General features: G+C 37.7%; 4 protein-coding genes across 5 annotated transcripts; 1 reads left to right on the top strand and 3 right to left on the bottom strand.

The window, feature by feature from the left end:
* Positions 1-54244: 54244 nt before the first annotated feature.
* Positions 54245-63662, bottom strand: apip (APAF1 interacting protein). The gene is made up of 7 exons (XM_058381287.1): positions 63467-63662; positions 60317-60417; positions 60166-60214; positions 59076-59193; positions 58855-58990; positions 55849-56016; positions 54245-54712 (listed from the first exon to the last, which is right to left on the bottom strand). The coding sequence occupies exons 1-7, from the start codon at positions 63509-63511 to the stop codon at positions 54613-54615; spliced, it is 717 nt and encodes a 238-aa protein (XP_058237270.1). The 5' UTR covers positions 63512-63662; the 3' UTR covers positions 54245-54612.
* Positions 63663-67427: 3765 nt separating this feature from the next.
* On the top strand, positions 67428-71940 carry cd44a (CD44 molecule (Indian blood group) a). The gene is made up of 5 exons (XM_058382265.1): positions 67428-67585; positions 70218-70877; positions 71052-71126; positions 71226-71304; positions 71737-71940. Exons 1-5 carry the CDS (start codon positions 67525-67527, stop codon positions 71936-71938), a joined length of 1077 nt encoding a protein of 358 aa, XP_058238248.1. The 5' UTR covers positions 67428-67524; the 3' UTR covers positions 71939-71940.
* Positions 71941-74977: 3037 nt separating this feature from the next.
* Positions 74978-87883, bottom strand: slc1a2a (solute carrier family 1 member 2a). Its single transcript, XM_058382266.1, has 11 exons — positions 87624-87883; positions 83905-84044; positions 81807-81959; positions 80373-80623; positions 79799-79934; positions 79452-79578; positions 79059-79292; positions 78763-78957; positions 78335-78469; positions 77013-77232; positions 74978-76497 (listed from the first exon to the last, which is right to left on the bottom strand). Exons 2-11 carry the CDS (start codon positions 84032-84034, stop codon positions 76426-76428), a joined length of 1653 nt encoding a protein of 550 aa, XP_058238249.1. The 5' UTR covers positions 84035-84044; positions 87624-87883; the 3' UTR covers positions 74978-76425.
* A 2140-nt stretch (positions 87884-90023) lies between these two features.
* Positions 90024-114650, bottom strand: pamr1a (peptidase domain containing associated with muscle regeneration 1a). 2 transcript variants are annotated; one of them, XM_058381277.1, is made up of 12 exons: positions 114559-114650; positions 103522-103698; positions 102491-102616; positions 102255-102369; positions 101947-102164; positions 101728-101835; positions 100691-100873; positions 99755-99949; positions 99601-99667; positions 97832-98052; positions 95934-96265; positions 90024-93997 (listed from the first exon to the last, which is right to left on the bottom strand). In XM_058381277.1, coding segments are annotated over exons 1-12 (2286 nt in total). In that variant the 5' UTR covers positions 114560-114650; the 3' UTR covers positions 90024-93454. The 2 variants fall into 2 exon arrangements, with proteins under 2 accessions (XP_058237260.1, XP_058237259.1); XM_058381276.1 differs by lacking the exon at positions 114559-114650 and adding an exon at positions 105512-105768.
* Between the last annotated feature and the right edge of the window lie 13061 nt (positions 114651-127711).

Here is a 127711-nt window from a genome sequence, read left to right as displayed (position 1 = left end):
AAAAAGGCAAAAATGATTGCATGAAATAGACATGCACAAAACAGTCACTGAGTTGTTTAAACAATGTGTAAAATTACTTTGGAGACAGATAATTACTACTGGTTTCAAAAATATGTGCCAAAGGTGTTAATACCCTTCAGGGATATATTTAAATTAATGCTAACTAATTGCCAGTCTTATCGTATACTGTACTATTTTAAAATTGCTTACTCTTCTTACACTTTTTTGACTAGATTCTATGTCCATGGTGTATATGAAGTAAAATCACCTGTAAAATCCATTTTTCATTCAAGACCAAAGCTCATTTGGATACCTTGAGACCTTTGGGTGCAAAAAATACAATTGTTTATTGACATCTAAAAATCAAGAAAAGGATTCAATAATACATAGTAATAAAAATACAAATTTTGGAAATAGATTTTTGAACACATTTGGGCTGGAAGACCTTGGGAGCCATGAAATAGCCCTGGATGCTCTGTTCACAATGCTGATTTGCCCTGAATTCAGGCAAAGCAGCTGTAAATGGCTCTCAACCTGCTGTAAATAGTAAGACTCAGAATGCATATGAACTGCACTGAAATGAGTTAGTTACTGCCATTGACTGAATGTGAGTTATCCACAGTGAAGTACCACCTACATGTATGTGTACAAATTTTCATTTACATTTACGGCGCTTGGCAGACATCCTTATCCAGAGCAACTTACTGAAGTGCTTTTAAGTCTCTCTGAATAAATACATTCCTGCAACTGGTTCACTAGGTCACAGACTATGAATACAATCAGTCTAAGAATCTGTGTTGGGAGGTAATATAGTAAGAAAAGAGCACAGACAAGACGTTTTTAAAATAAAAGTGCTAGTCTAAATACTTCAGGAAGAGGTCTTTAAACGTCGTTTGAAGACTGCCAGTGACTCAGACTGCAAGTGACTCAGACATCTATGTGAAGTTACTTTCCACCATCCTGATACCAGAATAGAGAAGAGTCTTGATGCATACTCTACATTCCTTGTACCCTGAGAGATGATGGGTCCAGTTGAGAAGTGCTAGAGGATATGAGGGAGTGTGGTGCAGTGTGATAAGTGCTTTGAGGTAAGTGGGTGATAGTCCGTTTTTGGCTATTTCGCAAGCATCAGTGTTTTAAATCTGATACAAGCAGCTACAGGAAACCAGTGGAGGAAGCACAGCAATTTGGGAACTTGGGGAGGTTAAAAACAATCATGCAGCTCCATTCTGGATCAGTTGCAGAGGTTGAATGGTGCTCAGAGGCAGACTTGTCAGGAGTGAACTGAATAGTCCAGTCTTGAAATGATAAGGGACTGAACAAGCACCTGAGTGGCCTGTGTGGATAGAAATGGACAAATCCTTCTGACACTGTAAAGGAGAAATCGACACGAGTGTGTCAGATTAGCAACAGGAGAGGAAAAGGCCAGTTGATTGTTCATGGTTAACCCAAGGTTGCGTGCAGTGATCGAAAGTGAGATCAGAGAGTTATCCAGGGAGATACTGACATGAGGATGAATCACCTGGGATGTACAGCAGTACAGTTTAGCTGGTATTAGGTTTCAGCTGATTAACTGCCATCCGTGATGAGATGTCTGCCAAACATGCTGAGATCCGAATGAAAACATGAGTGTGTGAGGAAGGAGATGAGTGTCATTCGCATAGCAGTGGTATGAAAACCCATGTGAGGATATGACCTCATCACAAATATTCTAATTAGGTTTATAGGGGTTGATCAGAACACCATTGCCTTCCAAGCTACAAATGAAGACATTAACATACAAGACATTAACTTGACTTCCGACCGGGAAGCTAAAGACCTTTCAGTGTACTGAGCTCATGTGATTTACTGTTCAATTCATGAATGTACAGCTAACACACATCAGTGATGCATTGCCAACAGTCATAAACATCCTATTTGACATTTGGTTTCATGAATAATTGTACAGAATGTGGACCAGATATTAAAATAACATTTGGACATGGTTGAGTGCAGGGCCATATATAACTGCATGTTCTTTGTTACCATGGGCTAGTTTAAAAAGACACCGAGTTGGAGACCCATACCAGATGCAACTCTACATTTTGGCCTATTCACAAAATCGGGGTGTACAGTAAAAAAAAAGAAAGAAAAAAGATTTGACTTAATTCAAATGCATACATCCTTTCCGTGTGACTTAATTGTGTAATATTAACACAATTATTCTTAGATTAGAATGTGATTTGAGTGTGTATTTTCAATCAAACAAGGAGCTCTCACCTCAACTCAGAATCACACCGATGCTGCAATATTTTTGTAAATATCCCTAAATTTATCTGTGAAGATGCTCAGTCATCCAGGTGTGGTTATCTGGAAATTGAGTCATTTCTGGACTTCTTCCTGGTTAGATCGAAACGTTTCACTACTCATCCGAGCAGCTTCTTCAATCAGGTCCCTAAATTTAATACTATTGGTATAGTTCTAATTGACTGTAATTGTTTTTTACATGAATACTATGTGGTCTGATCACACTCATGCTACATAATTCAGTCTATTAAACTTATTAAAAAATTAAGTTTAGTATAAGTAATAAAATGAGATTTTGTTGTTGAGAACCGTAATCAGTTTATGTAAATTATGCTTAATAAATCTGACTGACCTTATATTCCTTTTTGCACAGTTTGTGTCCAGGTAGGAAAAGATCCCAAAAAGGCCACAGTTTTAGGTGATTCATTTCCAAATCAACTGTTACAAACTTTCTGGACTGTTTTCATAAAATGTAGTGCCTGAATTTTGCCAAGCATTACTGGAATTGGAAATAAAATTGCGTTTTTGGCACATATTGACACTCCATTGGCATATTTGACCAAAAATATGGACTTCATATAAGGAAAAAGCCCACAAAACCACTGAGATACTCTGAGATATTAGATCACTCATGATTTGGGGATATTTTGCATCTAGAGGTCCAGGGTCTCTTGGAAAGATTCATGCACTCATAATGATATTTTAGCCTGAGATCTGGTTGCCTCTTCCAGGAGGTTAGGACTCTAGTCGAATTTGAAGTGTGGTCTGAATGGAGGAGGGAAAACACATGCACAAACCTAAGAATATGAACGTTAGAAGTGCATAAGATCCGTTTACGAGTCCAACCTTGTTAGGCATTACAGAAAGAGACCTGGGCCTTCACATAATATTAAATAGAAAATAAAAATTCTTGCTTTGCCAAAAAAATAAAAAACAAATAAAAAACAAACAAAAAATGAAGACATAGACACAGTGTCCCCGTAATATATATAATATTAAATTATTGTAACTGTAACTCTCAACGTTTTTATGTATCTATATTGTGCTTGCAGTAACTACATATTTAAAGAGACAGATTGTATTTGGAGTTTAATCCCTTGCTACTGTATGTCGAGGAGACAGGACTGCTCTGTGGCTGAACTCATTTCCAAAGAGTACCTATCAAATCAAAAGCACTGCCACTAGGTCCAATCCTTTAAAAAGATTAGGTTTATAGCAAAGACACGGATTCACCAGCACAACTAAACGTTCCAGTGTTTAAACTCACTCACTGCTTTCCTTTGGCCTCTTTTGAAATAATAAGAAAGCCATGTGATATAGTCATCCATCATGAGCCGGGGTGTATGTACGAGAGACTCCTGGGTTGCACTCTGAGACGCTTGATGGATGGCCTCCTCCTTCTTGTCCTGCTCAAAGCTCAGAGCCACGGTCAGGTCTTCCCTCCTGCCATCATGCCTAAATCAAGACACAGGCGTCCTCCTCTACTTTCTCTCAGTCTGGACAGCAAAGGACGGCCTTCAGGGAGGGAGGGAGGTAGTGAGGGTGCTGTCGTCAATTTCACCAGCCACTATTGCACCAGTGTTGTAAATTCAATATGAGTAATGTTGACGTAAATTGTCTGAATTCACGATCACGTCAGAGCAGATTCTTATGGACTGGGAAAAAATAGTAATAATAACCCGAAAGAATGCTAAAATGTTGTGGATCATTAAAGAAGAAAAACAACTTATGTGCCATTGTAATGGCTAAATAATGCAGCAAATGGCAGCATTATTGTCTATTGTATATGTGCTATTGTAATGACTAAATGATGCTAAATCATACTGCAAATGGTATAGCACCAGCTCAGAAGCGAGTGTTTCCCTCAAGTTGATCAAGTGTGGCTGGGGGAAGGAACATTATGGTTGCAAATCTTGAGAAAATGAGGCAGTAATTCAAAATACACAATAGAACTGCATTATTTTATTACACTAAGTGGGCATCAGAAGACACGGCTAAAAGAAAGTGTCTGCTAAATGAACTCCACGAGCCATATGAAATCCATGGTTCCATTTAGCCAAGCAATCTTTGCCTCCTCATTATGCATCAGACACAAACAGCTCAGTCTATTCCAGTACCTCTTTCATTTCATACCTTCTCAGCATGATACGACTATCCTTAGCTTTCTAGCTTTCTATTTGATATTTGCTATTTGATAAGTTGCATCCCTGAGCACTTAAGTGCTCCCTGGGGTTTGTGTCTGTGAAATTTGTTTTCAATTTTCGCCAAATAAAATGCCTGCAGAAAATGTCCTTATAGTGCAGCATGTCACATACAGAGGGAAAAAGCAGGGAAAAATCGTTGCAGTTATAAGCAGCATTTGACAGCCTTATTATTGGGAACTTAATTATACACTTAGACTACGATTTGGTCAAATAGCGTGCCAATGTATAATAAGGACATCTATACAATAATCTTCCTGGTAGCACACACACACACACACACACATTCCTTCATTTCTTTTGGTTCTGTCTTACAGTATTCCCTGTGGCTTTTTATTTGCCTTGTTGTGTTGCACTCTGGGAGCTTTCGGTGGCTCTGAAGCAGTGCAAGCCTCCTTGAAGGAGAAACACCTCGCTCTGCTAATTCACAAACACACTAGAAAGCTGTTCGGCCCCGGCAGGAGGGAGAAGCCCTTCTAACTAGACTTTCTACAGGGGATGAATGCTTCTCACCATACTCTCCTGCATGATCTTTCCAATAAAAGATTCAGAAAGCCTCATGTTCATTTTACAGCACAGTGAAAACTGACTGTGATTGCTGAAATTAGATTTTATGTTTGACAAGAGGTTACCACTGGAGACGAAATAAGCATCCGATTGCTCGCCAAGCAAAGAGCGGAAAAATAAATTAGTCTTTCTTGTCGACATGGAATCAGGCCAAAATGCTGTAAGTGATCCAGGTGGTGCTGAAATCAAACTATAAAACTACTGTTTAGGGATCCTGTGTGGTGCAACAGAAAAGCATTCCACCTTATGAGCAGGAGATCAAATTTCTCCCATCTGGGAGGTTGCCGGAAGATCAAGAAAACAAAACTGACTGTATTCTGGGGGAAGGATTGCATACTTTCTCACCTTTAAGACAGATATACACTAGCCAATCGTAGGCATCTGTTAGTTCATGAACGCAGAAGAGGGCAGTCTGTGCTTCCCTCAGGACAGTTCAGCCACCCTGAGATGTAGACGTCTGATGGCTTCACATGTTTCGGAATTCACCCTACTTGTAGATTTCACCCTCCTAGTTAAATGTTGAGTGAATACAAACTAGTGTATGTGAATTGACAAATGACCAACTTGGGATAAAATAGCCTCAAAAAATCCTCTTAGAAGACTATTGCATTTGTATTTATCTCTGTTTTGCTTTTTAACATATGCCTGGGCTACTAAGAGGGGCAATTAAAAAAAGTCTAATGACTCTAAAAAACTTAAGGAAATTAGACTCGTTTATAGAGCTTTCACAACAATTTAATGAAAAACAACAACAGCCGGTATTGAGCCATTAAATCATTGTCAGCAATTATATGAGCAACAAAAATGGCGCGATCATAATGCTCAGCGATCTAGCCCCAGCCTGACATCTGTGAACTTCCATAAATCCATTTAGTGTCTTGTCTGTTGTGAGCTAGTGCTATCTGTCATTGCATCTCCCCCCACCATCCATCTGCCTGGGGAGCAAGAGGTGCCCGGAGCTTATTCATTTTTCACAACGCAGGTTCACTAGAAGACTGCAATGCATCCGACAATTCAACAAAGAGCAAATATAGACAGGAAAATAACAGACCTTGAACTTCTCAGCAAATGGATTTCTCCATGATAAGCAAAGGCACAGCCCTTTAGCGATGATGCTTTATGCAGTATGAACTAACAGGGCTGCACTGCGCCATCAGTTTTCCTTTCTCCTACAGGATTTCCGTGTGACATAATTATCAGCAGCTTAATGAATGATGTGGATTACTTGATAATAATAACATTTATACGTATGAAATATTTATTTTTGGTTGTTTGTTTATTGTCCTTTGATGAACACCACCAAATTTTGTATTTGTACTGGACCTCTAGTACATGCATAACAAGAAAAAAGGCATGACCAGTGAATTAGTATTTTTAGCATTAAAATGTGAGAAGTAGGCCAGAAATATGGTCAAATATTTTCTCTCCTGCCCCGCAATGTGGCTAATCCTCTAGGGTTGTTGGAATCACTGCTGAAAGGAAGTGGCATATGGTTATCAGATGGTAGAGGCAGTGAAATGACACGCCTGTTCAGACCCAACACAAATAAACCAGGTCAAATAAGAAGCATCTCAAATCAGATTCTCTGCCCAGACATCACCACTATTTATGCACACTCTAGATTCCAGAATACACTTCACAATTTACTCGGAAAGCAAATTTTTTGACATATTTAGCAATTACAGTTTTGAAATATTCCGGCTTAAAAGAATTGATGTGGCATGCTAAATACGCCTTTATTACAAGTAGATTTACGAAAACTTTTCCATTACTGTTTCAGACACTGGAACATATTCAACAAAGCTTTTTACTCATGTGGTTATATATTTCTTTGTAAATATGCTGACAAAGAGCCAAAAACAATGTATCATGATCTTTCCTCCTCACTCGTAAATTCTGGTGAATTGTATTGGATTTAGCTGGTTGGGAAAAAGTCAAAGGTAAATAAATGTATTTAAAGTGGCAATAAATGTGGCTTTTGTTAATGTTTGTACATAATAATTTGCAGTTAATTGTCTAATAAACAATATTTTTCACAAATATCAGGGTGACACTTTAATATGATGACTACTAATTAGCATATACTAATACATTACTAATGTTTTCGTAATGATAAATTAACACATGCACTCATCTTTATCGGGCATACATGCACAAGTCAATTCATAATGCTAATAATTAAACAGAGAGTCTTAGTATGAATGGACTAGTAGGGCTAAGATACTTAGAGGCAATAAAAGGGTTCATTTTGGCATCAGCTTATTTGCTGTGAATAAAGGTTTTATGACCAGAGGCAATTCTAAGGACTGTGAGGGCCCAAGCACAAAAATGTAAGGCACCCTCCTGGCATTTTTCCTGTTTATTGCCATTACCCAGATGTGTTAGTGTGAAAGTGCTAGAGTTATATTTTGCACACTAGCTGTAGTGCAAGATCAATTATCCCAATTAGTTACATCATGTAGGCTACAACAAAATGCCTTTGCAAAAGTGTTGGCTTTTAATAATCTGTATGTGCTTTAAACAACACAATCAACACTAACAACAAATTCTACCAGAAAGCTAGCCAAATATGCAACATCATGTACTTTAAACTGAGCACCAAATCCTAGCTAGCTGCTTGCTTTGCAAAATGATGTTCGGATACAGTAATATTACATTATGCCTACATTTCTGCACTTCGAGATTTGACATTTTCAAGAATATAATGCCAGCCCTGAGAGGGTTACCTCAAACTTGGGGCTCCAAGTAATTGCCTTCTTTCGTGTGTCCTGCAGCTATGCCTCTGTTTATGACAGCTGATTTTGGACCAAGTGCAGCATCACCACAAATGGCTGCAATAAAATTATGCGGTATAAATAAGTGAGGCTATGGCTGATCTCCTTCTAGCCCAAAGTGTAGATTCATACAATCAATCAAGTCAGGTGATTACACATGTCTAAATTGCACTGAGCTGATATTTTCCAGTCTATTTCACTGACACATCTGTAACACTTTATGAGCAGTGACAAAAAAGGCTCGTGACATACAGTTTACCACTACTGTTGGGCCGATAGTTCCTCCTCAAACTGTTACATGAAAGTTGGAAGCACACAATTGTACAGTATGACTTTCTAAGCTCTAGCATTTTAATTTTCCTTCACTAGAAGGTGGTTTTCACACTGCGCTGGATTGCTGGGGTTTGAATGTGATTGACTCACAGCGAACCCTGGTTAATTTGTGAGGATTTTCATTACAAACATGCATGGAGACACAGCATGACTCACTATTGGTGCTATTATGTGCAGTAAAGGCATTTTCTGTGTCTCAAAACATTATATGGGACATATGTGTTGTGGAAAATAAGGTTGCCATCATTGGCTAAAACACATCTGCAGGTTACTTTACTTCTAGGCCTCGGTACAAGCTGCCCCTGTTCGACAAAGGACAAAAACAAAGGTCCATGAAGACATGGTTTGCTGATGTTGTTGAGAAAGCACTCGAGTGTCCTGCACTGAGCCCAGACATCAACCCCAGTGAACACTGGATGAACTGCTCTCCAGGACTTCTCATCCAACGTCGGTGCCTGAACTCCAAATAATGCTCCAAAATCTAGTGGAAAGGAGACTTAAAATAGAATGAATTTATCAAAATGCACATATGGTTCTGATGGACAGGTGTTGACAAACACTTGGCGGTATAGTGTTTATTACAGGTCTTTTTGATACAGCTTTACAAATAAAACTTAAGCAGTTGAAAAATTCAGCCGACAATGAATTATGCACCAGTTAAGTTCATTCAAGATTCTAGTCGAGTCTTCTATTTTATCACTCCTGTTTGCTATGCCGCTCACTGTACGTGAATGGCATAGCATCGAATGCAAAGTGAATAGACCGTGCTCAGGCACCCTTCTGAATAAGGACTTGAGAAGTGGGATTTAACATGCCCTTCTGCAGGACTGTGAGGCAGCATGGCAGGTGAGTGACAGGCTTTACGAAATAGCAAATCCATCCTGCTCGCTGGTCCTCCTTCCACAGCTGCTGTCTGAGGGAACAGGGCTGCCTGCATCTCTACAGCTCACAGATGTTACCAGAGTCTCTCCAGGGCTTAAAGCAGTGCCAAGTTGATAAACATTTTAAAATATGAATGTGGGTGTGCTTTATTTGAAGATGTGTCATTAAAGTGGGTAGGACATGTGCATCTGGGGAACTGTGAATAGAGCACAGAGAACTGTGGTTTCATTTCTCGATTCTTGCTGAATTTATTACACTGAAAATCTGGGAAAGAGAGTAAAATTGTCTTATTGCTGCTTTTTATTTTTATTTATTTTTGATTTATGGATAGTATTTTCCCTCATAACAAATCATATTATTTGTTGTATTCGATTCCCCTACGTTTAGTTTAGCTTATAATATAAATGCTATCCAAATACATCTGGAGATAATTAAAATCATGTAAATGTTCAAACATTACAATAATCTAAACCATTTAGATGCAAACTTGCCTCCAGTCTCTAACACATCAGTGTTTTATTCCTGATGATGCTTGTGTCTTGTCTCTTGTGTATTGTGTCTTTATTACTAAGCATTCTTTCGTGCAGTGTACTTCCAGGTTCTTTCCAACAGATCTGTTGCTGTAAGCATCAATTACATTTTACTTATTAACACAGAAAAATGGGCAATAATAAAGACATTAAAGATATGCACTAATACATATGGAGTGATGCGGGGACTCAGAAAATTGTTTCAAATCAAAATGATTCTATATTTAAATTTTTTATCAGTAATGCTGTTGAAGCTTTGCACACATCATCAGCCAGCTTCATGAGGAAAGCTTTCCTTAAACTTTAACGTTAATTGCTACTTGTTTGGAAAAACAGACCCACACCACAGTTTTCCTTATAAATACTTACAGAAGTGTGTCACAAATTCCCTGTCTCGGCATGCAGTTCATTTCCCGATGCATCTTGTTTTGAGTTCACACTGAGTGCATCTATTGTTTTGGTCCTGTTTTTGCCTCTGTCCCATCATTGGTCTGTTGCCTATTGTGTGCACCTGTTGTGAGTTTACCCTTTAATTATCTTGTCTATTTCTACCTTCCCCTCTTATTGTGAAGACTTGTCGATTGTTTCATGCATTATTGAGCCATGTTTCTTAGTTCAGTGTTTTGTGTCTAGATCCTCGCATGTATTACCATTAATGATTATGGATATTTCTATGATGACCCTGCCTGCCTGTGATTTGACCCATGATGTGGATTATGCCCATCTCTACTGCATGTTGTCATGACACTGAATGATTTTTTTTTTTTTGAGTGATTTTTATCTTGCATTTTATTCGTTTTATTTCAGTTTATTTTATTGGAATTACAGTTTATTCACACTTTATATAACTATAAAGTCAGTCGTCAATACATTACAATGCAGGTCAGCCCGGAATGTGTCATATTATCAACTTATTTGAACAACATGCTGTTATTTTACATATCAAAATGATTAAAAAATACGATTTTAAAATGGTAGAATGTTGGTTTCATAGATCCATCTCAACACTGCCTGTATGTAAGCAAAAACATACACGTAGTCTTGCAGCACTCAGTTCTTTTAACAAATATTAGACAAAAGAACTTTTCTATACATATTTTACAGGATGAAATGCATTCCCAAGTCATGACACTGCACTGTTTCACGGTTCCCTCGTCCCTGTCCCCCCCACAGTTTTCCATTTCTGTCTCTTCATTAAAAATTCCACTACTTCCTAACGTTCCTACACATCCATACAAATGATCATTTTTTGTCTCTTGGGTTATGTCTCGCATATGTAGACTCTATATTTTTCTTCTCAAAGTCTCCTGTTAATGCTGAATCACATTACTTTCACTCCAGCTCTCTGCAATTTCTGTTATATCTAGTTTTTTTTTTTTTTTGTTCTCGTCAGAGGTCTAATGATTTTTCAATTGCTGTGTTCGTCCTTGTATAACCTGCTCACTGCAAATTCTTTCAGGAGTGCCTTGCATTTCTAAAAGAGTCACTTTTATTAAGGTTATGATTCTCTGTTCTGCAGGGAATTTTGTTTTTAATTTTATTTTTCTCCAATTGCTCGGCAATGATTTTAACCTGTATTTGCCTCGGTCTTGTTTTAAATGTATTAATAAGTGCAATTTTAAATGACTTTTAATTTAATAAGTGAAATTAAACATACACTGAATGCATGTGTATGAAATTGGAATTCATTTGTGCATGGGTATTTATTTATATTTTATTCACGTTTACCTAACTGACATTAAGACAACAATATGTGTTACCTTTTTTGAGAACCTGTGCAGTTTTACTAATAAGGACAACTTTTACAACTTGAATTACCTCTTGAATCATTACTTACTCTTGCTTAAGGTGTTAAATAGAGGTTTTCTCAGGTTGGTGTCCCCAAGGGTGAAAGAAAGAAGCATTAGAGGATCATGTCAGAATTGGCTGCTATGGTGTTACGGTCAATAAGCATCCTGTGCAGTTCAGTGTGAATGTGTTAGAGCCATTCCCCTTGGCCTTGTCCTCTGTGTTGAGCTTAGAAGAGCATGTGTATAGTAGTGACCTTGCTTCACCTTGGCTCCATGAAATGAGCTTAATGGTGCCCATGACAGAGCATTTCAGAGAATTCAGCAGCATGCTCCTGACCTTTCAGGAAAGTAACACTTCTAAAAAAAAAAATGACTCATGTAATTACTAAAGGTAACAAAAATCTACTCACGTACAAGTTTTAAACCTAAACATAATTAGAGTGACTTTCTATGACACACAACTATGCCAGAGCTTCACCACCAGTTAATCTGTACATGTACCTGTATCTATTTAACAGAATATTTTTCACTGGATCTGTATTCAAATCTGTATTTGGGTATTGGAACTAAATTTGCTGTTTTTTGAGAATTTTTTCTTTCCTTTTTTCCTTTTTAAAAAATATGAACACTAAAACTATGCCACCAAAAACACCCCAGAGGTAGAAATGGCAGCACGGTATGTGAATTCTGCCTCAGCTACACTACTCAAGTTGATCTCAACTGGAGATGTCTGTGGGATTTATTTATTTATTTAACATTCACAGCATTTGGCAGATACCCTTATCCACAGTGACTTACATTTATCTTGTTTATACAACTGAGCAGTTGAGAGTTAAGGGCCCAGCAAGGGACCGATTTGGACTCACAACCTTCCGATTGTATGTTCGTGTTAATGAACATTGTCTTTGACCACTTGCTCACACCCACATGAAAATAAATTTTGCTTAACATAAAATCACTTTAAAGGAATAGTTATTATGTGTTATGGATAAAACGCATCAGTAAGGCAAATGCCACGTAAAGGAAATACAGAAATACTGTAAAGAATTTAAAACATAAGCATTTTTAGCTACTGCTTGATTCCATACTATTTCATAGTGTTAATATTTTCATTATTCGTCTGTTTTTAACCGTAGTAATGGTAGCTAAACCACATCAGTGCAGAAAGTTCTGGAATATACAGTAGTAGCTACTAAATGAACCGTAATGCAGTGAGTATAACTGTTAGAAAAACTTGTAACATAATGTGGAAAATGTAGTGATATAAAGTAGAGGCAAAGTAGAAGATATCCCCAAAAACATGCTTAAGTACAGTAATGAATTTCTTTATACCGGTGCTTTAGGCCAACTGTGTGTTTCCACCATTTATCCAATTTAACCCAGTTTGGCTGTGCTGCTGAGGATAAGATCTACACACTGAGCCCAGTCTTTTCCTCTTGGTAAAATCATTTTCGTTAGTGGAATGAATAACAAATCTCCCATTTGCAGTGAATTGCCTTGCTGAGATGATTTCAGCACAGTGCAGGCGCATAAGCAATATGCAATATGTTTGTTCCATCTCAACTCATTCCCCATTACCAGTTGTGTGTATAAAGTAGCAAATGGATTCAGCTGGAAGCTCGGGGCCTTTTGCTAAGAATTATGAAAGCAACCGTTTTATTTTCTCTATCAATACTGAATTTAGCTCACCCACTTAAATATGGGGTAGAATCCAAATATGCATTCTTATAAGAAAACAAAGAAGAAGAAAAAAAGATCTATCCATAAAACGATGTCAACTTATTTAAACATTCATTTATGTCAAACTAATAAATTGCAATCCTTCGGGAAACTATCCATTTTGAAACAATGTCATAGTTTTAAGATTTATTTATTTTGCAGACAGGTACAGAATACTAGGGTGGGTTCTTTTACTGAATAAATTAAAGCAGGAAAAGAATTCATAACAAAAAGGGGCAACCTAGAGAATCATAGACTACGATACAGAACCATTAGCAGTCAAAGCCCCAAAACAGTCAAGTTCAGCTTAGAAACTCAGGAAGGTTGGCGGAGTTGCTCAGAGAGGTTGGTGGTTAGTAGACTGGGGATAAAATGTTCAGGAATGCATGAGTAGGATGACCAGAGGTAGACTCTCAGGACTCTAACAGGATCCTGCAAGACTACACTCGAGTAAAGCCTATAATCAGTCTGTGAAGTGCTGAAAACACCCACAGTTTTTAGAGAGTCCATGAGCATGCTTCAGTCCACAATGGAATGAAGATGATGTGATGATGTGCTGTTGAGTCATCCATGTTTAGTGGAGGAAAAGCATATTGAGAGACTGCCTCAGCCAAGGGATTAGGTCCTACTGGCTTAAGAAATGGAACCCTGAAATTGGATGAGACACAGAAATCAGGCTGTTGTTATAACAAACCAATTTTTAATGAAATCTGGTTGACTTTCTGTAGAACAGCAAAAGGAACCACTAACTCAGTGTAATTAAGATTTGAGGAGTTTAAGATCTTTGGTAGTGTGCCATTCTTGAAGTTGGTTGGAATACCTTTGTTCTGGACACTAATGGTCCCGCAGATGTACACATGGACTACATCCCAGACTCAAGCTGCTACCTGGAATCAAATTCAAATAACTGTTTACCAGGCACCATTTGTCCAATCAAGGTGAAATTGGATATACTGCACTGTTGGGTTCATTTGTAAGTGTATTTCTACAGACGACTATAAGTAAAAAACCTCCAGCCACCAATCTATAAACCAATATCTATCTATCTATCTATCTATCTATCTATCTATCTATCTATCTATCTATCTATCTATCTATCTATCTATCTATCTATCTATCTATCTATCTATCTATCTATCTATCTATCGTGGGACCCAAAAGTGTGACAACACAAAGATGCTGCTACTTATAATGATAAAAGAAATAACTTGAGTGAAAAATAGAATCCTAGAATCTCTTAGTGTTTGGTATGACCCCCTTTTGCTTTAATGACAGTGTGCACAAGAGCTGACTGTAAGCTAAGTTTATGTAAAACCTGATGATTCAGATGATTCAAGTGGAAAATCTGACCTCATGTACAAAGATGTGGACAAAATTGTTGGTAAGCTTCCATTATAGAAAGACAATGGCCACTGAAATAACTTAAAACTGACAAATAATTTTTCACTAGTTCTTCAACAGAACTAGTGAAACTGGCCTGGGCAAAAATGGTGCTATTCTTAACTTAATATATTTTGTGGCACAACCTTTTGTGGCAATCACTGCAATCAAGCGATTTCTGTAACTCTCAGTGGGACTTCTGCACCTGTCAACAGGTATTTTGGCCCACTCCTCTGCTCCAGCTGTCTCAGGTTTAAAGGCTGCCTTCTCCAGACTACCCATTTCAGCTCTTTTCACAGATGTTCAATCAGATCTCATAGAAGACCACTTCAGATTAGTCCAATGTTTTGATCTTAGCCATTCTTGGGTGTTTTTAGCTGTGTTATGGGTCATTATCCTGTTGGAGGACACATGACCTGCGACTGAGACCAAGCTTTCTGACACTGAGCAGCACATTTCGCTCCATAATGGCCTTGATAGTTTGAGATTTCATTGAATCCTACACAGATTCAAGACCCCCTGTGCCAGATGCACCAAAGCAGCCACAGAACATAACCGAGCCTCCTCCGTGTTTCACAGTAGGTACAATATTCTTTTCTTTGTATGGTTCACTTTTGCATCTGTGAACATAGACCTGATGTGACTTGCCAAAAAGCTCCGGTTTTGTCTTATCTGTCCAAAGGACATTCTCCCAGAAGCTTTGTGGCTTGTCAATATGCATTTTGGCAAATTCCAGTCTCGATTTGTTATGATTTGCTTTCAACAGTGGAGTCCTCCTCTGTCATCTTCCATTAAGTCCATTTTGGCTCAAACAGTGACGGATGGTTTGATCTGGCACTGATGTACCTTGACCTTGGAGTTCACTCTCTTTGGAAGTTGTTCTGGGCTCTTTGGTTACCATTCTTATTATCTGTCTCTTCAATTTGTCATCAATTTTCCTCTTGCAGCCACATCCAGGGAGGTTGGCTACAGTCCCGTGGACCTTAAACCTCTGAATAATATGTGCAATTGCAGTCACAGAACATCAAGCTGCTTGGAGATGGTCTTATTAACATGTTTGTCTATAATGTTCCTTCTAATTACCTGAGACACCTCTCTCCTTAGCTTTCTGTGGTCCATGTTCAGTGTGCATATCATGATACCAAACAGCACAGTGACTACTTCACCCTTTAAATAGGCAGATATAACTGATTACTAGTTTGATGACATCTGTGACTCTAATTACAGGACACACTTTGGTTTAACATGTCCCTATGGTCAAATTATTTTCTTTGACTTTTTATTATCTTTTCTAGGTGTACCATCATGTTTGTCAAGACCAGTTTCATTAGTTTGCTTTTTTCTTGCTTCTGTTGCACCACAATTCAAAAGCAGTGTCTGATTTTCATTAATCATCCATCCATCCATTTTCTATACCTACTTTATTCCTAGTTAGGATCACAGGGATCTGCTGGAGCCTATCCCAGCACAGATTGGGCAAAAGGCAGGGGTACACCCTGGACAGGTCGCCAGTCCATCACAGGGCCACATATAGACAGACAACCACACACATTCACAATCAACCAATCGTACATGTTTTTGGACTGTGGGAGGAAACCGGAGTTCCCAGAGTAAACCCATGCAAGCACGGGGAGAATGTGTGAACTCCACACAGAAAAGCCCTGAAACCCAGGACCTTCTTGCTGTGAGGCAACAGTGCTAACCACTAAGCCACCATGCTGCCCTTCCATTAACCAATTTTCAGTAAAATTTTTATTCATTATTACTTTTGTCAGTTTCAGGTTATTTCAGTGACCATTGTGGGTTTTTCTTTCTTTAATGGAAGGGTACCAACAATTTTGTTCACATGTGTAACATGGTCAATATAGCACATTTGCTTATTAAATTGATTTAAATTTTAAACAGCTAACTAGAAATTGTCTCTGTTTCTTTTATTTTCTGTTTAAAATTATTTCCATTTCTGAAAAATTCCAAGATTTTCAATTTTTCGACTTTTGGACCCCAGTACACAGTCTATGTAGAGAAAGCACTGTTAAATTTGGTGGTACCTTGGTGCTTATATAAAAATTCAGACTCTGGTGCTGAAGGGGGAACAAAGTTTAGACAAATGACAGATAAGGGTTTTGTTTTTCCAATTTTGATGCCTCTTAGCCTACTCATTCTTGTTCCATAAGATCTAGTACCAAACTCAGATGCAGGTATGTTTGAGTCTAGTGAAGTGTTTCTTCCTTAGTGGCCGCATGAGAGAAGAAAATAACAAATCAATATGGGTAAAGAAAAGTGCTTGTTTTGTGCTGTGTGTACATGTTCAAAATATTTGTGGTAAATTTAATCTTCCTCTAATACCCCACTCTTTTCCAACTTAGTTTGACTAGTAATTCCCAATTCCCAATATCATAATTGTGCTCAAAGGTAAGCACCTTATTTTGAGACATAATCGGATATAATCTTGGGGACTGTTGCGTTACTTGGATTTGATGCTCTTTCATGTGAGTGAAAAAGTGTCCTTGTTTTTAACTGGTGAAAAGATGTACACTCAATTCAGTTTTTTGCATATCACCCTTTTAAAATATGGAGAACTGAAATGCCCATATAACTGTATGTGTGTCTGCAGATATTTGAGAAACTGAGAAAAATCTTTATTAGTCTTAGATTCGTTTTTTTCTTCTTTTTTATTTTGGTGTAATACAGAGGGGAATACATGATTAAATCTCCTGGTTGGACCATGAAATATTAGGATTGTGATGCTGTAGTCAAGAAAAGACTAAACTGAAGGGAACTGGGGAGAAGGTGAGTAACAGTTGTGAGGTAGGATCTGGGTGATTGTACGATCTCCCTCAGGTGAATCACTCATACAGCAGTAGAAAAGACATATATAAAGCCTTAAACAGTGTAGCAGAAGTTATTTTTTAAAGAAAGACACAATATTTTCGCTGATTGTAATGGCTTGGCTTGCAGACAGCTAGACAGCACATGATATAATCTTGTTAATAATAACAAGAATAATGTAGAGAATCTGAAAGTGTTCTAACATAGCCGTCATCCCTTGGGGGTTTTATGCACTAGTGACAAATGGCCCGGAGAATATTTCGTATAATTATGAATTGTATCTGTAACAAAGAGACCACTGAAATTATTGATTAATAAATAAATATCAGCTGTATGCGCAGTATGGAATACACACACTGGCTATTATTAGATTTGAATAAATCTGCATGGCATTAATGTTTGGTTTGCATGTGTTTAGGAACCTGGAACATTTCCAGTTGTAGATTTCATGTCACAGTTTAAAGATTTTCTGATGCAAAGAGCATGATATATATGTTATACATAGATTTAACCTTCAGTGTCTATGGCAAGTCTTATATAGATTTTTAATAATGTTTACAGATTTGTTTATTTAAAACAATTAATTTTGTCTACACCTTTTGGAATTCATTGTTCAGTCCTGCATGTGAAGCACATTTGAACCTTCATTACCTATGCTATATGTCATTTTAATGAAGCATCCAATTACATTGGAAGAAAATAGGAAAAGTTCAAGATCTTTTTCACACAAGATAGATTTTTCTCCATATCTCTCTTATTAGCTGATGAGCTATTCTAGTGCCTGAGACCTAATCAAACAATCATTTGCCTCACACTTATATACGGTATGTCCCACATACCCAGATGCAGTGAGGAAGAAGGTCATCGCTTGCTTAAGATCTATGTATGATCCTCTCTCGCTTTAATTCAGAGACTGAAGGACAGGTCAAGGCACAATATTAATAGAGGAAATGGAATTTCTGTCAGTTGAATTCTGTCAGGATTCATCTGTTGATCTACACATGAGTGTGTTGGCATATTGTACACCAGAGAAATAGGAGAAAATGGACTTCTTAGAGCTTATAAAGGCTTTCTAGTGAAGAACAAATTCATTAATATACCAAATTACTGAAAACCTCTTAGAGACTTTCTTGCCATCTACAGGGTATTTGATTTATTCTTCCATTTCTTTTCTTTTTTTTTTTACATGGTGGCAGAACAATCCTTTTGGAAAAAAAGGAAAGCAGAGTGGTATTGTTGGATTATATAACCTACTTTGGCTTAATGCTTGTGATACAGTATTTATCTGATATAGCTCATTAGAGATGCCCCTGCTTTGTTATACTGTATGTTGTATTCTTTCTTTATCTCTTCTTACAGAAAATTAAAGGGTAGATTTGCAAAAGATGCAATTTTCTCATCTGTCACTCTCACTCTCATTAAACACAAATGACTTTACCTCTGAATTAGATTAGCAAGTTCAGCTATTAGTGCAGCAAATAAGAACAGGAAAGGAAGCAGTACTCAGAAAATGAAGCAGATAAGAAGAGAGAGTGAGAGAGAGAGAGAGCGAGAGAGAGAGAGAGAGAAATGGAGTTAAAATATAAAAGAAGGTAATATATGTAGAAGGAAAAAGACACACTTGGTTTTCAAGGACACCAAGACAAGCTGGTTGGGTTCAGACATGTTCAACTGATGTTCCTCTGTACAAGTGCATCTCAGCACGGTGACAAACACCTTTTGTCTTTTAGACGCCAATTGTGTTAAGAGCCAGCTTGAAATCTCAGCTCACGGTGAGACACAATTCAGGAGAGAATCGAACTCTTATCCTGAGAGCTCAGCAGCATTTCTACCACATCACACACTCTCAAAAGAATTAGGTTTGCAGGTGAACTTTTGGCCTTTTCTGTAGACCAGGCAATGATAAAGCGCACAGATTGAAAGAAAAAAAAGGAGGGCTTTCTTGCTGGTGAGATGAACAGTTAATGGATTTTGCTTGCTACTAAAAAATCTCCATTGCACTGATGGTTGTGGGCTGGGTATGCAGATCAAGAGCTGGTGCTATTTTGGCTAGGCTTTAGCTTAACAGAAACATTGTACTGGTTACATAGAGCTTATGGGGAGATACTGTACCACAGGTTCTTTTTACATCAATAACATGCCTCTTCTTAACAATGTAATAAAAACCATAATAATGATAAATACACATCTCAGTTTTAATCATTAAAATGTATTGTTATTTTCTATTTCTTCTTTATAATTATTATTATTATTATTATTATTATTATTATTATTATTATTATTATTATTATTATTATTATTATTATTACGTTTCGTATTTGCCTAAAAAAGCTTCTTTTCGGATGTCAATTTATGCAAAAATATGATATACAGTGCTCTCCCAATCATTCTCCAAGTCATTTCATTCCTGGCCACATCACCTCCAAGTACCTCATAGTCATCAACTTCCCATGGATACAAACCTACAACAGAAAGATATCTTGGGCTGAGAGGGTCAGCACACACTGTCATGCTTATTAACTCTATTCCCCAAGCTTGTAGTCACCTCAACCTTCTCAGCCCTGAAAGCAGCTCAATGCTGAAAATTCCCTCTATTTATCCTGAATTCCATGAAGTTTTTGGAGAGGCATCTGCTTCCTGACAGACCTTACAACTGTGCTATTGAGCTCCTGGTAGAACCACTCCTACATGTCACTGGATTTATCCATTGTCCACAATTGCATATAAAGCTATGGAAGAACATATAGAGGAACCTTTGACAGGGGTACATCCCACCATCCGCCACCTCCTACAATGGCAGGATTCTTCTTTGCTGCAAAGAAAGGCGGTTGACTAAGACCTTGCACAGATTACTGAATATTATATAGATCGTGAAATATCATTATCTTCTGCCTGTAGTCCCCTCAGCACTACTGCAAAATGGTCCACACAGAACATGAACCATGTAGTGCTTATAACCTCATTCGTATCAGAGAAAGACACAAAATGGAAACCAGCTTTTGCAGCATCTCTGGCCACTACGAGTAATGCCATATGGGCTTTCTTGCACTGCAGCAGATTTCTAATATATATCAACGATGTACTGCAGGACATGCTGGGACAATTTGTCTTTGATAACATATTGAAATATTTTCCTTCCACTCAATCCCATGTGTCTCATGTAAAACAAGTGCTACCTTGCACACTTCCAAACCATCTCTATTTAAAAAGGGAGAAATGCAAACTCTACATGTTCATTGTGTTGATTCTATGTGATTTCCTCACGCACCAGGGAAAATCTCAGTGGTATGTGAATGACCAAGACCCTACACAGTCAAGCAACTCCAGAGGGTTCTGGTTTGGCTTATTACAAACCATGGATTCTGGTCCATCGCAGCCTAACTGAAAAAAAAATGTCCTAAAAATGCAAGTGAAACTCACAGAGATGAAACGCCTTTATCCAACTCATCATGGAGGTCGGCGCATCTGAGACAGGGGTCAGGGCTGTCTTTCTGCAATAAGCCTAAACTCCATACTGTGGCATTCTTTTCAAAGAAACTGAAAAAGCATCCTGCTGAATGTTACCATGACATCGGCCACAGAGAGCCCCATGCTGCCTTGCTATAAAGTTGGCATTAGAAGCATAGGGGGGATTTGTGTGTGTGTGTGTGTGGTTGTGTGTGAAGCGTGAATTCCCATCAAGCATTGCTAGGCCATCTTCTCCAGATTCCATTTCACTCTGTCTTTCCACCCTGGTTTAAAGAACAATAATGTCAACAGCAGAATCGACATCAATTTCCCAGAGAACATCGTGGCCTATAAGCATCGTTGCCATTAATTACAACATCCAGACCACACACTCCATATCATGCTCAAGTTCACCTGATTACTCAGACCTAGACTCAATCACAAATGCACACATACACACACTAAATAAGCACTATTTAAGGACCTTTTGCTATTTAAGGTAAGAGTCCCTGCGAAGTATCATACAGTGTTCATTTGCCAGATATAGCAAACCTTTGCTTATTGTGCATGCTTCTCTTATTCGTGATCTCAAGTCTGTCCTTTCGGTTCGTCTTTTTGGTTTTTGCCCCGTTCATTCCATTTGTTCATCATCTGACCTTGCACAGGTTTTTGACCACATGTGTGCCTTATTTTTTAGATTTGTCTGCATTTTATAAAAATAAGCCAGCACCAGCAACTGCATCTGTCTCTGCCACCTGACACCCTAATTACAATGATATTAGAGAAGGAATTTCCCAAAATGCTTATGGAATTTATGTTCTTTCACAGGAAGATGGCAGAAAAGTGTTACGTTTTTTTTTTCTTGATGGTTTAATACAGCAGTGATATTCTAACAAACAGTGTAAGCATTTCTCTAAAAACAGCATCTTCACACTGAGATAAACATTTTAACTCTAACATCGAAACCAAGACTGGATGCAAATGTATGAATATTTAATTAGGTGAACACTCATTTGCATTAATAAATGTCAATTTTTGTTGGTTTTTGTGTGTTCCAGTACAAAAGATTAGAAATATAGGCAGTCAACTAGCAAAGATGATTGTGCTATCTGGCTTTTTTTTCTCTTTCACCTGTAGTGACTTGTCTTGAAGTCTCAAGAATTTGACAATATGAAAAAAATGAGTGATGATTGTAATCAATTATTCATTCCCCATCGATTTATAGAAATGCTTGTTTATACACTCTTGGTCAGAGAACATTGCTTTTCATTTTTAAAAAAAATCCTTTTTATCTATGTGAATTGTCCTCAGGCATTGAAAAATGAAAAGACCATAAAAAGTCATTTTATTATTAATATTATCATCTATACATCCATTTTCTGTGCAGCTTATCCTGCACAGGGTCGGAGGGAGCCTGAAGTCTATCCCATAGGATTAGGGGCACAAGGTGGAGGACACCCTGAATAGAGTGCCAACACATTTCTAGATCACAATCTCACACACATTCACACAGTATAGACAATCAGCTTACAACATGTCTTTGGACTGGAGGAGGAAACTGGAGTACCTGGAGGAAACCCCCGAAGCACAGGGAGAACATGCAAACTCCACACACACAGGGCGGAGGCAGAAGTGAAACCCCCAAACCTGGAGGCTTATTATTATTATTATTATTATTATTATTATTATTATTATTATTATTATTATTATTATTATCAAACCACTCTTTATTGCCATTTCTTTTTGTAAGACCTATAATCCTGCAGTATTTCTGCAACTATAACAAATTTCTCCCACGCTAATGGGTGCTAATCATCTGTAGGCTAATCTGCACAGGGAGCTAGGCAATAGGGCAGAATGAAGTAGAGATTATCAGTATCAGGCTAAGCAGGTATCATTCAGCCTGAAATCACTCACACACCGTGCACCTTGCCTTAATTTGATGCGGAGTAGATCTGACAATGCATTTCTCTTAATTGGTAATTAAAAGAGAGGGCCAGCGGATAACATAATGAGGTCTCACTAATGCTTGGATGTACGTCTATGACTGACATGCTTCTTTCCATGACATGATAAATGAGGCTGAAATGTTCCTGCTGGAAGCATTTTGATGACATCATCTTACACTGATTAAGATTTCTTAATTGCATTGGTGCCACATGCTTCCTAGGTAATAGTTATGCTAACCTTCTGATAAAAAGTCATCACAGGATAGTTGGGAGTGCTGGGATGCTTTCTGGACCTTTTTTTTTTTGGACCTGCAAGTACAGAATGAAAGAAAAGTGGACATTCAATTTCATCCAGGAGACAGCAACAGAGCAACAATGGCTAATCTGAGGTCAGGCTGTGCTCATTTCATTTTTTCATTCGAGCACAGATGCCTGCTTTACTCTGATAGAAAGCCCTGACAGACCTGTAATATGGTTATTCTAAAGATTTCCTTCTTCAAGTCTGACCCCAGATGGACCCTTGGAACCTCTGTGGGTTTGTGGGCTAAGAACTATTATTTCAATCATTGTTTGGATGTATTTTTTGGATGAGTAAAATACTCAAATCCGGTTCTAAAGTAAAAGATAACAACATATCTAAACAAATACTTTTAAAGGTTTAAAAACAAAACTGTTCAACTGAGTATGGCAATAAAAATATAAGAAAGGTTCACAAAAGAAAAAGCAGCCTAATTACATGAGAAAATAACAGCTTTTATTCCAGATGTCTCAAATGTTAGCTAGAATAAGATGCTAATAAGCTATTGACTAGATGTTATAATACAAACCGCCTCAATAAATACATGATTCATGTAGAAACAGACTACAGAGATGGGCATTTTGTATTATTCTAGCTGTCACATCTGTTAAAGTTTAGATTTGTTATGATTTGCTAAGAATTGCTCTTGGTTAAGGTCAAGAAATCTCTAGATAGTTTTGAGGTGATGTGATGTGGAAAAGATCTGTTGCCTCCACACTACTAAAAAACTAAAAAATGTAGTCAATGTAATAATGTAATTTTTACTGTAGCAGCTAGTTTCTCGCCAATACTGCTATTAAATCATTAAATGAGAGAAGAAAAAAAATCAAATAAATTACAGATACATAAATATATATGTTCAACTTTTCATTTCATTTCTTTCTCTCCTGTCACTTGATATATCAGGTGATGGTCTGAATACATTTGTAGTGTTTACTGCTGATTAACTGCCCTGATGGAAAAATCACACATACTGTATATCACACATATGTGATCCAACATGATTATATATTAAACATGAAAATATATTAAAGTGAAATGTCAAGATGATGCCGTGAACTCATTCTCAAGTATGACATATGACATGATGGGAACAATGTGAAAAACCATTAAAAAAATATCACACAGAAATATAAATGAAATATTACCAATATATGTGAAAAACCATTAAAAAATATCACACAGAAATATAAATGAAATATTACCAATATATGTGAAAAACCATTAAAAAATATCACACAGAAATATAAATGAAATATTACCAATATATGTGAAAAACCATTAAAAAAATATCACACAGAAATATAAATGAAATATTATCAATATATGTACAGTATATAATCTAATAAATATAATATTTGTGATATTTATAATATTTATGTATTTTATAAATATATGTGAAAAACACAAACATGTGGTCATTAATTTGAAGTTTATTCACCCTGAATTAAAGTTGGTTGACTTTTAAGACTTCAAGACCTTAAGCTGTTTGTTGTTGTACATTTATTATGTCTTTAATGCAGCTATTGTGTTATTTCCAACAATGTCACAAACAGCTGTCTGGACAAATGCTTCCATTAAGATAATAGTGAAAATTGTGTGTGTTACTCAGGCTTAACATGAATATTTATGCCACCATTTGGCCTGTCAAGATGCTTTTACTATAACCAAACAACATAACATACTGAGTGGTTTGTCAATACCTTTTAAAAAAATGTTAAACCTGCCATAATTTTATATTTGGGTTCGGCTGTCAAAAATGCTTCCGTAAGATTTGCCCTTAAATCATGAAGGAGCAGCGTCTTATTTGGCTTGACAAGAATGTTCAGTAAAATATTAAGTCAAGCCAACAGGCATTTTCACCAATACAGAGCTGCTAATTCAATTCCTAAGCAACAGGATGTGCCAATCATTCACTACTAATGGTTTATGAAAGAAGACAGAGCAAATGAAAATCATAAGGAGCATTTTAATAAGGACCTATATTGTGTGTGTGTGTGTGTGTGTGTGTGTAATGCATATACAGTTCTTTGAAAAGGTTTTTGCCCCCTTCCTGTTTTTTATTTTTTATTTTTTGAATATTTGTCACACAAATTTTAATATTACACAAAGATAAAGTAAATACAAAATGCAGTTTTTAAATGACTTCATTTATTAAGGGAATAAAAAAGCTGTCCAAACCTACCTGGCACTACGTGAACAGGTAATTGCCCCCTAAATCTAATAACTGGTTATGCCACCCTTTGCAGCAACAACTACAATCAAGCGATGCGATAACTGGCAATGAGTCTTTCACATCGCTGTGGAGGAATTATGGTCCACTCCAGACTTTGACTTGGCCACTCCAAAACCTGAATTTTGTTTTTCTTGTGCCATTCAAAGGTGGACATGCTGGTGTGTTTGGGTTCATTGTCCTGCTGCATAACCCAAGGATTTTCTGATAGAGTGCAGAATTCATGCTTCCATCAATTATGGAAAGTCGTCCAGGTCCTGAAGCTGCAAAGCAGCCCCAGACCTTCACACCACCACCACCATGTTTGACTGTTGGTATGATGTTCTTTTTATGAAATGCTCTGTTGGTTGTACGCCAGGATGTAACAGGACACACGACTTCCAAAAACATTTGTCTCATCAGTCTACAGAATATTTGCCCAAAAGTCTTGGGGCACTCCTGAGAAGGTTCACCACTGTTCCAAGTTTTCTCCATTTGTGGATAATGGCTCTGACCATGGTTCACTGGAGTCCCAAAGCCTTAAAAATGGCTTTATAACCCTTTCCAGACTGATACAAGTCACTGTTTTGTTTCTCATCTGTTCTTGACATGATGTGTTGCTCTTTAAGCATGCTTCACTTTGTCAGACAGGTTCTACTTAAGTGATTTCTTGATTCATCGGGTCTGGCAGTAATCAGGCCTGGGTGTGTCTAGTGAAATTTAACTCAGCTTTCTAAAATAATGTGGTTAATCACAGTTTTTTCATGATTTAACAGGAGGGGACAATTAATTTTTTACATAGGGCCAGGTAGGTTTGGACGGCTTTTTTTTCCCTTAATAAATGAAATAATCATTTAAAAACTGCATTTTGTATTTACTTGCATTATCTTTGTGTATTATTAAAATTTATTTGATGATCTGAATCTTTTAAGAGTGACAAATATGCGAAAAATAAAAAAATAAAAAACAGGAATGGGGCAAAAACCTTTTTCACCGCACTGTATTATCATAACATTCAATCTACTGACAGCTGACGTGAATAACATTAATTATAACGTTACAGTAGCAACTGTCAGGGGGTGGGATATATTAGTGTTGATGGTATAATTAACTTGAATGCTTAACCACAAGACAGTTTCATTACGTACATGTAATGCTGAGTTCATGGAAAATGCTTTGGAGCTGAATCAAGAAATGCTTTTACAGCAGCTAAAAATGGAATACCTTTGACAAATATTTTTTTCTTATATACAGTATGTAGCTATATATAGCCTCTTGTGAGAAGCTCTATAAGAGAGAACACACACAGAGAGGCAATAAGAGAGTGTTCCACTCTGATGAAGCTGTGCACTGACTGCCAGGACACATGTTCCTACTGACTCTCGCACATGCTTTCCTGTATCGTAAATCTACAAAAATGATGGAACACTGTTATTACAATTTCTTGCCTTTGCTTCTGTCTGATACTTCATCCGTAGATCATGTTTGGCTTAGCGGCTGCTATTCTTTTGAAGCTCAGACATAATGACAATGCTTGCGGAACCTAGAATTAATATTTTATTAAACGCAGTGAGTACAAGAATGTGTTATATGGTACTGCTCTTATCCTGGTATAGCACTTAAGTAAATGTTCAGTACAAACTTAAAGAAGAATCTGAGTCTTTTTGAACATGTTTTTGGTTCTTGGTACCAAATGGACTGGCTTAAGTGTTGCTGATCTCCTGGGATTTTCACACACAACAGAATCTAGAGTTTACACAGAATGGTGCAAAAAACAACACAAAAAAAAAATATCCAGTGAGCAACAGTTCAATGGAAGAAGAGAGTGAAGCCAAACAAAAAGTGATCAGACAGGTATGGCTGACAGGAAGGCTCTAGTAACTCAGATAAACACTGTTGTGATGAGCAGATGAGCAGGTCCCACTCCTGTCAGCCAAAAACTGATATCTGAGTGTTTATGCCCGTAGAACCTCCACTCACTGGAATATGAATATGATCTCTGTGATGGTTGCATGGTGATTGGTGCCAGATGGGATGGGTTGAATATTTCAGAAACTTCAGGGATATTCATTTACAACAGTCTCCAGAGTTTACACCGAATGGTATGAAAAACTAACACATATCGAGAGTAGCAGTTTGGTGAGTATAAAACACCTAGCCTGTGAGAGAGGTCCAGTTTGGTTGAGTTTGTGCCCAGTGTAGCGTCAGATTCCTGTTCTTGGATGCCAATGTAGTCTTCTGATGTTGTAGCCTATTTGCATTAAGTTGTTATGCTTCCGAGATGCTTTGCTGCTCAACATGGTTGTAATTTATTTATTTGAGTTACATTTGTAATGTATTTATTTGAGTTGATTTATTCCTATTATCTCTTTCATTAACAAAGCATTTCCACAGAATTCCATGTTGACCAACCAGTCCATCTGGTTCCAACAAGTATGCTAGGGTCACCAAGATTGCATTTTCCCCATTCTGACATTTGATACTAACATTAACTCAAGCTCTTGATCTGTGTCTGCATGATTTTATGCACTGCGCTGCTGCCACATGGTTGGCTGATTAAATAATTGCACGAATGAGCGTGCATACAGGTGTTTCTAATAAAGTGGCCAGTGAGTGTGTGTCAGATGTATTTACGATACATGTATGACTGCATGATAAATTATTCATAATTACTCCCAGCCTAAGGATATTTGAATATTCATGTATTCATGGCCCTTGAATCACGAAGCTCACGTGACAAGAGCATAAGCATGAATATTCATGCTGGAAGTGTGTGGTGAAAGTGCATGTGCAGTGACATGCACACAGAAAACCTGCATTTTAGACTATTTCATGCAGGTAATCTAAATGCAGAGGCTGGATTATAAACGAGGTCTGCTGCACACTGTGGAATTGAGAGGCGGGTGTATTTGCATGGCTTGTCTACATCTTGTCAAAACAAGTTTAGCGCTTCATCTGATTCAGTAGCACTAGTGTAACTAAGAACAAATGTCACCAGGCTCTAATTTATTTATTTATTTCGTTATTAAATAAGAGCCGTCTGTCAGAGGTTTCCTTGTTTTAATTTCAGCCAAAGCAGTGTGTTAAAAGCAGAGCACATTGTCATGAACCAGTGATTCCTATAAAGCTTCAGAACACAGCAGACTGACTGATTCACTTCAATAGCTTGTGTGAAATCCTGACTGAGCTGGGCCGCAGCTGCCTGGCAGGGATGCAGGTTTGGATGTCAGTGCCCTGCATCTTTTGAGGCATTCACTCCCAACGCCTGAGGCAAAAAAAGTGTGTGAGGGAAAGGTTATTCTCACAAGGCACGTAAGCACGCTGTGATCTAGCATGCCATAATCACTCTGAAACACCATATGGCACGGCCCCTTAAATTTAACTGAAAACACAGTTCCAGACACTTGGGAAAAGGCACGATTCATTTATATGTTTCCTTACACATTATAAAGTATTTCAGTCAGTGTTATTATTATCTATTCAGCAGGAAGGAAAAATATGACATTAAAAATGTGAAGCATTACTAATTGTATAATTACTATTTTTTATATCATTAATACTTCTATACTCAGGGGCTTAAGTGGTGAACACTTAAACACTTTTATATTCAGCTGTATTCCTGATTTTCACCAAATGTTTAGAATTTGAATCAGGCTTGCCTGAGGCATTATTTTAAATAATTCCTTGAACCTTTGGGGTTGGGGGTTTGATTCCCAACTCCACCTCTGTGTGTGTGGAATTCACATGTTCTCCACATGATTCCTCTGGGTATTCAGGTTTCTTCCCTCAGTCCAGACATGTGCTGTAGGCTTGGTGTCTCTAAATTGTCCATAGTGTAGGAATGGCTGTGAGTGTGGATGAGGTGAGCAGTTGTGTCGTGCAATGGGTTGGCACCTTGCCTTGTACCCTGAGTCCCCTGAAATAGGTTCTAGGCTCTCCATGACCCTGTTTAGGATACACAGTTCAGAAAATGGGTGGAAGTATTGATGGATGGATGGATGGATGGATGGAGGGGTGGATGGATGGATAATCATTCCTTTTGCAGCCATCAATGTCTTTAAAATGATAAATTTTTACAACTTCAAACGTACTCTAATAGGTTAGTGAGATCTAATGACCACTAGTACATGAGTGACCAATGAGACAAAAACGCCAAGAGATGTGAAAGCACTTTGGATACTGTACTGCATTTCAGAGATAAAAAGCTTGCAGAATTGGAGCATAATGAGTGTCTAATTGTAAAATAGGACCACAAGCAGATTGAAAAAATGAGATTATGCTTCTGGCCTGTGCATAGAAAGGCACAATGATGTCTGGCAAGACACAACATGTCCAGCTCTCTGTCTATCTTTGTGTTTGCGCTCACACTGATTCTCCCGACATTTGGGATATTGAAAGTTTTTCTCTCAAATTTTAAAAGCCATGATGAAACTTGGCTTTCCTTTTGAGTCTGGTTCTTCTTCTTACTCCTGTCATCGCAGGGTATTTTTCATTGCCATTTTTACCTTTGGCTTGTGTATTAAGAATCTAAATCTAAATCCATATCTAGATTTCTGTCAAAATCTATATAACATTTATTTGAACTGACTCCACATATATAGCGTGTGCCTTTCTGGAGAAGATTTATCTCACAAGTCTTCTAGTCATCACTAGGATGTCTAGTTTTTGGTACACAACAAACACCTACGTTCACAGGAACAGTCTATTTGACTTACATTGCAAACAACCAAACAAAGCTTGTTGATTTTTGCATGGAAATGAAGAAATTATTGGACAAATCTCAGCAGGGGAGGCTGGTATAAATGGGTTAGCGGGACTAAGCTACACAAGATTAAAAGATTTCCATTTTTTTAAGTTTCGCATCCACTGCAGATTATTTGCTGAGTCATTATTAAATGAATATTTTGGATTTTTTGCGGAACCATTTGCACCACTAAGGGTCAAAAGAAAAACGAAAAATGGTATAAACAACTGACACTAAGGCTGATTTCTTTCGAACCTAGACTTTTTCTTTTGAAATTTATGCAGACCTTCATTTTCGAGACGTTCGTGTCAAGTGAAACACACCCTTTGCATTTAGGCAATTATTTTCTGGCACATGGTTGATGATGCATCTGTTACAGATCATCCACAGAGACCGAAAAAGCACTCTTGAAATACATTCAATCAGTTCTTAAAAAATGTCTCACGGAGTCACAAATGCAGCTGTCTAATACTGTAGCTCACTGCAAATCATTCTTATTACACCATTGATTTAATGATATAATCAACTTTATGGTACCAGCTATCATTCAATCCTAATAGTTTCTTTGTTGAGCTATTAATTGATGTTAATTTTCTAATCTCTAATCTATCACCACCAGCTGACACTGAACACCAGTCAACATGAGCTGAATATAATCTGATATCAATTCAGGTTTACAGCAGTATCGCTGAAGATTAAATGAGTTTTTTCCCCTGAACAAACAGCAGAAACATACTTTCACACGTTTATAATGACTGTAGATGCTAAATAAATCTATTTGCACTTATTTCACCTTGTAATTTGCACCTTTAGGGAGAAATGACCCAGATTGTATATTTATTAAGCCAGCAAAACGGAAGTGTTATTTTTCTTGTTTTTTTCTCTACCCCTTTTTTATGTCTTTTCAATGTCAGACATGTTGCATGTGCAAACACTTAATACATTCAGGCCTAAGTATAATGTACATCAGATGGAGTGTAGGTGGGTAGAAAATGTGTGAGATGTCCCCAATTTTTGATATCTGATGCTTTTTTGGTAACTAATATAATGGCTATCTAGAATAAAATGCTTATATTATAGCACATCTCCTGGCTCACCTTCACTATTCTCTCCTTGCTAATGCACCTGTTTCATCCTTTTATAAATGGGCTTAAACTGGTATTCATTATCTGAAAGAGAATACACCATAAGCTTGAGGATATCCTAAATCAGCAGTCCTGGTGTTTTGATACAGTAGACTTCTCCTATCCTGGTCTGGGTGGTGAGGAGACCCTGAGAAGACCCTGAGGAGACCCTGCACACACCCTCCTACTGAGGGGGCCTGTGACCCTTCAGCCTGCAATCAAGGGAGACACGTCACTGTCTGATTAATGAGAGTGAGTTGTTTAAATATTACCCTTTATCCTCTCCCTCTTTTGATAAATTAGGGGGACATTTGCTGAGTGTGCAGTGGTGTTTAAATTCCTCTCGAGCCTGCCTACGATGATGACAAAGTGTCCTTATTCCCTTGTCCTGCAAAAAAAAAAAAAAAGTCCTCAAGCATTGCATATAAAGTCTGGCTCTAGAGGACAGGGCACAAGTGATCCAAATACTAAGAAAGGCCCGAATCAATATGCATATGTGTTTTGATAAAATTATAGGCATCATTAGCCAGTGGCTTCGTGAACCACTAATCAGCTGTTGTTCATATATATTCATGGTGTTTAGCAAACAACATTGAATGCATATGGAGCAGCTTTCATGATTAATTCCACTGAAGAGTAGCTGCTCTTTTGTACCCATTCGTGTGGCAAGTCCTTTAATGCAAGAGTAAGCACATCTTCACTGATACCTTAATTAAACATTTGTGCAGACAAATCATTATTTAACCACCGCAGGGCACATGTTTTGTAGTTCATGAATATATTGACCTCATACACATGCTTGAGGGGGTGGCACAGTGGCGCGGTGGGTAGCACTGCTTCTCACAGCTTCGGGGCTCTCTGATTTGATCATGAATTCAAGTTATTGTACTTCATATACTGTATATTTATTGTAATGTACTCCCTGAGGGTTTTCTCCACTTTCCTACCACCATTCAGCAGGTGTTAAAATTCCCCTAGGTCTGAATGTGTGTGTGCATGGTGTAATGAACTGTCGTATCATCCGGCATGTTTCCCGCCGTCTGTGCCGTGTTTTGCGACCCTGAACACGATAAAGCCGATACTGAAGACGAATAAATGAAAGAATGACAAAATAATTCCATCACGACTTGCTTGACGCCCCCTCCTTAACCGTAACTCCCATTCCAGCCTTTACCTAGCTTGCACAGAATATTATTATTACATGTTATTCTTATAGCTTAGGCTACAGGTTCTAATTTTTTTTTTTTTTACCCTTTTTATGTTCTACAAATAAGTTCTAAAATACTCACACGGCATTCTCAGTTAATCAATAACAAAACCATTATGGAAAATGCTAACATTCCAGTTTTTGTGTCAAGAATTTGCTTGAGGTTCTACCGGAAGTTAAGCACAGTAGAAAAAAAACTGTACACATACTGTATATAAATTCATATATTTCATTACTATTATTATATACTATAAAAAAAAATCTTTTTTTGTAATTCAAGTGTATGGTTGTAAATTCAGTAATAAGTAGCACAAACATTTAAGTGTTTCCCAAACGGCACTGAGTATTTTTGCAGAGTAAAATGAAAGTAGAGAGATGAAACACACACACACACACACACAACAATGAACTGAAAACCCAAAACAAACAAACAAAAATACAACTACACAAGACACAGAAATAATGCTAACAATCAGCACCAAAAAACTCTCCTTTATATTGTCAGCAACAGCTGTCTTGGGAGGCTCGCTAGGAGAAATGGCCTCGGCCTGTAATTCATCTTAGGGAGACATGTTTATTTTTGTTTGTGGTCTCTTTTTAGGCATAAAAAACCTATGGAAGTGATCATCCCTAGGGCCAGAGACAAAGTCAAAGAATAATTCTGTAGGCTATTTGACAATATTTCATGTATTTTTTTTGCTCTAAAAGCCACAGTTAAAAATACTATTAAGTTGTATTATTATTCAGTGCTGTTTAGAATGACCCAGACTGGCCTGATTCTCTCTACAGATTTGAGATTCTCTCTGTGTTTTACTGGCACTTTACAGTCAATGTTTCTCCTTTAGACACGCCTGAATATAGAGGAAAGGGTCAAACATCTTGAGAGGCGGGGCATTCATGCCAATAAAAAGTGCTGATGAGAAGCTATTGGCTTTAACATGATTCCTTGCATCTGTGTCAGTAGCAATGAGGGCAGAGAAGCCGTTTTCACATTCAGAAGAACAAACAAAGAATGTCTTGTTGGCAGTCAACAACTTTTTGTGGATCAACCCTTTCTGGTCATGTCTAAGCTTCAAATATCTCATGTCCTTAACTGCCTCCTTACTTGGAACTCCAAACTTTGTTTGCCAGGTCAAGGATCTCTTCCTCCCAGAAGAACAAGAGACTCTCTGGCTTTTGGCCAATTTTGGATATAGTGGTGTTAGGATCTTTGTGAGCTCAGTGTCAGGCATTCGTGAAGAAAGTCTTTCAAGGATAGCTTGGAGGATCTGTAATTTATTTACATGTTGCTTGCTGAAATGCCAGGGCACTCCTATGAATTTCCTCTGCTTTTTCCATTGACTTGACTGGGTGACCTTCACAGCCATTAACACCTCAATTGTCTTTTTTATTTCTTGTGTGGCAAGGATGTGCTAGGAAAAATAAGAAGACAAATCAATTTAATGCATTTTTCCTCCATGTCATTTTCTTGTTGAGACTAAATTAGAAGAAATTATGTCTTTTTGTTTGAGCTAAGCTGTTTCTTCTGTATGTATCTTTGCTGAAACCTCTTCAAAAACCCACTCCTCTGGCTCCTCTGTACTCCCTTCTGAGTTCCAAAATGGCACTTGGCATCTTTACAGAATGTGCACCTAACTTATTTCCACTGATGTATAACCAAGGGGAGTACTGCAGCCTCCATGCCTCAAGCTGTTGCTTGGTGAAGTGTCTTATTTGATATGTACTAGTGAGCAGGAACAAAGCTGTGCTCATGGACTGGGCCAGGTTTGCACAGTTGGTTGTGGATGTGCTTGTGCTGACTAGGGTTGTCCTGGATTGGGCTGCTCTGCCTGGATTTCTGGTTGCATGGAGTCTACGTATAAGAGCTGTACAAGTGTTTGAGTGTCCTGATTTTACATTTTACTCATGTGATTCCTCTTAAACTATTAGAAACTAGTCTAATGTTTGAGTGTTTTCCTTACATTCTTATGATTAAGGGTCTAGCACAGTGACTCTAAAGTGAAGGGGAAAAATTATTTAACTTACACTTCCAAAAAGTCAGTGATGGCTCTACTCTTCTTTCCATTTCCTTCGTCCATTATTATTTCAGTTAGTCTATCTGATCTGCACTAGATGAACTAAGCTTATGCACTACATAAACATTTGTGTTTTTCAAAATACAGTCTATGTTCACTATGGCATTCGAGGTTAGGAATAAGCAACCCAATCTAATTTAATTCTTTTTCCCATAAGCCAAAAAAACAAATTTGCACCTGTTTTGGTGGTGCCCATGTTCAGCATTGAATTTGTCATGCCACACTCCACAGTGGTGATTAATGGCAAATATGAAAGTAGACACTCAAGGCTTTAAGAATTTGTAGTTTTCATATGCATTTCTGTTTTAGCCTACTAGGGGCAAAATATTCATAGAAACATTTTTTAAAAAACAACAAATTTTTAGTCTTTTTTCCACACAAATATCTGCTCTCTGTGATGCCCAAAGTGCTTTTTCATAAGCATTTCAAATTTGATGGTGTTATTTCCAACCACAAAAATTCTGAAGCTTATCCCAACAGGGGTAAAAATGCCTTTCACTGAAAGCCAGAGTCTTGGCTAATTTTATATCAGACTAAAAATGTAAGAAAAAGAATTCATTTGTTTGTCTCATATTTAATTGAAAGTCAGAATGGAACACCAAAGTACTGTTAAAAAGACTATGTAAATTTTCAGGTCAGTAGATTTAAAATTACATAGTTGCTTAATTCAGAATGCTTGGTCTAACCAAGAGTTTTTCCTCTAAATGATCTTAGATGACTAGATAGTCAGTTAACATAACGATTGATAAAAAGAAGATGACGAACCTATTAAAATGATAACTTTGTGACATGAGAGCCTTGCTCGCAACAGTGGCAGCTTGGCAGTGCTGAGGCTTGAGCCCCAATCTTCCAAGCAACAACCCAGTTAACTACTTGACCCACCACCACCCTACACATCAGTACAATAATTTGAACAAAGAAACCAATCTAGTTTTATTGAATGAAACACCAGAGGACATACTAAATTAATATTTTGGCCCTCTGTGGGCATCCTGGGTCCCTCATAAGCGTTAAGTAACCCTACTTAACGCTTATGTGGGACCCAGGATGCCCACAGTTCCCCCTCGAGTTGAACACTGTCATTAATCCAATCAGAACCATCAGAATTTCAAGCTGTGAAAAATACTGCAAGTAGAAAGGTGAAAGAGTTAAAGAGTATCCTAGAGATAGTAATCGCCCAGTTTAATTTATTACTGGGGTTGTAAAGTTTAAAATCAACTACTAAATGCCCTACTTAATAACAAGCGTTTTGGAAAAGTCATAAGAAAGGAGCTCTTTTTGAGATCAATCCATAAAATGAGTCAGAGGAGATGAAAATTAAACTTCTTGGTCACATAGTGTAATCAGCAGTTTTCATGAGAAAGGGATTGAATACAGGAATAAGCTCCCACTCCCAAGGTAAAACACCAAGGACCAGTGAAGGTCGTTGCTAGTGGCCCAAGATCGATAGTATCATGAATTCTGCTAACAAGTCAAGTAGGCTTTTTGTCATCCCTCTCATCAGACAGATGTAATATTAGGAATGAAATATAGTTTCCCCAGAATCGCTGTGCTACACTTATAAATACTATTAGATAAGAGGATAAGTAGCAAAGTGACAGACAGTGCAAATATCAATAACTACAACAAAAACACTATATTAAAAAAATACAACAATCGATATCCTATACAGTTCACATACTGTACCCTAAACCCAAAATTCCACAAATGGCAAATTCTATTGCACAGTAGTATTGATCATGTAAACTCTATTCATAAAAGTGACTTGTGCATGAGGATTTCGAAATTTAATTAGTCCTCTTGTGTGAAGTGTCTCTTGTGTACTTGTGACTCAAGTACAGTGGGCTTAGTGGGTAGGGTATCAGTAGGAAAACAGAATGAGAAGTTATGAAACAAAGCAGCCATCAGTCACATCTGTTTAGGAGTCTAATCTCCTGTGAAAGACATTCTTTAACGAATCTTCCGTATACATCAGTGTAGATATTTTAGTTCAACGCCTGGTTACCTCTGCCAAATAATACATCCACATCAACACATCTGTTTCTGATTGTTGTCTTAGTCTCTGATCCATATCGCAAATCTATAATCTGAATGGAAGAATGACCTCCTCATCTGCAAGCAAAAGTACATAAAAGTGCATTAAATATGCTGCAAAGAGCAGAGTATAAGATCCAACCCTGTAAAACATTAAAGCAAGATACACATTCTTGTTATTCTCTCCAGGGAAGGCATCGCTGTCAGGGTTTCATTCAATCTGAAACATTATTTGAATGGAACCTTGCGTTATAAGAAAATTTTACAGTACCCCTACATGTATATGCTCAAAACATTACTTATTGCATGTGTTATTAATTTTAAAGGTTTTATCCGGCCATTTTAAAGGTTTAGTCATTTTAATTTTAAGGGTTCCAATATATTTGGAGTTTGACTGTATGTTTTTTAGGGTTATGATCAGTTTTTTAGCACAGTGCTGAAATCCCTATATCATTGTTAGTGCAGGTTAGCTGAAATCCATTTAGCCTGTTTTACAAACTGATTACAAACCGAGTTAATGCCCAATGTGGAGAATGTGGATTTTCATCTAATTTTATGATTTTATTAAATGCTTAAAAGCACATCATTTTTATATACATAATATATACATAATATATACAGTATATACAGTAAACAAACACTGAATATACGCTACAATCTGAAAGTATTGGCAAGGCAGCATCTATTCTTTTGTTTTTGCTTAAAGACATTGAGGTTTGAGATCAAAAGATGAATTTGAGATACTAGATCGGAATTTTAGCTTCCATTTCCTGAGCTCAATGTGTTAAACAACTTAGAACATGGCATGGTCTTCTGACTGCATTGCACATCCCAAAACCTTCCACTTTTTCCCCCAGAAGAAGTCCTTGGTTGTGTGGGCAGTGCAATTTGGCTCATTGTCTTGCTGCATGATGAAGTTCCTCCCAATTAGACTGGAAGCATTTCTCTGTAACTTGGCACACAGAATGTTTCTGTAGACTGAATTCTTTCTGCTGCTACCAACACGAGTTACATCATCAATAAAGATTAGTGAGCCTGCTTTAGAGGCAGCCATGCAAGCCCAAGCCCTGACACAACCTCCACTGTGCTTGACCGATGAGCTCATATGTTTTGGATCATGAGCAGATCCTTTTTTCCTCCACACTTTTCCATCACTTTAGTGGAGGATAATATTGGTTCCAGTACTTTTTGTGGCTCATCTCTGTATGAGTATGGCTTTTTACTTTTTTCCGTCATCAACTCTTTAAACAATCATTCTAACAGGGTACACATGGTAACAAGAAACATCTTTCAATCACATGTTCCAATATTTTTAATCATGCAAATAATGGATGGGTGCCATATTCTAGCTATTAGGAATTTCTGATCTATCATCTCATCTTATCTCATATTCATCTTTTGATCTCAAAGCCAAATTTCTTGTGTATTGCAAAAACAAAAGAATGGGCCTTGCCAGTCCAATATTTCCGAAGGGGAATGTCGGTACACATTAATTATTTTGACCAAATGAACACAGTCTTATCACAGTACCGTGTAAAGTGGATGTGAGAGGTGCCAAACCCTCTGTATCTTAGTACACTGTGCTGAGGAAAAAACAATAGTGCACACACTGGACTGCAAAATAAAAGCTCATAGTGGCTTTTAAGCTAATATGCAGCAACATGGTCAAAGGCTAATCACAGTCAGAGTACATCAATGCCCATGCGACAACTGCTCTCTGGACTGGTTAATTTATAGAGCTGAATGGAAGAGCTCCCTGCAGGAGCACCCATGTAGCCATTTTGTTATGACCTTTCAAACAATAGAAGGGTAATGACTTCCCTAGGCCTTTCTATTTAGTCTGATTAAGTGGCACACATAAGACAAACTTGGCGATGTGCAACATCTAGGACAATCCATTGTCTTGCTCTGTGTGGAGACTGGCCAAGGGAGAGAAAAGTCATGGAGCGTAAGAGGCAGGTCTGTGTCCGTCGATGCTTTCTTGGCGAGAAGAATCAATTAATCTTTGGTTAGTCTTGCCACACAGTGTCTGCTGCACAAAAAAAGACAGAAAAACAAGATATAGGAGTCTAACATTTAGCCATTTTAAATCTCAATTACTGGATCTACAAACTAGTGGTACTCATGGAGTACTAAACAATAGTAGTCCATCTCTCTTTCCCCATGACTCTATATAGCACATGGAACTGATATGTACATAATGAATGAATAAATTAATACAAATAAGCACCTCTATTCATTCCAAGACATGTCATGAATTTAACTTATTTAATTATATTTATTTGTATTTAATTTCTTTGCCTTTTCCCATTATTATGTATTATGTATTATTGTTATATTCTTAAAATTAACCCAGTGTTCCCTTCCATACTTAAATAATGGATGAACCAACTTTAACAAGGGCATGACTGGTCAGAGGTCAGAGCATATCCCAAACCAAAGGTCTTGTGTGGTGGTCCTGGTATGCAGTGGTTAGTACCTGCCAGATGTGGTCAATGGAAAGATAAATGGTGAAACAGTAACAGAGTCATGGATGCCCATGTCTAGCCTGTCTGGTTTGGTGTGACATAAGTGCTACTGTAACACACATTTCTGCAAAAGTTCATGCTGGCTCTTATTGAAAGGTGTCAGAAAACACACTGCATGCAGATTGCTGCTTATGGTGCTGCATGGCTGCATACCAGTCAGTGTGCCTCTGGAGAGACTCCTCTGTACTGCCATAAGCACCTACAGTGGACATGTAAGCACCAAAACTTGCCCAGGGAATAATGGATAAAGCCTGGTCAGATGAATCACTCTTTCTTTTACAACATGTGGATGGCTGGATGGAAAGTTTGGGGAGGCAATGCGATGCTCTGGTTAAGGATGTCCCTAATAGTAGGGGCAGGATATGTATCAGCAGGATATGTATCCGGCCATTCTGTAAAAATTGTTCAGGAATAGTTTGAGGAACATGACAAAGTGTTGTTGACTTGGCTTTCAAATTCCCTAGATCTCAATCCAATCAAGTACCTGTGGGATATGCTGTACAAGCAAGTCCCATCTGCTAAGGCCCCAACTCTCAACTAACAAGACTTACTACTAACATCTTAGTGCCAGATATCACAGCACACCTTCAGGGGATTTGTGGAGCCCATGACTCGATGAGCTGATCAGAGAGTAGATAGGTAAAACAGATCGAATACAGACAATAATAGAGCCAAACTATTCTTTATATGAACAGGGAATTGGGAATGGGATTTAGTAGCATGCAATAAATAAATAAATGAATAAATCACACAGGTGGGAGGTTTTTCCATTCATTCAGGGAAGTGTTTAGATATTCATTCACCATTAAAAACTGCCTGGTCAGGGTTTTGTTTTATTTTTATTGAGGAATTGAGGATGCTAGTTTGATATTATTATGTTAATGTTAATTATATTATAACATATTATTGTGAATATTTAGAACACCTATAGTTATAGTCACAGATAATGGTATATCGTTACCCTAAACAACCCTAATATTTGGGTGCTATGAATACAGAGAAAGAGAGATACTCCTATATATATATATATATATATATATATATAATATCCAAAAAATCATAAAGTACGCCACTCAACAGTCCCCAATGGATCAGACATTGACGTCACTCACCCCGCTCTGAACGAACTCCCCAGCTCCACATCCTGCTGCCACAGTATGCCTCAGGCATCGTCTATACTTGGCAAACATTGTCACTACCTGCAATGTCAGAACGCTTTCATCTCATTCATTACAGACTTCCACTTCTGGGGTGATTTGTCTGAATATGAAAACCTTTTTTTTTTCCAGACATTTCTTTTGGTTACACAGTTAGTCGATGAAGCTCCTGAAGTGTATGGAATTCAAAGCAACAGGAGTCTCTTTCCAGATCAATAATGACTTATTACCAGACCTCTAAAGTCTCTTGAGTGAATAGTGGAAAAAAAAAAAAAACTTTTTGAATTTTTATATAGCGAGCTCAAATATGATATTTCCTACATAGAAGCTCAAGAAGCCTGGCACCATGAATTCTCCTCCTTGCTCACTCTCTGCATGCATAAATCCTTCTTTTCTGGTCTCCTGAACCATATAGACACCTCCTGCAGAAATTCATAGAGGAAGAGAATCTCTTTTTCCTTTTGTTTGTGCTGCTGTGCACAATGCCAAGACTGACACCCCTTAATGGATTGTACAACATTAGCTCAATAAGAAATCTACCCCTTACAGCATTAATATTCTATTTAATCCTTTTGTCTGGCTGTTGTCGAGGGATTCTTTTCATCAGTGACATACAATTGAATTGTGGTAAAGGCACCTGCGTCCTTGTTAAGAAATGAAAAGCTAAATTCACAGTATATCATGAACAACAAATTGGGAGCGCAAGGCAGGAGGCAAGCAGAGAGAGAGAAAAAAACCGCAGGAGTTATTTGTGTGATGTTATGCAACACAGGGTTTATTGCAATCCCGGTTTATTTTTTGCATCTGGGGGAAAAAAAATGAGAGTGGCGTATCTGAAGAGCCCGGGCGCCTTTTGTTACTCACCGGAAAATGTTCACAAGTTATGACTCCCTGTGGCTTTGCATGGCAGCTTTTTAGCTCTGACTTTTAAACTACCTTGGTTTCTCATTTTCTTTTAGTTTATGTGACATTTGGAAATGAAAAAAATGGCTGCTAACTTATCCATCCATTAAATCATGTTTTTCTTTTTTTTTATTTATCCATCATCACGAAACAGCAGGACTGCTAATTAATCATATACGTTGGATGTGAAAGGAAACAATTACTGAAATGAAGGTAATCAGACAGAAAGAAAGAAAGAAAGAAAGAAAGAAAGTGCATCAAATAAATACATTTTATGCAAATTAAGTATGTTCCTCAGCATTTATACATCAGAGCTTCATGGATTCTCTTCATTTCTCCCTCCCTGATTGAGTAACCTTTCTAGATGGCCTTTAATAAGAACTGCACCATCAAAAGAACAATAGCAGCGCTGACACGCTGAAGAAAGCATGGCAAGACAATTCCTGAGGAGTCTTTCAATAAGTTAATATTAGAGCCGGAGCCAAGGCCTCATTGTCATTCCAGACACACCCTGAGTCTCTACTCCGCTCAAAACCTGTTCTGAAAGGAATCTCCCACCAATAGACAGCAATTTCAGAGAAATACAAAGAGGGGGGATGCATGACGAGTTGACAAGAAACACACAGAGGGGACAGAAAAAGAGAGAGAGAGAAAAGAGAGAGAGAGAGAGAGAGAGAGAGAGAGAGAGAGAGAGACAGAGACAGAGAGAGTACTTTTGACTGACACAATTGAAGTGAGAGCCACAGCACTGAACCTTATAGCTATCTAGCACAAAGGCTCTGAAATCTCAACCTACACACACCCCTTTAAAGTGACTATGTTTGAGTGCACAAGGCTGAAGGTGCAACAAAATGTTATTCTACCACCCTTGACGAATAGTGCATGTCATGCCAGAGACATAGCCAGAATTATTGGCTTCTTTTAAAATATTTGTCCAAAAAAAAAAGGCTTTCTAAAATATCATAGACTAATTGAAATTTTCCCCTCGGAGAATTTGAGCAATGACATGCATTTTCACTCAAATATTTTTTAATTATTGTAGTAATTCCCCTCCAAAAAAAATAAGAAATATTTATTTATTTTTATTTATTACTACTTCTTAAAACATATATGGCAAAATGAATAACCAATAAAAGAATATTTAATTAAATGCAAGCAGTCAATTTTTTAAAAAATGTTTTTATATTTACAATTTAAAACTTATTATCCAAGTCAAATCTGTTTGCAATTTTTCTGTGGAGATTTTCTGGTGCTATTGAAAATCTAGTAGGAAATTCATCCATACTTCACCAAGACTTTACCGAATATTAACTGTGGCTTGTGGGTAAGTAAAAAAAACTTTGAGTTTTTCTCTCCACTTTAAGTTTCTCACTTTCACCTACTATATTTAAAAAACGTCTCTACTTTCTACTGATGTCGAATCCATCAGTCCATTCATCCATCCATTTTCTGTACTGCTTTATACACAGGGTCACAGGGTGCCTGGAGTCTATCCCAGGTCGGAGGAAACCCCTGAAACACAGGGAGGACATGTAATCTCAGCACACAACAGCACAAGGTGGCTGTTTAGCATCAACAGACTGGAATGAGAGTTAACATCCTGGACAGTTATCTATCTGTTGCTATGTACACTTTGTATTCATCATGATTATGACAGCTAGCTATTAGCATCCAACTAGTTTATTAGCAATACTTAATAGCTTAGTTATTATATATTAGCATTAAAGTAGCATCTAATATAGCATGTCCTGTACGTATAATGCACAGCTGTATTTTGTATGTATCTGGGTTCAAATTTAAATTTCATTTGTCACATACACAATCAGACACAGGACAACATGCAGCGAAATGCTTTTTACGACTGTCCTTGATTAACGCTAAGTTAAAAGAATTAAAAATAAGACGCAAATAAGATACAATAAAATTAATGGGCGAAATTTATGGGTGGAAAATTGCAGTAGAAAAAAAAAAAAATGTAGTGCCAGTGATTACAGTGATTGGATCTGTATTTGATGAGGTGTGAATACGAATATAGAATGTTACATACAAGGCTTAGTGGTTAGCACGTTCGCCTCACACCTCCAGCATCCTGGGTTTGAGTCTCGCTCACTGTGTGTGTGGAGTTTGCATGTTCTCCCCATGCTTAGTGGATTTCCTCTGGGTGCTCCGGTTTCCTCCCACAGTCCAAAGACATGCTTCTAGGCTGATTGGAGTCTGTAAATCGCCTATAGTATGTGATTGCGTGAGTAAATGACTGTGTCTGTGTGCCCTGTAATGGGTTGGCACTCCATCCAGGGTGTATCCTGCCTTGATGCCCAATGACGCCTGAGATAGGCACAGGCTCCCCGTGACCCGAGTATAGATCGGATAAGCGGTACAGACAATGAAATGAAATGTTATATACATATAGTGTAAATATGTGCATGTAGTGTGAACTGTGTTATGTCATGTGCACTTATTTGTACAAAATATAATACCAAACTAGGTCATGAGTTTATTAGTTCTAAAGTCGGTTACAAGAGGTAATAAGTTTCATGTTAGGCTGGAAAGATAATACAACCAGCATCCATATCCAAGTGCCTAGTATGGGTCTTGACATGGACTCGGCTAAGTGTGGTGTTGTCTTGGTCTTGGCTCTATTGGCTATGGTCTTAGATTCGGCTAAACTGTTCTTTAAACCCAACATTACTAATTTGTCATCAGTAACATAAAGCAGAGAGTGATTTGAGTCTGATGTCCTTTCCTGTGAAACATTTATAACTTTAATTGGATTTAAGAGTGTCTACTTGTCTGCTTTAAAGTGAGTGAAAGATGTGAAGCGTTACCAGAGGACTTATTTAGAAGCGTAATTGCACTTTTACACTCTTGTGTAAAAAAAAATTAGGTATTTTTTCCCCCTCCTCTACACATTGTACCTCCTTGTAATGTCAGAATTGATATGTATTACTAACATCGCGGGGGCTTTCGGTCCCCTAACACACACAAGCCAAGCCTATTAAACAACTCTTTTTTTGCAAGACTACTTTTCTCTACTCTGAAAATACAGTTTGCACTCCAGAGACCAGCTGCTGTTTGCAAAGCGTAAAATAATAATAAGATCATTCAGATGTCAGTATTTGTTGTTGTGTGTCTCTTCAGCCTGCAAGAATGTTATTTTCTCCCTACAGCACACACTCCATTAGACAGGTTCCCCTACACAAAGAGGTCTGATTGGACTATTATAAAACTATTTTTGTGGGTCCACTGAGGCCAGTCTATTTCATATCGCCCCTTTTGTACGGTTACAGGGTTGAACATCAGTCCCTGATTATGTTCCATGTCTTTGTCATTGTGTTTGTCTCTGATGAAGAGCAGTCAGAACACAACTCTATTGTATTATACACCAAGGTCCAACATGATCACGCGCACCGAATATTTATTATAGCTTTTATTTGAGGTTCACTGATTGCTTTTTTTTTTCTCTCTTAGTTTAACATCATAAGCATAGTTATATGATGTTCTAGCCTTTTACACATTTGTTCACATGCTTTATTGCTTCAACCATTTCTAGAAGTTAACATCTATAAAACAAAGGATAATACTCTGATTCCTTTGAAGCAATAGTGAATGAATAGATTTTTCTATTATTAAAGACAGACAGTGTTCCCAGTCTGCTTTGGATCTGTTCTACACCCAGGTTAGTAATTTTTCATTTAACCCTTTACTAGGAGAGCAAGTTTAGTCTTAGACTATTATAAATGTTGTAACAGAGCATTTCATAAGTATTCACCCCCCTACTGGTGAGGTCCAGTGGGAGTAGTGTTAGAAACTGGAACTGAAATGGACTTAATTAAGTATCACGACTCTAAATGAGTTCTGTTATATTTATAGTTCTGGTTATTGACAAAACCCCACTTCCTGTGGAGCATCACTAACTATACTTCCATTAAATCCATTTCAATTCTAGGTTGTTCAAGTTCAAGGGGGTGGATATGAATGCAAGACACTGCAAATATTCTTTTCGGGACGAAAATATTCACATGTTTAAATCTTAATCCAGATTAAGCCACCATTCTCAGTGACTCTAGTGATCAGTGTTTTTGCATGTATTACATTAGGCATGGTCAGGAATACAAGATGTCACACTTGTAATTGCACGGACATAGCTGGTTGGTTCAATGCTTTAAATTGATGGAGCGCAAATCAATCTGCAAATGAGCATGTGTGCAAAACAAGAAAACCCTATGCACAAGTCGGCAGATGATTGATGTCTCGGGAGACACAGAGCCCAGCATGGCCTGAATACTCTGATTTTCCAGTGCTTAGTATTGATGGAGTAGAGGCGGAAAAGTGCCTTGATTACCCCCCTCTCTCCCCTCGCAATGTATCCTACTTCATTCCACTGAACTCAAATAGTCCAGCAAGATATGAACTTAATTACCTTTATTTAAAAAAAGAATAAAGGAGAAAGAACATTCAAAGTTAATTTAATTTCTGCTTCTGTGCAGCCTCCCTTGTGACCTGTTCTCTGACTTAGATATTAGAATTTTTCATTTCTAAACGTGCTGAGCATTTTAGCAAAAAAATTTAAACAGGATTTTGACCAAAATCCAAATTAGGACTCAATTATGAACTCTTACTGATTGATTACTTTTATACTCCGTGCTTACAGAACATGGACAGTCTCTCCTTTATCACTCTGCTATCGGTACCATTAATATCTTTGCTTCCAAGAAGCTGTCTCCATCCAACCATAACTTGTCTTAGCATATGACAGGGCAAGGCACATGCTGCATCAGTGCAAAGTGTTATCAGGAAGCCTGGAGCATCCCATTCCGAAGCTCTTCCAGCTGTCAGGGCCACTAATGTTCCTGGGATCGATGTTGGTGAAGACCTGCACCTGCACACGCTTCCTGAATAAGCAAAGGCAGAGATGCAAGGTGTGGCCTCAGGTCATCTCCTCCCCATGCCCAGAGATCCCAACTCTGAATTCTAGGCTTTCACCGAGAGTGCAGGTGATAATGCATACATCTCCAGCATTTTGATGAACGGGTTTGGTGGTCTCTAACCTCCCTGCAAGCGTATTCAGTCCATTAGCCACATTCCTATTGCTGAGATTCATTCAGCACTGCAATTTTCTGTGGCTGACAAGCGACTGAGCAAGGAAGGGAGGCAGGCAGATGTAAATTACTCCTACATCTGAAATGCGTGATGCAAGGACAAGAGCACAAATGTAACCTTGGCCCAAATTTCCCTCAATACAACCCTGAGCAACCCTAGTGAGTTCAACAAGTGCTTCTTCTTTCTGTTTAAGCACTTAACCTTCATACAGACTCCAGATCATGCTATACAATGGGAAAAACAACAACACTGGCTTACATAAGTATTCACCCCCCTTGAACTTACATAAATAATTTATATGTCATGAAGATGTTTATATTTATGAGATATAGGCTCATAATATTAAGGAGAGAGGAACATTGCTGTAGTTTGCAAAGATATTTGCAGATAAATATAATAAAAAGTTGTTATTGCGTAAGTATTCACTCCATAAATTCGCACCATGGCTGAATGAGGTCCATCTGTGTGTAATTAAAGCGTCATGTGATCTCTGTAGAAATGCAGTGAGCCCTGCTTCAGGGAAGTGGTAGCTCAGTGGTTAACGTGTTGGTTTACTGATTGGAAGATTGTGAGTTCAAAATTCCAAGAACCCTCAAGCTGCCACTACTGGGCCCTTAAGTAAGGCCCTTAACCCTCAACTGCTCAGTTAAACAAATGAGATAGATCTAAATGACTATGGATAATGGCATCTATAAATTTTAATGATTTCTGAGAAGCTTCAGAGCTTGTTAGAGAACACAGCTGAGCAAACAGCATCAAAATAGATCTTGGGCAAAGTTTTGGAAAAGTATCTGTTTGGGTATAAAAATTTGAACATCAAGCAGAGCCACAACACCACTATATCTTAATGACCAGGTAAAGATGGAATCATGCATTATTTAAATTATGTAACGTTTCTATTATACTAAAAAACTGTTAAAACAGTAATATTGGATAACAAAGAAACAGTGTCACTTACACAAAGCACCATGCAAAAATCCCAGCGTTCACTATAGCACACAATCTGCTATGCTAAAATCAGCAATCACTCTACTTTAGCTATCACTCAGTCAGTGCAGGAGTAATCATAGGGGAACAGACTCCTAGACTCAGAAATTTGCATTTTTAAGAGATGGGGAAAGTCTGCATCAAGACTACATTTGCATAAGTCTCATAAAGGCTACAGGCTGACATATTCTCTAACATATAGAACTGTGAGGCTATATAACTAAGACACTTAAGCTAAATGAAACATGCCAGCTTTACACGCTGCTTACTGTGTTGCTCCAGAGGATGCTGGTGCTTTAGAGCAGGAGTTGTCTAAGTTTTTGGAGTAGGGACCCATGCTGGTCAAACTGCAGAGCTGTTTCTTCAGTAGATTACGGCAGCTTGCTAACTGCTGCCATTTTATTTATGGCTTTACTTTCGGCTGCTGTACATTTTCTTTACACACAACAACTACACATGCCTAAGATACAGTTTTGCCATCTCACTGCCAACCTGTAATATTTATGGACCATAAATCTGTACAGAAATCTCAATCTCAGGCTGTAAATAACTTGGAGAGTTCTGTATATGTTTATTCATTCTTTCTTATTGGTGATATATTGTGAGATTATCGTAAAGCCTTGGAAACTGATAAGCCTCAGTTCTTTTTGTTGTTGTTGCTACTGTGTTGCAGCTGCAGTGACACCAAATTTCCCCCATGGGGATTAAGAAAGTATTCAACTCTACTTAACTCTTTATCTGTAAAATAAAATTCTACTCTAATCAATTCATCTCTACTCTACTCCTTATCTGTAAAATAAAATTCTACTCAACTCTATTCAGTTCAATTGTACTCCACTCTTTATCTGTAAAATAAAGTCATACTTTATTCAATTCTACTTTACTCTTTATCTGTAAAAATAAAATTCTACTCTAATCAATTCATCTCTACTCTACTCCTTATCTGTAAAATAAAATTCTACTCAACTCTATTCAGTTCAATTGTACTCCACTCTTTATCTGTAAAATAAAGTCATACTTTATTCAATTCTACTTTACTCTTTATCTGTAAAATAAAATTCTACTCTAATCAATTCATCTCTACTCTACTCCTTATCTGTAAAATAAACTTCTACTCAACTCTATTCAGTTCAATTGTACTCCACTCTTTATCTGTAAAATAAAGTCATACTTTATTCAATTCTACTTTACTCTTTATCTGTAAAAATAAAATTCTACTCTAATCAATTCATCTCTACTCTACTCCTTATCTGTAAAATAAAATTCTACTCAACTCTATTCAGTTCAATTGTACTCCACTCTTTATCTGTAAAATAAAGTCATACTTTATTCAATTCTACTTTACTCTTTATCTGTAAAATAAAATTCTACTCTAATCAATTCATCTCTACTCTACTCCTTATCTGTAAAATAAAATTCTACTCAACTCTATTCAGTTCAATTGTACTCCACTCTTTATCTGTAAAATAAAGTCATACTTTATTCAATTCTACTTTACTCTTTATCTGTAAAAATAAAATTCTACTCTAATCAATTCATCTCTACTCTACTCCTTATCTGTAAAATAAAATTCTACTCAACTCTATTCAGTTCAATTGTACTCCACTCTTTATCTGTAAAATAAAGTCATACTTTATTCAATTCTACTTTACTCTTTATCTGTAAAATAAAATTCTACTCTAATCAATTCATCTCTACTCTACTCCTTATCTGTAAAATAAAATTCTACTCAACTCTATTCAGTTCAATTGTACTCCACTCTTTATCTGTAAAATAAAGTCATACTTTATTCAATTCTACTTTACTCTTTATCTGTAAAATAAAATTCTACTCTAATCAATTCATCTCTACTCTACTCCTTATCTGTAAAATAAAATTCTACTCAACTCTATTCAGTTCAATTGTACTCCACTCTTTATCTGTAAAATAAAGTCATACTTTATTCAATTCTACTTTACTCTTTATCTGTCAAATAAAAATCTCTTTATCTGTAAAAATTAAAAAAAAAAAAAACTACTCTACTCTAATCAACTCATCTCTACTCTATTCAACTCTTCTCTACTCGTTATCTGAAAAAACAAAATTCTATTCTACTCTAATCAACTCGTCTCTACTCTATTGAACTTTACTCTACTCTTTATCTGTAAAATAAAATTCTACTCTAATCATTCATCTCTACTCTACTCCTTATCTGTAAAATAAAATTCTACTCTACTCTATTCAATTGTACTCCACTCTTTATCTGTAAAATAAATGTATACTTTATTCAATTCTACTCTACTCTTTTTTGGCAACATAAATTTCTACTCTATTCAACTAATCTCTGTTCTTCTCTTTATCTGTCATATAAAAATCTCTTTCTGTAAAAAAAATTAAATTTTACTCTACTCTAATCAACTCATCTCTACTCTATTCAACTCTTTTCTACTCTTTATATGAAAATAAAATTGTATTCTACTCTAATCAACTCGTCTCTACTCTACAACTGTACTCTTTATCTGTAAAAAATTAAATTCTACTCTACTCTAATGAACTCGTCTCTACTCTGTTCAGCTCTACTCTACATCTGTAAAAAATAAAATTCTACTCTACTTTAATCAACTCATCTCTACTCTTTATCTGTAAAATAAGTATTTACTCTATCTGTAAAATAAATGTATACTTTATTCAATTCTACTATTTATCTGTAAAATAAAATTCTACTCTACTCAATTCTGTATCTGTAAAAATATTTTTACTCTATTCAACTTAACTCTAATCTTTATCTGTAAAATAAATTTCTATACTGCTCTTTATCTGTAAAATAAACTTCTGTTCTACTCTATTCAACTCTACTCTTCATCTATAAAAACAAATTTCACCTTTACTGTATTCAACTCATCTCTGCCCTATTCTACTCTATTCAACTCAACTCTAATCCTTATCCATAAAATAAATTTCTACTTCATTCACCACATCTCTACTCTACTCTTAATTTGTAGAATAAAGTTCTATTCTACTCTATTCAACTCTACTCTTTATCTGTAAAACAAATCTCTACTTTACTCTATTCAACTCATCTCTACTCTATTTTTTATCTGTCCAATAAATTTCTACTGTACTCTTTATCTGTAAAATAACTTTCTACTCTGTTCTATTCAACTCATCTCATCTCTACTCTACTCTTTATCTTTATTTATAAAATAAATTTAATCTGTACATATATATGAACAGACTCTAACTATACAAATATTAGGGTCATGATTTCACTGTAAACAATAATACATCAGCTGTTCATTTAGAGCTGAACTTTCCACCAGTGGAACATATATGTACACTACCAGTCAAAAGTTTGGACACACCTTTTAATTCAATGTTTTTTGGTTAGGGATTTATTTTCTACATTCTAGAACAATACTGGAGATTTCAAAACTATGAAATAACACACATGGACTTAAGTAATCCATATGTAATGACAACAAAAAACAGTCAGTTGTTCTGGAATAGTTCTTGCAAGAACAGTATTGTCAAGTGCATTTGCAAAACCCATCAAGCACCATGATGAAACTGGCTCACATGAAGACCATCCCAGTAAAGCAAGACCAAAACTTACCTCTGCTGCAGAGGAGAAGTTCATTTAGAGTTACCAGCCTCAGAACTCACCAATTAACAGCACCTCAGATTAGAGCCGTTATGAAGGCTTTACAGAGCATCAGTAGCAGACATATCTCAATATCAACTGCTCAAAGGACATTATTGTGGATTTCGGCCGCCTTCAGCATTGTTTTAGAAATAAACATCAGGAAAGACCATGGAATTAGAAGATGTGTCCAAACTTTTGACTGGTAGTGTATATATATACACTACCCCTCAAAAGTTTGGGATCACTTGCATATTTCAGCTTGATTTCAGCTACCGAGGAAGACTTCATCAGCTAATCCATCTTGTGGGAGATGCTCCAGAAAGCATGGGGTGAAATCTCTTCAAATCATCTTGAAAAATTGACAGCTAGAATGCCCAGGCTGTAATTGCTGCAAAAGGTGTTTTTTTTTTTTTTTGATGAAGGCAAAGTTTGAAGAAAACATTCATCATTTCCATCAAAATCATTATTTCTAACTCTGACATGTCAGCATGTCCTGTTCTTTTGCTACATTTTCTATTCAGACTAATTTCGTGTGTGTTTCCACACACAATATACAAACAATAGTGTGTATGTATATATATATATATATATATATATATATATATATATATATATATATATATATATATATATATATATATATCACATAATAAAATAAATTAAAAGAATAAATGATAGACCTCTGGCTATGCTTCATGGAAAAGAATCTAATCTAATATTAGACAGGCTTCTTTTCTCTTAGAGAATAAATCTAACAGCTATTTCAGTAATCACATCCTTGTTCCTCCATTTTGGCACTTTTTTGCTGTTTCCTTGAGATGGCTGGATTGATTTTACATCAGTGGTGGTGTTGCTGAGGCTGTCAATGTGCTTCTTCAACAAAGCAGTGATTAGATTATTCTATTCTTGATTACATAAAGACTGTGGATTCTGCTATTAAAAATATTAAATTGGCTATTTTGTTCTCATCTGTCGTGTTAGAATTGTCTGCTGCTCACTCAACAATTTACAGTTTTGTTGATTTTTTCTCTATTTATTCTTTTCTTTTTTTTAATGTATAGTTTTCCCCCTTCCCATGCTCTACTCATTTCTTTTTTTTATTATTATTATTATTATTTTAATCTGTGCTGCAGGACTCGGCATCTCTGGTCCACAGCACTCGAATGCGAGAGAGTGAACATATACAGGAGGTGCTTTGCATGAAAAATTGTAATCAGGAGTGAAGCACCTCAAATGCTCGCACAGGGTCCTAGAACCTTGATTTCAAATGTGCCATGCAGAATGTAGAAGGAGATTGCCCTCGACGACGAGATCACAGCTTCCTGCTGTGAGTCACGTATTAACATAGCAACTTCCTTCAGTGTGAAAAGCACACATGAATTAGCTGGGTTAATTAGTGGGACTGAAAGCCTATAATTACAGCCTGTTTGGACATCTGATCTGCTGATTTAAGGTACTGTCCACTGAAAGTATGTACTGGATGTGTACATGAACATTTATAGCGCAGACCAAGTAATTGGTTGGTTTGTATTTATCTTTATGCCCCATCTCATCTCGCTTAAGTCTGAGGGTATTTGAATATATATTGGGTGAGACTACTGTAATAACCTGAAGTAATTGCACAACTGGCTGCTTAGTTGTTCCTTACTCAGCATTCTGCTGATGCATTTTTATTTATTTTTTTATACAAGACTATTAAAACATACAATGCTGAGTTTATATGTGTCATTTGCATCTGTAGCCAGTTGCTGTCATTTCTCAGCATGAGGCGCAATAAAGGCTGATGGATAGTAAAGTCATAGGTTTGTGCAATATAACAGTTTAATCGTCTCTACACAAGTTTAAGCTGCCACGATATCCAGTGACATTTACTCTGATTATATTACCAGATCTGCCAGCCTTTACAGATTTTCTGTAGGAGCTCCACAATTTAAGATCAGAGTATGCGTCATATCCCAGTAGAGTTGTCTTTTTTGTTTGTTTTTTTCTCGAGATGAGCCAATCAGCATATAAATCTGAAATGATTTCTGAAGATGTTTTGAAGCCTCTGCTATTAACCGGCTGCCTGGAAGCCCTGCCACAAATCCCCTCCCCATCTCAAGACATATTTGGACTGAAAAAGGTTAACATTGAGCAACAAAACTGCTGTCACCAAAAAGGATTCTATTGATAATGTACCGTTATTGGGTGGTTTTCTGTTTACTTTTGATTACTGCAGAATCACCATTCAGTTATGTTTTCATGATTGCCGCTGCCAACAAGCAGCTCCTGACTGCAGAGCTGGTAATATTACAGCCCTTTCCATTCTCTCCTTTAAACCTGAAATGGTCTAAATTCCTGCTGACCTGTCTTCTTAAACTGTGGATAATGAAATCATCGATAAACTATTAAAAGAATTGGCAACAAGAAGAAAAAAATCAATACTACATGAACCTGTAAACCGAATCTATTATGAAGTTTCGAAAACATGAGTATCAGTCAAAGACATTTCAGATCTACCAAAACCAGATCCATCACTGTTCAGTACACCTACTTGTAAGCACCTTTAACTTGACTGGTAAATCATCAGTCACTACAAATACAAACACTTGGATGGCAGCACATTGTTACGGGTCAGATCTCCCTCAGTGATGCTTTCAGATTGCTTCGAACAGCTGGTCGACACTGGCCTTATCCTTAAATGCCAAGGTGCCAGCTTTCATCACGTGTTTACACACCAGCCAGAAATGTGAGTTTTCCGGAATGAACAAGACTAGAATAAACAACTCCAGTAGGAATTGGCTGTGATTTGTCTTGCTGTTGCTCAGCAGGTATGCCTACACTCAGGAAGGGAACGATGAGAGCAGTCACAGTAGGGTTGAATCAGCTGAGCCTAGCAGTCTCCAGCCAGCGTGGGCAGCCTGCGAGTTATGGCACCTCCGGGAATAATGTTCATTCAAATGGATGGGGGAACGGCGGCTGTGGAAACCGGAAGGCAATAGAACAAAGACTGGCTCCACGGAGCGACTTGTCGCTGAATCCATCACTAGAAGAAGTCGCTTAGTCCCTCTCCAGCTCACGCTTCATCTATCACGACTTCGACAGAATCTTCAATAGACAGGGCAGACTTATTAAACCTGGATAATGTGAATATGAATGCTGCCTTGCACTGTGCGTTTCCTAATCTCCTAGGTGCTTTGATACGAGTTTTAGGACCACACTGACACCTGGTGGATGAAAAGAAAATGAGGTTGTATTGTGCGATACTGCGTCAAGTCCAAATCAACAACCGACTGCGTTGGGGGGGGGGGGGGGCGTTTTGGGGAATCAAACGCTGACAAAATCCTACGCATAAGAACATGTCGTACATCCCACATCGACGCTAAGTGAGTCAATGAGGATCAACCTCAGGTTTATATAAAGCCTAAGCAAAGACTGACTTTTTAAAGAAAGGAAAAACTCTAGAATAAGCAGCCTCGTAATGAGTCAGCATTAATAGCTATATTTCAAGAAACCAGCTACTGACAGAACGAAATGCTTTAATAGGATAAAGGGTTTGGTGTGTGGCAAAAAACCCTTCACACTCCTTTCATTCTTCGAAATTCACACACCATTTCCTTTAATGACATAACAGGAATTTCCTTTAATGACAGTGACTTCATATCGTCGGTACATTACATAACAGTCATTACTTTAGCCTTTTAACCCCTAAATAAATCAAAAGGATGCGTTTGTTTCTTCACAGGCTGTTATGAGCACACAGTCAATCAGATATCACTTTATTAGCCTTAATTAGGTAAACATTCATAATTACATTTGCAACAAGTATCATGCTTCGTGTCAGCTGATATCTGATTGGTGAGCACTGAATCTTTCAGTCACTCAATTCCGTTTCTCATTGTCTGCTTCTCCCGAAGAAATGTGAGCGTCATTCAGACGTCAGCAGTGAGTCAGATCAAATAATGCCTTTAGCTTCAGTGGGAAGTGCGGATGGATCTAAACCACACTGCTTCATCTGCACAGCAATGTCAAACAGGTAGTCATAACATTCACACCTGGGGAAGAAAAAAAAAAAAAGAGGCGAAGATGATTAGACAGGATGAGCGAGACGGCGCGATTAGACAGCGTGAAAAAGACACCAAAGTGTTATGTATAATGCTGTCATATCCATCAACGAACATACTACACTGACACCGGCACTGCTGAACAGATTGCACCAGTCACTAATGTTCGTTATTTTACAAATGTTATGGAAAACGAAATTATTGTGTAAAAAGGTAATTGCGCCTCTTGCTCAATAACTAATTACATCCATGCTGGCAGCAGTGATTACAGCCAAATACGCCCCATTTGATGGCTTGGATGAGTTATGTGCTGCTCACACTCAGACAGTCTGATGCCAATCTAATGATGGGAATATTTACTCTTGGAAACTCTATAGAAGAGAAAGTAACCTAACCAGTGACATTTAATAAAAATATATATTGAAATGTCAATTATGTGAACCCTCAAACTATAGTTGAGAGCAAATGGCATGTAAAGGAGGCTGTAATATTTCATTCTCTTTTTTAGTTTAAGGAAATCGGAAAAAAACTTCTATCTATAAAAAGCATATATATATATCTATATCTATAGTGATGTGTGTTTATTTAAACTGAGGATGCTTCTGAACTATAGAAAAATAAACATTAGATTAGATACTTATACAGAATGCTGATATCTGGTTGTTTTATTCTACAGCAAAGCATCACATTGTAACCGTTTCTGACTCGGTTACTGCAACTTTTGGGCATGATTATTAGGTTCTAAGTTTTGGAAACTAGTTTGTAACTATTTATCCAGGAATCTCTGCAGTTTTCTTGGAATTGTGCCTTTAGAAGCTGTGTGCTGCCAGATTCACTTACTATTGGCATGCACTCATCCTAATCAAACCTGATAGATTACTGATGTATTCCAACAGTTGCACCCTAATTATTCCTATAACTAGACAGAACTGGATAGAGGAGTTATTATTTCTTCCACCCCCGCTGCTTGTGTAATTACCTCGAAACCCAAATAAACGACAACAGCACAACACTTTAGCAACGTTTCCCTTCAGGCTCTTGGTGAACAAATTCGGTGTGAAAACTTGCAGAAATGAGCAACAGTGTTATATATGATAATGTAGTCAGTGTATAGTCGGGTATCTCACATGGTTTTGGCTTTCTCCCAGCTCTCCCCCCACACGTAGACTCCGTGCCGTCTGACGAGCACAGCGCAGGATTCTGGGTACTCCTCCATAGCTCTGGCCATGCGTTCCTTCAGGTCCTTTTCCTCTGGTGTGTTCTCGATGATGGGCACCACCAGGGTCTCGTCGTACCTTAAAGCACAAACAAACGAAGTGTGGAAGCCAACCGGTGAGCCAGTGAGAGTATATACAGCTGTATTCAGTGCAGATTGCAGGGGGAATTTCCTTTGTTAGTAGTATGAATCCAGAGGAAGTCAGCTCCCTTTTGTACTTTTATTTACTATTAGACTACATGGATGAGCGCAGTCTGATATTTCAACAAGGTGATTCTCCTTAAATGACTGCATTTATGCTGACAACATTCATTATTCTTATACAGTCTTAATTTTACACTCACACCTCAGGTGACAAAACCACAGCAGTCACTCTTTATTCACAAATTCAACTAAAAGTACAACCTTCAAATAAAAGTATTTGAAGTATTTGATGACATTAAATCCAAGGGCAATAAAGAAAGACTATATCAATGTTTATAATTCATTTTGCAAAAATTTTGAATTACTATCATTAAAGAGTAATAGAACTGAGACTAAAACAGACAAGTGCAGAAAAGAACCAAGGATTTAAAATCAATCTCCACGGAGTCACTAGCTGACGCACCTCACTCTTCAATCAATGCTATTCCTATTCTTTTGCATCCGATTTCCCATGTGCAAGATAAGTATTTTCCAGGTTTATCCTGGTCAGGGTCACGGTGGTTCACTGAAGCCTATCCCTGGCATATGAATAAATCGTGGATAAGACACCAGTCCATCGCCGGGCACCATATCATGTTTATATGCACGCAAGCCTGGAGAACAAAAATAATCATCACACAGAGATGAAGAACATGAGAACTCCTCCCAGAAACCGAGTTCAGGTTTGGAGCATGGGCTATGAAGATGTGAGGCAACGACGCTTCACGTTGCCCTTACAGACATACCGATCTAACAAAATAAGACATACTAAAAAACTATTTGAACTGCATTAAAATTGCAAATAGGATGCCTGACTGATTTCCACAGCTCTGAAAGATAAAAACAGAACGCAGCCTCAGCGATTCTTTTGTTCTTTACCCATGTGACATTTAACAGTCTTATAGAAGACGATCAAACAACAATGTGGTGCAGAAGATCAATCCATGGACCGTAAATTTGCACATTTAAGGCCAGAACTTCAAGACGTGTTACAAACAGAACTTTTGTTTGAAAAGGGGCTACTCCAGTCTGTGAGAGTCAGCACTTACCCAGCGGACACGATCTCGTCTGAAGGCAGAGTGTAATGCGTTAGAATGTTGATTTCCTGGCCTTTGTGTGTCGAGTCTTGTAATAAGCCGTTTAGGAATGGTTTGAAACTTTTTAGAATAACCTGCTTTAATCCCTGATTACTATATCATTTGTCATTAGCAAACAGATGGCAAGAACAAGAGAGAGATTATGACGCATTATAATTGAGCAGCATTTCACACTTGCTTGAGATTTAGCAACAAGGTTGCTGCTTGCTTTCACCTTCTTTCGATTGTTACCAGCATTAAAGCTCATTAAGTATTGGCCCCAAAACAAAAAAACAAACAAAATGTTTGCCCCTGACCCACACACTTTCTACCATGTGCAAGTTTTGCATCCTGACTGAATTTCTGCTGAATATTAAATGCTGACATTTACTGAGGTCAATTCCCCTCCTGCATCTGCTCATCTGCTTCACGGTGTTATTCTGATGCCAATTCATTATCTACATAATATACACCGGTCAGCCATAACATTAAAACCACCTGCCTAATATTGTATCGTTCCCCATTGTGCCACCGAAACGGTTCTCACCCGCAAGGCATGGACTTTACAAGCCCTCAGATGGTGTGCTGTTGTATCTGCCACCAGGAAACAGCAGATCCTTTTAAGTCCTGTTTGTTGTGAGGTGTGGTCTCCACGGATTGGACTCATTTCGCCTCTCAATGGTTTTAATGTTATGGCTGATCGGTGTATAATAAGTAGATAATGAATTGGTATAAGACTAAAGCTCCGAGGCAGATGCAGGAGGGGAATTAACCTAAGTAAATGTCAGCATTTTATATTCAGCAGAAATTTTGTGAGGATGCAAAAAACTGCACATGGTATATATATTTGTTTATATAATTATTTATATAGTATACCGAGTTCAAATAGGTTCAGAACTGTGACAGGAACTCCATTTTCTTTTCTTTACCACTTTAAAGTTGCACATTGTAATATCGTGACTGGTTGGCATGGCTATTATTCTTCTATTTAATGGATTATTTAAATGATTACCTTCGTTCAATCTGGATACTTAGGCTGAATGTATGTTTAGCCACTGTTATTACTTAAAGCTGCCATTTTGTGCCAGTAAACAGACTTCTCTTTATTTTCTGACTGTCAGAGATGTGATGCTGGATTGCTTAAGCCAAAAGGGTGAAACCTTTCTAAGTTGAATCAAATCATTACCTTCCGGATGCCATAGAAATGAGAAAAACTACACATTAAACTTGGAGTTGCAAATGTACTGCTAGCACCTTCTACTCCAACCTTAACCTTGATACCCTTTGTAACAACTATTTGAAATGAAAAATGCAAAATAAAAAAAAACCCTGTACATAAACAGCTACATAACAGCAGATTGGCTTCATGTTTTACAAAATAATACACTCAAACATCTGTGTCCATTCTATCATCATGCAGCATCTCTGGGCAGCAAGTGTACAAGATTGCTGTCCTAATCTAAGTGACTGATTTAAAAAACAGTGTGTGGTAAAATCTTGGGATATACCTTTTGTGTGCCTTGCATTATAATGTGCTGTTTAGGAACGGTTTGAAACTTTGCAAGCTGTCAGCGTCCTTAATATAACAACCTGCTTTAATTCATCTCCACATGGGTGTCCCGAAATGTTGATTATTAAAAAACAGCCAGTATCCCAACCTGAAATTTGTGCCTGAGTTTCCTCTGCGAATCCCCTTGATCATCTCTTGGTGTGTGATGCGAAACTCTTTGCCCGGAAACAGCAAAGTGGCCATGACAGCAGCTTTCGAGTGCGTATGAATGACCGCTTGAGCTCCTGCACACAATGACGTTCACAAAGAGCTTTAAACACGCCAAGCGTGAGCAATCTAAGCACGGTGTGCGTTTGTGTATACTCTCACCTCTCATGGTGTATGCGTTCATGAACAGCGGCGTACACTGGCTCTTCTTCAGTTTCTTGCATGCAGGAGGAGTGCTGATGTCCTGTTCCTCAATGTCACACACAAACATGTCCTCTGGCTGCAGACAAACAGCAATGCTGTTGTATAATTCGGCTATGTATCGCTATACTGCAGCGGTGTTGAATTTCTAATTGGTCAGCAGATGTTGATTAATATTCTATAACAGCACAGGCAGAGGTGCCAGCTGCAAGGTATATAATAATGTGCTGTTTTGAATAAATTACATTTCTATAGCAACAGCTAAGACAGAGACTTGCATGTCAGATGTGCCACAGAATCAAAAACATGCAATCATTGTTATAGTGAGGGTTTGTGTAAGAGGATATGTATTTCACTTGTATCTTCAGTGTCAGTAATTTGTTCTTGACATCCAGATGTGAAGCTGTAACATTTCCACCACTGGAAAGTTGTCAGGATGAAGGACTTTGCACATTTGTTTCTAGGTGAAGTGATAAGGTGTGTGTGTGTGTTCTCTTTTGTCAAATTAATTTCAAGAGTAAGAAAAGAAAAAAAAAAAAACTCATAAAAGTGGTAACAGGAACTAACTTGTTTCAGATCTATCACAAATATAACTATAAATATATTTTTTATATATTTTAAATATAACTATAAATAAGGACGTATCATAGTTTCAGAAATAAAAAAAAGTTTGGCAAATTGTGTTGTAAAAGACGAATAAAACTTCTGCCGTTATTGGAAAATAATCAACTTCATCAATAATCGCCTTCTCCTTTATTATTGTTTTAACATCTCCCATCTCCCACAGTTTCACACACAATAATTAAGCTGAATTGAGGACCGAGCCAAAATCCCTGGAACACTGCACCTGAGAGTTTATACAATTTCCAGAGAAATCCCATCAGAGCAATTACACACAGACACATGCGAAAAATAATAATAATAAAATTAAATAAAATAAAAAAAGGTTGAATGACAGAAAGCTTGAGCCACACATCAGTAAAGGAAACAAGTAGAGTCAAGACTATTAGACAGAAATATCTAATAAGTGACAAAGAAAGAAATCACCTACCTGTATTCTTTCCTTCTGAACTCCAGATGGGGCGATATAAATGTGGTCCCTGTCACAAAGCCATATTTCCATAACTACATTTATTTCAAAAGTGCCCAAAATGTGTAAAGGTACTCAAACTATCATTTTTAGTAAGAATGATCTGACCAACCCATGTCTAAGGCTTATTCCACCTCCTGTTCCTGTCACCCATCCGAGCTGATAGAAGAGTCTGCACAATTCAGGGATGAGGACACGTGGATGTTCCTTATCCTGTAAATAATAAATATTATGGTTTAGTAGTAATTGAAGCAAATACCTCCCTTCCCTATATTTCCCTAGATCTACATCTATCTATATATATATATATACACAGTGAGGGAAAAAATTATTTGATCCCCTGCTGATTTTGTACGTTTGCCCACTGACAAAGAAATGACCAGTCTGTAATTTTAATGGTAGGTGTATTTGAACAGTGAGAGACAGAATAACAACAAAAAAATCCAGAAAAACACATTTCAGAAAAGTTCTACATTGATTTGCATTTTAATGAGTGAAATAAGTATTTGATCCCCTATCAATCAGAAAGGTTTCTGGCTCCCAGGTGTCTTTTATACAGGTAAGGAGCTGAGATTACAGTAGGAGCACTCTCGGGGAGTGCTCTTAATCTCAGCTCATTACCTGTATGAAAGACACCTGTCCACAGAAGGAAGCAATCAATCAGATTCCAAACTCTCCATCATGGCCAAGACCAAAGAGCTGTCCATGGATGTCAGGGACAAAATTGTAGACCTACACAAGGCTGGAATGAGATACAAGACCATCTCCAAGCAGCTTGGTGAATAGGTGACAACAGTTGGTGCGATTATTCCCAAATGGAAGAAACACAAAAGGACTGTCAATCTTCCTCGGTCTGGGGCTCCATGCAAGATCTCACCTCATGGAGTTTCAATGATCATGAGAACGGCGAGGAATCAGCCCAGAATTACGCTGGAGGATTTTGTCAATGACCTCAAGGCAGCTGGGACCATAGTCACCAAGAAAACAATTGGTAACACACTACGCCGTGAAAGACTGAAATCCAGTAGCACCCGCAAGATCCCCCTGCTGAAGAAAGCACATATACAGGCTCATCTGAAGTTTGCTAGTGAACATCTGAATGATTCAGAGGAGAACTGGGTGAAAGTGTTGTGGTCAAATGAGACCAAAATCCAGCTCTTTGGCATCAACTCAACTCACCGTGTTTGGAGGAGGAGGAATGCTGCCTATGACCCCAAGTACACTATCCCCAGGTGATAGGACAACTGCACCGCATCAAAGGGACAATGGACGGGGCCATGTACCGTCAAGTCTTGAGTGAGAACCTCCTTCCCTCAGCCAGGGCATTGAAAATGGGTCGTGGATGGATATTCCAGCCTGACAATGACCCAAAACACACGGCCAAGGCAACAAAGGAGTGGTTCAAAAAGAAGCACATTAAGGTCCTGTAGTGGCCTAGCCAGTCTCCAGACCGTAATCCCATAGAAAATCTGTGGAGGGAGCTGAAGGGTCAGCCCAGCCACAAAACCTTAATGACTTGGAGAGGATCTGCAAAGAGGAGTGGGCCCAAATTCCTTGAGATGTGAGATGTGTGCAAACCTGGTGGCCAACTACAAGAAATGTCTGACGTCTGTGATTGCCAACAAGGGTTTGCCACCAAGTACTAAGTCATGTTTTGCAAAGGGGTCAAATACTTATTTCACTCAATAAAATGCAAATCAATGTATAACTTTTCTGAAATGTGTTTTTCTGGATTTTTTTTGTTGTTATTCTGTCTCTCACTGTTCAAATACACCTACCATTAAAATTACAGACTGATCATTTCTTTGTCAGTGGGCAAATGTACAAAATCAGCAGGGGATCAAATAATTTTTTCCCTCACTGTATATATATATATATATATAGATATATATATATATATATATATATATATATATATATATATATATATATATATATATACACACACACACAGCACGAATACATCAACCATAACATTAAAAACACCTGATTAATATTTTACCAGACTCCCTTGTGCTGCTAAAACAGCTCTGACCCATTGAGGAATGAACTTCACAAGACCTCTTTAGATGTGCAGTGGTATCTGGCACCAACACGTTGGCAGCAGATCCTTTAAATCCTCCAAGTTGCAATGTGGGGTCTCCAAGGATTGGATTTCTTTGTACAGCACATCCTACAGATACTCGATCGAATTAAAATCTGGGAAATTTGGAAGCCTTGTCAACACTCTGAACTCTATGTCATGTTCTTCAAACCATTCCTGAACAATTTATGCAGTGTGAAAGGAAGCATTATCCTGCTAAACAAGGCCAGTGTCATTAGGGAAAAGTGTTGCCATGAAGGGATGTACTTAATCTGCAACTATGTTTAGGTAGATGGTGTGTGTCAAAGTAACATCCACATGAATGCCAAGAGCCAAGGTTACCCAGTGCATTGACCAGTGCATCACATTGACTCTTTCAGCTTGCGGATCCTGGTGTCATCTTTTCCCCAGCTAACTGACACACACATCATGTACCAGAAAATTTGATTTATGGGACAAGACCACCTTCCTCCATGGTCCAGTTCTGATGCGCATTTGCCCATTGCAGGTGCTTTCGGTGGTGGACAGGGGTCAGCACGGGCACTCTGACAATACGGGAAAACACTGCACAAGAACCCTCGCTTTGGAGATTCTCTATCCCAGTTGTTTAGCCATCAAAAATTTCCCTTGTGAAAGTTGATTAGATCCTGATGCTTGCCAATATTTTTCTGCTTTTACACAACTTTGAGAACTGACTTTTCACTTAGAGCTTAACATAATCGAACCCTTGACAGTTGTCATATTAACCACACACACACTCTCTCTTACTTTCTTTCCCTCTCTTTCTCTCTCTCACACACGTGCACACACACACACACGTGCGCACACACACTCTCTCTCTCTCTCACACACACTCACTCTGTCTCTCACACACACACTTTCTCTCTCTCTCACACACACACACACTCACTCACTCTCTGTCTGTTTCTCTCTCTCTCTCTCTCTCTCTCACACACACACACACACAGTGTATTAAATCTGAAGTAAATGCAAAATATAAGCGTTTTCTCAAGTCCTCTCAGACTTAAAAAAAAGTAAAATAAAGTAGTAGCAGCAATAATAATAATAATAATAATAATAATAATAATAATAATAATAATAATAATAATAATTTAACGTTAGACATATAACGCATGTCAGATGTTAGCATCAGTAGAGTTGAGTGTTTATTTCACTTACCAGTGGTACAGTTACGTCGTTACAATCCCCGTTAGCTGATGCCATTATTTATATTACATAAAATAAAAGTACCATAAAACCAAAGTAGTTATACAACAAACAAACAAACAAACAAACAAACAAAATCTTATTTTCTGATTGGTGAGAACTTTATGAAAACCTACAGCTTCATCTTCTTCTTCGAACTGAATGAAAGTCCACCGTTATGGCGTTTTACCGCCACCTACCTCACCGGAGTGTGGCTACACGGGTCAAAGCTAACACATTCCCCCCCTGTTTAAATGAAACCTCCACACTAAAATACATTAATTATGTTTTATGTTAAAGTATTTTCGCTTATGTTTAAGTATTTTATGTTAGTTTGTTGGTCAGTGCTGTATTATCCTTATTCTTGTGAGAAGTTAGCGGTTGTGTGCAGCACTGATAGCACATGGTGATGTTGCTAGCACAGTATGGCACTGAATAAGAAATAAAAAACAATTAATGATCATAAACATAAGGGTTAAAGGCCAGGTTTAACTGTTAACTATCACAAATGACAAAAAACAGAAGTTTATTTTCTCGCCCATTGTTTCCCAACAACATTCAGTGTCATATTAATGATAAATCCAGTGTAGCAGTGGTGAGGATAGCAGACGTTGGATGTTTAGTTACTTAGTTCGGTTTTTTGTCAATATAATTTTTACAAGTTGCATTCCAAGAGTGCTAATATTTTGTATAATGTTACATTTCATCATTTGTATTTGTCTGTGTTTCTTACACACATTCTATAAATACAATGACCAGACATAACATTATGACTACCTGCCTAATATTGTGTTGGTCCCTGTTTTGCTGCCCTGACCGGTTATACACTGTGTATTCTGACACCTTCTTCAGCAGTTTGAGCAACAGTAGCTCGTCTGTTGGATCGGACCACACGGGACAGCCTTCGATCCCCACATGTATCAGTGAGCCTTGGCTGCCCATGACCCTGTCGCTGCTCCACCACTGTTCCTTCCTTGGACCATTTTTGATAGATACTGACCACTGCAGACAAGAGCTGCAGTTTTGGACATGCTAGCCATCACAATTTGGCCCTTGTCAAACTCGCTCAAATCCTTACGCTTGCCCATTTTTCCTGCTTCTAACACATCAACATTGTGGACAAAATGTTCACCTCCCATGCACTAACAGGTGCCATGATGAGGAGATAATCAGTGTTATTCACTTCTCCTCTCAGTGCTTATAGTGTTATGCCTGATTGGTGTAGTTTGTTACATTAAAACTGTTACCAAACTTATTACTTATTGGTCTATCTTTGCCATGCATGCCTTCTGTCCAGCCAATATTTGGACATATTTTGTGTGAAATGTAAGTTACCCGGCATATATTTCTTGATTATAGAATGGTTGTATACAAGCAACATAGTGTCCCCCTTGTAATCATGCTCTTGTTCTGAATAACAGAACTTTTGTTCATGCAGTATTGTGTAATGTGACGCAGACGCGCTGAGTCATGGCAGAGTCTCGGCTTGGGTTTTTATCTACAGGATTGATGTTACTGATGGTATTACCATGAAAGCTGAAAGAGGTGAGGGAGTTAGACAGACAAAAAGGACTAAAGCACTGCTGCATGGGTCTCTTTAGTAGGGATAAAATGCAGGTAGTCAAACAAGATTATGAGTTTTTAAGTCTTCAAAGTTGGATATTTACTTTAAAATATATCCTTTTAACTAACCCGGTATCCTGATAGTGCTGTTCTAATCCACTGGATCCTACAATTAGTCTTTTATGATTGGACACCATAATACACATTTATTTCTAGTGAATTATATAGCTAAAATAACTTCTCTTCTGTTCCTCCTACTTACACTTCCTGACCCAACCTTATTCTAGGTTTGATATCTTCAATTTCTCTTGATTTCCCAACTGTTGCCATTTTCTCACCATTATTTTAATTTCCGCTTTACTTATTGGTATTTTAATATCAACTTTCCTACAAACGGTAAAGCTAAAATGATTGCAATCATCGCTGCAGTGTAAACCACCAGTTATATTTTTTAACTTCAGTTCTGGTACTGGATCCTTGGTCCTTGGGTGACAGTCCGCATGAACTGATTTTATCTAAGGGTTTTAAATAGTAAACAAATTCAATACCAAATCAAACGCTAATGATGTTAATGAAAATCAGTGAATTCTTATGGGACCAATACAACCACACAACCGGCACTCCTTTAATACTTATATGGTTGTTCACCATAATGATCATAATCATAACATTCTTTTGTTCAGTGACCCCATCCGTACTTGCAGAGTGGTTTTGGGTGAAGTTTTAAAAGCTTGATTAAATTTTCTTAGAGCCTGGCTTTGAATGTTATTTAATATTTAATTTTTATTTAATATAAGCAGCCTCTGATTTATATGGTGTTGACCCACATCCATCAATTGCAGCTAATCAATGCAGTGCCAAAATATCTCATTAAATTAAGCATTGTGCAATTTTTGATGATTTTTTTCCCCAATATTTGCTGTCCTAGTAAATTTTTTAAATCAAAATTAACTGAAAGGTGTCTCTCTTTTGGATGTCACTTTATCTTTTCCCCTCCACTCTTTCTAGTAAAGACTACTAAACCCCCACTGTAATCCCCACCCCCCTATTGAATTAATGGACTGCTTAATTGTTTATGGCTTGTGTATTTCTTTTGTTAACTGTTAAAACTATACCATTAATGTTAAAATGTTAAAACTATACCGTTAATCTTTTAAACAGCAGCAGACTGATCAGAATTCCTTGAGGTGTTCCACTGTCTATCATGAAATGTGTGTCTCATCTTTTTGCTGGTGCTGTACCACAAGGATCTGTGCTAGGACCTATTTTACCCTACTTTACACACATCCTTTGTATACTGTTACCAGTTAACAGATTTAATATATATCTATCTATCTATCTATCTATCTATCTATCTATCTATCTATCTATCTATCTATCTATCTATCTATCTATCTATCTATATATATATCATGGTAAGGATAATGTAGATAAAGAGGGCCCTAGTCGAGCAGCAATAAAACACTACAGAAATATAATCTTTACAAGCATTCAGTAGTCAACAAACAGGGCAAGTCCTGAATCTGTAAATGTTAAGAAAAGAATAAGGAACCCAATTATACAAATGTATAATGACATGAGTAAGAATATCAAGGATTCATAACATTTCACTGTTAAAATGTAATAATCTTCTTATCTACTCTGAGTGTTTCTGAAGAACTAGATGTTGATCTCATTTAATTCCAGCAATTCCAGCATTCTGCAATTCTAAAGAATCCAGATAAAAATCATTCAACAAACTTCTTTTTTTTTTTAAGTGATTGATGCTTCGCGGGAGAAAAAGCTGTTCCCATGCTAGACACCATGCCATAGAAGGCATGCAGGAAGTAAAGGTGTATTGACACAAAGGGGGAAGAAAGGTTTCGTTTACCTGAGTCATCCATACATTTTCATCATCACAGTGATTCAACATGCCTGAAGGCTGCCTTCTAGACTAATAAAATCTACACCTGCGTCTGATGTGTGTAAACTTGACTTGTATTTAATTTGCATTTCCTCTTCAATCAATCATGTGGCAAGGCATGTGTTCACACGTGCATTTCTAAGAAGACGCATGAAACAAAATACAAAAAGCAACAGTCAACAAGCAACATTAGTTCCTGAGTAAATCTCACCAACGCTTTCACTATATAGTCTTTATCACTGTAATTAAGCACGGGTATAGTAGATTAGATTTAAGCAGTGCAAGATGACTTGTGACGTCCATAATGATCCACATAAGCTGCTGTAAATGTGTAGCACAGTCCCTTAAATGGGCTAATGATAGTGATCAGCCAGGTGAGAAAGGAAGAAAGTGACCCACTAGACAGGGTGTGTTTGTACTCGCACCACCCATCTTGCCTCATAGTGTGTCATCAAAGTGATGACTCAAGTTTATAAAAGAGGTGAGGCACATTTCCACTTCTCACACTCTGAAAAGCTCTGATACTGCTTTACGACTGCATCGCGCACACCCAGCAGCATTAACGATGCACACAATTCTGCTACTTGTGGTAACATCTGGACTGGTGTTACTTCAGACAACTCAGGGTGAGTGATGTTCTTGAATGTTGAATCTATTAAAATGTAATTTTGCTTGTAATTATTTTCAATCGGAACGAAACAAAGGATACGAAATGTGCAATTGCAATCCAGTCCAAGCATCAAGTTGTTAATACGCTGACTCTGTGATTAAAGTGCAACTCCACTATATATTTTCATGAATTGGTAGGTCATGAGACAGTTTTGAGGTCAGCAGTACCACATGAGATGTGTGAAATCTCACTGTCCAATATATGGTCGTCTTCCCCCCCCCCATGAAAAGCCTACACTGACTACAAGACAAAAATTAAGTCCAAAAGTATTACAGAATGTGCTAGAACAAAATAGAACATGGTTTGTACATAATAGTCTGTGTGTATATTTTGTGTATGACTGAAATGAGACAGATTCATTAAAACGAACAAGCTTTTACATAGATGCACAATCATAGGTCTGAATTACCTACAGAAGCTATTACTGCTTTTAAATCAAAGGAATAGCTGTTAAAAACTATTTGCTTTCACACTAAAACCAAATATATACACCCAAATCACACAAAAAAAAGGCTAAGAGTGATGGAATGTGAATGTAACACGGCTTATGTTGGTTTTTAGCGGATATCGTGCCATTGTCAGGGACTGGACAGTTTCCTTTACTGAAATCTCTGTCTGAGTGACTTATCAGTAGATATCAATTTCCAAAGTGCTGTTGAGAAATTAACGGAAAACACCTTATCTTTTTGAAGAGAAAAACGAGACACAGAAATTAAACTTTAAATCCTGTACTTGTGCAGTTCTTTCTGCTGAGGATTTGGTCACATTTCAGTGAGATAATCAGTCAGTATTATACATTCATTGTTGGCCAGGACTTCATGCACTCTCTCTACATCAATGTGCATCAATGTGCAATGAAGCAGGATTTGCATACAACTGTATAATTTCATGGGAACATGGGTTCAGCTCATATTTCATGTTTTAGTTTTAAAGTCTTGTGACTACCAGATGTGGGTAAAGCAGCCCAGAACCCTCATTCTAATGAAAAGACTTCTCAAATTACACAGAGTCAGTGTACATCTGAGAACAAGCAGCAAATCAATCCATTTGATGCAAATATACACAATTACAATTAATTCTATAATCTGATTGATCAGAAGGTGTTGATTAAATTTCTGTAATAGTAAACAAGAGATTAAAAAACAACTATTGTTATGTAACAAAGAAAATGTGTCGAGGTTACTCTGGCCAAGCTTTCAGTAATGAGATTTTTTAGATCTCAGTCAGTGTCAGCAGAAACTAGAATGTTGAAAACTGGACAATCATCCACTGGCGTTTTTCCAAACTTCAGCTGTCAAGTTTCAATGAGTTTGTGTCCACTGGTGCCTCAGATTCTTGTTCTTGGCTGACAGGAGTGCTGCCTGATGTGGTTTTCTGCTTTTGTAGCTCTCATCCGCCTCAAGATTTGCTGTGTTCAGTGGTCAAAATCACATTTTCAGCCATTCTGTTATTTGATCATGAAGCTCCTGACCTGTATACGCATGATTTTTTTTTTTTCCACATAATGGTCTGATTGGATTGTTGATGTTGAGCAGGTGCACAGGGATTAAAGGGGCCAGTGAGTGTGTGTATATATATATATATTCCTCTATGAGTTCAGCCATTTTCTCAGCCATTTTTATCTGGAGAAGTTAAATAGTAATATGTTAGGTTGTGAAGAAACGGAGAGCCAAATATACTAAAGAATTTCTAATAACAAAATGAGTAGGATAGCCAGCAAATTACAAAACAAAACAGAACTATGAACATAAGCGAGGAAAGGCAAAATTGTCTTTACAGATTTACATAAATCTTGAAATAGTGAATTGTGCGCCAGGTTAAAATGACTCCACCAAATACAGTGTATTCAAGTGATATGGCTGAATAACCAACTTTATTCACTTCAGATATACTGATAAGAAAGGCCTGCTTATTAAACTATATTTGTCTAGTACATTTCCACTGCCAAGCTACACCTGAAAGCAGACGGTTTTGAGGACGATTGTCCAGTTGAACTTTAGTTAGTGCAAAAATCAATGTGGCAAAGCACAACACATTACATTTTTAATAATCCAACCTCAGATGTTAAACATGTGGATTTGATTGATTACCCAACTCTGAAGCAAGTACTAATATTTTTTTGTTAACACACCCATGAAACTCACAGTTTTCTTAGTAACGCATGTTTGAACAGGAACTCCTTGTTATTCTAGGAATTCTCTAGAATAAGAGTCAGATCAAACAATGATATAAAATCATACTCATAATCTGCCTGGTCAGTGCCTGAGTCTCAGTCTAAAACTTTAAAACAATGCCACAGGGCTCTAAATATTGTTCCCAATATGTTTGGGATTATCTAATTATCTGGATAAAATGGTCTGCTGTCTATCACAAACTTTCATTAGCGCAGATTATATAATGTTTATAGGAAGGTGTGTTACTTCATGGCATGTTCAGTCGTTTGAAAAGTTGTTTTCTTACCAGTCTTCAAAAGAAGCATGAATCAGTTGACTTAATTACTGTGACTTAATTAGGTAAAATGATTTGCTGCTATTAACTGTTCAGTTCTCTAACCTTATGTTATGTAAATGAATATTCTTTTTACATAGGACTGACTGCAAATGTGGACCCAGATACAGACTTCATTGAAGAGGCAATGGCTGACGGTTTCATAGTCGGCACTAAAGAGCCATACAAAGCTGAGAAAACACAGGATAAAAACAATGGCATTATGCATGACTCACTAAACCCAGAGGCAAATCTATCCCATTTTCTGAAGAACAGTGTGCCAACAGAAACTATAGCCAAAAACCCAGAGGCTATTACCGAACTCACTAGTGAAAATACTAAGGAGCTTCCAACGAATGAAAGTGCTACTATTTTGATTACAGCTGGCTCAATACAAATCACCACATTGTCCCCGGATGAAAATGCTGAAGGTTCAGGTATCTTCCCGGAATGGGTTCTCGAAAAATCTTCCCTGAACGGATTGTCGATGAACATGGATGGTTCCGGTGACTCGGGCATGTTTCTGGAGATTCTCGATGAGACGCAAGACAAGGATCTCCAGTTCACCACCACTGTCCGTAATTCTCCAGATCTTAAAATCTCTACAATTTCAACAGAAGAGAACGGCGAATCTGGGATGGAGCCTGACGCTTCTACCTCAGATTGGATGACAACTACGCCAGCTGTTATTTTAAATGAAGATGTAATAAACAATGTAGAAAAACCTGTGGAAAAAAGTGCTTTAAATCCAGCAGTGGAAGGTATTCTATCATCTAATCAATATAATGTGCAACAAAATATGTTCTTGGAATGTTACTTGTAGAAACAGATCTATGTTTAAAAGTATATAGGCTATTCCACTGAATGGTGGTGCAATACAAAACCGTAATTTAATTACATTCAGTCACAGATAACATTTTCCTTTCTCTGTGCAGTGTCCCAGTCCAAGCCACCTCAATCTGAGGAATCAGCACATGAACCTAATGCACAGGTCAAAGATGGCATACCAGGTGAGTTTGTGTAATGACATTGCATGCCACTGTTGATCATTTCCATCTTTTATCCAACCCTGTTTAATCTTGTTGACATTTTGTGCTTGTTCTGTCTAGGTTGGCTTCTCATCTTAGCATTATGCCTGACAGTTGGAGCTGTTATCTGCGTGTTTGTTGGGATCGGCACCAAAGACATGTACTTGTTTTGAACTAAATATGCTAGATAATGCAGATTTTCTGAGTTGCTTTCAGTTTAAATCTATTTCCTTATTTTGCAAATGAAAATATGTACTTATGAACATTTCAGAAAAATATCACTGTCAATCTGAAGCCATTTGCAGGAAATTACATCATGTAGCCAATTACAAACCAGCCCATAGACCAAGTGAGAGATATGAAGCATAGACATGAATGGTTTTTTTTCTGCTAGTGTGGGAGAAATTCCCAATTATGCAGTTCCCAAGTTTTATTAAATAGTCAGAATATTGTAGTACAAATTTATATATATATATATATAAGAGAAATATATTATTATTACAAATATTTGAGTAGTGTTTAACAAATAATAATAATAATAATAATAATAATAATAATAATAATAATAATAAATATTGTTCTCTTTTTTTAGGTGGTATGGTCCTAGTAAGCGATGCTTCAATATCAACTCCACCGAGTCAAAGAAACATGAGGAATATGACAAAGCAGCGACCCTCCCCCTGTCAGAGAAGGAGATGGTGGCACTCATGAGCTCACAAAAGTCAGAGAGGAATGAAACAGACTATAGCATCATCAACCTTGAAGAACTTCCAGAAAAGGAATATCTGATGTAATTCTAGTGGGAATGAAAAGGAAGCTAGCACTGAGCCCCTGACCATTAACCAAACATGAGCTAGAAACTAAAGAGATCAAGCTGGATTTTTTCCCCTTATACTGTGCAGTGTTCGGCCTCATTTTTAGTGTTAATGTGCTTCATGGATAAATGCTAATCACCTTACAGACAAACCACACTTTAATGAACCGTACTTCTTACAGTGAAGCCTTTCATTTTTCACTTACAACCTAGTGTACAACCTAGTTTCTCACTTTCTAATTTCTTTTTAATTACAAGCATCAACTTGCACTTTTTTAAAATTTCACTGCTTTAAATTTGGATCAATTATTGAACTAGATAACTGCTAGATAAAATGTTAATTAAAATATTTTGAAATGTTATTACGCTATCTCACTATTATTATTTGTAAATACCCACCTGTAAGTACTGTGTACTAAAATATAATGCTTTCAATATAATCAAGCACAGAACAATGAAACGCTCCATTAATTTGAATATGGATAAAACTACAACCATATGTGTCACTAATTTAAGATGTGCTATAATATATAATCTTATAATAATACGATGTATGGCATATGAGGACTTAAGATTACAGGGTGAAGAGGTGAAGAAGGTACAGGAGTACTTGGGGTCAACAGTCCAGAGTAATGGAGAGTGTGGGAAAGAGGTAAAGAAGCGAGTGCAGGCAGGTTGGAATGGTTGGAGAAAGGTGTCGGGATTTTGTGATAGAAAAATTTCAGCAAGTGTCAAGGGGAAGGTGTACAGGACAGTGGTGAGACCGGCCATGCTGTATGGTTTAGAGGCAGTGTCACTGAGGAAAAGACAGGAGTCAGAGCTGGACGTAGCAGAGCTGAAGATGTTGAGGTTTTCTTTGGAAGTGACATGGTTGGACAGGATTAGGAACGAGTACATCAGAGGGACAGCTCATGTTGGACGTTTGGGGGACAAAGTTAGGGAGGCCAGATTAAGATGGTTTGGACATGTTCAGAGGAGGGAGAGTGAGTATACTGGTAGGAGAATGTTGGACATGGAGTTGCCAGGAAGGAGGCAAAGAGGAAGGCCAAAGAGGAGGTATATGGATGTAATAAATGAGGATATGAAGATAGTGGGTGTAAGTGTTGAGGATGCAGAAGATAGGGATAGGTGGAGAGAAATGATTCGCTGTGGCGACCCCTGAAGGGAAAAGCCGAAAGAAGAAGAAGAAGATGGCATATGAGGACCACATGCTGTTACAAGCACAGTAACAAATGAACAGAAAATGATTTGTGAGTTCTCTTTTGCTGGTCCTCGTGTTTACATGCAAAACGCTCTTCATTAGGGTCTGTCATATTCTTTTAATACACTTCCCATTACAGGGACCAGAACATTTCCCAGTTTCATTTTTCATTCCTGTGGGGTTGATGAGGTGGATAGGACATTGGTCTTGATGAAGAGAACTAAACAATGTATGGAATAATGTGTATTTTAGTTTATTTGAGCCCAAAATAAAAGACACATAAAATAAAGATGATTCCATTATTTACAATGTTACATTAGCATCCATAGAAAATAGATGGAAATCACATTTAAAAAGTGAATCTTGTTTTGAAAATTTATCTTGCAGTAAATCTGTAATAACACAGAGCACAAGACAGACCAAAAACATCACATTAAAAACATTGTACACACATTCATTAGCAGATAAATAACAATCTCAACCAAGATAAAACCTGGGTGTTTTGTCAGGCCCTGCCTGAACATGTACACCTTAATGAGATACACATGTACACAGTTCTACTTACTATATTCCTGAGCATAAGCTCTGTCTCAACTCCACCCATTTGTAACTAATAGAAATGTGACATTTGTAAGTAATAGAAATTTGACATTTTCCCTGGCATTAAAAGTAACAAAAATGTTTGACAATCCCCCCCAAAAAATTTGTTTCCCATTAACACACACACACAAACATACACACCAATCAGCCATAACTTTAAAAGTCATTTATCATAGTTGATGTGTTGGAAGCAGGAAAAATGGGCAAGCATAAGGATCCAAGTAACTTTGACAAGCGCAACAAATCATGATGAGTCCATGGAGCGATATTTACATGAGTCCATGGACTCATATTTACATCATGTGGACAGCCATGGGTGACCTACACAATATTATATGGCAGGTGATTTTATGGCTGTGTATATATATATATATATAGGGGCTAAAAATGTATACACACTTTAACATAAAAAATATATGCATAAAAATGTACTAAATTTATATAAACATTAAAGTGTAGCTGTAAGTCATGTTTGAATTATTTAATCACATTAGTTGCTCAAAGTGGTCAACGTTAGCATCCAGACCATTTTGATTTTTTTGCCAAACTTCTGTATGAACAACATCACAAATTTGGCATTGTTAGTCGTGTTCCAAACACACATCGCCATTGTCGTTGAACTTCACACAAATTTGCCATAACTCTTCAAAATGATCTTGCGTTGCTCGAAAGTCAAGCCTGCCTCCACCATTTTTTCTCTTTTGACGGTCACAGGATAGCATCTGTGATGATGAGACTGACATCTTTAGAGGAGACATAATACCACACACTGCTGCCATAATTCTATGCCATAAAAAAGGGCATAGTTAACAACTGTTGAAGTGTGTATACATTTTTGAGCCCCACTTTGTATATATATTTATATATATATATATATATACATATATATATATATATATATACATATATATATATATATATATACATATATATATATATATATATATATATATATATATATATATATATATATATATAAAACGGGAAATGTATCCTTAACTAAATGATAACAATTGCCACTATGGTTCTAAACAAGAAATAATTCCTACATAAAAGAAGTACCTGGATTAAGCTCTTTTAGCTTCACCAAAATATTTGATCAAAAAATATTTTCTGTCAAGAATTAAACACTAATTTCCTATGTTGTAGTAAACCATGAACAAAAACCTGTCTTTAAAACTGCACATTATTCTATTTTAATATAGTATTAATAATATTCTCAGGTCACATAAGAAAGCCTTATTATAGCTAACGAATAACAAATACACAAAGTGCAAAGAGGCACTTTAATATGAATAGCAAGATTAGCAAAGACTGAACAATTGAAAGTCATTATAGATGATTACAGTACAAAAAAGGGTGTATTTTCATGGTGAAGCAGAGAGGATTTCATTTCATTTCTCCATGAACAATTTTTTTCCCTTTTTGTCCTCCCACTATTTAAATACATCATTGGCAGTGTGTGTGATGTGTGATGAGAGCCTTATAAAACACCACTGCTGCAATGCGGCAAAATCCATTCAGTTTAACCCTATTTTTGAACTTTACACATAATTCACTTTCTGTGAGACAAAAAGAAAGGAGTTAATATTACTCATCTTTGCATTATGTACAATTGAAACTTGCTGTATTCAAGGCAGGGCTTTTAAACAAATACGATTAAAGGAAATGTGTGCGTACATGGACTGAATTCATAAATTTTAGAATTGTATCAGCATGTCTTAATCTCTTAATCGTGTACACTCTGACTCAATGTCAAAGGTGGTGTCAAATAAGCTGTCCTCATATAGATTTGCCAGTGTTTGATATCAGCCTTTCTGCATGTTCTTGCAATTTAATTGCTTGCGTGGTGGTTGCGTTGGTGGTTAAAATAAGCCTTAGAGGCTAAATCCAGCACTGTGATGCAGCTTTGGTGTGGTGGTTAGGGAGTGGGGGTGCTGGGAGGGGTTGGGTTTTGGAATAGCTGTCATGTAAGGGTAAGAGGCTGATCTTGAGTGCCGACACCAAGGCTTAATCCCTCTAAGCCAAGTCTGTGAGGGCAAGTTGCACTTCTATTATCTTGCCGCTAGCAGTGAGCCCAAGCCTTTCTCTGGTTTTATATATTATATGTATAATTTCTGATTAACAAGGAAGAAAAGATCGGGAGAAAAGATGGGGTTTTTAGACTGCTCACCTGGAGTCTGGTTTGGAAAATTCTAGACTCCAGATGATGAGGGAACCCCTACTCTAGACACACCATAGGTAGAACTTTGGACAAAACCTTTAATTTGCCATAAATATATGAAACGATGACATTTAGAGTACTGCTATTTAAAGATTTAAGCTTTGATCAGGGGGCCTTATTTAAGTTCCCAGCAGTGATCAGTTATAGGGTTTGGACTTCACTCAAAGTTGTGGTTGTGGTGGGATAGGACATTTGCACTGGAACCACTTTGAATTTACAACTTTAAGATCACTGGCATAGATCTTTGTCCACACAATAAAGGCCCAAATTCAACAAGATTATGAGGAGTTGATCATACAAATGTCTGTTCTAGTATAATACATGCATAATAATAATTGTTTGATGCTTGTGGTAATCACCATAAATTTTGCATTCATTAAATTTGTTTTCACCCAGAATAGCAAGCTTGCAGGACCCGGTATAAGGCGAAGCTGGATCTGTTTTATTCTTGTGTCCAAGGTTCCTCCTCAGTAACGGAAAAGACAGCAGGGGAGCCATTTGGGGTCAAGTTGATCTGAAAGCAATTGTCATGGACAACTAACCGTTGGACCAAGGCACAATCAATGAATATAAAATGAACAGTGGACCTGAAGAGATTAGAATTACATTGTGTTTTTCCTCAGTGAATCTTGGAAAGTGTCATATTTCAAGGGAATATTTCTACTATTAATGGACTGAATAGTTCTGGTTTATAGTTTTAAAGACAAAAAATTCAAGATTCCGCTACCACAGACAAGAGTTAAGAATGTGGAGGGAAAAGCTTTGGGTAGTGGCCAGATGGCCTAAATGGCCAAAAATCTATTGCAGCATCATCACCAGTTGATGTTAGAAAGTGAGGAAATAGCAGCTATACAGTACACATAGATTTGGAAGAGAAAAAAAGAAAGAAAAAAAAAAAGCCAGCTTGGTAAAATCCAGACTTAAAAGGAAATCTGTCTCTGCCATTTGTGTCACTAATAACCATTAATACACAAAAACAAAATGTATCTACTACATGCAAGTTTCTATATCTGTGAGAGTGTTATGTACCTTGCAGTCATCTATTAGCACTTGTGGACAGGAGTTGTACGAGGCATATACACCATGGTTTGTGTTATTCTCATAGAAGGATTGTGATTTGGTCATCTCAAAGTCATCTGTTCTTATCTGCTGGGCATCGAACATGTTAAGCTCGTCTTTGGTGAGGTGGTACACGATGCCCGCTCCATAAGAGTCTCCAATAACATTGACTGATGTTCGGAAGCGATCCCTGTTGAATTGGAATGAGACACAGACCCATGTGCCACAGCTTAAATTATTGACAGGCCATTTATCATGCACACGCACACACACACACACACCTGTAATTATAAAGCTCTAGAAAATAGGAAAAGGGAAAAGGAAATAGCTTTTGTGCATGAAATATTGCTTTCTATTGCTAATCACTGCGATTTTTTTATTATTATTATTTAAAGGCTCTTATAGCAGCCTGGCCAAAAAAAAGTTTGAGATTGGCTAGCAATGTTTTCCACTGATAAAGAAACAGCAAAAATCTAACTAGCACTTTTACTTAAAACTGAAAAGGTACACTGTTAGGTTTGCAGACATTTGCAAAAAAAAATGCTTTAGCTTTAATGTTGTTTGAATTATATTATATTATATTATATTATATTATATTATATTATATTATATTATATTATATTATATTATATTATATTATATTATATTATATTATATTATATTTTATATTATATTGAATTAATAAATAATGCTAGTACTAATACTGTTTTGGTTGCATGAAAACTAAAAAATTATAGCTAACTCAAAATATATGGACAGCTATTTAGCTAGTTAAATACATTAATAAATAGTCATTGTAGTCCTTCGGCTGCTCCCTGTTCGGGATCGCCCGCATATTTGATTTGGCACAGGTTTTTACACCGGATGCCCTTCCTGACACATCCCTCCTGTTTTATCTGAGCTTGGGACCGGCACTGAGAGTTAACCCTCAATGGCTGGGATAAAGTACATTTATTCAGAGAAAATGTAATGAATTTCTGTCTAGTTATAGTTCATATCCTCTCCTGATGAAGTCAGGAGTCCACCAAGCACAAATAAAAAAAATACACCCCTGACATGAAATCTGGTTATCCTGAGTACCTGGACTAGTAATATGTTACCCCTTTAGAAAAGCCAAATCTTTTTTTATTTGAATGTTCCTTGTTACAGTGGTTTGAATGGATAGATCCTACAGAACATGGTCTTTTTTCATTTCCTCCTGATGAAAGTACTCTTAGTTCTCCTACTTCATTATGTTGTTGTTGTCATTTTCTGCTTATTTTGTGATTAGATTCTTGTCCAGATTTACTCACAGAAGCCAGTCAACAGCGACCAGTAAGCTGATGTCTTGGGTGGGCAGTCCCACAGCAGTGAGGATCAGCAGCATGGTGACAAGGCCAGCACTGGGAATACTGGCAGCTCCCACACTAGCAAGAGTAGCCGTCAGGCTTTAACAAAATCACAACATTATTTTCAACTTAAACTTGGTGAACAGTTGTGAAACTTCTATTAATGGTGTGAATGGCTGCTAATAATCATAATCATTTTTCATAAAGCATGCTAACCTGTTTAAGTCGAAACTTAGTAGCAAGAACTACCTGAGAGATTCTAGGTTTACTTTAGGAGTTGTATTGCTAATTGTGAGAAGATGTAATGATAATTTTTTATCAAATATACAATGCAAAGTATGAATCCAAATCATTTTGTATATCTGTCACAAAGCCTTGAATGCATAACTTACCTTACTGTAACAATCTGACCAGGACCAAGTTTTATTCCATTCATCTGTGCGATAAAAATGGCTGCTACTGCTTCATAAAGTGCTGTGCCATCCATGTTTATTGTCGCACCAACAGGAAGCACAAATCGAGTAACTCTTTTATCAATGCCCAAGTTTTCCTCCAGGCAACGAAACGTGACAGGCAGCGTACCAGCACTAACACAGAGACATCCATTATAGTTACAGCCTCGAACCATATAAAGATACTTTCTTTAATGTTGAATTAATAAAATAGAAAGTACAGGAAAATGGCCTGCCTGGAAGCTGTTCCTAACGCAGTCACCCAAGCTTGAAATACTCCCATAAAAAATTGGAAAGGGTTCTTTCGAACAATGACAAAATATATCAGTGGGAGAAAGATGCCACCATGGATGATGAGACCCACAATGACTGTGAGCATGTACATCCCCAACTGCTTGGCCACCACCTCCAAGTCATTAATTGAAATGATCTTGCCACAGATCAGGCACGCAATCCCCACAGGAGAATACCTACAACAGGGGAAATGTTACATACGACTGTATGACGCGCAACAAGTACTACTGTCTTAACTATGAAAGTTGATTGAAACTTTGCCTTTAAATTGTTTTAGCACAGTTTCACTGGCTGACGTGATTAATTATGATATTAAGCTGACCACATGTACTGACCACATAATCATGCCGACAAGCCTCATGACGATTTCGTTGAGAATGTTGAAGAAGTCCATCATCAGCTTGGCTTTCTCCCCCATCTTTCCCATGCAGATTCCAAAAGCCACAAAGAAACCAATGATCCCTAGAACAAGAAAGCATAGTGTTCATATAGAAACCCTAAAAAGATCTGAAGACCTGTGGCTAAGATTACTGACAGACCTAAAATGCAAATGTATTCATTCAACCAAACGGTTCATACAAACCTCTGGTATCTTAAAGTCTGATCATAATGTCGTATTTCTGATATAATCTTTAATCAGTTAATTCTATTCTGTAATCTACTGTATATGCTGTGTATGCACCTAACACATTCATGCCGCTCTTGAACTGAAGGGATTTCTTCATAACATATTTTGCTGCCCACTTGGTGCTATTTCGTCCAAAGCGATGGGGATGATGAGGTGTTGACACCTCTACCTTATTTGTAACAGTCTGGATCTGCAAGGAAACATGTCAATTATTATTATTATTAGTAGTAGTAGTAGTAGTAGTATTCACAGCCAGCACATTGGATGGGACATCACAGGGCATCATGCACACACATTCACACCCAGGTGAAACCAATCCACCTATCAGCATGGAGAATGGAGAATATGGGAAAATCCATAGAAAATCCACATGAACACAGTACGAACATGTAAAACTCAATCTTATTCATAGACCATGAATGTTGCTACTATACCCTCATCATTTGACATTAGACTTATTTTTCAATTTTTTAACAACCGACCACCAATTATATGCAGTAAATCATCCAATTTATACATAAGCATCCTAATTAATAACCTGCTCAAATATATTCATCTAATGTGTGGGGATGATTGAATCCTGATGTCCCTTTCAAAAAAAAAAAAAAAATTGGTAATTAAAACCCACCTGCTGAAAGCAAGCCTGTACCAGATTCTCTGGAAAAAGATTTCGTATAAGGTCAAAAAAGGCATCTAATGTGGAGACATCATCGTTCTTCTTGCCCTCTCCCAAGTTGGATCTTAGTTTGGGGTGGCCCGGGTGGATAGCCAGCACCAAAAGCACCCCCAGCACTGCAGCAATGATTGTTGTGGACATGTAATACACCATGGCTCTGGTGCCCAGACGACTGCTCGATTTGGCATCTAAACCTGCCAGACCTGCAAGGAATGACATAATTGATTGGTACAAATTTATTTCATCTCATATGCCATGATTTCTATTCATTAACTTGTTATTCTAAGATATTATTTTGTTATTTTTAAACTCTTATTCTTTCAGCTTAATTGTACGCATCCTACGTTTTATAAATTGGATACGGATGATCATTATTAGGTCGACAATGATAACAAACAAATAAATATTTTGAACATATGAATATATGCCAGTAGTAAGGATGGATTCAATTGCAAGATTTTTATTGCATAACAGACAAACAAACCTAATAAAGTTCAAACAAGAATCATAAAATGAAAAGACAGCATGAAAAACACAACAAAAGCTTCGCAATGAAACAATGAGCTCTCAATACTTACATAGGGACACTAATGAAAGGCAAACACAAAACTGGTGAGAATAATTAGAATTGAAATATCATGTGACATGGAAATGTGGCCTGGCTGTGGTCAGTAGGTGTGTCCCAAATCGACTACTTATGCACTTATGCACCATTTTGTAGTAAACAGTGTGAGTGTTAATAGTTTTCACTCTGAAAATTCCAATTTGATGCACTTTAACCAAAAAAAATTAAGGTGTGGAATTTTGGGCAATTCATGCCTTTAGTAGTTGCAGTTTAGCTTATGTAGAGGAAGAGGGGTGGGGCTACCAGGCATGGACCCTGGATGAGAACAAATATTCAAGATCACTGATGCCACTCTGGTGGATTAGATGTCTTACAAATGTCTTTTAAATTAGCCCATGTTTGATGTCATTTGCCATCAACTTAGGTCGATAACAGTCGCTAAACTTTATGCACTAGATGGAGTTCATAGTGTGTAGTGTTAGTGTGTTGTGTGTAGTACATCATTTGGGAAACAGTTTGTGATCTGAAATGTCATCTAAGGCAGCCATCTTGTAAGGTCATGATGAAACCCAGGATGTGGGATTCACAGCTGAAACCAGTGCTTATGTGACAATGAAATTCATGGTGTGTTTGTCATGAGGCTAGCTGACATGCTGCAAGTGAGCAAGATCATGATTTAAAGACAGGACAGGCAAGCACAAATTGCTGTAATTAGGCGAGTTTAGAGATTACTGAATATTGTGTTTCATGGATGCAGCTTTCCACTTGCCAGTGCAATTGATTAAGCCTGTCAACAGAAGCAGGGATGTGTGATGCAGTACCTGTGATTAAACTGGAGATGATCAGAGGCAAAATCACCATCTTCAACATTCTCATGAGAATATCACCAGGAAAAGCGATGATCATGATAATATCTGGATGAAGTGGAGATGCATAACGCAGAAGGACGCCAGCCACCGAACCTACAATCACACCTGGACCATACAGAGCATCAGATAGAATCAGACAGGCTTGTAAAGACAGGCATGTGGTACTTAAAATTTGCAAACTTCTATATACATCCATAATATGCATGACGGGTCATCAGCAGTGGTAAAGCCTTAAATCTAATCAAATGATGTATTTTGAATCTAAAAAAATACTTCATTTAAATCATTTACCTCCAACTTATTGAAGATTACACAGTTTATTGATTTTTAACCCTGCCTTCGTGTTTATCATGTATCTAGCTGCTTCTCTGGCTGGGGGCATTTTATATTGATCTCATCACAGCTGTGCATGTTTGATATGTGCCTCACAGGGTAATGTATAGAGATATGTAGAACTATTATTACACTGTGAAACCTAGAGAATTAAATTTACTCAAGTCACTAAAAGAAAACAAGACTGCCTTAAGCCATTTCATTTTAAAAGCTGTTCTTCAAATACAGCCAACCTAGAAACTTGGTTGAGTTAAATTAGCTTGAATAGAGTTAAATTATTCATTGTGTCACCTCATTAAATCCACTAAGTTATTTTTAAAGCATTAATTAAGTTTGTTTATACAGTTGTTAAAACTCACTCACTGACAAACTTAGTTAGTTAAGTAAATGCATTAACTTGGTTGTGTTGTCTATCCCAGGAGCACTTGAACAGGGTAGAATGTACACACACAAACACACACACATGGGCCAATTTATCATCGCCAGTCTGCCTAATGGCATGTTTTTGGGAGGTGAGAGCAAACCAGAGAAACTGGAAGAATATGTGGGACTTCACATAGACAGTGACTTAACTGTCAAACCTTTGAGATAAGCTGGTAACTCTACCTGCTGAGCCACTATCCCACCAAAATAAAACAAAAAATATTTCATGTGTCATTTTCTTGGATTGAAAAGAAGAAGCCCTAATTAGTCACACATATATCACAGCAGAGAGATTTTTTTTTCTTGGCAAATTCCAGCTTAGGAAGCTGAGAACAAAGTCAGAACACAGCATCAGCCATGATACAGCACCACTGGAGCCGAAAGGGCTTAAGGGCCTTGTTCAAGGGCACAACAATGGCAGCTTGGCAGTGCTGGGCTCAAACCCCCACCTTCCAGTCAGTAACTCAGAGCCTGAACCTTTGACTCATGACTATTAGCAGCCACAAACTTAACATGATCAAGCATTAAAGGTGTTGGAACCATGATAGTCATTTATCTCAACCTTTAAAAGAAAAGAGTTGTATGAATCTGGACCAATTTTAACTAAATCTCTAGCATACATTGTTCACTATTTGTTAACTAACTGAATTCAAGTAAGTAAAATAACCCACCAAGAATGACTATTTTGTATGAGGTGTTGAGAAGAAATGTGAAAGAAGAAGGTTTGGGCTAGGTTTGAAATAATATTATTTCAGTAATTAAAACCTGAGTCACATTATTGAGTTATGCTCATTCCAAATTTTACACAAAAATGAAGTAAATCAATCATATTGAGTACCTCAATGTTCAGTTACTGAGCTCTCGAAATTCTTCTTGAATAAATATGACATTTAAACACATTCAAGTTGAAATTATTCATTTTATTTACTCATTTCTACTGTTGGGTTTTACTGGTTTTTCCAATCTAGAGATGGTAACCAATTAGATGCTATAATTTTTTTTTTTTTTTTACAGTTAAACCATGAACTAAATGTTCATGAGCTACATCCACTAAAACTCTTTGCAAACCACACAGACTGATATCTTCATAAATGTTTCTGCTAGAGTTATTAGATATATGTTATTGGAATTTTGGAAATAAATTGTGTTAATCTGGTGGTTTTATGATGCGTAATAACCAGGAATTAAGTTTAGGGGTCCATTAATGGTTCTCTGGGTTCATATCAGCTACGCTGACTGTTGTATCTGTTGTTAATGTGTTTAATATGATTCTGTCAAAATCAAGCTGTCTTACCAAGAACTGTGAGTGCTAGAAGCAAGTTCTTCATGAATTTATTACAGAGACCTCCACATGCTGGTCCTGGAGGAGGAGCTGGAGCTTCAAAGTGACACTCATGCATTCGAACCTCAACTTGCTTCTCCATGCTGTTGGCACTGATAGAAGAGATGGAGATACAGATAAATCTTATAAAAGTCTTTGAAACAGTTTTGCTGAATTAATAAGTAGTTTAGATTTAAGCAGCTAGGTCTGGTACCCTGACATCTATAATGTAAAAATCTAAAATCATATATTTCACAGTCCCAGAGTTATAGCCAATTTTAACTTATGAGAAATTAAAGCCTGGTAAATTTTTCACATTTTTTGTATGACATTTTATATTTATATTATATTTTATATAAGATTTTGCCAGAGATCTACACCAGGGTACACTGAAACTCTTCTGGTGGTCCCAACAATTTACTAAGACCCATATTTAGTTTTTCATTGCTGAACCTTTGCATATTTGTTGACTTTCTTTGACTTTCTACAGTAGACGTTTCTCATATTTGAATTCTGCACTTGTTTATATTCATGGGACTTTATTACAAAAGCACAGCTTGTACTTTTAAACTTCACTTCAAGGAACTGCAGAAAACACAGAACACTGCTGGGGAAAAAAACATGTGACTGTGAACTGGTATCTTTCGCCAGCCCTGGCATGCTTCACCAATCCTACAGCCTTGCAACTGTCTACTAGATTTATAGATTTTATGCACTGACAAGAAATCTGCAGGTATGTTCAGCCCACTTTTTCTTTCAGAGCCTCATTTGGACGGAATAAAATTTTTCCTCTGGTGTACCCTGAGCATGATACTCTATATCAGGGATTCCAGGAAGGTTTTGCCCTGAAGGTTTTCTTCTGCACTGATAACTGTGCTGTCAACTAGTACTGGGACTGCAGTATGATGGAAGACAGAAGTTCAGTTTTATATTATCAGGTCTAATTAGTGATACCTGGGATGGGGTGAAAAAGTATAGTATTGTAAGTCCAGATCAGCATCAGCTGAGGGGATTTCTATCCTCAGAGGAGTCTACCAGTCCTCAGAAGGATACTAAAGCCAAATATATTTTTTCTTTTATGAGGTAATTTGACTATATGGCTTTGGTTTCCTAGGGGGACAACTTGTTGCACTGTGAGCATATTTCATGCTGTTTTCCCATCATCTGCAGTCTATTCGTCACACTTGAATTAGAGTGAGACACGGGCACAGAGTCTACAAGGACGCCCAGGGTCGACCTCCAGGGTACCATATTCCACTTACTGTGCTACACACTTGGTTTCTTTTCATCACTACAGTTTCAGCTTGCAAGTGTACAAAGTTACTGAGTCTGAGTCACTTGACCTGCCAGCAGTCTAATTTGGCCAACCAGCATCTATCAGCTAATCACTCACTTGTGCCTATGATCTCTCCACATAACTGCTTCTGCATTTACAGTCTCTCCAACAGCACACTATGGGCAATATTGCGTCTCTTTTGCCAATTGTTTAATACCCTGTTTGTTGATGAGGCATCAGAGGATCTCATTATCTCATGCCTCCAGTACAGCACTGGTTTCTTGAGTGTCATTCTGCCATGAAACAGGTTCTGTCACAACTTGCCTTGCTTTTGTTTTGGTTCTGTTGCCTATGTCATATTATTGTGTTTGTTTCCCAAGCTTTCCAATGTGTCTCATTTCCTCTTATTAAATGTACTAATACATTGTTTAGCCTGTCCTTGATTGTGAAATCTTGTCATTTTCCTTGTGTGCAATATCAAATGTGTCAAAAGATCATTATGTGTCATTATTGCTGCTGAACCATTTCCTGTATTCCTGCTGTGACCCTTTCTGTATTGTTAACATTCTGGAATTTTCCATGTTTGTGAATACACCTTTCATTAGAAATTCTTTAACTTTATTATGATTTATATCAGACATCCTCTAAAGTGCAAGAGTGTGGCTATGTCTACTAAATACTTCGAAACCACTTATTATGAGCAAAATCTGATTCGAATTAAACATATTAAACCTTTTGTTAGCGTCAAAAGTAGCTTTATACTTCTCTTGCTTGCTAAACTCTCACTGCTAACCTTGCTAACCTCTGAGCAGAGTTCCTTGATAATGCAGCAGCTTTCAGTGTCCTTTACTTTCAGGTCATGTCTCTTCAATCTGCCTTGATGCTGTCTGCTAATGGTAATCACATCACGTGACAAAACAGTACAATGTCACTTATCTTTGATGTTGTCTGGGTTTAAGGTTCTTAAAGTCACCTCTCCTTCACAACCTTGCCTGGTTATATAACTTGCTTGGTACTTAGGTACACGTGAGTAGGAGCATCACAGAGTAATTCATGGTGTCCAGATTCCTTTGGAGTTCTTTCTTCTCTAAAATGATTACAACAGCTACATTATTCAGATCTAGTATAATTCCCAGTACCAAGATTAATCTGCAGCAGAGATGTATATAATATTATCAGCTAGACATACCTTGTATCAGCCATTGTTTTGGCTCACACATCGAAACATTGCATGTATTCAGTTACAGACTCTAGTACATCTGCATCAATGCACAATTTGTCAGCCTTTGTTCATGAATTGGCATGGTTAAAAGAAACATGGATCTCTAAATGTATGTATAAAGGGTGGAATAATGAGGTAGGCAGGTCTGAACCAGGGATTAATATCCACTGAACACTAGCAAGATCTGATACACTTGTACTGCTGTCATGTCATTGCCCCTTTGACTGATGGATGCATGGTTGGTATACCACATATTACTGCTAATGATTATAGCTAAAGGGTAAATGTATGTAATAAACTCTGTGTACAATCTATGCCAATCATTTAGTAATGTCTAGCATTGTGTGTAAAGCAGAGGTAGTTAGCACCCAGGCTAAACAGGATTTAGGAAAGCCAATGCTGTCTGATACACACTGCTCCATCCCTAATAAGATGTAAGTCTGTTAAGAGGTTAATTTTAGCCATCAATAATTGTATTGCACAACAGTATGGACTGCCCAAGAGAGTCAAGATGTACAAGCGGTACAGTACAAAGGATTAGATCCTGAAAGGCTGACGCAAATACAAATATATTTGCACACAAGCTCAAAGCTTTAAATCACTCCGAGGAGTCTGTGTTTATCCTGGAATAACATTTGTCTTGCCATCATAAAGTTAAACAGTAAGGTTCTGGACAGGGACAATCAGAAATCAATATGTTTAATCAAACTGAATGTCCCACTAAGCAAAGGGCACACTCTGCAAACAAGTCACAGTGGATCAGATTTTTGTTGTATAGCTTTCAAACCTCGGGTGTTTATATTCTTTAAAAAAAAAAAAATGCAGAGGATTTTTTCACGAAAGGATCGCAGACTAATCCAGGCTGCCAGCAACCCAGAAAAATTCAATTTAGTTTAAGAGACAGTGCATTTGTGTTATAGACTAAAAGTGACCCAGATGCAAGCAATAAAACTAAAACATGATCTCATCAAGGCTGAAGGACTAGATTCTTGCAGGAAGATCTACATTAGTTAGTTGCTTATCTAGTGGTTTCACAGTGGTGCGTAGGCCATGCATGGGACCAGCATTAGCTCGTTACTCAGTTTCTATCAAGATACTTGCATCAACTTGAAACTGAACTTTTTTTTTATTTTCACAGCACAAAGTTTCAAAACATGCTAAACTTTTCACAAATGCTTAAATTATCCACGTTACCTGTCGTGATGTTGTGATCAAATGAAGTGTCTCTGTGGTAGATAATTATGCAACCATAGGCTGCAACAAAGACTATGGAAGAAAGGATGACAAGATCACAGTTCGCCCATCAGGAGATCCATTCCAGTTCCTTAGAAATTTGAAAATGATATCCTACACCTGCTGTGTATTGTATTTCAGCCCTGCAGCTGGCAACTCAGAATTTTCCAGATATCAATATACACAGATTCATATGCATGCACAGATCAGAGATTTGAATCACCATCCACAACCATCCAAATAAAATGAACCAACCATAGATGGAGGTAAAATGGCCAAGCAGCTTCTGTGTAGGGTGGAGAGGGAGGAGTCATACACACAGATTAAGAGTAAGTAACATGTGAAATCCTTCAGACTGCGTCCTGGTCACACATCCATATATCTTTCACTGTCGTACACTCGGTCTGAATAATGAACAAAATTAAAGAGCGGCACTTGATGCAGCTTTCTAGTATTAAAGATTTGTAATAATCAGGATTATTTCATTTGAGCAATTTATTATATGGAAATGTAAAAATGCTATAGAAATAAGAACTCAATATGTATGTATGAAGAACACAGCTTTATTTTACACTGTAAAAAGTGAACCTCACTTTTATTATAATTGTAATTACAAGTCAAGTCAAGTCAAGAGGATTTTATTGTCATTTCAACCACATTTAGCTGACCCAGTACATAGTGAAATGAAAGAACGTTTCTCCAGGACCCTGGTGCAACAAACAACATACAACATATAATTACAAAACAGAAAAGCAACAACACAGAGCTAGGGACAGAAGTTTGTCCTAGCTACATAAAGACAGTGCAAAAAACAGGAAGTACAAACACACACATAGTGCTGAAAAACATGTTTCTCATGTGCAACTTGAGAAACTGTGAAAACCACATATCTAATATCATATATGTCTGTAAAAATGCAGTAGCAGCGGTCAAAGTAGTGCAAATAAAATGTAAACATTTTTCAAGAAAGCATGATCTCATCAAGGCTGAAGGTTTGGATATTGGAAGTTTTTACGTTTACAGAAATTAATCTTAAAATAATCCATAGTCTCGACTGCTTCTGAATTAAAACAAAACTTATCTTTAAGTTTACTCGGGTTTTTAATGCAGCAAGTGACCTTCCAGTTTCTACGTTTAGGGTTGTTTCATTTCACGGTGTCAGCTATATGGCTGAAATGACAATAAAAGCTTCTTGACTTGTTTGGACTGAGTGTGTATAATCATTTAAAAACTGATTATCTCCAAGCCAGTTATCAGTCTAATGTGTATTGTTAGATAATATTTAAAAATAGAGTCATATATGAATATGAAGACTGTTGAACTTTAATGGACATCATAATTATAAAAAAAAAAAAAATGTAGCTTTAATGATGGTTATAAAAAGCTGTGCTGCTTTGTTATGTTAATTATCCACAAGTAACAAGGTTGAACTGGAAACTATTTCAAGCCACTGGTTCAGCACCAGAACTGTAAGACATTTTAAGATGATTAAACGTAAAGACAGTAGTCAAGTAACAAGTAACTTAATGTGGCTCTCATGTTATGCTGATCCATTCTTAGATGCAGAAATGATTCCTGTACTTGTAACAGCAAGTTCTGACATATTAGTATAATTATTTACCATGATTTAGGACCATGCCTTTCAAGTATAACAAGTACTCTCCATTTATATAAGAATAAAACCCAGTGGGACGTGCTGTTCGGGGGAAATAATCAACAGCGGGGTGGTGTGATGTTGTCTGATGCCAAGAGCAGTTAGTTATTTTCATACCAAAGAATACCCCAAGTTCCTGTGAATGAGCTGTTACTAAAGAAACCGTAACATGTTATCATATATATTAAAAAACCTTCGATTTTCGTTGAAGCCTGAACAGCTGCTCAAGCCGTGCAGGTGTAGAAAATGAATCAAATCTTCTGACCAATCAGAGTCAAGAATGTTTTATCAGAACAAATGTCAAACAACAGTTCTGTTAAATTATACACCGGGATAATCTAGAAATTACGCTAACATTTTAATTATATTCCTAATGCCTCACCCTCATGCAGAGTGAGTTAAAGGGGATGTGTTTGGACAATTTGTATTGTATCTGCTGCTCACTTCCCCACATTCCTCTTCTTTGCACACATCCACCTGGCAACAGCCATGATTAGCAGACGGGTATCTATAATTAACTAATCTGGCCTAAGATTTGCTAATCCAGCACGCTCACACAGAGGTGAGAGCACACTGGAGGGAAAACACTGCATGCATGGAGATACCAGAATTGAAATTACACTGCCACTCCTTCATGCGATCAAAAATCTAATTTTAATTTCCAGTGAACTCTTTAAATTTTATTTTTATTTCTTACTGCAGCAGAACTCAAAGCAATTATGTGCACAAATGTTTAATAAGGACACAAAAGCTTCTAATTACAAGTTTGGAAATTGCTTATTTCTTTTTTTTTTTTTTCATATATAGCAAGGAAACTACATGTAGAGGGTGTGTGCAAAGAAATGTCACACTTTTTACTACATACATTTTGACCCGATACAGTAAATTTCACACACAAGCTAATTTTAATTGTTTTAGCTTTATTCTGCGGTAGCAAAAGAACAGATTCTTACATACAACTGTACTGCTTGATGTGCACAGCCCTTGCAATCAGTAACTATGCTTATGATGCAATCACACAGATTTCTAAGAAATAACTGAGAGACTTGAAACGTGGAGAATAAAAGATGAATTGCAATTTGCTTCGGGATATACAGTAGTAAATGATTTTTTCACCTACAAAATAAATAATAATAATAATAATTATTATTATTATTATTATCATTATAATAATTAAGCATATATTACTATGCTAATTCAGCCTGTTATCCTCATGTGATCTTCTTCAGATGATTTTTATGTTATCCCATTCTAGCTAAAGTGCGAAAGAACAAATGGAAAATTTAAGAGATATTTCATTGTTGGTCTGACCTCTGTGGACCTCTGATCAATCACTCCCATATTTGCTTTTTGGACTTCCCATATCCAAATCTAGCCCTCCTTTCCTGTTATAATTACCTCTACTCTTTGGCGAAGGCTTTCCACTAGATTTTAGATTTGTAGATGTTGTTGTGGGTATTTGTGATCATGCAGCCATAAGAGCATTATTCAGGTGCTGTTCAGATGTTAGATGAGGAAGCCTGAGGTAAAGTCAGCGTTCCAGTTCATCCCAAAGGTTTTCAGTCACTTGATGTCAGGGATCTATGCAGGTTTTTCCACACTAACCTTGGCAAAACTTTAGAAACTTTGCTTTGTGCTTTATGCACAGTACCATCGTCATGCTGGACAGGTTTGGGCTTCTTTGTGCTAGTGAAGGGAAATCATACTTCTACAGCATACAAACTCTTTCTAGGCAGTTCTATGCTTCCAGTTTTGTGGCAACAGGACCATATATGGGTATACGTATACAATTTAACCTTGGTGTACAAATGTAATTCGTTCTGGAAGTGAGTTCTTAGGGTGAAATTTTGTACTGCAAAATGAATTATGCTATAGGAAAAATTGTAAATGCAGATAATCTGTTTCAGCCACCCAAAAATATTACCAATACGAAGCGTATGTAAACTGTATGGCTGCTTACAAAGAACTGACCACCAATCTGAATGCATGTCAAAGGCAACGCTGGTATCGTGGGTTGACTCTTTTGAAACTGACTTTTTTCAAAACTCTTTTTTGACTGACTGGAAAATATTTCGTAAAATTCATAAACAGTTTGCTTCAATTCGATACGAATTTCTTGCAAAATTTCAATTCTTAAGACGAAAATTCGCAAGGGAGAGCATTTATATGCCGAGGTTCCACTGTGTATAGCCACATGCTAGCCAAGTATGTTGCATATAGCAGTGATGCTAATTTTTGCATGTGTGGCTTTCAGGAGGTCAGTAGCTTAAAAAATAGCCAGAACTGTCAATACTATCACAATATAACTGTACAAAATAAAGTGCAAATTTATTTTATGAACATACTGTATTTAAATTTTGGGCCTGTATTTAAATGTGTGGAATTATATTTTGCCTCTTTATTAGAGCTAAAGAAATTTTTTAGTTCTGAACTTTCCACGAAGAATTAATTTTTATTTAGTTTGTTCTCAAGATTCAGGCCCAGTTTTGACCCTATTTAGGAAGCATTAAAGTTTTGATATGTTTACATTTTACAATTTAAATTAAAGTAAATAAATTGGTTTTACAAATCCGTGCACCTAAATCATTTATTTATTTATTTTTAAATATTTTACTCTATTGAATATTACATTTATGTATGTGGTAGTTCCACAAAAAAGTCATTTTGCCCACATTGGAACATGACCGTAAATGCATGCAACCTCACTGGCAGTTAAACCGGTGTGATAACGGAGAAAATTCACATGCTGTAAGATGATCGTTTTTTTATGTTCCCTGACTCAGCTGCACCTACCATTCATGCGTGACAATTTCCTACAACAGTTTTCCTTGCTTTGCCGCATCAGATAAAGTGAATGTCCTCTACATGCTCTTATACACAGATATGCAAGTGACCCAACCTAATCTTATCTATTTACAGAAACACGGGATGATCAGTCAGCACTGAGCCCTTTATAAACCCGGACTAGAAATAACTCGGCCGTCTAAAAACTCTTATTACCTCTTACTTTACTTCAATCTCATTCCATCTTCACACATTTTAAGTCGCTATACAGAACAAATATTTTGAGAGCGGTTTCAGTGTATGAGTCACCTGTTATTAATCTACTTGTTAAAAATACAAGCGAAGGGAGTGAGTTAGAAACAAAGTTTTATTACCATGTGTTTTGGTTTAAACTTGCAATGATGGATGATGGTCCAGAATACAGTATTGAGCTCTTTTACCCAATTTGTCCACACAGATTTTAAAGCATTAATCATTGAGGCTGAGGTTAATTCTTAATGACCAGAACTAAAACAGTGAGCTTTGGCTTGTGAAAAGACTGCAGGCCTGAGGACATGATAAAACCTCATGTGCTGTTTAATTTTCTAAATAAAAACCTGCTCAGTGTTGGTTTTTAATTTGAATGACTATAAGTATTTTAGCCCCTTTTAGTCAAATTGATCGGGTGATGTAGAGAAGACGAGAAAATGTCTCTGCTCTTGTTTTAGATTAGTTGTAGGCCTTCTCATATTTTTGTAAAACAGTAGTATTCAAAATGTACACCATTCTTTTACTCGGAGGTGGTCTGCATGTAATTAGACTACTAATCCAGGCAACAGCCAAATAAACTTGACACGTATAAGCTCTCTGTGGATCATAACCAGAGACAAAGGATGAGCTTATGGAGCTCAAACACAAGAGTGACTTTATAATACATAAAGAAGCTGAGCTCTGGACAGTGGATCAGAAGGAAATAGAGTTGAAATGTTACTGAATCTGTAGTGGTTGAAACCAGTTGAAGATTATAAGAGTCCAAATGGCCTCACACAGACAAAAAATTCTTGTCTGTGCATGTAAGAGTACAAACATGTTTGGCAAGACACAGGCTGATAACAGGCTTGAACTGATGCCCTAAAGATTTATGATTGTGCTGAAGAACTTGTTGTATGTGTGATACTTAACACAATAAACAAAGTATAAACAAAGTATCGCACACACACAATTTGCAAAACATTCTGTTGAAAATGATGCAAAATATAGCAACACACACTTCATAACATTTTTATAATGACATCAGCAGTTCCTTACACATAAATCCATTCCATTGTGCTATTGTCCATTTCCTGATTTGTCACATCTGTATGCTAAGCGAATATTACTTCATGTTATTCTCAATCCATTTCTTAAAGTTGCCCACTCGTGTGTACACTGTGTACAAGCGTGGATTACAGTTTTGCACATCGAAACCAAAGCTCACCAGGCCCAGCAGTTCCCAGATTGTCGCAGAGATGTTATCTTTTGCTCTCCTGTGCTGTGGTGCAGTAGGTAAAAGTATGATTCCCCCTGATCTGGCAGGGCAGACTGTACTAGAACTGATAGGATGCTGTCTCCCACACAACATATTATCAGTAATGCTATTGGCAAACCCTTGTTTAGCATACTGTCTTTCGCACTGCAACACATCGGTTAGTTCAATCGTTCCGGTCTGAGCCACTTGAGAGTGTGTTTCATGCTTTTTTGCTACCGACCAGCCAGTGATGTAAGCCTGGTTCACAGTGAGCTCCCCTCCCTGCAGACGAGGCAAGCACACAGGAGAAATGAACTCGCTGATCCTCGCCTTCTCCACTAGCTTCAGTATAGCTAGGTCGGAGTCAAATCCAGTAGAATCATAGCTGGGATGAACCAGGACCTCTGAGACCTGTAGAGAAGACAGCATGAGATGTAAAGGCTTCAGATCACAAGGAAATTCTACTGAAGCTGTAGGGGGTGAAACCATTTGATTATGAAAATGCATAGCTGTTCAATGCAGAATATTTATTCGGTGGGCTTTTTAAAGTGCCGTGAGTGTCACTGCTGCCATAGTAACGACTTGCAACACAACCAAGAAAACCTTTGCTGGTCATTTCTTTGAGCTCTTTTTAAGGCTTTTTCACTACCATTGAGGAGACACTTCAACAGCAAATGACATCATAATAACAGCATCTACAATGGCATTGCAAATCATCTCTTGGTGGCAGTAGTGGTTGTTGCTATGGCAGCAAAGACAAAAGCAAACTTAAGGAGATGGCACTCAGCTGGTTCATTCTCTCAGTTGCTTGTTTGATGGCGGTGGAGAGCGCTGTCTATCATGTTGGCCCAAATGCTCACAAAAATGGTCACTACACATTCAGTTTCTGCCCTTGTGCCCTGTATATGGGGTACTGTCATCCTGAAAGATACCACTCCCATCAGGATATGATGCTGTGATGTTTCATCATAGGGTAAAGGTGAACACTTTGTACTGCTTTGCAGTGATATTTCCCTCTAAGAGGACAAGTGAACAAAAATTGGTAGCAAATTGCACCCAAAGTGCAACAGAGCCGGCGTAGTTGGAGCACCTAAGCATTAAGTTCTGCTCCATTCTCTCGGTGTGTACCACAAATGCACTCACACACTTGACTCAAGTGACCTTCAGTCCCTTTTTACACATCTCTGTGTGAACATCTGTCTGTGTAATCTGTGTAATAATCTCTTATATATACATTCCTTATATAGCACTCTAATACATGGGCCTCACAGTCGTGTGCTATTAGCCACAATTTCCAATCCCATTTACTGAACTATAAATGCAGGTGTCACTTTAGTCACTGTTGCAATTGATTGAAGTTCCTGCCATCTGTGCTCCAATAAATAACTCTATTTTAGATAAAGGTGGCAAGAGGAAAAGATTTATTCCTTTGAAGTAGAGGTCAAATTAGACCTTCTAGTCATGCCACAGAGCACACTAAGATGCTAATTGTATACTTATATCATGCAGCACACCCTCTGTTTAGATGTATCTGCCCTTTCTATATTTCTGTATTCATCTATTGATTGGTTTTTCTTAAGACACCTCATATGTCTGTCAGTAATTTTTACTGTATATTAAGAATTAAGATGTGGCATTCGGGAAAACATGACTTAATATTGCTGCTTATTAATATCTGTTGTCTGCCTAATTCTAAGCATTCTGCATGTTCAACTTGCGATTTGTTGCTGTCTTTTTGAACGTGTTATTAAATCTTTGTATTAGATTTTGATAACTATAAAATGACTACATTGTAGGCAATACACTAAGCCCTTAGGACCCTACAGTCAGGTCCAAATGTCTGAGATCACTAGGGAAAATACTTCTATTGTTGTATTTTTTTTTTTTTTTTTCATTTAATGCAACAATTTTCATTACTAATTATATTACATGATTAATATATTTGGTACATCCCCCTTTATGCTTTAATGACAGTGTGCACTACAGCTAGCATGGACTTTATGATCCTTTTAGATCAAAAACCACAGAAATTTCATCTGAACGTGTGCTTCATTAGAAGAGATAATCTGACCTTTTGTACAAGGCGGTTAACATTAAGGTCAATATTAAGGTCAGTATTTGCATATATTTAATTAGAGACACAGATAGCATAGAATGTATTCAAGACATTGAACAATATATATATTTTTTAAATAAATTTTATACTTTATTACTGTATGTGTCTTTTCAAAATTCTAGATCTAGAATAAAGAAATACAGATCTTCAGTGTGCTCTCTGACCCCACTGTCTGAGTTCCTGACGTTCCTGGATAAGATTAGATCAAAGTGTTAGTGTGTGAGTTTCTACCTTCAGGTGCTGAAGCCTCTTATTCTCTCCCAGCACTACTTTTAGATCAGCCATGTTGTAGGGTAGTGAGTGTCCAGACTCAGTTACACAGTGTGCTGGCACCAGGACAGCATGCTGGCTCACCAAAGCACCACTGCACACCAGATGCCACGTCTCCTCCATGCTCTTCTCCTGCCAGTAGTCATAGTCATCTGCAGAAAACATGTCCCCTTGTCTGCTGGTTGTCCCTGTAATGGGACTGGTGTGGTCAGGAAGACGGTGGTATATGGCTGCATGCCATGGCCAGTGGGTTTGTGCCAGGTTCTGAGGTTTGGATGAGAGCTTACCACAGACTGCAATGAAGAACAACAGTTTTCATTTCCATTACAGAGAGACTGAAAGCTCTGAGTCAAGTACCTACTACCAGTTTCAGAGATTATGTAAACTGACTGAAATGACTAGTGCATAATGTATAAAGGATGGTGCTATTTAGGCTAAGTTGATAAGAGATTGAAACAGTTACTTTTTGTTATTGGAGTGTAAGGCAACGCCAGTCTATATATTATTATTATTATTCCGCATGCATGTAATCACACATTTGTGGAACATTTTCTTCCCATTTGATCCCATTTCTGAGTCACATCTCTAAATTTAACCAGATGCCCTGTAAATATTCCTGCCAGTTTTTCTTTATGCAAGAAAAAGACGCAAAAGAAGAAGAAGAAGAGGAGGAAATGAATAGTACGCCTTATACTTTTATCTGGATTTGTATTCATTTAGCTATTCCATCCAAATAATGTAGATAATGTATTCATACTTGGTTACATCCCTAGTGTGTTAGGAGCATACATTATAATTTAACATTACGCAAATCTTGCAAATACATGACATTCATAAGTTCAAGTTTCTTGATCAGCTGCAGTTTGTCTCGAGTATAAATTATGTATTCTTAGCTAATTAGCACCAACTGTGTAAAACACTGTAATACGCTTATTTAGCAGTTCTTGGTATAGAACGTACCCGTGTAACCCTACTGTACATGAAAGTATGCCTCTGTTCACAATATATTATCTAGTCCTTTTTAAGATCCTGGGTCCAACAAGTCATGCATTATTTAGCACAGCTCTACAAATAGTGCCATAAATATGAAAAGATTGATGCATCATTGCTGCTAAGCCAACTATTTCGTCTTCTTCTTCTTCTTCTTTTATGTGGGCACATTGTGTAGCATGTAAATAACTAAAAAACCTAAATCTAAGAGAAGAACACAGTTCTTTTCTCTGATAATCTATAGTTTCTATTTATGAGGCAGAGTGGAGTTAGCTATAATACTAGCTAGGTGACTAGCTAAGCTACTAGCTAGCTAGGTGTAAGATTGTAGTTACTGTTTAGTACTGTTTTCCTTGTCTTTACCTTGACCTAATTTCTAAGCTAATATTATTAATATATTAATATATAATATATATAAAAAAAATTTATATATATATATGTTTTATTTTTGGGCATCATATAGCTTGCAGTAGGCTAGTTTCAAGGTATGTCTGTCACATTAGGTTTAGTTACTTGATCAATTTCTTTGTAAAAGAAAAACTGAAAATTTAATCTAATTTTATATCTCAATGCTGCTTTACAGTAAAATGTCATATATTTAGATTTAGAAAAAATTATTTACATCATTTACAACAGGTAGAAGCTTACTTTAAAGTCTAGCTTTGCAGGTTTATGTGAATTTATAAAGGCTGATTTGCATTTCTCTTCTTTTTTTAATTTTAATTTTTGCTTTCAATCAAATCTGTTCCCTTTCTAATGCACCATATGGTATCAGCATCTAGCAACAGCTGATACCTACAGTCCATGGTGGTGTCATTGTACCTATGGCAAGTCTTTCTTCTCTCTGCCTGAATGTGTGCTGCCCCCACCTGGTAAACAGGTAACATGGCGTCCACTCCACTTCCCAGTTTTAAGGCATGTCCGGCGAGCACTTCCAGAGTGCTGGTATAGAGGAGAGATGCACTCATACTCTATGCTTGTGTAGAGGTGATGGAATCCTGTCGGTAATTCAACCTGCACTATCTCTATACTGCTGCTTTCGCTTTCATGAGGCTGGAGGGAGGAGTAGAGCCTGTGAAGTGGACTCTTCCTAGAGAAAAAAAAAAAAGTTTGATTGCATGTTTGAGATTAAGATTCATTTTTAATTAAGTGGTTATTAGTTTCCACGCCATTGGCAGGTAAATAAAGTGGTGATTACTTACTAACTGTCTATCTCAGAATACATAAACAACAATAAAAAACAATAGGCAACGGATATAAAGAGTCTACACACCCTTATTAAAATATCAGGTTTTTGTGACAAATATTAATCACTACAGAATTTTTTCCACCCTCAGTGTGAAATTACAACATATCAAAAATAAAGTGAATCCGAAAACGTTTTAGGAAATAAAAGAAAAATAGAAATACCTTATCTGCATAAGCATGCACAACCCTAAGCCAATACTTTGTTGAAGCGCCTCTTGATTTTATTACACCACTCTTTTTAGGTAAGAGTCTATTATGTTAACTTGGCAATATTTCCTCACTCTTTCTGGCAAGAGCATTTTAGATTCATCAAATTATATGGGAATCTCCTGTGCACAACCTGCAGCTTCAGGTCTTCCCACAGATTTTTAGCTGGATTCAGGTCTGGGCTCTGGCTATATAAGTCAAAAAAATTCGGATGTATGCTTTCGGTCATGGTCATGCTGAAAGGTGAAAATCCTTTTTATCTTCAGTTTTCTAAAAAACACCGGATAGTTGTGCTCTGGTATTTGTACCAGTTCTTTATTCCCTTCACCTTGATAAAAGCCCTAGTTTTGTCTGAACACCACCATGTTGCACCGTGGGCATTTCTGCATCAATCCTTACTTTGGAAATTATGGAATTATAATACTTTTTGGAATTCATCAGACCGTAATACATTTTGTCACGTGGTTTGGAGTAATTTTGTTGAGCTTGGATGTTTTGTGAAAGAAAAAAGAAAGGGCTTCCCTCTAGCCGTCCTACACCGTAGCCCGAACATGAAGAATATGAGAGATTGTTGTCACATGCAGAGAGTAATCAGTACTTGTCAGATATTCCTGCAACTCCTTCAATGTTGCCGTAGGTCTCTTGGCAGCCTCCCTGGTAAGCTTCTTTTGGGAAGATTTTCTCTTCTTGATCACTGTTATGCTTCATTTTACATGGTACTTTACATCGTACACCATCTGTTTTGGAAATTCTTTTATACCGCTCCATTCTTTTATGAGATCCCATATACGCTTTGTAAGCTCTTCGTGTACCATGGCTTCAGCAGTTACATGAATCCAAGAAGATGTGAAGACAAGAAACAGCTGACCTTTAGTTGGGTTTAATTAGAATCATTTCATTGACAGCTGTATGCTAATTACTTTTAAACACGAAACACATCCCTAATTAATTATTAAATAAAATAGTGTGCACACTTATGCAACCTGGTTATTGAAACTTTTCCCTGCTTTTCTGTTTTTCTCTAAAATATTGTTTTTCACTTAATTTTTATTTTCATATGTTGTTTGTAGTTTCACATTAAGGGAGGGAAAAGTTGACATTATATATCTTGGTTTCATTTTTTCTTCACAAAAACCTGTCATTTTGTTAAATTTCTATATCTATAATATTTATATATATTTACCTTAATGGAATTTGTGGCTTCAAGACCTTCTGTCGCACTAGCTTTGAAATCTTTGGTTCCCGACAAGCTGCAACACAGCCACTGGAACATGATTGTTCTGGTTTGGTAAGAGGGAATGACGCATCGTATTGTGATATGTCAAGAAGATATATACCTTTAATACACTGTGGCTGCCTGCCGCTCCAGGTTCCATCGAGCTGGCATGTTCTTTTGGAGTTTCCACTGAGGACATAAGAATTATTGCAGGAAAATTCTACGCTCTCTATAACACCGGATGAGCCGATAATCTTTAAGTATCCGTGATGTAGCTGTGATAACGGGGGGCATTGTTTCCTTATGACTTCTGTGTCTGTATTTCCAAAAAAACAGTTGAAAAGATGGGTTAGTACTCACTGATGTGCTGATATGCTAAGCTTTTGCACGACAATATGTGCAATAAAAGACAACTGAGTGTTGTTATAAGACGTAATCAATGACAGAGTGGTGAGATGTGGCCCAGTGTGAAACACAGTTACTGTTAACCCAGAAGTTGTTATTGTTTCACAATACCAGCATTTCCCAAATAGATTTATTGCTCTTGTACCACAACTCTTTGTCAAAGAGTACCAATTTTGTTTATTAATTAACTTGATGTCGTATTTTTAATCTGGTTATAGTAGAATTTAATGCTGTGGTACATATACAAGAAAAGTTCATTTCTGTTAAATTTTCTTTCCCCCACCAGCCACAAAATAGTGCAGCTTGTGATGCTAATGAGTAATCAGAACACACACACACACACACAAAACAGATGCAGGAATCAAGCCTCAGAGGTGCCAAACAAACATGCTAATCACTAAGCCACTGTAGAAGAGAAGACACAAGAGAAGAAATGATGGTGGGAACAGGACAAAGGATCTGGACCATGAACCAGGACAAGGAGGCATTTCTGCTTATCTGTCAGTACAGTTAACCTGCACCAAAATCACTGACCTAACAATTTCAACTGCAGTACATCCTCAAATTTGAGAAAAGTAATAATGAAATGTGCATTATTGTCAACAAACAAGCATGCAGAAATGTAATTAATCTGGAATTATGTCTGTATTACCTCTGGTGCATGTGGGAGCTGTCCCACTCCAGGTGCCGTTGGACAGACACAACCTCTGTGAGACTCCTCTAAGCTTGTAAGGTTTAAAGCACAGGTACCGAACGCTAGTGGCGATGTCTCCGTTGTCGTACAGCAGGAAAAGGTCCCCATGAGCAGGCTTCTGAGGGGTTACACAGCCAGATTCTGCTTGTTTCAGAAACAAGGTGCATTTATGAGTAATGACATGCAGTATATCAGGGGTTCTCAAATACCTTTAACTGTAATATAAAATCCAAAGAACAGATTCATTTTATTGAACATAATCCAATTGAAATCTTTGCCTCATTAGACAAACCTTTGGAATTTACATTTCTGGCATTTGGCAGATGCCCTTATCCAGAACGACTTAAAATTTATCTCATTTTATACAACTAAGCAATTAAGGGTAAAGGGCCTTGTTCAGGGGCGCAGCAGGGGCAACTTGGTGGACCTGTGATTGGAGATCATCACCATACGATCAGTAGGCCATCATCTTAACCACTAAGCTACCATAGCCGCCTTCACAAAATATTCTAGGAGCTATAAAGCTTTTTATTTTAGAATTTTTGTTTTGTTTTGTTTTCTTGATGTTTCACTTAAATCCATATCATTTGAATGTCAATTATAGTGACAAATGACAAACTTATAACTATAATATTCAAGTCGACATTATTTATAGGCCAACACTATACACAGAACCCTTCATGTTTGCACTTTACAGATTCTGTAGATCCTTTCTTAGTGAATGAGGACTGGATTAAACCCATTATATTTGAATAACCAGTTAAAAAACTACAAGATTTCAATAATAAATATAATTTAAAAAAAGGAGGACTGTGATTTCCAGCACTATAACCTTAAAAATTATTTCCATGTATGATCTCACACACACACACACACACACACACACACAGTCACACAAAAAAGGGTATTATTACTTGCATAATTCGGCAGATTTACCCCATTCACATGATCACAATGTACACTTTCATATTTTCCACCTAATCAGCAACACTCACTGTTCTCACACTGTAGACCTGTGTAACCTGCTGGGCAAGCACAGCGGAAAGTTTTAACTGTATCCAGTGAACAAATACCGCCGTTCATACACGGATTGGGGTTGCACACTGCAAAGACAAAAATCCAAGCTAGTGAGGAAATACGCTATGTGTTCTGTAAGAAAATGACACTCTTTGGTTTTAACCAGACACATAAATACCTGTGTTTGTAAACTGCACCTGAGAGTTCCTGAAACGTAGCAGAGAAACCGTCATAATTATTATAGCCGTCTGAAACGAAATGGATATGCAGCGAGTTTCCTGAGCTCCTGATTGGTGGCGGGATTTTGTCTCCACAGTATCGGCCGATCAGAGGCGATTGAATGCTGTCGCCATCTCTGAGCTCTACAAAGTCGTAGCGACACCGGTGATCAAACTCCAGATTAAGCATCGTAAACCTGCAAGAGATGCAAAACATTTCTTTAAATAACGAAGGAATTCTGTAATAAGTGAGTTTGACATTATGTCGTAATCCAAAGGGGAATTGCCTGAATTCCATGGCCAACCCATTGCTGACTTGGAGTGTCCAGTCACATTTGGCATTGACTGGATAAGTCTCCAGGGTCACATGACCTTGAGGCCTCCGTATTACTTCTCCACATGCTGAAGGAAAAACAGCAACATGAACACACTTTGGCAAAGACAACGAAATCTTTTTTAAAGAAAAATCACGGTTTGATTATAACCAAAGCCCTTTAGCATTAAAATCTGTGCCAGAACTCACTGAGACAGTCCCCGCCAGACCATCCCTTTCGACACTCAGTGCAGTACTTTCCACTGATGTAGAAATCATCCTTTGCCTTCCATGTGCCATTATCACATCTCTTACAGTTATCAAACACACTGCAGCCTGTGAAGAGGAAAAGAGACAAAAAGGCAGTTTGTGCTACATGTCAAAGAGGACATTTGAGTGCTTCTGTTACGAGACAAGACACCACTAACTTAGAATGAACAGTCACTCTCAGAGTGACACAGGTCAAGGCCAGGTCAAAAACAGGCAAAGGTCAGTCAAAGAAAAAAAAAAGAGAAACAGTCAGAGAAACGCGAAAAGGCATAGCAATGTCACAGATGGTAGGAAACTAAGCATATACCTCACTCCAGGGCACTGAAACACAAAGGCTTAAAAAGAGGAGAACCAAAGACACCAAAGGGGAAAAGTGGAGTTCAATTAAAAGTCCAGTGATTGAGTGTCAGTGGTTACTGGGAGTCCGCAGTGGCCAAATTTTCAGCCGCTTCGAAACAGTATCTTTGACATTGCAGACTGTGTCTAGAAGATTATTTCCATCATTATTTCCATCATTCAGAAATATGAGACATACTGAAAAGTTTTTAGACACACATCACACATTATTATATATGTCTTTTAAAATGTTAATTTTTACTGTTAAAATGTGGGCATATACTATTGAACATTTATGTAAGTAAGGAAGCAATGTTTGTTAAATAAAATGGTGGACTAGTAGCAAAAAAGTATAAACTTTGTTAAAAGTGGGTCAGTGTATAGATATATGCAGTATAGTCTTAGGGACATGTGAGAAAGGAGGATTTAAAATGAGTAAAAAAAATAACAGATAGATAGATAGATAGATAGATAGATAGATAGATAGATAGATAGATAGATAGATAGATAGATAGATAGATAGATAGATAGACAGATAGAGCAGCTTTTTTCTAAAAGTGTTGGTCTGATTAAAGCTGATTAGATCAGTTCCCACCCTGCCATATACCCAGCACTCAGCCAAGACTCAGTCATACCCTGGTGGATGATACAGGGGTCACACTGGTGGATGTCGTTGCGGCAGCAGGGCACAGCGTAACCCACCCGTGTCCTCTCAGATGGACACTTACAACGGATCAGCTCATACTCGCAGCAGGACCGACACATGGCATTCCAGTGAGGACCAGGACACTTATCCTCCTGCACTCTGGACACTGAAAACCACATACAGAATAAATAGTGGGTATACATTTGTTAAAAATTGTGAAATAATTTGTTTAGTACCTGTTTTCCTTCCTGCTTTGTCCTGAAACTGAACTGATATTGCAGACATATCATTTTCACAAATACATTGGTCAGGAAAAGAGTCGTGACTGACCGAGTTATCATTTGCTAACTAGCTGATTTTTTCCGTCACTTTTATTAAAGTAACGTAAGTATAAATAGGTAATTTACTGGAAGGTACCGGTAATGGAAATCTACAACTAGACAGCAGTTAACATCAAACCATTTTTTGTTAAAACAAATGCTGCTCTGATCATTTTCATCTAGCTCTGACCCCAGCAGGGATTTACTCAACTGAATAAGGATTGAATAGAGACTTTCATGTTTGGTGAAGTTCGTTTAAGAAAAGGATTGACTGGTTAACTTTACAAAATTAATTTGAGTGTCAAACTGTCAATAAATTGTTAGCTGCCTTGGTTTAGACCATCACATCATTCACTCACGTTGGCTTGCTAGTTATACTATCGGTACAAGGAGCCAGGCATGACTATAATGATTGTTTGTTGTTTTGTTGAACATCCCACATGTTCATGACTTTTTGGAAGTGCGTTATGTTCAGATTCCATTCCTGAACACAGAGCATATAATAAAACGCTGTTGTTATGTAAAAGCAACAGCTCTCACACAGTATACTAGCATGTGTAACATAGCTGCAATGTTGTTGCATGTAAATAAAACAGATCATCAACCATCCTGTCTAATTATTCGTATCAGTCATTCCTCACCTGTCAGGAATGTTGCTGTAAGCATTATTACATCATACACATAAGAGGAAGAACATTATGATTGTATAGCTGCAGAATTTACATTTGAACGACTTCATTTCGTTCATTCAGTATCTTCAGTCATCGGTTTATCCTGACCAGAGTCATGGTGGATCCAGAGCCTATCCCAGGAACATGGGATGTGGGTGTGAGGTGAGAACGCACCCTGAATGGGACTCAAGATCATCATGGGACACCACACACACACACACACACACACACACCTCCCAACATCTACCTACCAACATGTTTTATAGGTGGGCGTAACAACCAGAGGAAACCTGCACCAACACATGATTGGCTCAGGATCAAACCAGGGACTCTGGGAGCTGTGGCACTGTAATGCTATTCAATGAATTTAGCCCTCATTATTCATAATTACGGATCCTATTAATTAACAAGACCAAAAGTGTTATCTTCTTCTGCCAAAAAGTATCATTATGTGTTAAAATAAAATACATCTAATGGCATTTTCAAATAGATAGATAGAAAGTTTCTCTAAAAAGAACATAACAGAGTTCCTTTAAACTTTAAACCCCAACAGTTTTGTTCCAAATCACATTTCCATCCATCTTTCTTGGCTTACAGAACCGTTTTCTGCTTTTCTCATTTGAAGAAACAACATCTTGGCACAGAAAGCATTTAAGCTGCTGTGGACCGTATCATGGAGCATGACCTTGGATCCTGCTGTGACTCCTCCCTCCCCTCTCCACATACATCTGTATACTGCAGAGCACATTCATCATCAAGCAATGACTAATACTCAATTTTATGGAGATCTGGACTCTTTTTTTCCCCCCTCATACAGACAGCAAGATCAGGCATAAGAAGAATGGGTTAAGAAAGAAAGACTTGAAGAACACTTAAAGAAATCACTGAACCATGCACAAGTACACACAGCATCATTTCCTGTGGAAAAGATTTCTAAGCTGCAAAAGAAAAGAACAACAATAAACTGTTGTTTTTAAATTGCTCTTACCATATGGCCAGGTTATCACTGAACAGCAGAACTGAAGGGCACATAAGAAAAGAGGTAGAACAAATGATTGCTGTTTGTGTAAAGAAAGCATCCAGAATCCTCTGCTTATTATGAACAAGACCATTCTTTCTCCAAGGGCGCTACTACCTACTATTAATTTATCTTCCCACAGACTCTCTCATTCAGTCACACTCTCTCATCCAACTCTCTCTGAAGCACACTGAAAGACTCACCACTGAATTGCTGCTGTGACGTAATGGGTCTTTTGAGAGACTTTGATTCAGAGCAAGACTCTTTAACCCATTCTCTCAACACAGCCATGTATGCCGTGCTGCCACACACACACACACACACACACACACAGCTAGTCATACACACTTACAGCATGGGTCATAAATGAAAAATGAAAAACTATATTTCTAGTTAGGTTTTTATTTTTGCAAAACATAAGTTTTTAAAACAAGAAATAGACATGTAGGTGCCTCATATGTTCCTCATATGTTCCATCTAGCAGTTGATTACCAGAAGAATGAAGTCAGAAGAAGGATTTCCTGTTTGTATTAGCCTGATATCACCAAATGCATAAGTAAGCAAGTTGTTTATTTTCACTGGGATGACTGTATATGACCGCACTAAGGACTAAAACATCTGACTCGTTTGTTTTGAATTACCATGGACACTGAGTTTCCATGTTCTCAACTGCTCCATGCTCCAGTCCTTCTGTCCTAAATGGATTCACAAATTGGTGTTGCTTTAGAATTACAGCATTTAAATAATATTTTTCGCTCTCTAACATTTCACAGATGGCATACTTCGCTTCATGTTATGTTTTGGTTTGCTTTTGGTCTTACTGATTTGGAGATATGAACAGCATATGTTCTAAAGGAGCTATGGGTATAAACAATATGTCTGTGTAGCCGGTGTGCAAAGTTTAGGTTCGGCTAAAGGTGGAGCTCATTTTACAGAAATGTAAACAGACTGAAGCCAAACATCCAAATGATCTTTTTTGCAATACATGGTACATGACTATACCAGAGATAATTATTTGAGTATTATTTTATTATTTTATCTCAGTAGTGTTGAATTATTTATTCAGTTTTGTCCAAAGGTGTTAATTATCCTTCTTTTAATGTTCTACACTGTGGCTTGTAGTTAGGCAGCTAGGCAAAATCTGTACGTTTATACTGATGTTTATTTATTCTGTGCTTGTTCTTATAAACCATTTCTATAGTTACACTGTACTTGCACAATGCTTGTTGATGCTCTGTGTTAGAGGATTTAACAATGTGTAATTGTTGATTCGATGTCGTTTTCTGTGTAGAAAAATTTGTTTAGTGTCTCCAGGGTCAGTATTGGATTCTTCTAACGTAAGAAATTTTCCAAGCTACACTGTCTACTTTATTAGAGAGAGAGAGAGAGAGAGAGGAGAGAGAGAGAGAGAGAGAGAGAGAGAGAGAGAGAGAGAGAGAGAGAAAATGATTTATTAATCATAACAAGAGCTTGACTCATGGACATTCCACAAAAAAGTATGACATTATTGTTTCATAAATAAACATTGCTACAGTAGTGTTGTCAAAAGTGGTATAAGAGAAATATTATAATACACTTGCAGGATGTGCTGCGATCAACCCTGCTTCACATCAGGCCTCTATCACATCACATTGTCAATGCGTATTTTCCTATAGCGGCACTTCCTGTTACTTAAAGCATGTACATAGTTTGCATACACATGATAAAATATAGCAATTTCCCTGCTGCTGCATTGTGCTAACTGATTTATGGTCAGGATTAAACAGTATGATGGTGCATTATAGGTGTTTTTTCTAAATGACCTACACAGGGTGAAGTGTAAGCGTCGGTAAATATCAAGAGTGAAGAGATAACATTAAACAGATCCCGAAAAACATTATTGAACAGTTAAATAACTAACTCTGACTTATGACAAGCTGTTATACTGGGAAAGCTGTAAACTAATTGCCCATGTCACAACCAGAGTGCTCCCTTGAAAGCAACAGGAAAGATTTTAGCACATTTTTCTTAAAAACCATGAATATCTGAAATCAAATTTGCCTGACTTCTAGGACAGTTATATTAAACAGGGGTCATATGCTATAGATAAGATGTAGCTTCATTTGGATTTATGCGACATTATTGTGAAATGCTGCCACTATTTCAGAACAAATGTCATACAGTGAAACGTTCTGGAACGATCCGGGAGGTGAGAGTTTCTCTAATATGCAAAATATCAAGAAAAAAAAAAAAAGAAAGAAAGAAAGAAAAGGGTAAATGTCATAGCTGAGCTGCATTTATTGTGAATTAACTATATCTCTCATATACTTCCTGGACAACATGGTAATATTGTAATATTGAAAATTCAGTGAAATAAACTTTTATATTTACAGAGCTGTATTCAGGAAAGCAATTTTCTGTGCATATCTTGGACTAAAGTACTATATTCTGGCCTTGAGCTCTGGTCAGCTTCCTCCTATTTGTCTCAGACATGTCTGCTCAAGCGTAACAGCCTGCATGTCAACACAAGCAAGACGTGCTTCAGAGTGCTGAAAAGAACCCGGGGGCTGCACAACACAAGACCTATTATCTTATATTATTATCACAGGTGGTTTGTGTATTACAGAGTGTGCTACAAAACAGATGAGCCACAGGAAAGATCTGTATCCTTCAACACTGTGGACAGACCCCATTTCTTTGACTAACAGTATCACAATTAACACTGAATTTTGAAAAAAGGAAGGTGCAGGTCTGTGATAACCGAGCAAAATAAAAAGACGATTTTTCTCAGTCTAGAGACTAGACAAGCATACCGGGGCTTGTATGTACCTAGTGGGCTAGCTAATAGAGTTATGATTTATTGTACAGAATCCTGGCTGGGAAACAGATTTGAAGATATTTTATAAAAGTGGTGGGCCACATAATGGTGGTGGGATTTATTTGGTCTCAGGCTCAATTCAGTTTAGTTTAGGTGGCTCCTCGGGGCAGCAGAAAGTGATAGAAGTAAATACACTGCCTAGCAATAATGGCCTGAATGCCAGACACCATTGCCATGCCAGATTAAGAGACTGTTCCACCTACAGAAGTCATTTTTTTGGTTTGTTTGTTTTTTCAGAATCACAGGAAATCACACTTATTTTCCCATTCTGAGGTTTGATGTGAATATTAACTGAAGCTCTTGACCTGTATGTCTATGATGCTCTGTATGGTTATCTGTATGCATTGTGCTGCTCCCACATGATTGGCTGATTGCATAACTGTGTAAATGAGCAGATGCTCAGGTGTTCCTATTTAAGTGGACAGTGGTTGTGTGTCAGCCTATATTCCCAAGTTCCCATGAAACTTTAAACAACACCGAAAAACACTCCGTAACAGAATTTATGTACTTTCTCTGCATGCCCTGTTTAACCAGCAGACTGAATAAAACAAAAGAGTAATTAAAGTAAATAAAATAAGTGTGCAGCGTTTTCCCCTCCTCGTTCCCTCACTTCTGCTTTCATGCCACATTTATCATGTAGGAAAATGCCTCTTTCACACAACACACTGCTTTCACCTACAGTCTATTCGACGCAAATGAAGTAATCACTTTTCTCCCTGTGGAGTCATTTGCATAATATGAACTTATTAAACTGGAGGTGATATTAGAAAGCACTTCCGCCAATTCCTTTTTAACTTTAGCCTAATTTACTTGTTGAGAAATAAAAGTCTTTCAGTGTTCCTTTCAGAGCAGTTTACTAACCATTTATTTACACAGTTTGTGAAAGAACCCAGGAGCCATGACGTCTACAGTGTAAAGGCAGAATTTGCTTTTATCCAAACTAACAATGAAGCTACAAATCTCTTTACGTTTACATTTACATTTCTGGTATTTGGCAGACGCCCCTTATCCAGAGCGACGTACAAAAGTGCTTTGAAGTCTCTATCAGTGTGTACATCAACAACATGTCTTCTGGGTTAGTGGTTTGCAAGTTTGTTTCACACCTCAGGGGTTGGGGGTCGATTGAAAAAAATTGATTCTTGCCTCTGTTTGGATGTGCTTTAGAGGGTTCCTTTCCAAGTCCAAAAACAACATGTGTTGTTGATTGACATCTGTGGTTACTGTGATTGTCCATTGCAGTGGATTGGCACCCTGTCCAGGGTGTCCCCTGCCTTGTCCCATAAGTCCCCTGGGAAAGGCTCGAGGTTCCCTGCAACCCAGTGTAGAATAAGTAGTACAGAAAGTGGACTGAAAAAATTCTGGAACATAATTTATTAATTTTTTTTCTCCCTCGGGCCAAACTGCAGCTTTTGATCAATGTTCTAACTTTAATACATTTCTGACTCATAGTGTGAGTCATCACACACACACACGCACACACACACACACACACGCACACACACACACACACACACACACACACTATCCTTGTGACATAATTATTAATGCCTCTAATTAAAATGAAGCTATTCCAATACATAAATCTAACCTTAACATTAACCCTAATCATATTGTCTGATCATTTTTTGGACTTTTTTATTTGTTTGTTTTTTCTTGTTTTGTTGTGTGTTTGTTTTTTGTAACTAAACTCACAGGGCACTGGTATCTCATTCAGGGTGTGTTTCTGTGTCACGCCTAGTTTTCCAAAGATATCATCTGGCTCCACTGTGACTCTGACCAGGATACAGTGATTACTGAAAGAGTGAAAGGGTTAGTGAATGAGTGTAAAAAAAAAAAAATCACTAATCCCCATGGTTACATTTAATCCCCACCAAGATATAAAACAACATACATCCACACATATACAGTATACACAGATCAGGCATAACATTATGTTGGTCCCACTTTTGCTGCTAAAACAGCCCTGATCCTTCGAGGCATGAACTCCACTAGAAGGTGAGCTGTGGTACCTGGCACCAAGACGTTAGCAGCATGTCCATAGGCCCCAGATCGCAACTTACTGGGCTTAAAAGATACTTACAGGACTTAAAAGATACTTTTCACTGATACTGACCACTGCAGACCGGGAACACCCCACGAGAGCTGCAGTTTTGGAGATGCTCTGATCCAGTCGTCTAGCCTTCACAATTTGGCCCTTGTCAAACTCGCTCAAATCCTTACGCTTGCCCATTTTTCCTGCTTCTAACACATCAACTTTGAGGACAAAATGTTCACCTGCTGCCTAATATATCCCACCCACTAACAGGTGCCATGATCATCAGTGTTATTCACTTCACCTGTCTGTCACTGCTCATAATGTTATGCCTGATCGGTTTACCTAGAAGGCTTACATTTTAACATTTTGTCAATCCCTTAGCAGCTGAGGATATAAGTCACCTATGTGAGCACTGGCCATAATTTTTCCAAATTTTTGTGTCACCATCAGGAGTTTCAGGATCCGTTTCCTTCTGTTCAGGATCCCATAGATCTGATGTTTTAGCATTCCTAGGTGCCATTTTGTGAATGTTTTGCAAAGTTGGCAAAACTGGCAAAGTTCTATATTTATGTAATATTTTTCAGCGTGAAATTGTACAGAGCTGAGTGTCGAATTCATTGCAAATCATCAAGACCAACTGCCGTTATCAAGCAATGCAGCCATGTTTACATAAAAGGAAAAAAAGAAAGAAAGAAAAGAAAAATCATAATTCTTGAAGAGTTAGAATTCTTGGAATTAAGTCTAACTTTTTCAAGATCTCTAACACTGCCACCTACTGTATCATGAGGGTTTTTCTTCCCCAAATCCTGAATGTCCACCAGGTGGCGCTCTGTGTTAAAGAATAGTCATGAAATAAGCCATGCTCTGCTAGATTGTGGATGTTTTTCCTCGCTGATAAATTTTGACTTGTCATTAGAAGTGAAGTTTACAAAACACCACTTAGTTATGACTAGAGGAACATGCTGCACCTATCGACCAAAACCACAACCTAACATTTCTTGGTATTGATGAACAGGTTTGGTTTTTGCTATGGAGTGGTCTTTTTGTCTCCAATAGTTAAACATTTGTCTTTTAAGTCACATTTTGTGGCCTGAGATGGAGAGAAATTGTTTTAAATTGTATTCTTTTAAGGAATACAAAGCATGTAAACTCCCTTTAGTTTGTGCCTCAGGGAAAGCTTTAATGGTTTTCTGTGAAAAACCATTAGAGGGTTTTAAATAATAGTCTTCCCAGTAGAGAGTCCCCCTTTAGAAGAAGAGTATACTTTAGAAATCCTTTCGTTACCCTTTCTAGTCTAAAATTCTTTTTTAGATTTTTTTCTGTGATCCAGTGAAATCTCATAATTTTACAAATGATGACCAGATTTCATATTTCATAGAAGACATATGGAACCACAATTGCGTTTTATATGAAGAATCCAAACCTAAACAGACTGAAACAGTTCATTCCTCTTACCTTAAGGAGTCTATTGTTGAAAGAGCTATATCTAAATAAAATTAAATTGAATTAAATAATAATCCTAGATATTTTCTTCAGATTAGAGTATGATAAACATTGATTTGTTCTATACAGATATGAATATGGCACCTTTAAATGTTGTGTTGTTTGTACCTTTATACCACAGCGATGAATTGTCAAGCCTAGGCACTCTTAAAATATGGTATTGTTTGTATATTCATGGTTTATTCAGAGCGGATGATGCACATAATCAAAATCTGAGGGCAACAAACGTTGTTGCTTAGCAAATAAAAATATCTAATCATCGATATGAAGCGTTCTGTAAGGCGATTTTCTTCTGAAAGGGCTTTCTAGCATCAAACCCTAGTAACTGTCCTTTTGTCTTTTCTGTGGCTTCTCAGTAACATGATCATTTATTTATTTATTTATTTATTTATTTATTTATTTATTTTTATAAAATTGTGATCTTTGGCAATTAAAACTGTGTAATTTTAAATTAATCGGTTCTATAATCTTTTCTAAAAAGCACCCTTCATTTCCCTCTACAATTCATGTACATCAATAAGATGCGAATTGAATCCCACAATTCTTCTTGACCTTTAATCATGTCCTTTTCTGTGTTTTTCAATTTTCCTTGTTGTGTAATATATTGCTTTGTAATGATGCTACCATACATTAAACCTGATTCTTATACAAAGGAGTACAAGCGCAATCAAAATAACAAACCATCACATTAATCCTGATTAAACAAGTACATATACTTGAAGCACACAAAGCATGTTTGCCAAACCCTCCTCACGCCTTTCCATCACCTGCCTTGCACCTTGCACTGAGGAATGTTTAAACAAGGGAAAGTGGGTATGTTCAATTCCCTTAGGAGTGCACCCGCTTCCTCTTACATTAAACCTTTCTAAGCGTAAACTGACACAGATATTTTAGAATCTTAGTGAACCTGAAAACAATAGTTAGTGGAGTCTATAAGCCCAGGCAGGAGTCATTGTGATGAGCAACACCCCCTGTGGAGGTCAATGCGTGCCACACTTTCACTGCTTCAAACAGCAAACATACCTTCCCTTCAGTGAGACACAAAAGACAACATGGGGAAAATGCTAATCGTCCGCCCGTCAAGCCCCAGCAAGGCTACCTGCTCCCTTGTCAGTCATCCAGTCAGTATCTTTTCTCTACATGTACAGTTACTTTTTAATCGTGAAACACATTCTCCGTTATCCTGGATTAATGAAAGGATGTCTGTTTAAAAATGGACTTATGTGAAAAAGAATTCAGCCAGCCTCATAACAACCTTCATTCAGTCCAGCCTAATTCCCTCATCAAACCACTGATTTGCCTCCCACTAAGACCTGCACCTTACACTAAGGAATGTCCTTACTGGGGGGTCTTCCTTTCTGTAAAGGTTGTCAACCCCCCCCCATCCCTAGCCCTAACTTCCTCCCTGATCAAACCTCACATGTCCTTTGCATCTGCAAATAACCTGCATGTCATCCTTATCAATAGAGCAAACATGTAGCTTCATTCCAACCTCTGCAGTTGCAGTCCATGAGCCCAGTGAGGAGTCATTGTGATGGGCAACGACCCTTGCTGAGGGACAGTTAATGCGTGCCACACTTTCACTCCTGCAAATGGCAAACATACCTTCCCTTCAGCGCCGCACAAAAGGCAACAAGTGGGAAATGCTAATCGTCCACCCGTCAAAGTCACACAAACCTGCTCTGCTGACTGTCATGGCTACAGGGACGCAGGGCTACTGATGGTTCCATTTGCCAGCAAAGAGAGACATCCTCTGAGGCTCAAATGGTGGCCCAGGATCCCAGAACAAAAGTTTTGGGCCCCAGGGATGTGGATACATTATTAGTATGCATGCCACTGTGTTCTCCCGTTGACTTCTGCACTGGTGACAAGAGCGAGAACCAGTCCTTTATTAAACAATGGGGAGCTTATCTCATTCATCAGTGAATGTTCCTTTATGTATGCATTCAAATGAATGTTATCTCATTACTGCTGCATGTCCATATTTCTGCCAAACATTGTTCTCTTAGGTTAGAAGGTGTTGTGTAGGTTACATCTGAATTTTTGATCTGAATTTTGGAAATGAAGAAAAGGGAGAATTGAGCCAACGAGTATGGTGAGGATTTAGTAGTATTTAACTCCTGACTGTGGTTCAGGTCAGAACTCTTAAGGGTTCTAATAGGATAAAATAAACCTTAACCATAAATTTGAACGATTTTTGCAGGAAATGACATGCTGACTTTTGTCCTAAAAGACACCCGTAAAACAGATATGAAAGTGGAAAAGGGAATATGAATTTGTGCTAATGATTATTTCAGATATAGTCTATCAGTTTATATATTCTTACACATATTATACCGCTCTACATGACAGCACTGGGGTGAACATACAGACTAATTCATTGTGTCATAGCCCCTTCACAGGCTCATAATCAAATCCCCCTGTACCCCGCCTTGCACCCATCCCACCCCCAACCCCATCTTCTGGGGGCCATGCAGGGAGAGAGGCAGCACGTCCTCCATTCAGGCACACACCGCCATCCACAAAAGCAGTGGTGACCCAAAGCCCATCCGTCACGCTGCCGCCCCCAGTGCCTCCGCCACCCTCTCTCACAAAAAAAGAAGGAACAGGAGCAGCACTCACTCTGAACAGCCTTCCATGGAGCTCAAAACAGCCTGAACCAAGCAGCGCTTTTGTCTTCCCCCTTTGAGGCCCCTGTTTACAATACAGCCGGGCAGGAACAGAGAGAGATGGGAGTGTCCGAGCCCAGGCAGCGGACCCTCCTTCGCCGGCCCTTTTCGCTCTGGTCACCAGCAGCAGCTCTTGTGTTGCACTCTCTGAGGGGCTTGCCTGGCCTGCCCCCTATTGCGCTGATACCGTAACAATAGACTGGTGTCCATTCACAGCCACACCGTTTGGCCATTGCTGGACCTAAAGCGTCCACAATGCGTCACGCATTGATGTTGAAGAGTCTTAGCTTTGAGATGAAAAGTGCTTTTGCCGTGTGTGACATTTTTTGCTGCATTACAATGAGGAATGGTTTCAGAGTGAAGGGTTTTGTGTTACTATTCCACTTGTGTCACTGCTGCTCTGACACTTGATTAAAATTCGGCACAAGTATTGAAACTCAGGATACATGGGAGTTAAGTTGACTGCTCCTGTCACAAGGCACCATTGTGATACGTTTGCTTGAGTTGTCTTTGCTTCTCTTTCATTCAGTATACAATAGCTTAAGGACAGTATCTTGTATAGCCCTTAATGTAAGACCAAAAGAGCTTAAATTTATACCATATCTAATGTCTTATTCTTTTTAACAGGAACATTCTGTTCTGTCCTGAATTATGAGTTTGGCTGACTTGAAATTCACCTCACGCAAATTAGAAGAGTCTCCTCAGTGCTAATGTAAACAGCCGTGCATGGGAACATTCTGGGATTCTGTCGTCCCTTTCTGTAATCCCTGTGGCGAGCAATTCAGCCGGCATCATGCCCTCAACTGAGCGGGCATGTGCCACTAGGCCAGAAGGGGCCACAACCTCAAATTACACTGAACCCCAATACAAGAACCCCACTGTGCTGTGCGGTGAATCGAAAGAATAGTGGCACGCACTCATAGTGGAGGTTGACAATGAATCTGTGTGCATATGTGTGTATGTGTGTTTGTGTGTGCGTATGATTGAGTGAGTGTTTATGAATTAAGCACCCTGGGGGAAACGTTTGATTGGCTGGTAGGGAAATCCAGCTTGGCCCCTTTTCACAGCCCCTCTGATTGAGCTTTCTTCAGGATTTGCTATGGTTGTCTTGTCCTGCTGCAGCTGTCCTATAAGGGAAAGCAAGCATAGTGAATAGGCCAGGCATGCTGGGAGTAAAGGTAACATAGGGTCGAAGGGCCTGTATTATTCGGTATTGTAGGGCATGACGTCTCTCATTAACTAATGTTATTTGGGAGAGTGGGAGAGAAAAAGTGCAATGAATGAATGAATGAATGAATAGGGCTGAGAGAGAGGAATGGGACATGAGAGAAAAAAGAGAGACAGAGAAAAAAATGGAAATTAACAGTTGCTTATAAAAATATTGAAATTAACAGTTGCTTATAAAAATATTGAAGCTGTCCTGCATAATTAGAGTTATTGCATGCATTTAATGAGCTGAATATTTGTGTGTGTGTGTGTGAGTGTGTGTGTGTGTGTGTGTGTGCACGCACACATCATGTTTGCTGGAGGTCGTAGTCCAGCGTATGCCCTGCAGGGCTACATGTTGCTAGGCAAAGTGTATTGGCTCAGTTGGAGGTAGATACACAATGCTACAAGGCCCATTGGTCCTGATGAAAATAAATGAGGTGCCAGGGCATCTGTGACATCCCGGAGCTCAAAGGGAGTCTCTCAGTATCCCTTCAATCTGCCATTTTGAATTATAATCTGAGAGCAAAGGCCTTTTATTACTTTATTGTGTCACTTGGGAACAGGGTGCCTTTCATAAACCATATAATATGTGTGGGTGTGCCGGTAAAACTGTCTTTTTGATCAGCCGCATCTGATAAGTTGTATCTCTGAAGGAATTTGAAGAATTATTATGTTGCAGCATGCTGATTATTGTCCAGGGTTTATAGACTTGATTAAAGCTGTAGCTTTTATTAATATATATTTTTTGTCTTCTGAAGATTCAACAAAGGTAGAAATTGCCAAAAACTCTAAACATTTATTCATAGGAAAACCCACTTTGGAATATACTATTAGCTCTTGCTCAATGTGTACAGTTCATCTACTGACTTCAGAAGAGTGGTTATTGCACATTAAAAAAGAAAAGATGCTCAATATTTTAAGTCATCTGTTCCAAGATGACTTCAGCTGAGCTACTAGCTCAGTGTTGACCCTTGGTGCCCTGAGATCATTCATGTTAATAGCATCTAGACCATGCTGTTCTGAGGGCTCCTGAGTGCTATAAACCTACGTAGCAGCCTACTGTCAAGGGTCACTTCGGCCACACGCTCAGGTCAACCCACGACCTTGTGCCCTCTGGCTGAGCCCGTGGAGATTTTTACTCCAAATGGTGGTGTAATTATCTGCTTATTGCAGGAGCGCTAAGGCCTAAGGAGTGCTCTGCACCCTGTAATCCACAGCCCTCATTAGCTCTCAAACCCTTTCTCCAGCCCAAGAGCACACAAAGAGCCCTCAGCTCCTCCAGCAGAGAGAGGCTTCATCTTGGACAATAGAGGCTCCCCCTTGTCCCTGAGCGGAACATAGGCCTTGCTAGGAGTTTGAGCAGCAGGCCCCACACTCCGTTAATCTGAGGGATTCAGCGTAGGACTTGAGTCGCGCTTCTAAATCCTTCTCCAAAAGGATATTGGGCAGCAGTGGCTCTCAGCAGTGATTGGGAAGCTCTTATTGGAGTCACTGTGGATTTTAGGGGCATAATGTACTCCCCAGTAGCTACTACTGATAGACTGCTCACTGGGCAACCTTAATAAGACCCTGGGCTGCATTGAGTAAAGAGGAGAAGGAGGTGTTAAGTCAAAAAACTGGCATGCTGTGGCATTTCCTGGGTCACACACTGGGAGATAAACAGCAGCATGAGCTGGAAAAGATGGCTGCACCTGAGTTACGTGCATGCAATCTAAAACAGAGGAGTTTTAGGAATGCACAGACAAAGCAACAGGTAGAAAAATAAACAACAAAACCACTCTGCATTGCCTTAAACATGATCTGCTTTATCAGAAACTCAAGCAGGTAAACCCCACTAATAAACACACCAAACTAGTTTTGTCCTCTGGCATGGCTCATTTGTCGTTGCAAACCAAAACAATGACAAATTCCCATTCTTTAGTTTAGAAAGAAGTGGTCAATAAATTCTAAGAAAGTGAAACAGGTTTGTTACTTACGTCTGGATCTTGATAGAAGTTGAGATAGCTGCGGCAGTGTGTACACTTTAAATAGCATCATGTTCTATCATGTTTGTGCAAATTTATGCAACCACCAGTTAAGAACTATATAATCATCTCTTTCTACTGTTTATTCATGTTCAGTTTGGTCTTGACACAGAAGTGACAAAACAAATAAAAAAACGTTATTGAAAAATTAAATATATTTGAAAATGAGCTTTCAAGTTGTATGTGTCTGTACAGGTTGGACAGTAACAAAAGTCTCTATATTGATTAAATATAGAGAATAAAAAGGAAATATTAAAAAAAAAGGACTGTAATGTTTTCTGTTCCTATTAGCATTTTTTTTTGGATGTTTTAATAGATCTTATTTTCATAGATCTTATTTTCATTTTTTATGTCATACATCTCTACAGTTTGCAGTATTCTGTTCCACTTTTCAGAATATTTTCTTTTTTCAGGTGTCACGTCTCTCTGAAATACGCTTCAGTTAAAAAAAGTAACAATAGAATATTTGAATATTCTGTACAATGCAGATGGTTTACAAAGAACCTGGCTTTGACAGATGAATGTCCCTGAAATAATGAAAAAGTCCAGCTTCTTCTGATAGTAGCATAAATCTTTCTCTTTTGACTGTTCCAGCTGTGTCAAGCCAAGCTAATCTAGCTAAGCTAAGCTATCTTAATGTGTACTGCATGTAGAAGACTGACAGTCACTGATTTTGAAGCAAGTCACGAAAAACACATTAAAGTTAATGTAACATTGCATTTTGTATTGTGTAACAGTCTTCTATTCTATATAGTATAATAGTTTTTCTCCTATCAGCTTATTTTAAAGTTTTTTGAAGGTTCTTTACTTACCATGAGATCCAGATCAAGAGCAATAAACTTTAGCACGTCTTCCTGGTCACATTAGAGTAAGTATTTTTAATACTTTAAAATTAAGTATTTTAAAGATTTTTTTTTTATTGATTTTTAAATGCATATATTATGTTTACTTACATTTTTTTTCAAATATTAATTATTATAATATTAATAATTATTTTACTTTATGTTATAATCAAGTATTAAATATGATGTTTATAAATATGTTTTAGCTGCCTCTTTTTGCTTGTTTAATAGGAGACAGTGTTTTGCACCACTTCTGCAAAATACCCAACATATACCTGTAAATCTGTAAGCAAGCTTAGATTCCCATACATGCTTCCTGCTCCTGTTTCACTGTCTGGTTTCAGAAAACCATGCAATGCATAGCTATAGCTACATTCACTAAATCCAAATGGTTTTCTCATGCTAATCAGTTTCTTTGGAGCAAAGCTTTCTTTTCGAAGTCAAGCCCTGTACCATGCCTGGATGAATATGACCGTTTGAGGATCCTATCAAAATGCATGAACATCTAGAGGAAATACTACACTCGTGTAAACCAGTGAAAATCAGTTGCACACATATATTGCTATAAAAAATGTTTGTTCTCATGTTGCAAAGACTCCTTGGAGATTTGGCCGCAATGAAGCAGTTTTTGAACTGTCTTCCTAAATGAATAAGGGGTGGAGAGAATGCAGTGTTGAATTAAACCATTCCTATATTTTATTACAGAGCTGATATATATAAATGAAATGGTGTTGTAATTTTCATACACTCACTCAGAATTAAGATACCAAATGGTACTTCCTGGGCTGGTCCCACTGGGAGGTGTCTATCTTTAGACCTTAAATAATCCAAGGTACATAATTAGACCACTGATATACCTTTAAAGAATTACTCTAAAAAGTAACTGAAGGTAAAAGATGGATAGTACACCAGCAACAAGGCAAAGTACAGTTTGGTAGCTTAATTTGTGTGAGTGTATCATATTAATACAAATAAAATGTCCCTCTCCAGCCCATTTTCTTCTCTTTGTGTAAATCATATATCATAATATATTTATAATATCTCACAAGATGTTAAAGATGTGTAACATTGATCTTGAAGGGATGAAGTTGCAGTTTTACAAGGAGGATTATTGTTGTCATTGTTGTTTCGAACTGAAGGATAGCAATCCCCTTAAATTTCCGGTCAAAAGCCTCGGGAAAGAAGCAAAAGCAACTCTGAACTTTTAATTTCTATCATAACCTTTTATACAACTAGATTTGCTAAAAGGCCATTGTTCCAATTGTACAGACATGTGAAAGAGACTTTTTAAAAGAATGTCTTACTTTTCCAAACAGAGGATGGTTGGTCTGTCTCGACCATTGTGCAGTAATTGGGTTATGAGTAGTATAGAGATGGATGGGCAAAGTGCAAAAGGGTACTAGGTAGGGGACAACTAGACAAAGAAACTTTTTGCTTGACCATCCCTAATTGGCCACCCATGGCTTATGGCTATTCACCTTTCACTTTTGATCCGAAACACCAAAATAAAAAAAAAAAGAAAAGGATTGAGACCAAAGTGAGACTCTGCGGAAACTCAGAAATGGACTTGCTAACAGTCTGTAGTATTCTTTAATGTCACATCTTGCTATATGTTTTAGCACCACTGCTGTTGAGTGACTGGGTCTCGGAGACGTGTCGGATATGTGGCCTGGGTTAACAGGGTTAAGCTTAAGGTGAGAAAGGGGGTTGGGGATCAAATGCTTTATATGTTGGAAACCTTTTCAGGCCTGTTCATGAAAGCAGAGAAATGATTGGATTATTCTCCTTTTCCTTTTTTAGAAAAAGAGGGGGCATCTGAAAAGGGCTCGGCAACCCAGCGGCATTCCACGGCTCGCTGCTTTCAAACTTTTTTTCCAAGCAGTCTTTGATAGATGAGGAAAAGATGATCCAATTATTTTATTTACTAATTAGCACCAATGGAATCTGGCCTTATCCTTGGTCTAGCTGGCCTCTTTAATTTTCCTGTCCAAAAGGCCATTTCACCAGAAAGAGAAAAGTATAAAGACAAAGGTAATTTGATTGTCAGTCTTTTTTCATATGCTGCTGGTCTGTGCGGTCAACCAAAGCCCCCCGAGACTGAGCCAGGGCATTTCAACCAACAATTGCTACATGTCACCCCCTAGAAAACAAACACGCTGAATCTAGTTAAGGGGAGGGCAGTGGAACAAATAATGCAGGAGGGCTCTAGTGACCCGCAACAAACACAGCCAAACAGCAGCGCCAGTCACAAAGCCAGGGAGAAGCTTTGACTTCCCTGGGCTCTAGTGCTGGCAAGGCAAGATAAGAAATGGCATTGATAAACAAAAAGTATTATTTATTCTTTTGGGTTTTTTCCCAAGGCTTGACTTTTATGGGATAAGGATTTGCTTAAATTAAGGAACAAGATGAAGAGATTACACATATTTGAATACAAAACACACCAACTGTTTTTTTAAGGTAATATGAGTAACATGGTGTGACTTACTGACTGGGAACATCAAGTCAGACAAATAAGGTGTTGCTTCGTAAAATATAAAGGAAGTAGTTTGATCATTGTTTTACAAACTTGGATCGACTGATGAATCTGGTTGTGGGTTCTGCTTATAATGAGTCTCCACCATTGGGAACTGGGCTTGAATTGTGTGGTTATGTGACACCGGTGGACCACTGTAGCATGCTTTGTTGAGGGAGACTTCTGCATCATGCACTCATTAAACCTCGCCTCCATTCCTGCCCGCGAGAAAGCTTGGCTTTCTCTGCACCAAAGGAGCCAGCGTATGGATTCAAACCAAACAAGGATGCCATTAAGTCTCACAATGCACTGAATGAAGGGCTCACTTCATTGTAAAGGCAAGGCCTGCAGGGAGAGTGCTCTGTCTGGCTTAAAGTAGGGGGAGTGTTTAATTAAACTTTGGAAAAGGCTGAAGGTGCATCTGAACCAAAATGACCCTCCAAGTGAATGGGGGATTAGGCTGGTGGAGAGAGCAAGTTCATTAAAGAAAGAAGAGAGGAAGGAGAAGCCCTCAGTAGAGACACAGAGCTTTAAGATGCTACTGCAACTATAGGTATGCAACTATGAACAACTCAGTTATTACATTTAATAATGCATACCAACTACTTGAAAATACCATAACTTCGATTTAATTGTACTTTACACACAAATACTTAAAAAAATAAAAAAGAGGCTGCAACAATTTATTATCACTAAAAGTTTTACAATTGAGCCATTTTGACTTTTATACTGGAATGCTTACAAAAATGTATGAGGTGCTTTAGGGCTGGAAAGAGTGTATTTGGCAGTAAAACTTAGGTGTCATCCTGGAGAACCTTAGGTGTCTAACCCTAACCCTAACCCTGGGCTAACACTAAACTGTACCGCCCACACTATAAAACAAATACAATGGTTCAAAGTGGCACCAGCATGCTGTTTGTGTACCACCTACTTCTATAGTTCGACAACAGTGAAGAAGGTTTTAATGTGGCACTACCAGTGCGTCTCGATATATTTAACAATCTGCTCCATTTAAGACCAACCACAGGCCAGCAACAGTGCTCGCTATACTATATTTAAACTTTGCAAACTTTATAATCTTTAAACACTACCCTGAATGCAGAACACAGAACTTTATGTGGGTACAGATGCACAAATAGGCCCAACATCTGTGCAAGTCTGTGGACATTCCAGGGCCTTTGTAGAAATTAGCAGGGAGTATAGCTCCTGTAGGAAAGCTGAATTGGTGCATTAATAATTAACCATATCCCCATTTCCTTCTCTCTCATAGAACATCTCAGTGTTGACGCTTCCAGGGTAGGCCTCTGAGGGAGGACGGACTTCTTCATTTGGAGCATAGGACAATACAGCACACTGCTTTTGTCTCTTTGATATCCCGCTGGGCCACAATATGGCCAGTCAAGGATCAATGAGAGCACACAATAGCCATTACCCCACAGTTTCTGCAGGCTTTTAGGGAAGACGCAGGGCGGACAGCTTCCAGACGGCATGGTGTCTGGGCCACACTGGGTGAAGAAGGAATGAGGCAAAAGAAAGGCAGAGAGCAGAGAAAAAGAGAGGTTGTAGTAGAGGGGAGCAGTCATGGTAGGTAACTTTTTCTTGAAACTGAACTTGGATGATGGATCAAAACAAAACAAAAAAAAGCATCCTAGTATGTTGTTCTTTTCCCAAATAACATACACAAGCAGTATTCATGAAAATGTAAGTTTAAGGGCGTTTAAGACAAGGCTATTTCCCCAATGTTGGAGCAATCTATAAGTTCATCTAAGAAATGGAAATGGATTTGTACACATTTATCCCTTTCCCCTTAATAAGCACTTAAGGAATTTTTTTTTGAGCCATTCCTCTGCTCAATCTCATTCCTTTCTCGAAAAGGACAGATGGCCGTCTGTGCCATACATATCATCATGCACTGAGAGACTCTTTGGTCCCCATTTGACAGGATGTGATTTCTCAGTTCGGTCAAAGCCTGTGAGAGGCCCAGGCCCCGTCTTTTGTGTAAGCGATGAGTGCATGAATGAAGAAAGTGGCAGGGAGAAATAAAAGGGAGGCTGCCAAAAGGTGAACTCCATGCAAAGAGACAGCATGGACGTGGTGGTGGAATTAGGGCTATACACTTTCAGGCACACTGCAAAGGTTGGACACTGGTCTCTGGGCTCCTGCCAAGATGTGGACTCTGGATCCTTGAATGTGGACGCTGAGGTTTTAAAGATGGCATGAATGCCGAAACACCACCGCTCGCTGTGAACCGAGAACAACCACAGGAGACCTTTCTCCTGGAACCTTCCACCATCTGCCAGCACTGAGTATTTTGTCCGTCTGAGTTCATCAGTGTGCTAATTCAATAGTGTGCTAATGTGAATGTACATAAGTTAGGCTTTTATCTTATTTAATGAATCCTTAAAAAAGGATTAAAGCCCGTGAAATTCATTTAGATAAATAAAATACTGTGATTTACTGAAGTGGAAAAGAGTGAGCAGTTTTTAACATCAAATGTTCATATATATATATATATATATGTATATATATAGTGGAAAAGAAAACCTTTATAGCCACCATATACCTAGTTATCAATGCTTACAATAAGCCTACACACACCCACATAACAACAAATAAAAGACAGCATTAGTTCATCTTATTATGGACACTATAATAGCTGTGTGTGTGTGTGTGTAATGTTAAAATGTGGATTATTTGTTTAATTGCTGTGTACCATGTGCCTTGAAAGGAGAAGTGCCCACAGTAAATGGCATGGAGCCATTCAGAGAACAAGCAGAGACAGCAACCTTAAACGTCCTGTTTTGTTTGAGATCCATATCTGAGTGAAAAGCACAACAGACACTAAATAGTCCTAAACTCTTGTGGCCTAGATGTGCATGGAGTGGCGGTTAGAGGAGAGTCACCACATTTGAAAAGCAAACCGGCTTCCCCAAACACAGGCTAAATTCCAACACACACAAACAGAGCTATGTTATTGGTAATAAATTACCATACACTGTACTGATATCAATTAGTCAAATGAATTAGCCTGAAAACATATCATGTGATTTCAGAAAAGTTTCATGTCATGTCACTCTGAAGACAGGAAAGGAAGTAGAAAGTTAAAAGCCTGCTTCAAACAGTGAAAGGTAAGCATGAATATTGGGCATGTTGGCTCATGCTTGTGTTGTTCCTGGAAATAATAATTATGAGTAAAGAAACTGAAGTAAACAACCCCCCCTTTTTTTTGTTAAATAAATAATCTTTGGCAAGAAAAAAAAATAAGGGTTAACAGCTACTGTGATAAAAGATAAGATGTGATTTATTAGCTCTATGGTTCATCACTGACATTTACATTTGACATGCCTTTTTATACCTTTCTGCTTCATTTATCTGAACAAGACTGAACAAATACTCAGAGTAGAAAAGGAGTAAGGAAAAAGTAAACAATAGAAAATAACAGCATGGTTTCCTCTGATGTATTCAGATGAATTATATTTTATTTAATATGATGGGTTTAAATATATCTGATTATTCTTTTTTTATCTGTGAAGTTGTCAGGCTAGGTTGAAGAGAAGTGTCATAAAGAGCTCAATCAAGCACAACCAGATGATCTGGACAGAAGAATGGCCTTAGATGTGTCACTTCAAATTTCGAGTTTAGAAAAAACGATGACTGGTTCACTAATCACGTCAATCAAGCCCCGCATGCGTCGGAGTGTTTTCGTCTTCACAACCCGGCGAAAAGTGTCCTGCCAAAACCACACTGTAATTTCATCTGATGTCTCTAATTTGTCAGCGATGTCTAATTTGATATTCTTTGGCAGGAGAATTTGTGTTTTTTTTTTAGTTCTTATTAGTACTTTTACTCTAAGCACTTATAGTGTACCATAAACACTAGTAAAGGATGGATTATTTTTGAATAGAAGTATTTCCCATCCCACATGCGGTAAGTGACAAGATGTTTAGAAAGGCATGCGACGGTTTTCTTCTTGTCTCAAGTGTCAACAGAGCTGGGGGCAAAGTGTCTGTCTCAGGATACATTCCTCTGAACACCCCATTTACAGTGTACGCAAATAACTAAATGTCATGTGGCACTGCAAGTAATATAGAAATGAAAAACTGACTATAGAAATATTACATTTGAGGGAGAGAAGAACCTGGAGAAGGCTTGGAGAACAGACAGGTCAGTGTCCTAACTTATCATTGGCAACAACCAGTTATGTCCTCATGCGTTACATGACTTCATGTAAAGTCATGACAAAAAAAAGCAAATCCGACATTCAAATGTAAAAACAAATGTTGTTTCATATCGTTAAAGATTTTCTTGTTTGTTTGTTTTTTGTTCGTTTTCGCTCTGGTCTGCGTTTTTATTGCAAATAGAGATTTTTCTATATCTAAATTTTGTAATGCACACATGTGCAATTTAGAATGCCAACTAAATAACCATCCAAGTCATGTACAAAAAGAATTAAAGATTCGGGAACAAAAGATGTAATGGGTTTAAACGCTAGTATTTGCATGATAGTAGACTTATCTCTTGCCAATGAGAGCGGAGAGGCCTTGAGGCCCTAAAATTCCACTCCAAACAGAAGAGCTCTAATTGAGCGAAAGGAATATGCAAGCTGGTCTTATCAAAACAGCAAAGGACAGCAAGAGATCAGTCAACCTTAATTCACCCTCTATAGAACAACTGACCTTGAAAATATAGCAGCAGGACATTTTTACTATTGTAGTTTAGGTACCGAGACTTAGAGGTGAAATTTGTCAAAATAAGACTTCATAGAGTTTTACAATGAGTGAAGGTGAGACATGGTAGTCAGTGAAATTCTAGATGCTATAATATAAATAAATAGTGGAGAGGTGGACCAGCAACTACCCCAAAACCTCCACCCTCAAATGCACCCAGTACCCCAGCAACCCCCATCAAACCCTGCTCTGCCATTCAGACCCACTTTCTGCCCCTCCCGGGGCCTCCATCTTCAAACCCTCATTCAGAGCAAGGCAGTAAAGGAGGGGGCAGAGTATTGATATAATGAGAGAAAAAGAGAATAAAAGAAAAAAATAAGAGAGAGCACAGGCCTGATTAGAGCCTGAATTCCATTATGTCTCTTGTGCACGATAGACAAATAAAAGGCAGTCATAAGAATGAGTGGAGAAGGGCCTGCATCAAGCACAAAACCTCCTAACACACAAGCAGAGATGATCCTGCAAGAAAACAGAGGCTGATAGTCAAATATTTGAAAATACACTACATTGACTGAGCAGACGCATTGTGATGCATATAGTGATGCATATAATTGTATATGGACAGAAGCAAATATTGGCCTTGAGAACACACCAGAATGTGTTTAGACAGCAGGCCAAAGAGAAAAACAAAACAATTCAGGAAATTACCTGCTGCTTTCCTTGAACAGGCAGCTCTACAGCCGAGTGACATTTAAAAATAAATAATGTTTGCTATGCGTAATTGCTTTATGGACGTTAAGTGTGTTGAATGTGTTGAGTGTGTTTTTGTGTACAAGGGATGTTGTTAGGTCAACATATAACGTCACCACTTATTTATAAAAGAGATTGTGTAAATAATTGCTTACATTTGTATATTTTTCTAGGGCATAAACACCTCATTATAGATGACATACACACTAGAGCTCTTTCTGACTTGATTGACTTCTGGATATAGGTTGTTAAATTTCCATCACAACACGATGATGTTGTTATTCCAATAATCAACTGTTGTTCAAAAACATGAAGATCACTACCTCAGAAGACCTCTACAGTAGCGATGGCTAGCACCTGCCTAGCTGTTGACACAAGCCCTTTTGAGGCCTCATATCTTTAATCATCAAGCCTCTGATAAATGAGGTCTCGTATTCAGGCCGATTCTATCTACAGTGCTACGCTAAACACACAGATTGTTAATCATGGGGTGATAAGGGGGCACCTGAACGTCAAGCCAATGATTAAACCTGCAGGCTGGGAAGGCCAAGGGGCCGTGCATACACTCGTACTCCGTGGCATGCAAATCAGTACCTACAAAAAACAAACAGAATCTTCACACCTTGTGCAGCATCAATGCAGAAAATCATACTGGCTGATTCGAATGTTGGAGAATATACAGTATACTATATACTCTTAGTGGGAAAAAAGTTATCTCTAGAAATGCAGTAGGTAAATTCAGTTTGTGCCTCTGGGGCAACCCTGTGAATGTTTCCCGTTTAGAGTGGGTTACACACAGGCCCTTAAAGAACCTGCGCAGTAGCTATCCGAAAAACTCTTCTAAACTTGATCAACATTTTTTGAGAGAGTTTTAGGTTGTTACATGAATGCACAGTATCGAAAATCAAAAATCAAAAATGGGAAGAATTTTATTTTTCATTAATAAAAGGACAAATAAAACTAGTGCAGAAGAGCCTGCAGGAAACCTACTAACACACAAACAGAGGCGATCCTGTAAGAAAACATCAGCTGATCAAATATTTGAAAATACACTACACTGACTGTCCAGATGCATTGTGATGCATATCTTGTGTATGGACAG

Source organism: Hemibagrus wyckioides, linkage group LG27 (genome assembly GCF_019097595.1).
Source record: "Hemibagrus wyckioides isolate EC202008001 linkage group LG27, SWU_Hwy_1.0, whole genome shotgun sequence".
NCBI lineage: Eukaryota > Metazoa > Chordata > Actinopteri > Siluriformes > Bagridae > Hemibagrus > Hemibagrus wyckioides.
This window is presented reverse-complemented; position numbering and strand designations above follow the sequence as displayed.

Coding starts and splice junctions, on each gene's coding strand:
- slc1a2a (XM_058382266.1), bottom strand. CDS start 84,034: ATGGAGAAGCAAGTTGAGGTTCGAATGCATGAGTGTCACTTTGAAGCT. Junction 79,293..79,451: donor CTTGTCGGCATGATTATGTG/GTCAGTACATGT, acceptor CCCCTGTTGTAG/GTATTCTCCTGTGGGGATTG. Junction 78,470..78,762: donor GGTCAGATTGTTACAGTAAG/GTAAGTTATGCA, acceptor ATTTTGTTAAAG/CCTGACGGCTACTCTTGCTA.
- apip (XM_058381287.1), bottom strand. CDS start 63,511: ATGGCATCAGCTAACGGGGATTGTAACGACGTAACTGTACCACTG. Junction 60,215..60,316: donor GGAATAAGCCTTAGACATGG/GTTGGTCAGATC, acceptor GCTTTGTGACAG/GGACCACATTTATATCGCCC. Junction 56,017..58,854: donor AACTCAGGCACAAATTTCAG/GTTGGGATACTG, acceptor TTGTGCTTTAAG/GTACGACGAGACCCTGGTGG.
- pamr1a (XM_058381276.1), bottom strand. CDS start 105,635: ATGGTCTTGTTCATAATAAGCAGAGGATTCTGGATGCTTTCTTTACAC. Junction 99,668..99,754: donor GCAGCCACAGTGTATTAAAG/GTATATATCTTC, acceptor GCTGTGTTGCAG/CTTGTCGGGAACCAAAGATT. Junction 93,998..95,933: donor AGAGGCTTCAGCACCTGAAG/GTAGAAACTCAC, acceptor TCTTCTCTACAG/GTCTCAGAGGTCCTGGTTCA.
- cd44a (XM_058382265.1), top strand. CDS start 67,525: ATGCACACAATTCTGCTACTTGTGGTAACATCTGGACTGGTGTTACTT. Junction 67,586..70,217: donor GTTACTTCAGACAACTCAGG/GTGAGTGATGTT, acceptor CTTTTTACATAG/GACTGACTGCAAATGTGGAC. Junction 71,305..71,736: donor GGGATCGGCACCAAAGACAT/GTACTTGTTTTG, acceptor CTCTTTTTTTAG/GTGGTATGGTCCTAGTAAGC.